Source organism: Pocillopora verrucosa, chromosome 4 (genome assembly GCF_036669915.1).
Source record: "Pocillopora verrucosa isolate sample1 chromosome 4, ASM3666991v2, whole genome shotgun sequence".
Classification (NCBI taxonomy): Eukaryota; Metazoa; Cnidaria; class Anthozoa; order Scleractinia; family Pocilloporidae; genus Pocillopora; species Pocillopora verrucosa.
In genome coordinates this window covers 3,412,388-3,550,611 of record NC_089315.1, presented here as the reverse complement: position 1 = coordinate 3,550,611, position 138,224 = coordinate 3,412,388, and the positions used below count along the sequence as shown (strand labels likewise).

General features: G+C 37.7%; 20 protein-coding genes across 24 annotated transcripts; 11 read left to right on the top strand and 9 right to left on the bottom strand.

The window, feature by feature from the left end:
* Positions 1–7,919: 7,919 nt before the first annotated feature.
* Positions 7,920–9,213, top strand: LOC131783647 (melanocortin receptor 4-like). The gene has a single exon (XM_059100409.2). The coding sequence runs from the start codon at positions 7,975–7,977 to the stop codon at positions 8,902–8,904; it is 930 nt and encodes a 309-aa protein (XP_058956392.1). The 5' UTR covers positions 7,920–7,974; the 3' UTR covers positions 8,905–9,213.
* A 7,663-nt stretch (positions 9,214–16,876) lies between these two features.
* On the top strand, positions 16,877–17,425 carry LOC131783627 (melanocyte-stimulating hormone receptor-like). The gene has a single exon (XM_059100384.2). The coding sequence runs from the start codon at positions 16,877–16,879 to the stop codon at positions 17,423–17,425; it is 549 nt and encodes a 182-aa protein (XP_058956367.2).
* Positions 17,426–22,416: 4,991 nt separating this feature from the next.
* On the top strand, positions 22,417–24,970 carry LOC131783639 (hepatic lectin-like). The gene is made up of 2 exons (XM_059100400.2): positions 22,417–22,903; positions 23,858–24,970. The coding sequence occupies exons 1-2, from the start codon at positions 22,547–22,549 to the stop codon at positions 24,290–24,292; spliced, it is 792 nt and encodes a 263-aa protein (XP_058956383.2). The 5' UTR covers positions 22,417–22,546; the 3' UTR covers positions 24,293–24,970.
* Positions 24,971–31,269: 6,299 nt separating this feature from the next.
* LOC136280155 (melanocyte-stimulating hormone receptor-like) lies at positions 31,270–32,208 on the bottom strand. The gene has a single exon (XM_066164876.1). The coding sequence runs from the start codon at positions 32,206–32,208 to the stop codon at positions 31,270–31,272; it is 939 nt and encodes a 312-aa protein (XP_066020973.1).
* A 2,801-nt stretch (positions 32,209–35,009) lies between these two features.
* LOC136280625 (uncharacterized) lies at positions 35,010–36,927 on the bottom strand. The gene is made up of 6 exons (XM_066166207.1): positions 36,873–36,927; positions 36,646–36,687; positions 36,477–36,539; positions 35,868–35,975; positions 35,418–35,542; positions 35,010–35,212 (listed from the first exon to the last, which is right to left on the bottom strand). Exons 2-6 carry the CDS (start codon positions 36,670–36,672, stop codon positions 35,056–35,058), a joined length of 480 nt encoding a protein of 159 aa, XP_066022304.1. The 5' UTR covers positions 36,673–36,687; positions 36,873–36,927; the 3' UTR covers positions 35,010–35,055.
* A 6,487-nt stretch (positions 36,928–43,414) lies between these two features.
* LOC136276742 (hepatic lectin-like) lies at positions 43,415–45,908 on the top strand. 3 transcript variants are annotated; one of them, XM_066166205.1, is made up of 3 exons: positions 43,415–43,898; positions 44,847–45,296; positions 45,552–45,908. In XM_066166205.1, the coding sequence occupies exons 1-2, from the start codon at positions 43,542–43,544 to the stop codon at positions 45,282–45,284; spliced, it is 795 nt and encodes a 264-aa protein (XP_066022302.1). In that variant the 5' UTR covers positions 43,415–43,541; the 3' UTR covers positions 45,285–45,296; positions 45,552–45,908. The 3 variants fall into 3 exon arrangements, with proteins under 3 accessions (XP_066022302.1, XP_066022303.1, XP_066022301.1); XM_066166206.1 differs by having other exon boundaries at positions 44,850–45,908; XM_066166204.1 differs by having other exon boundaries at positions 44,847–45,908.
* A 5,638-nt stretch (positions 45,909–51,546) lies between these two features.
* LOC131783626 (adrenocorticotropic hormone receptor-like) lies at positions 51,547–52,485 on the bottom strand. The gene has a single exon (XM_059100383.2). It carries the CDS (start codon positions 52,483–52,485, stop codon positions 51,547–51,549), a length of 939 nt encoding a protein of 312 aa, XP_058956366.2.
* Positions 52,486–54,373: 1,888 nt separating this feature from the next.
* Positions 54,374–55,905, top strand: LOC131783625 (melanocortin receptor 4-like). The gene is made up of 2 exons (XM_066165751.1): positions 54,374–54,397; positions 54,536–55,905. The coding sequence occupies exon 2, from the start codon at positions 54,692–54,694 to the stop codon at positions 55,628–55,630; it is 939 nt and encodes a 312-aa protein (XP_066021848.1). The 5' UTR covers positions 54,374–54,397; positions 54,536–54,691; the 3' UTR covers positions 55,631–55,905.
* Positions 55,906–59,212: 3,307 nt separating this feature from the next.
* On the top strand, positions 59,213–60,188 carry LOC131783623 (melanocyte-stimulating hormone receptor-like). Its single transcript, XM_059100381.2, has one exon. It carries the CDS (start codon positions 59,213–59,215, stop codon positions 60,146–60,148), a length of 936 nt encoding a protein of 311 aa, XP_058956364.2. The 3' UTR covers positions 60,149–60,188.
* Positions 60,189–60,636: 448 nt separating this feature from the next.
* Positions 60,637–78,161, bottom strand: LOC131783645 (uncharacterized). Its single transcript, XM_059100407.2, has 38 exons — positions 77,954–78,161; positions 77,531–77,755; positions 77,300–77,380; positions 77,004–77,117; positions 76,134–76,256; positions 75,712–75,804; positions 75,180–75,291; positions 74,811–74,896; positions 74,243–74,335; positions 73,238–73,317; positions 72,807–72,870; positions 72,534–72,619; positions 71,980–72,028; positions 71,616–71,729; positions 71,160–71,282; positions 70,399–70,452; positions 69,768–69,821; positions 69,528–69,638; positions 69,296–69,350; positions 68,653–68,798; positions 68,026–68,083; positions 67,706–67,755; positions 67,067–67,234; positions 66,502–66,616; positions 65,948–65,981; positions 65,781–65,838; positions 65,133–65,249; positions 64,510–64,585; positions 64,233–64,282; positions 64,004–64,093; positions 63,443–63,513; positions 63,122–63,173; positions 62,689–62,757; positions 62,462–62,503; positions 62,293–62,355; positions 61,560–61,667; positions 61,091–61,215; positions 60,637–60,885 (listed from the first exon to the last, which is right to left on the bottom strand). The coding sequence occupies exons 1-38, from the start codon at positions 78,083–78,085 to the stop codon at positions 60,729–60,731; spliced, it is 3,498 nt and encodes a 1,165-aa protein (XP_058956390.2). The 5' UTR covers positions 78,086–78,161; the 3' UTR covers positions 60,637–60,728.
* Positions 78,162–78,267: 106 nt separating this feature from the next.
* On the top strand, positions 78,268–87,106 carry LOC131783643 (stomatin-like protein stl-1). The gene is made up of 14 exons (XM_059100403.2): positions 78,268–78,439; positions 79,748–79,825; positions 80,498–80,572; positions 80,692–80,791; positions 81,157–81,215; positions 81,906–81,978; positions 82,099–82,158; positions 82,731–82,787; positions 83,354–83,400; positions 84,201–84,246; positions 84,382–84,480; positions 84,782–84,861; positions 85,456–85,584; positions 86,315–87,106. Exons 1-14 carry the CDS (start codon positions 78,392–78,394, stop codon positions 86,600–86,602), a joined length of 1,239 nt encoding a protein of 412 aa, XP_058956386.1. The 5' UTR covers positions 78,268–78,391; the 3' UTR covers positions 86,603–87,106.
* A 147-nt stretch (positions 87,107–87,253) lies between these two features.
* Positions 87,254–92,074, top strand: LOC131783642 (G-protein coupled receptor 161). The gene is made up of 3 exons (XM_059100402.2): positions 87,254–87,846; positions 88,417–88,559; positions 90,256–92,074. Exon 3 carries the CDS (start codon positions 90,300–90,302, stop codon positions 91,557–91,559), a length of 1,260 nt encoding a protein of 419 aa, XP_058956385.2. The 5' UTR covers positions 87,254–87,846; positions 88,417–88,559; positions 90,256–90,299; the 3' UTR covers positions 91,560–92,074.
* Positions 92,075–92,527: 453 nt separating this feature from the next.
* On the bottom strand, positions 92,528–95,451 carry LOC131783644 (uncharacterized protein CXorf65 homolog). Of its 2 annotated transcripts, XM_059100405.2 has the most exons (5): positions 95,245–95,451; positions 94,484–94,570; positions 93,319–93,435; positions 93,140–93,208; positions 92,528–92,849 (listed from the first exon to the last, which is right to left on the bottom strand). In XM_059100405.2, the coding sequence occupies exons 1-5, from the start codon at positions 95,267–95,269 to the stop codon at positions 92,587–92,589; spliced, it is 561 nt and encodes a 186-aa protein (XP_058956388.1). In that variant the 5' UTR covers positions 95,270–95,451; the 3' UTR covers positions 92,528–92,586. The 2 variants fall into 2 exon arrangements, with proteins under 2 accessions (XP_058956388.1, XP_058956389.1); XM_059100406.2 differs by lacking the exon at positions 94,484–94,570.
* Positions 95,452–95,550: 99 nt separating this feature from the next.
* LOC131783633 (angiogenic factor with G patch and FHA domains 1) lies at positions 95,551–107,998 on the top strand. 2 transcript variants are annotated; one of them, XM_059100392.2, is made up of 14 exons: positions 95,551–95,688; positions 95,786–96,105; positions 96,551–96,609; positions 96,846–96,962; positions 97,451–97,655; positions 98,169–98,274; positions 98,555–98,606; positions 98,706–98,807; positions 98,978–99,149; positions 103,998–104,104; positions 104,624–104,694; positions 104,861–104,926; positions 105,302–105,401; positions 105,647–107,998. In XM_059100392.2, the coding sequence occupies exons 2-14, from the start codon at positions 95,808–95,810 to the stop codon at positions 105,938–105,940; spliced, it is 1,749 nt and encodes a 582-aa protein (XP_058956375.2). In that variant the 5' UTR covers positions 95,551–95,688; positions 95,786–95,807; the 3' UTR covers positions 105,941–107,998. The 2 variants fall into 2 exon arrangements, with proteins under 2 accessions (XP_058956375.2, XP_058956374.2); XM_059100391.2 differs by having other exon boundaries at positions 95,552–95,634.
* LOC131783635 (leucine-rich repeat-containing protein 74B-like) lies at positions 99,454–102,525 on the bottom strand. The gene is made up of 3 exons (XM_059100396.2): positions 102,415–102,525; positions 100,749–101,935; positions 99,454–100,288 (listed from the first exon to the last, which is right to left on the bottom strand). The coding sequence occupies exons 2-3, from the start codon at positions 101,922–101,924 to the stop codon at positions 99,959–99,961; spliced, it is 1,506 nt and encodes a 501-aa protein (XP_058956379.2). The 5' UTR covers positions 101,925–101,935; positions 102,415–102,525; the 3' UTR covers positions 99,454–99,958.
* LOC131783634 (uncharacterized) lies at positions 106,625–113,780 on the bottom strand. Its single transcript, XM_059100394.2, has 11 exons — positions 113,699–113,780; positions 112,792–112,887; positions 111,891–112,043; positions 111,381–111,501; positions 110,693–110,871; positions 110,054–110,278; positions 109,111–109,281; positions 108,705–108,884; positions 108,305–108,457; positions 107,254–107,510; positions 106,625–106,708 (listed from the first exon to the last, which is right to left on the bottom strand). The coding sequence occupies exons 1-11, from the start codon at positions 113,778–113,780 to the stop codon at positions 106,625–106,627; spliced, it is 1,701 nt and encodes a 566-aa protein (XP_058956377.2).
* Positions 113,781–115,642: 1,862 nt separating this feature from the next.
* Positions 115,643–117,275, bottom strand: LOC131783637 (immediate early response 3-interacting protein 1). Its single transcript, XM_059100398.2, has 3 exons — positions 117,157–117,275; positions 116,582–116,680; positions 115,643–116,140 (listed from the first exon to the last, which is right to left on the bottom strand). Exons 1-3 carry the CDS (start codon positions 117,245–117,247, stop codon positions 116,085–116,087), a joined length of 246 nt encoding a protein of 81 aa, XP_058956381.1. The 5' UTR covers positions 117,248–117,275; the 3' UTR covers positions 115,643–116,084.
* A 91-nt stretch (positions 117,276–117,366) lies between these two features.
* On the top strand, positions 117,367–119,628 carry LOC131783638 (uncharacterized). The gene is made up of 2 exons (XM_059100399.2): positions 117,367–117,885; positions 118,473–119,628. The coding sequence occupies exons 1-2, from the start codon at positions 117,752–117,754 to the stop codon at positions 119,080–119,082; spliced, it is 744 nt and encodes a 247-aa protein (XP_058956382.2). The 5' UTR covers positions 117,367–117,751; the 3' UTR covers positions 119,083–119,628.
* Positions 119,629–119,773: 145 nt separating this feature from the next.
* LOC131783636 (m7GpppN-mRNA hydrolase-like) lies at positions 119,774–124,496 on the bottom strand. The gene is made up of 9 exons (XM_059100397.2): positions 124,403–124,496; positions 124,173–124,324; positions 123,696–123,823; positions 123,192–123,287; positions 123,006–123,086; positions 122,548–122,619; positions 122,218–122,330; positions 121,157–121,413; positions 119,774–120,636 (listed from the first exon to the last, which is right to left on the bottom strand). Exons 1-9 carry the CDS (start codon positions 124,489–124,491, stop codon positions 120,197–120,199), a joined length of 1,428 nt encoding a protein of 475 aa, XP_058956380.2. The 5' UTR covers positions 124,492–124,496; the 3' UTR covers positions 119,774–120,196.
* A 91-nt stretch (positions 124,497–124,587) lies between these two features.
* LOC131783632 (GPI ethanolamine phosphate transferase 3) lies at positions 124,588–133,466 on the top strand. The gene is made up of 7 exons (XM_059100390.2): positions 124,588–125,061; positions 126,302–126,659; positions 127,401–127,560; positions 128,570–130,415; positions 131,167–131,313; positions 131,714–131,937; positions 132,614–133,466. The coding sequence occupies exons 1-7, from the start codon at positions 124,635–124,637 to the stop codon at positions 132,827–132,829; spliced, it is 3,378 nt and encodes a 1,125-aa protein (XP_058956373.2). The 5' UTR covers positions 124,588–124,634; the 3' UTR covers positions 132,830–133,466.
* Positions 133,467–138,224: the final 4,758 nt, after the last annotated feature.

The following is a 138,224-nucleotide window of genomic DNA, read 5'->3' as shown; positions in this document are numbered from 1 at the left end:
ACCAATTGTAGTTTCCATCATATTTTAATTACAGAAACACATCAATTTTAATAAATTTTCAGCCCTTTCTTGAGCTGAGCGATATCCTGTTACCTGAACAGTGCGAAATCTCTGGCGGATACTAACATAAACACAAGGTCGAAGGGGCCGTGTATTCTCTAAACCTAGGTTTCCGAAAATCCACCCCACGAGCTAAAAGTAGCTACAGTAACAATTTCATTGTGATAACAGACTGAAACACTGAATAGAGAAACACAAATTTTACTGAATAAGATGGTAGCGAATCTAAGTGCCGTGTGAAAGTCGATGCATAGGAAATAATCATTTACAATACTAATGTCAATGGTTTCTTTCAAGTGGAATGGGTCTTATGGCAGTTGTGCACTCAAGCTAAAGAAGGTTTTCTCTATTAAAATCCCTATTTGAGATTAAATTAAGCCAGATGACTATAAATTCGCTCGTTTTCCGTTTAGTTTGGCCGGCTAGACGATCGCGACGATAGCCTCTGCCTTTGCAATCTCTAAGGGAAGGAGCAACTTACAGTGACACTGCCCGATTACTTCTCGGTGAAAAATCATCGTGCCTCGGGATACAGCTAATTCTTACGTCAAAGGTTAGCTCTTGGTTTGCTAAGGGAATTTCTTTACAGCAATGAAACTCTCGAGCACTCACCGAGATGAACCTTCGCCGCACTTACTGTGAAGGAATAAATGTTATGACAACAGAAACGAACACAGCTACCCATTCTTAACACAGATTTCGCCATAGAAAACAAAACTCAAACGCAACAAAATAGATATTCAATAACGGGAATTTTTTGCTCTAATCTTGACCTGAACACCTCAGGCGAGAAACTGTCTTTGAAGTCTTCGTTTGATGCACGCGGTTCTCCTTCTCCTACTACTTGAGTATGATGTATCACAACTCTCGATAGAGCTTGCTGAAGGTAGGTATACATCGCTATCGGACATTATTTCAAGAGCATTTCAACACTGACTGATACAAAATTACCAGAGGTGTGAGAGTTTTCACAGTTTTCTACGTCATCGCGCTAAATCGTTACCAGTCCACGGGATACATTTAAGACAAAATGACAGCACTTTAGGGCCCGAAAAAACCGAGTTTTAAGTTTTTTGAAATTTTTCTTCTATAGGAATTAGTATGTACATATGATAAGATAAATGTTTGCGTAAAAAGTATTTCGTGTCATCGGCACTTTTAAATGGAGAATGTTTTTAATTGTTGTACGATGATCGAGCAACCAAGGAAGATATGTAGGACTAGCGGTTGGGAAAATCAGCCTTTAAAAACTTGCTGTTAAAGGAGCCACTTCACTATCTGCACCGCTGGAGAGTTATCGTTCAACTTTAAGTGTTAGTTGAAGTCAAGTTCTTTTCGATTCCTTCAATTAAAATAGGTGTCAATGTTCCCTATATCTGTAGCGTAAAAAGTGCTAATGAGAACGTGCATGTGAAAAAGAGATTGCATGATGCATTGTTGCTAATGAGAACGTGTGAAAGTGAGAGAATAATGTTTTGTGCAACACGCAAGAAACATGTAATTTCTATGTATACAACTACATCGTGCGGTATGTTATTCGCAGCCAGTTCGCGTTGTTATTTTGAATTGTAATAAAGCTACTTTTAATCTACATAAGAGTACTTTACTTTCATCGGCCATGCTTGTCCCTGCTTTATTATAGCCTTGTTCCTTGTCAGTCTTCACCAAACGGAGCCATTTTTTTCTCCTTTGTTTAATCTTGTTTCCTTTGTTTCATAATATCTTACTAAACCAATATTTTGTAGTCATTTACAATCTATGTTAGTTTTGTTGTCCCCTAGCTATCTGTATTCCTTCTCGTTGCCTCTCTTGTATTATTTTCTCACTCAACTTATATTTTTTAGCCAGTTTTTTTGTTGTTTTATGTTTCCCTAATGATTTAGTAATGTTTCCTTTGTGTCATATATTTAGCTAACGAACTGATCCTATACTGATTTTGTAGTCATTACAAATTCGAGTCAATTTTTACCGCACATAGCCAAACTTCTCCCTGCCTGGTTTAATACTGCCTCTCTTATGCTTCTCTATCGTGACAAACTAATATTTTGTAGCCATTTATAATTCGTGTCAATATTCTTCATCCCAGCCATCTTTGTTCCATTTTGATTATTTCTTCCACATAAAAACAATTATTTCAAGGTTTTATTCGTTTCGTGATATGGCTGCAAAATATATTTACATCCTCTAAAAAATATAGAACAAATTCGTGAAACGAAATAACGTAGAGAGGATATGAAGAAGAATCTCAAAACATATTGGTAAAGAGAACTTTTCAGATGGATCCGTTTCATTTGAGGCAACCTTCCGAACAGCAATATGATTTCTTCGATAAATTTCTATCGTATCAGGGTTGGTAAGTATTACCGTGGTTTTCCTCCGGCCCGTGTGGCACGCGAATTGGGTACAAATTATTTTTACGGATTTAAGCAAGTAAACATCCTCTCTCGAGTTCTTAAAACGCCACGGACAACAAGATCCACTTCATGGCACTAGAAATTGTATGTATAAACCTGTGGTTCTTCCCCCATCTTTCCTCATGTTGTTCTACTTTTTCTCCCTTTTTTCATTTAGTTTGGATCTGTCGTTGCTGTTTTCTTTCTTTTTTTACAAATTTGTGGAAAATACTCCTCGAATCATTTTGAAAGCTGCTTTTGAAAAAGTTCGCAAAAGCGAACTTTGGCAAAAAGAGGCAGAATAAAGAAATATGTAATCACTCGCCTTCCAATTAATTTCACCTTCTATTCATCTAAATCTTGTTAATTAGTTTCGCATTTAGACGCAAATATATAGCTGACGTCTTAGAAATTTGCGGATTTTAAGCCGTGTTAACTTAAGTAAGAGACATGTTTAAAAAGATCTAGTTTCATCACAGTCTAAACACCAACGCTGTAGTCATATTTTTTCTTCGCGCCATCGTCTACAAATCATTTAGAATATCTACAGCTACGCACTGAGAACGAGGTCTAAATAATTTTTTATTTCTCAAATTTCGACAAAGGTTCGTAGAAATTTCAAGACTCTTCTTACAGTGTAGAGAGTCTCAGTGAGGTTAATCGACAACCGTTTAAGGACCAAAAAATTTAGCCGTTAGGCGTTAAAATTGACAAGTTCAGCCAATAGTCGTAAAAAAAGTTAACCATTAAAAATAACTTTGGTGACAAAAATAAAATGAAATCAATCGTTAGCAGTAAAATAGCCGAAATTTTAACCGTTAGCCGTAAAAACCATCACCCCACTGAGACCCTCAATCTGCAAGTTAAAGTTCAATAAATTGTTCGCGGTACCAATGTCGGAGAGTTCAAAGGCGAAATGTAATTACTTGTATGTGAAACATGCTTTCGGGGAATACTAAAATATCCTCAATCTCAACAAAATTTTAAAGTTAAAGAAAAGTTTGCTTAATAGTGAAACGTCTTTTTAACAACTCATTTTTCATCGTAGAGCTAAGAGTTGGAATTTTTGAAATTTTGTTCCATGCTATTTTCCTATTATCGTAAAGCAGCACTAAACCCATGAAATATGGCGCGACAAATTCTTTATTATCACAATCATTGTACACTACTCAGCTGAATTGCGTTTTGAAAATATATGTTAATTACAGTCTTATTGCAATCCACTTTGTTAGAGGGCTGTTAAATTTTCCAGAGCGCTCAGTTGCCCATGGCCAAAGCTTCAATAACTTGATTGATAACCAAAGTTAGCTGCCTCGAAGTGTTTAGAATTTAAGACTGGAACACTCTCGAACTTCTTTTGCCTGTCACTAGCTGTCGCCAGCAATTAGAACATCTATCAGTTATGTGCTTGACTTGACAGCAATTATACGTTAATTTTCACCTGCTACGTGAAGATTCTTTTGCGCTTTTTGATTGGAAGCTTAAGAGTGATGATTCGACACACGAAGAATACTTGATGGGATATCCACAAAACTGATCAATATTCGTCTGACCATTCATTTTACTCTTTCACTTTTACTGGAATAATCTTGGATCGATCATTAAGGTAAGGCCATTGAAAATCTATCAGCATGAAAATTTGGGATCTTTATTTAACTCTAACTAACTTTAGGCTTACTGTCAAAACGATGGTGTGACCACCCAGAGGAGTGTGTAAAAATTGTCATTCATTAATGTACCTTCAAGCTGGTTTTACGCGTTCTAACCTAAAGTTTTCTCTTGTGGCTGTCTATTATTTGTCGTCCTTACCCTTACTCTGCGATGTCAGCGACCGTAGAGAAGTTTTGCATTCTCTGATTTTGCAGCGTGTTGAGTTGCACGCACAGCCGATATGAGATGGGCCGATGAAGATTATCATCTAAATGTTATCTCCCTTCATTGTGACTTTATCTCAGGTCTCGTAACCACGCCTTGTTCAATGGCGGCAGTTGCGCTGTTTGTTTATCAAAATCTTCTGTACCAGGAGATTGTGACACCAGAACAAGCTTTTGTCGCTTTGCCGTTTATATAGGTTCCTTAGTGGTCTTGCCTCGACTTTTGTCGTGCTTCCGGTCTTAAGTGAAATCTTAAGTGTGTTAACTTGAGGTGATGTCGCTTTTTTGTCTTATTATTACTACAGTTCTTCCACAATTTCTTTACTTGCACTGTTCTGATTAGTTTTTTGATTAAGTATGTTAATTTTAATCTCCATTTTGCATTTCTTTTTTCATGACTGTTTTTTGTAAACTTGATTTTTCAGAGTTTAGACACTATTTTCGGCAAATATCGAAGAACTGAGCAGATTAAAGGAAGTTAGGCGCACCTAAGTGTAACGAATTTAATTTGAAACTCAAATACTACTGTCTGGGCTTGCTCTTAATAGCGTTTTGAATAAATATGTATATCTTAATCTTATTGCTATCCACTTTGCTGGATGGTTGTAACATATTCCAGAGCGTTCAGTTTTCTATGACCAAAGCTGGAATAACTGGGTTGATAACAAACATTGGATGCCTCGAAATGTTCAGAATTTGAAACTGAAGTCCTCTCGAACTTCTTTTAGCTTCCACTTACTGTAAGCAGCAATGAAAACATTCATTCAGTCAAGTGCTTAACTTGACAGCAATTAAAGGCTTGTGGTCACCTGCAAGATTCCTTGGAGCTTTTTGATTGGTAGCTTAGGAGTGATGATTCGACACATAAAGAGTTGATGGAATATCCACAAAACTAATCAATATTCGTCTAACCATGCACATTACTCTTTCACTGATACTATAATAATCTTGGATCAATCATTAAGGTAGGACAATTGAAAATGATGAAAGGATGTCAGCCGTCCCAAAACGGTAAGAATTTGAAACCTAAATACTGAAATGTCCGCAAATTCTTTCCCCTGTCACTGCTGAGTCGTCACCAGCAATAGAAACATCTATTCAACCGGGTATTCAATTTGAAAGTAATTAAGGTCTACTCATGAATACACCTGTGAGATTCCCATGCGCCTTTTAATTGGTAGCGTAAAAATGATAAGTTGAGAGGCATTTGAAATTTGGATGATTATCCAATGAAACCGTCCAACTTTGTCCTAGCAGGTGTTCCCCTCCCTCTCTCAATAGCTGAAACATAATTAAAGACTGATCGATTTTTAAGGCCCTGAAAATGTCTCTTAGCAAGAAAGTGTTGATCTTTGTAGTTAGAAATTAAAGGAGTATTCAAGACTTGGTAAGGAAATTTCAAAGTGGCTTCTTTGCATTTGAAACCAAACATTTTCTCCCGAGATCGTCTCTGGGAAAGTCTTCGTTATTCTTGCTTTTGGAAGGGAAATTTGATCCCAGCCTCTTAACGAAGAGGTTAAACAGTCTTGCATGCTCTTATTTTGCTGCGGGTTTTAGTTATCCAGCTGATGTGGAAGTTTTAATCATATATGGATACTGAATAAGGATGCCAAGAAAGCAATCACTCACTTGATACTCATGCACGCTGACTTTTTTTTTTTGTTTAAACATATTTTTCATTGTTATTACCCAGTTTTCACTCAAAAAAACGAGTACTGTGATTGGTTGATTCTTGGTCACGTGCCCCTGATCATATTCGCGCGCCGTTTTTCCCATATGATTGTTTAAGGGGAAGTCTAAATAGATAACAAAGCACTCAATTTATGGTCCCTCGGGAAATTAGTTTGTTTTTTCTTCTCTCGAGTCTTGATCACCAGGACTCTCGGGAGAACAAAACTAACTGTTTCCCGCGGGACCATACATTAAGTGTATATTGTTTTCCCCAAAAGCACCTAGGCTTAACAAGGAGGATAACAACATTAAAAATTTTAATTCAATCTATTCAGGCTCACACCTTAATAGACACAAAAAACACACACAAATTGTTACAGTAACGTGTTAAACTTACAAAGCAAGGAATATATCATCTAAACAATCAAACAAAGACCCCGGAAAGCGATTCGTACTAATTATGAAACTTTGTACTTCGCGAAAAAAAGGACAGTTGACGTCGCAGACTCAACACCATATAAATAATGTGATTTCCTTGAATTGCATCGCTTCTCGATGACCATGTCTCATCTAGAATATTAGCAGCAGAGGTATTTATTTCAGGTCTCGTTGTATTTCTCAGTAGCCGCATCTTGATTTTCAATGGCGGCAATTGTATCGGATAGGCTTCTTGCAGCGCACTCACACCTTCAGCACCAGGAAATTGAGAAAAGACTTTGAACAAGTAGTTATCGCTCTGTCGTTTATTTGAGGTTGGTGTATTTATGACGGAGCTGTCGCTTTTTGTAGTAGGTGTTGCCTACTGTCGGATTTAAAATAGAGTTGTCAGAAGTAATAACATGGCAGCTTAGCCTTAAAGCAGAGTAATAAAGCACAATTGCTGTACGCGTTTATACGCGTCTACCATTATCTAACAGTTGGTCCTGCGTGGGGTTCGCGCGTGATATTAATCCTAATAGGCCAAAGGACATTTGAACTCAAAGGAAGTATATAAACTGATTTCAGGTGATAAACACGGAATATAATTTATTTGAGAAATTATTCGTAATGTCATATGAGTGCTTCCGCCAAAGTGACCGTTCAATACTGGTGAAGATGATACAAACAGGCCATGTGGACTCAGTAAAGTCACATCGCAGTGGTGGTCAAAATGTCGTGGACTCACGAGGCACAACCTCGTGAGATGATAATTTTATGGAACCCTTTAAAAATATGTTTACTTTCTATTTCGTTTCAAATTGACAACAAAGAACTATTATTGAAATACACTCATCGTTAATAACATATGGACTGTCTCATACTTATGCTAATAAGATTGGTATTCGAAATAAGTGACAAGTTGGCGCCCAAAGAAGCAGGTGCATCAACAATTTCTTAGATGTATGATATAAAAATAGGTCTTGAAATATCTCAGTATGATTGCTTAGATAACTACAGAAGTGACGAAGAGAGCGCTGTGATTGGTCGACGATTACGTCATGAAATGTTATGATCACCCTTCGTAAGGTGATTATCATAATGACACACTTTTAAACTTTCCGAATAGACAGTGAGCTATAAATGAAATGAGAGAAGATGAACTTTTCCTGGCTATCCCCTTCTTTGTATGATTTTGCTGTGACAAATTTCGATCTCTGCGAGTATTTTTGAATGATCCCATAGACATCGAATTTGATATGGAGATTTCTGACAATGCTGATTACCACCTGCGAATAATTAGTAAATATGATTTAACTATTTAATCTTTTTTAAAGCCATGAACCGCTCAAGAACGTTTACATGCGTTAACAATGTTTGCCGCTTCAGTCACAGCTAAGCAGATAGGTCTGCGATCACTATTTGTTTAAATACAAATACGAGTGACTCTCACAGCGGTATCATATTTCCACTTTCCATATCTTTCTGAAAATCGGCAAATTAAACTGTTCCTGTTTGTATTGATTCTCGCGGCGACCAATTTGAAGAGTAAGTTCGCAATGGGGTCCCTTTTCTGCGAACAGAGGTTGGAAGAAAATATGAAGCTCCTGACTCACCATTGGATTTTTATGATTACATTTTGTGTCCTGAACTTGATGTTTTCCGTTTTGACATGTCTTGCAAATCTCATCGTTATCAGCGCTCTGAGAAAGGCATCATCAGTACCTTCGAATCTGAAGATATTGTTCCTGAGTCTTGCTGTGGCTGATTTCGCTGTTGGAATGTGCCCTCAGCTGATGTTTGGAGTTATTGTTGCAGTGATGTTGCACAAAAACGCAAATGGAGACCAGCCCTTTGACTTGTGTTCAACCAGCTTTATTTTGCTCTATTTCTTCTTATTTCTGTTGGCGTCCGCCTCGTTCTTGACCATTCTAGCCATTGCTGTGGATAGATATCTAGCAGTTTCTCTTCATCTCCGATATCAGGAACTCGTCACTACTAACCGAATTGTGTTAGCGTTGATATCTTTATGGGTAACAAGCGTTGTCACCGCTGCACTATTCGTGTCTCTTCCAAACAACAATCATTTGGTGGTTGTGATTGTCGAAGCCGTTGGATTTCCTGTGACAACCATAGCATACATCCGAATCTACATGGCCGTAAGATATCATCAGAACAGAATAAATAGCCAAATGAGAGAGGGTGGTCATCGCTTGAAAGTATTTATCCGTGAGCAGAGGGCAGCTATCAATTCTTTGTTTTTCTATGTTATTTTCCTGGCTTGTTACACCCCACATTTATGCGGCACGATTTTGTTATTAACTGACAGTACTTCAATATCCTATTTAGTAGCCAATCATGCAACTTTGCTCTTGGTTATTCTAAATTCTGCGTTAAACCCGCTGGTTTACTGCTGGCGATATAGACAAATTCGCGTTTACGCGATAAACACGATAAGGAAACTCTTAATCTCGCGTGACTCTGAATAATTTCTATCCATGCAAGAATTGAAACGTATAGCATATTTTAATAATCACAAAGGAGGGTCAAAATTCTCTTTCGGTGCCCTCGGCTTGTTTTGTAAAATATCGCTCATTCAAGAAGTAGCACATTTGAAGAAAAGATTAAGCATTAGTATCGTTTAATTCTCCTTCACATATTTCGCACTAAGGAGTATGTTAATAGTCAGTTTTGATTAGTGGACTAAACGACTCTTAAGAAAAATATTACAAATAAGTCCTTATGACGTTGAGCGTTACTATGGTGATATTGTATTTCCAGAGCAGCTGATATGAATCCTATGAGGACACAAAATCCATCATAAAATGTTGTTGAATTAGCTTTGACAAGCACGTTTGAACCTTTTTTAAAACGATTCTATGTATTATTCCTTTTATCGTCACTTCACAACTTTGGTATTACAAATACAACATACTCAGATATAAAGCTAATGTCGCACCACTTTTCATAATTTTTCTGTAAAAATACAACGATAAAACAACATGTCATCAAAACATTAAATGATATATATATATATAAAAGAAGAAGACGTTTTCGTAGATTAATTAGACTCTTTTGAATGTCAAACTAAACTTTTTTTTTAACAAATTTAAAGAAATTTATGTCCCCACTGCAACGTCCTAACGTGTTTGTCAGTCACCGAATTCTTTTTTCCGGGGTGAAGTTGTCGATTCCCAATCACATGAAAATTAATGTATCGATGGTTTTTTTTATACAGCAGGAGCCACTTGATCTTCTTTAGATATGAACTTTTTCTGCTTTCTTGTTGAAGAAAAAAATTTCAAATGTTCAACAGTAGTAACAATAACTGATTGAAGTAATTAGTTCGCCGTCTGACAGTATTAGATGATGTTTGGCCTTGAGGATGATCTTTCACTTGATGCTCGTCATGCTCGTCATCACCTTGCATAATTTCACGAACAAATTTATGATGGCACAAATCTCTTACAGAGACGAAATTTCCAAATCGCGAAACGAATTCCCCTTCCCCTAATATACACAAGCACTCAGTTTTTGTATAGAATTAGAATTCGGCAACCACAAAACACCACATAGGCGTGCCTTCGAAAGTTCCTCGGGAAACGTCTTGTTTGCAAGACGCTCTTCATGAGGAATATTGTCCACGCTAGATAGTAAATATCAAGACTTTTTTTGTCAAAAAGAATACACTAATATTGGTTCCTTTTCGACGTCGAAATGTCGTCGTTTTGGATCTTCCTAAAAGTGTTAGTCTTAACTTTTTGTAGCTGAAAATCGTCTCTTATCTATATAAAATTGTCAATTTTGACATTTTTCATTCATCACAGATGATATGCAGGAGTGATCTTACATGAATGTGCTTGGATGTGGTTTTTATCTTTGAGAGTAACCCTGACTGAAATATTTCTCACTCGTTTCCTGCGCCCACCCACGAGAGTGTTATATATCAAGATGAAAGTAGAAATTCGTATCCGTTAGCGTAATAGTAAAGCTTTGTTGGTATCGTAAAACATTGACATCAAAAACAGTTTGAAAAGACCATACAAGAACGGTGAATGCAAAGCTTGAGAAAATACTTTTTCAGTTTCTAACTTGAAGGTAAAGTACGTTTTACCGATATCTACCTTTTCTCTGACATAAAATAATTGAACCCAGCGACAGTATCGTGGACAAAGCCAAGGACAAACGGTGGCATTTCAAAAATATTTACATGATAAATGAACGTGTTTAACTTTTCGCATTTATATCGATGGATTGATATCATTTCCCGATTGTAATTCAGTAATGTCATACGTACAGGATACCACTCTGACGTCATTTATTATCTTGGAAAACGATGAAGACGGCTATCTTAAATAGGACTCGTATAAGATTTTTTAGTGATTTCCTAATGAGACACAATGCCTGTAACCGAGATCTTTCTTTCATTTACCTCCCATCCCATATTTGGAAGGCAGTGAGTGAAAACACACGGCCGCACAGGACTATTGAAAGCCAGAAAGTTTCCCTAATTTGTTCAACACTTGATACCTTCTCAATTGTTTACTGCCGGTGCATGATAGGATCCTATTTAAAAAAGTGATTAAAACCTACGCTTCATCTTCGACACGAGAAGCCAAATTTGAATTTTGTCTCTGAGAAGTCGCAATTCACAAGTTGAATAGAAACTTCGGTAGACTACTAATCATAATGGTTGGGTTTTACATTCATCAGTTCAAAGGAATTTGCTCCCTCTTGATATAAATAGTGTTACGAGCTTTTGAAAAAGATAAATTGATTTACTTCTGCCTTGAATTTGCTTCTAAATCCTTCACCGGTGTACATTTGCGAAATTCTCATCCGGATATCTCCTACCAGCTTGTCATTTACAGCTTTGCAGCAAAAGACTCGTATCCTGGCAACCATATTGAAATGTTGATATTTTGATCGGAACTTTTTGAAAGGAGATATCAGATTAAAATTTCTTAACGATGACAACTTCATCAAAAAAGCGTCACGCATAATTAAATTGAAATTTCCTTTCAATTACCGAAAATATAAAATAAAGCCCCCTAAAGCGATTAAAACAAAAGTGGGATTCCCCATAGGGTCCTCAATAGTGAATCATGCTGGGCCGTTCGAGTTCTACTAATCCATTAGATGTTTTTTGTTTTTTTTAAGTTTTAATATTTGGAGCATCGATTGCTTTCAATAGTTCATTTCTCCTGTATTTGTTTGAAGGAGAAACTCACTTGAACAGATACCTATTGGTTGAGAGTTAATTATTTGCTTCTGTTCGAGAGGAACTAATGATTTCATCGCCCTGACCCGCTATTGATCGATTATAAGACCTGGTAGAATGACTGTGTGATCGGTGCACAATTTCGCGTGAAATAAAGTTTAGCGTGTTTCAACGAAGTATCATGCGGCTTTTATTTCATAAAAAGTTGCAATATGGCAATATTTATTTTGCTATTTACTTTTGCCTTATGTAAAAATTCAAATTTGCATAGATGGCTTAAAAAAGCTTGCCTCGAGGTGTAATTCTGTTATCTCACAAAACGATTTCCATTTTAGTGATTGTACAAAAGAACGACATTTTCGCCTTTCTTTAGAGAGATATCGAAGAACCTTAATTTGACCATTCTATTTCCTCGCGGTTATCGTCCAAAGAATGTATTTATGCAGTACTCGTGTGGTTAGGCAATTATTCAATGGGCACAGAACATTCATAGGCCGTGTTTAAAGCAGCATGAACTCCACCTATTTACAGAGCACAATAAATATTTAATCGCGCAAATATTAGAATTTGGAAGTAAGTCTTAGGAGATCTGCTCAACACTCTCTGTTTATTATCCTGTAGGAGATACAGTTGGCCAAAGGACAGAGCAACCAAAACGATTATCTCATGGTCGAAAAGTTTTGCGATCTGCAGTTACAGGAGTTACACATAATGCTACATTCTAACAGGGGGTTTTTATTATTTCTCTTTATTTCAATTTTGTTTTCTTCTCTCGTGGCGACCATTGGAGGCTTTCTCGTGATTGGTGCCATGTGGAAAAGTTCGTCGATGTCGCCTGTAGTGAGGAAGGTATTCATGAGTTTGTCTTTTTCGGATCTTGCCGTGGGAATATTCGCACAGCCCTTGTTCGGTGGCATCATAGCGGAGATGTTACGAATGGCAGCCAATGGAGAATATAACTTCTCCGTCTTCTGCCCAGTCACACTCACCATAAGTCATTTTTGTACCTTTTCACTGGCCTGCGCTTCGTTCTTGAACGTTACGGTAATTGCTATCGATCGACTCCTCGCAATTTATCTCCACCTTCGCTATCATGAACTTGTGACTTCCAAACGTCTCTCTCTGGCTTTGGTGTCTGTGTGGATAGCAAGTGGAATTGCTGCGGGTATTTACATCTCTCTTCCAGCATACAGTGACATGGTAGCTAACGTACTTTTGATTCTTGGCCTCTTCCTTACATCTGTGGCTTATTTTAAAATCTATAATGCTGTGATATATCATCGGAATCAAATACAAACTCAGTTACAGAGGCATGATGATCAAGAAATATCCAAAGCTCGAGAGAAAAAGTCTGCAATCAACGCACTCGTTGTTTATGTTGTTTTCCTGGGATGTTATCTGCCCTATTTATGCTGTACTTTGATATTAATAGCGGATAATTCTCGAGCGTCGTCTATAATAGCGTATTATGTCTCATTCATCTTGATTCTGTTGAATTCTTCTATAAATCCGATCATTTACTGCTGGCGAATTCGCGAAATTCGTCAAATTGTAAAGAGAATTGTGAAGAATTTATTATGTTAAAGCAATTGACTTTATTGGTATAGGCGTTGGAGTAAGATTTAATCTTTAATTTGCCTTGAAAGAAGGCGTTATACCCTTTTACTGTCTTTAAGTCTATTCTTTTATTTTTGAGGCAAAGTTTAGTTCAGATAATCTATATGCAAGGAATTGAAAATTGTACAGTAAAGACAACGAGTAACTTAAGTTTCTAGAAGTAAATGCATTTCTTGAATTCAAAGTCACATTCATGCTCACTGCTTCGTTGTTTTGATTCCTGCTGCGTATTTACAAGGTGCGTTTTTTTTTAAGTTTGCAATTTTAACTATTGATTCAATACCCGGCAATCTGAAGTTCAGCTCTCTTTTTTTCGGTAAAGCGGAAAGAAATAGGAAAAAAAACCGGATGGATAACGAATCCACGATATTTCTCTTGATATGTCAAAAAAAAAAACAAACAAAGCTTTGCTGTCAAACAGAGAACAAATAACAGATGTCACATTGTAGGTGTCATTCGTGTGCCTATTGCGATGTCTAAACTTGACATGTTATTTTCCGTCAATAACCATTACGAGTGCTGATTAAATTTACATCTTATCAGAGTCTGAGGGGCAAACTCTTTTTCGACAATTCTTGATTGTCTCCGAGTTTTTCAATGTTAACGTAAACTGAATAAAATTCCATGCAATACCGTGTTTCTGCCTAATTAATTAAACCAATGATGTTGTGACGTTGATGGGCTTATCTGCTTGCAAACAGATCACGAGCAGAAAATTGACAATATGTTGGGATACCCGACCGTTACGTTACTAATTTAAGGTACGAAGAGGTAATTACTCGGTAGAGCAGGGGACTAAAATTGTCTTGAGCATAATTAACTTTTTTGGGAACCCGGAGAGCACTTGAAGAAATGACAGTTCAATGACAGCTCTACATTTTTTTTTCCTTTCACAAGTGGGACATTCTCTTGCGAGAAAAGCTCGCCTTACCAAAGTTGCTCAAGAACGTTCCGGATGTCTATTTTAGCCTTCTGAAGATTCTTTGCACAAAGGATTTGTTTTTTTTTAATTTCATGGCAAAGGAGCCATGCTTTAATCATTGTGTTATAACATCAAAACGGGATTCCATATAGAGATCAAATCAATGATTACATGTGGCTCTTGTACTCTCCTCACAGCGAAAGTTATGCATTTCTTCTGGAAAAAATGATGATTCCTGTCGGTTTTTAAAATAGTGTCCATATGAAGGAAGCCAACGCTAAGTCAGTATTTCAAAACATCTGCAATGTGAGACCACGTTTCTTTTCGCCCACCTGTCGTATCTGAGCGGCAAAAGAAAAATTTTTGATCGCTTGGCTTCGCCTTTTCAAGTTGAAACTTTTCTCACTTCCTTTCGACACGCTACCAGTAAAACGGTAGAAATTTATGTCTATGAATGTCTAACATACATAAAACTGAAAAATAAGACTATCACTATGGCTCGAGTGAACTTATACGCCAACACGAGAGGCCTATGTACCACGTGGACCTGTCAGCAGCTAGTTAAAGCCGCTCTCATGTACCCATCCCTTAATTTGTTCGTGGGTCGTCTTCGCTGAGTTTTCGCAAGTTAATTAATATTATATTGCAGCGAAATTTCTGTGTCCGTTTGTCCGTTTCGAAAGCTGTACGGGAAAAAAAAAACAGATGATTCACGAGTGAAAGCCCTTGCATGCTAACCAAACTCGATTCCCGATTCTAGCCTCCAATTTTCATCCCGTGCAGAAATCAGCAATGCAAATTAGACAAGAACTTTGGACTGAAATGCACTATCCGAGAGATATCCTCGTTACATCAGACCAGGATATCACTTTTCTTTTTTTTAATTTTTTATTCAGCTTCATGAATGAATGTTTTTCAGACTCTCCTCAATTTCGAACCAATCGCCGAGTTGCAGATTTAGATAACTTGTCAACGCGTCAACTTTTGCTTGCTAGAAGCTGGCTGATTAGAAATTTATTTTCAGCTGTTTTGACGAAAAGTTATATTCTTCTAAAGAGGACTATTTGTTTACACCTAAGAGGTCTTTTCCTGTGTCCCTTTGCTTATCACCCCCACTTGCAGGCAATTGAACATTCAGAAAGCTATTCTCTAAGAGAGAATTTTTGAATGGCAAAAGAAACTTTGTAAAATTAATGATGAGGTAATCAATAATTACAAACACTCACGCTGGCACAGCATTTGTTGACACGCGAACACGCGTTCGAATTAAGCACTTTAATGGAGAAAGTCGAAACTGACAGACGCCGGAACTCAACACTCCACAATGAATCGCTAAAATACTGTAAAATATAGGTTCAGGGCCCAGTTGTATAAAGGGTGGATAACGCTATCCAACGGATAAATCGCTATCCAGCGGATAAGTGATAGCATAACGTGTAGCGTTATCCACCGGATAGAGATTTATCCACTGGATAGCGTTATCCGATCTTCGAACAACCGGGGCCAGATGGATAAACATAAAGAAATTGAAGTTTTCCGTGTCCTCACGCCTCGTTAGCCATAAATGACAATTGAAGACGACTTATGTTCATTTAGCACGATTCGCCGTTGAAATCGTAATTGGAGTTTTATGGTCATTGAGTGTCACGAGTCAATTGTTCTGTAGAACTTGCATGATGTTAAAGAGGTGTCTACATTGACATTATGAAAGGACCACAGTTTGACACATGACTAATAAAACCCTGCCAAAGGCAAATACCATCTCTAATAATTTCGAACGTGATATTTTGGTGTTAATAACATTCAGTTTTTTTTTTTCTGAACAATTTTCTGTTCCCAAATATTTAAAAATTAAACGTTAATTATTTTCTTAAATGGATACGTAACAAGATTTCTACGAGGATCAGTCGACTTAACTATTTGCCTCGTTTCTTCCTCGTTATAATGTTCAAGAGATACTTTTTACCTTTTTTAATTTCCCTCAATGCATGAATGTCATTAAAAAATAAACAAATTTATGGTAGAAATGAGAAATAAGAAATAAAACTGACCCACTATTTTATGAGCTAGGACTTTCAGCTACACTCAAAATATTTCTCTTGTGAATTTCCTCGAAATACTCTACCATAGCAAATTTGGCGGATAAGGAAGAGTTCTGTAGCAATATAGAATGAAATATGTAAAGCAACATCTGCAGACATGGCAGAAGTCAATTTAAAATATCAGTCATTTTCTTTAAATAAATTCATATTTACATGAGGTATTTTCTCTTTAATATTTCATGTTCATAAAGTCATGTTAAGTTTACCTTGAGTTCAACATGGTTTCCTCCTTTTGTTTTCAGAAGCTTGAAAGATTCCAAGAACTTGCTCTTTTTCACGCCACGTTCGTGCTTAACTTTTCCATTTTAAACTTGACATTTTCAATCGTGGCACTCGTCGGAAACCTCCTTGTCATTAGTGCATTGTGGAGAACCTCTTCGATACCATCCACATTGAGGAAGTTGTTTATCAATCTTGCTTTCTCCGATCTTGCCGTAGGGTTGATTCCACAGTTAACATTCGGTATTATCAACGCAACGATACTTAAAATGGTGGCAAGTGAAAACCACAGTTTCGATGTCTTTTGCCCCATTATTTTTACATTTCATCATTTCTCTGCGTTTCTGCTGGCTTCAGCCTCATTTTTTACCGTAACCACCATGGCTTTGGATCGATTTCTTGCTATTTACCTCCATTTGCGATATCATGAGCTGGTCACATCTAACCGCGTAACTGCAGTTTTGGCCGTGTTGTGGCTTACAAGTGGTCTTTGCGCTACCGTTTTCATTACAATTCTTCGCTATGCCTTTGTGACTGTGGCTGTTGAGGTGTTCGGACTGCTTGTCTCAACGGCTATTTTCATTTATCTTTCAAGAGTTGTAAAATATCATCAAAATATGATACCAAAGCAATGTGAGCTGGAAAAAGGCGGAGCAATGGAGAAGCTTCGAGAAAAGAAGTCGTTTGTCAATGCTTCAGTTGTTTATGTTGTTTTTCTTGTTTGCTACGTTCCAAACTTGTGTTGTGCAATTGCGCTGATGAACGATGAATTCCGTTTGTCCTACAGAGTAGCTAATCATGTCTCCGTATTCTTAATTTTTCTTAATTCATCCCTTAATCCCTTGGTTTATTGCTGGCGATATAAAGAGATCCGCAAACACTTGAAAAGAACTCTGAAAAAGATCCTACGCATCAATTCGACAATTTAGACTCAGCGGCAGCGGCAGAAAATAAACAAAACACTTCCGTCTTTATTAGAAGACCACCGGGTTAGATACAAAGAGTTAATGACGTCTGAACATCAGAGAGTTACAATGAAAATCAACCAACACTAAAGGAGTTCCTGATTTAACTTGACTGTAGCACAGTGCTGTCCGTTTTTAAAATTTAAATTAAGAGCTTCTACAACACTCTTTCCGAATCATTCGATTCTATGTTAATTTGGACTAATATATGGTTTATTTTGACACTTTTGTCACCTCAAGATGTCAAGATGATTTGTCTTATAACACATCCGGCAAACAAATACAGTTTAGCACCGAAATGGCGCCAAAATGGCGCCAAAAAGACATATATAGCGCCACATATGACAAAAAGATACATATGGCGCCAAAAAGACATTATATGGCATACCGACCGATGGCAGTTTAGTACAAAGCACCATTATTTAGTCATTAACTCTGTCAGATCATGTGCTCTCTTTTCTTACTCTGGAATAACACTTTCAGTTCGACTTCAACCTTAGTCATTTAAAGGGGAAAATGACCTCGATCTTACCTTCCCCTTGATGCAGCTTTGCTTGTTCCGGCAAGCATTTATCAAAGATGAATTTGTATGATTGTCGTTTCTTAATTACAGTTAGGATTATAAAGGGCCTATCTGCACTAACGACATGATTGTTTATTTAGACAAATTTTCTGTCATCACCAACACTTTACAAGTGCGGATGGTTTGCCGCGACTTCACAATTTTTTTGCCGAAGCGCACAAATTTTCAAACGCACCGCCGACAAAATTTGACCTGGGTAAGAGCTAGCTAGGCTAGTGATAATACCCAAATAGTGATCGAATGGTGCGAATACTCGCGAATAGTGACAAATAGCGACGAATAGTGGCGAATAGCGATGAACGGTGGCGAATAGTGACCGAATAGTCGCGAATAGTGACGAATAGCGACGAATAGTGGCGAATAGCGATGAATAGTGGCGAATAGTGACCGAGTAGTGCGAATAGTGACGAATAGTGGCGAATAGCGATGAATAGTGACCGAATAGTGCGAATAGTCGCGAATAGTAACGAATAGCGACGAATAGTGGCGAATAGTGGCGAATAGTGACCGAGTAGTGCAAATAGTGACGAATAGTTGCGAATAGCGATGAATAGTGGCGAATAATGACGAATAGCGACGAATAGTGGCGAATAGCGATGAATAGTGGCGAATAGTAACGAATAGCGACGAATAGTGGCGAATAGTGACCGAGTAGTGCGAATAGTGACGAATAGTGGCGAATAGCGATGAATAGTCGCGAATGGTGACGAATAGCGACGAATAGTGGCGAATAGTGACAAATAGTAAAAAAAAAATGAATTGATAATGAAATAAAAATATTTATTGCCCTATTTCATCGATTTACTGGATTCAAATTTGTGTATATACCGATCACCTGACAAAAAAGGAATAGGAGAAGGTATGGACTGGACCATTAGACCCTTGGACTATTGTTTGGACCATTTTATTCATACTCGAAAAGAAAATAGAACAAATAAATCAAAAACGTATTTGCATCATGAAACAATTCATGAATGGTTCCTATGAAGACCAGGAAGTAAAACAGTTTTCATTCAGCCGGGGCGACCTACAACAGGGGAGTAATTTTCCGGTCGCCGCTTCATCAGACTAACAACAAAGCAGTAGATGTGGCTGCACAAGATCCTCCACAACATCTGGTACTGCTTCTAGAACAGTCGATCTTCCAACATTGAAATTCAGCCCAATGCCCTCATAAGAGTTCCCGTGCGCCAGACGTTACAAACCAAGTGCGAGTACTTTTTCTGGAGCAAAGCAGTCACGCAATTTGGTGTTTTCGCGTGTTACAGCGGGTCGCAAAACATTCAACAGAATATCGAAGGTACAACGATCCATTCGCAGTTTCCTTCTAAAAAACTCCCCGGGAATCGTTTGGTCACTGTGGTAGATCTCGACCCAAGACCGGTTTGGTCTTTGAAGTTTCCAAAAGTAAGGGTTGTGTCGACGTGCCCGGCGTCTCCGTCTTCTACGGTGTTCAATCATTAAAAGAGTTGCTTGGCGTCTAGGAAATTGATGCCTTAATACTATGCTCATCATAAGCATCATTTTGTCAGCCATTTGAGCGAAATACACGCCACTAGTTGAAGCATTTGAAAATGTTCAATTAACCCGCCAAAACGTTTGATGTTTTGGCGCGCACAGAAATTGAATAAATTAAAATAAAATATGATATCGATGTTATTTTTGACAGCTTACTGACAGCTTCGACATTTCTAGCGCAGATGCACAGGCAGCCCAATCTCCAGCTGTGAGATGATCACCTTGATCACCTTGATCACCTAGAAAACCTCGAAATGGAAAACTCGCTAAAATGGGTTCTTTTCATCAAAGTAAGCGGTCAAATAACAAGTGATACGCTGAGGACGTAAGGTGAGGTATTTTTATTGAGAATTTGATGATTTTTACTTTGTTAAAGCGGTCGTAAATATTCCCATACAAACTCTTATAATTCCGCCATGACTGTTATTGTGCAAGATGATCATCTCACAGCTGGAGCTTCGGTCGCCTGTGGCGGATGCAGCATAGGAGACAAAAATTATTGTCATGACAGAATTCGTCCTTTGATTTTGTCGGTACAATTCTAGTTTTGTCGGCTAGTGCAGATAGGCCCAAACTCACAAACTGTCGGAGAAATTGAAAAAGCGGCAACCTTTCCATCCCTAAAGTGGTAAATATTTCCCTTACACGTTTTTTAACAGATACTAATCGCCCGCTTTATCTTTCATCGGAACAGGATCATGGCTCACGTGGATCACAACGATTATTCCGTGAGAGAAGGGTGGCAAATCAAGAGTTACCTAAAAATAAAATTTCTGTTTTACAGCAGAAAACGATTAGTTACCTTATCCGCACGCAATTAAAACGTAAAGCAAGTTGAACGATATCACCTAACCGTCATTTAGTGCTGAGAGACAGTTTCATAATTTAATGTGCCCATGCAAAGTGAATTTAAAGGCACGCAATTAAAACTTAAAGCAAGTTTTAAAATGTCTCCCGACCGTCATTTAAAGCTGAGAAGCACAGTTTCACGATTAAATGGGCCTTACAAAGTGAAATTAGAGGTATATGTTACTCGAAGTAAAATATTTTGAAATTGTAATTTGCTTGAGCGTAAATAGTGTTCTTTTCATTTTTTATCAAGTGACCGTAAAAAAACCCGCGGAGCTTTTGACATGAAGGCTACCTACAGAAATGGACAGATAAATCATTTTTTTCAATTTGAATCACATAAATTTTCATCTTTACTATCGTTTACTAAACTATCGTTTCAACAAATTCAATGTAACTTAGGACGTCTTTATTCCAAAGAACTATAAATTCAAGAGTAATTTAGCTTTGTATGTAGACAACAACTGATCGCGAACGGCGCTTTTGATGATATTTCTGTCGCTAGTGCTTACGCACATTATTTGTATGCGACAATCAAATGAAACAAGCTGTTCCAAAAATTAGGTGATTGGTAAAGGCTGCATTTGAGAGGTTAGGCAGATTTTAGCCAAAATTTTTGTTGTAATTTAACATTTCCCCGTAAGCTTCTAAGTGAAAGATTTTGTTAGAATGCCCTCCAGGCATCTTTGATCAGTTGCACCATAGCGATATTTGAGTTGCACACGTTTGCAATGGTTTACAAGTTCTGTGCCCAGAAGTTGGTAGAATATGAAAAGCTTGTTCAAGTGCATGGAACTTTCATGGCACGGTTCTGTGTTATAAACTTAACTTTTTCAATCACCGCAGCTCTTGGAACAACTGTGGCATACATTCGCATTTACAAAGCCATTAGATATCATCAGAATCGGATACGTGTCCAACCTCAGGCGACCAAACAGATGCAAGCATACACAGCACACCAAGAAAAGATATCAGCCATAAATGTCATGGCAGTCAATGGTGTCTTTGTTATTTGTTACTTCCCATATTGTGCTGCACTATTTCGTCAATGGTAGACGGCCTTCGAACATGGTTTTTAGCGGCCTATCAAGTTTCTCTCTTCTTGGTTCTCTTAAATTCTTCATTAAACCTGGCCGTTATCTGCTACCGATTTGCAAAATCGTGAAAATAACTTTAAAAGAAATATTTCGTTTAGGCCCTGCTCAGTGACCTTCATTTATGTACAACAGACATTTGAACATGAAAATATAATGTGCGCATCCCAATATTTCATGAAATGATTCGAATATTTGTTTGTTCAGTCTTTTGTGGAAGCCCAAAGCTTTAATATCAGTGGTCACTCACAAACATGTAATAATTTTTTCTTAACTATGGTTACTGTCATGTCATTCATTTCTAGGAACTCAGCCAATAGCCAGCTATCGTAACCTCACGCTTGGTCAATTATGCATATCCACGGCACAAATTATTTAAACAGAACCAAACTTTACATTCAAAGATGGAAATAATTAATTTAACAAACTTAAATTTAAGGACACTAATGCAAGCTGTGTCGCTATTTTGTCCCAATTTTGCACCTACTTGGAAGGAAAAGTTGGATGATTGCGTGTTTTGAGTGCCTTTTGAGCAAACGGAATAATTTTCTATACCTGTCAAATGCATTTCCAATATCCACGAAAACGTCAACTTCGACCACAAAAAATGAGCACATTTTTTTAAAGTCTTGCTTATTAAGATATTTCAAAAGAAAGTGACAGTGTTGGTCCATTAAATTTTTGGTTGTTTCTCTCCCTTTCCTTTTTCCCCTTATTAAGAGTTTCATCTTGTTTGCTTAGTTATAACTGAAATGAAAGCAAGCCGGAATCAAACTTTAGATAACACAGTGTACCCTTCAAAAGCTAAGACAAATTTAATCCATCCTGCTTAGACATATCTTAGCCTGGACTTCCGTAGACTGTTGAAAAAAGGGGAAACACGTCTATACGGTCACATAGGCAGGGTCTCAGTCGTAAGTTCTTTGAAAACAATAAATTCCGGCGTGAGCAAAGTCAGAGTTCATTTAAATTTGATTAAGAGTGTATTCTGAAAAAAGGCTGAATATTCTCCCTGGCAGTTGCTACTGAATTTTGTTTATCATGGGACGAAGGACTATGTCGCTATCTCTCGTCTTTCAAATTACAATTGCTTTGCAGTCGATCAAAGGAGCTGCCCCTATGTTGGATTCACGTTCATCGTATTTTGCGATGCAAGAAAATGAGAAGCTGAAAGGTCATGTTCTCAAGCGGCTTATTTCTTCGAGTTTGTTATCTTGTGGCCACGAATGTATGAAAAATGCTCTTTGCTCTTCAGTAAATTTTAAGTCTTTGTCCACGATCGAAAAAGAAGGGACAGCAGGTGTCTGCGAACTTAATGGCAAGCATGGCGTCTTCACTGGAAACAAAGATCTCGACTTTGACGATCATAAAGGATTTACTTTCTCGATGTTGTTCAAGGTAAACTACGGAATTGATTTTTAAAATGAAAGAAGACTAGCTAAAACGAAAGTCATTTCTTCTTAGCAAGAAATTTTCATTTTGGAAAATATTCAGTTGATAGAAATAATGACAAACCTCTTTTCAAAGATTTTTTCGTGTACTCGTATAGTTTGCTTTAGTTTCAGAAGTTAGCGTACAACTAAGATTACTTTCTTAGTCCCTTTCAATTTAAGCGTTATTTATCACAATATTATTAATTAATTCAGCTTGTGAGATCTGGTGTGTTTAAGGCTGACTGAACTGATAGTAACTAATGCTTGCTTTTCGTGAAAAGAGCACTTGACGTTCTGTGTTTATAATTTCAAACTGCTTCCCCAGCTCCTGAAATAAAGTAAATAATTAAATTGCTTCTTTATAAAAGCTGAAGCTTCCATGATTTTATTAAAATGACAATGGACTACGTAACTCTGTTTACAATTTTGACATATGTGAACCTGCGCTTTCTTCACACGCGCCATGATTCTTTCCTGATGTGTATAGTTTGGTTTCCCTCAGATGAAATTGTTTTGCATTGTTTTCTCAGCTCTGGACTGATCAGACCGCCGAATTTATCTACTCTGTTATGTATAACTCCATCGATCAAATACAAAATCAAACTCATAGACTTATTTTAATCATAATCACGTGATATTTGGGGTCCAATTTTACCATGCAGCTGTTTAAAAAAATCTGGTTCGTCAGGATGAAAAATTGAAAAAGTTAGTAATAGCCCATGAAAGAAAAATTTTGGCAACTGATGAAATAGATGAGATCGATTAAAAGATTTGAAAATTGAAGACAACTCTTGGCTTCCAAACTACAATGTAACTCCTTTAGGACTGTTATCTTAATTGAAAAGTAACTTTTACGTGGCCTTCATCTTTCATCATTCTTCTTTTCGCTTTGATCATTTTCTTCTTTGGTTTTAAGCAGGAATGCTCAGACGACCAACAAGACTGGGTGAAACATGGACACTCATGTTACCTTCTTCTCGAAATTTCATTCTCGAACTGGAGCGATGCTCGCATAAGCTGTCAAACTCACGCAGCTGACCTTCCAGTTGTGCGGTCAGCCGAAGAGAACACGTTCATACTTGATATGATCTTGAATAAGCCCAACGTGTCAAAGGCGGGTGTTTGGCTTGGACTTTACAGAGAAAATGATGATTTCCACTGGGTTGATGGTGCTCCACTGGCTGGTCAATACTCCGCATGGGCAAAAGGAGAACCAAACAATTCCGGGAATAAGGAGAAATGCGTTCACATGTTTAAAAAGAAGAACGGAATAAGAGGAAAATGGAATGATCGAATGTGCCAAGGTGAACGCAATTTGAAGCTTGCAGTTCTTTGCCAAAAATATCTCTTGTGATTATTCATATCGGTAAATACTTCTGTGGCACTAATTAATAATTAGATTATGAGTTTCGGTCGTTTCTATTCCTTGATAGTTGTCGATAGGGGGCTGCACTTAGTGCGACACTTTTTTATTCTTACAATATTTTGACGTTATCTGTTATCGTTCAGACGTACGAGAACACAGAAGCTATTTGCTAATTAGAAAGCGAAAATCTCAGCCAATCAAATTGCAGCATTTGAGATAGAAAGCTAGTAGACTTATTATCATATTTTTCGGTAGGAATGTCCGATAATGTGGGCGAGGAGAGCTGGGGAAGAGGAGAGGGAGAATCCTGCAGCAGCATCCTTCTAAGAAATTTCCCAGTTGCTCTTTAATGCTCAATTACAGCTTTGAACCAATACATGCGATGCGGGAGTACAATGAGTAAATAGCTTTATTACTTTACCACTACAAGAATACCTTTAGGAATTGTTTGTATATCTCACATATCTGCTTTTACGGGGCGTGTTTTCCTGTATTCCTAACTCACAAAGAGGGGTGAAATTTGCCCATGCGAAATAAAGTGTGTAACTATTGACGGAGGGAGAAGAAAAGGCAATCTAGTGAAAGCGATTCCCCAGAAAGATCAATCGGCCATTTCTTTTTATGAAGCACTCAAGAAAACAATATTTCTTGCATGAAAATGTTTTGTTTTCGAGTACACGCATTGGCAATAAAATCCGTTCTTAGAATTTCGTATCTTGCTGCTCTCAGTTCTGCGGTACTTTCTAGCGTGAATGGCTCGTGAGGCTCTTTTCTTTCATGGTAAACGTAATTAAATAAATTTTTATCCTGGTTGGTGTTCCCAAATGAAAAGCTAAGAATCCTCTTCTCTTTAGGTTGAAAGAAAATTCTGGAAATAAATTGTCGCTAGTCATTTTTCTCCATCAGTGACAGTTGGACAGCTGTGTACGTTCCCAAACTCAAGTTGCCTGTAGGTTTTGAGTGTCTTTGATTAAACAATACATCAGATCACCGGCTAAGAGCAAGCTTAAATTGAATGAGAGTCAAAAGTGAGTGAGATGTTTCAAAATAACATTGTTAGATAAAATTTATTGACTTCTGAGTTAGAGAAAATTTAATTTTTTTAGGTTTAATATAGTTGGGTGACTCGATCTTGCAATAGAGGACAATTAAGAGCTAACTCCATTACACAGGAACTTCTCCTATATCCTTCATTTTTCTGTTGAAATCGCAATCAACCCCTGATCTTGCCGTGGGATTGGTTCCACAATCAACGAAAGGTGTTATCACTGCTGTCATGTCACCAGGTAGGTTACTCCGATTTTGAAATCTTCTGTCCGTCCATTTACACAATGTATCTTTTCAGCTTAGCTCTACCGGCTTCTGCATCATTTCTTACCATAACAGCTATTGCATAGGATAGATTTCTGGCCATTTACCTCCACTTCATATATCTCGAACTGGTCACTCCTCGCCGTGTTGCTGTAGTTTAGGCATCGTTATGGTTGACAAGTTGTGTTTCTGCTTTCATTTTCATTTTAGCGCCGCAACAAAATCCCGTCGTACTTGTTGCCATGGGGTTTTCTTGAACTGCTTGTAAACTCCATGGCATGCACTCACATTTTCAAGGTTACAAGAAATGATCAAAATCAGATACAAAGCCAACGTCAGTTGTATAGGCAAAACACCACAAGATTTTTTCGAGAGAAAAAGTCATTTTTGATTGCTTTCCTCGTGTTTGCAGTTTTTGTTAATGTTTGTTATGTTCCAAGTATATTCACTGTAAAATTTCAAATTTTCGTTGTCCTTCAAAGTAGCTAATCGTTTCGCTGCATTCTTAGTTTTTCTCAACTCATCATTGAATCATTTGATTTATTGCTAGCGATACAAAGAGATTCGCCAAAAAATTAAGAGAACACTGAAGAAGGCATTTCGAATTAAACTGCAACTAAAAATTAGATTCTTGGGGGAAAGGAGTTTTACGAATGGCAGAACATAGGGGGCATACTTCTTTGCAAACAAAGTGAGAGAGCAAGTCAACTGCAGCATCTAGTACAGAAAATAAGATTAAGACGGAACCCCCTCTATCTCACAACAACAAAGTAGTTTTAGGAATAATGAACAGCTGGCATCGCCTCATGCCTTCCTTTGATTGTTTTGGAGGTTTTGCTTTATCGTTCTCTCCAGAAATAATAATATTTTTCCAAATCCGCTCCCGTCGCTGATATCAAAATATGTGGAGTGTGATCTTTTTTTTCCTCAGAGGGCATAGTAACGAATCCTGAAAACTGATTGGTTCTTTTCGCGGTCCGGATTTTCTTATCTCTTCCCACGGGCACGGTAACGCTTTCGTGAGTCGCCGAGTACATCCTTGGCTTCGTTGTCATTTTTCATAAATACATTTCGTTTTTCCGGCAGTACTTTCAAAACAAAGACATCAGTCACGACCTCGAGATCATAAATGTCTTATCAATCCTCCCTTTGTCTCGACTACAGAATACCCTGCCACTCATTTACATGTCATTGAGAAAGAATAACGTTTATTGTTTTATGCCTCGAACTTCAAAGCCTCCAGACACATGTAAATGAGGTGGACCAAAGTGGAAGAGTATTCTAGAGTTGCTCCCTCTCTTTTCTCTTTCTCGAATCACTTTGGTTGCAATAAAAAAAATTGGTTTCGAAATGAATTTGTGGTCGCAAAATGTCATTAAATGGGTTGAAAAGTCGCCTAAAAAACCATTCGTAGCTAATTTTAATCCTTTACAAAGGGTAACTCGGAAAGTTAAAGAGCGGTGTATTTGTTTGCAATTGGATTAATCAATGGAGTTTTCATTTATTTAAACTCTCCCAAACAATTTGTTCGTTGTAAAGCGGTGAGCTAAGTTTTGAGTTCTACTATAATCACAATTTCGTTAAAACTCTTGGCAAGTCCGTTGAATTTGGACATTTGTATGGCAAATTGCGCAATAGAAACCAAAGGATTTCAATGATAAGAAGCTGCATTCAATCCCCTTGTGTCTAGTTGAAGAGATTCATTTGACTTTAGTTTTTTTGTGGAGGAAAGACCAGATTTACACAAGCCATTTCAGCAAACAGCTGGGCAAACCCTCATAACTTCAAATCATATGTTTTTATTTACAATCACTTTCCGTGACATTTTCTGACAGACCGGAGGAAAAAATTATCGCCACAGTCATTTACCTTGCCGTTGTTTGTTTTTTCTTTTCTTTTTAAAAGTGTACACACGTTTTCCTTTCTAACGTGCTCTCCTATTGCCAGGTGTCAGGTCGTGACAAGTTACTTGTGAAATAAAAGCTTCAAAGTTTGTTTGGAAGCCGTTTAAATCAACTTTATCATTTGGCAAATAAAAGTATTTCGGTGAATCCCCTCTCTCTTTAATTTGCTTTACCTCTGCTTTCTGTACCATGTACCTGCTCAAAAATTGTTTTGGCCGTAATAACAGTCCCAAATCATTCGGGTTCTTTTGGGAAGCATTTTGCTAAGCTTTAGAAAAATGGTGGATGGATCCCTTCGGGCGAAGAGGTTTTCTTTAACCTTTCCATATGTATTCCAGAAATTTCAGATTATAACTGACTAAAGAAAGAAGTGGATCAAACCACAGAGACGCGTAATATTTGAAAACGAAGATGGCAGTGAGTTCATAAAATATTAGATGACATGCAGGAGCTCATCGGATTCCAGCTGGAAGTGATGGAGGGTTCTCTTCCTAGTCTGTAGTTACTCACTGCTCCAAGGCTTTTGTTATTTTTTTTTGTTAATTTTTTTTTTAATCATTCCGGTAGTTTTCAGAGATCTAAAAGGATCTATATTTGACCAATCAAGGATCGAGATTTTTGCACTTGTGAACATCCCATGTGTGTCCAGTTCCTTTCATGCACCTTTAGCCTTAGAAGCAATCGCCTCACTCTGACCCTCCTAATATTCCCTGGAGATCAGACAGCTTAAGAAAAAAAAATGACATTAACCGAACAGTTAAAATTTCTCGATATTTACGCCAAACGGCTAAATGTTTTTGCCGTTTTTCTGCAAGCGGTTAACATAATGGACCCTCTAACAAGAAATTACCTCTAAAGCAAAGCTGTATGGATAATTCAAAATCATTGTCTGTTTTAACAGTTGACGAATCATGGCGCATTTTCCAACCAAACGTTTTCTTCTCTTAGCAGGCACACCAGCCATGTGATGTGTTCATGTTTTCATCCTTTTCTTTTAACGAGACTTTAAGTCAACTATTGTCGGTTTCACGGTCACACCATCATCAAAACCATTCAAAAAATTAAGTCAAACATCAAAGAGGTAAGAGAAGATGAATATTCAAAACGTCTGGCAAAGATTCAGGTCAGTACGATATTTCATGCCGTAAGCTTTGTACGGAGACAACATCCCTGGAGGGGCACAAATGTGGCGGTAGGGAGCGTCATCGAGTTTTTCTTTAAACAGCCTGTGTTCGTCTTCTGAGGGCTCATGAGCATCTATGTGAGTGCTTATTCTCTTACAAGGACTATTCAGATTGGGAAGTCTCAGCGGATAAGTCACTTTTTTTTAACTTACGTGAGAGCATTTTTGAGTTATTTAAAAAAAATTAAATAACATCTATGTTAGCGTACAGAGACCGGTATGTTGCTCGCACCAATCAGATCGCCGCATAAGGGTATGTATCTCGCACTAATAAGAGCGTCGTTTTTGTTCTTTGGTTTGAGAGGTGTTCAAATTTCAACGAGGTAATACGGGATTCGGAGAGAGCGGTTCGTAAAATGAAATCTTCTTTTAGAATGAGAAATGTTGGCTTTTCGGCCTTGTTTTAACGTGTATTTTACCGGATTTCATGAGAAATGCGATACTACTGGACAGATGAAAGATATCAGATTATCTATAGCAAACGTGTTACTCTTGCTGTGAAAATAGTGGATAGTTGTTCGAGAGAAAATGGAGTTCTGTGCTCTGTAGCACGATCATGGTTATTATTCCTTCACGACGAGAGTGTGGAAAAATTTTGACTCAAATATTGTTTGAGGTGTTGTTGAATTGCACCAAACATTTTGATTTGAGCAGTTCTTTAACGGCAAGCTGTGTTGCAAGATTCATGATTTGTTGAGTGTGCCGATTATATTATTCTGGATTGGTTTGCTCGGTGCTATCTCTAGATGAATGTCTGATTAAATAAAACTATGGACGATTTTGTGTGGCTCCTAGGAAGCTTTGTCACCACGAGTGACATCGTGTTTGATTGATACGCAATGTTAAGAGGTGTTTTTATTAAATTCAACGATTTTTCTACGAAAGATGGCTGAGTTTTCTCTTTGGTGGTTTGGTTGCCGTCCATTTTGTGGTAAACATCGTGGTGTGTTACTCTTGGATCGGGTCTTTCGATGTTAGAAGTTTGAATAGTTGCAAGTGTGTTGCAAGGTGGATTTTGTGTCCTTGGCTGTTGAGGGAAATTGTTTGGCTGTTTCGAGCGTAATTTTGAGAACACTGGACGAATGAAAATGTTTTCGATGCCTGGAGAAAGTGATCTTGTGGAGTCGTCTATGTTTGGCCATGTTTATTTGATTCTGTTATCTGGAATGAATGATTTACGGCGGTGAATTAATATAATGTGATCTACTGAAGTTGAAAATATTTCAAGTCGAGGGAACAGTTTTGGTCTCGGTGCGCATTTTTGTCAACAAAATAAACACATACTGCTTAAAAAGATGATAATACGGATCACGTGCAACGGTGTCAATTGTTTCTCGAATATTGCGCGTGTTAAATATTCAATAGTGACATCTCATTTACATCTATATCTACTTTCATTAAGTTGGTAAAATCTGTACAGACATCACACCAACCAACTCGCGCGAAAAGTGAGGAGACTATATGAAGGCTTGAAATTGTATTAAGAACGATTTTCATCAAGAAATGGGTCAGGAATATTCCACAATAGACCAAATCATCATGAAAGCTGATCGTGGAAAAGCGATTGCATGACGCTCACGCTTTATCACTCACCAGACTTGAAAAATTCTCAGTCTGCACAGTTTATTTTTAGTTACAGTTATTTGCACAACACACACAATCGATCACAAAATACCTGTATGTGAGTTAATTCGACATTTTCGTTCTTTTCCGCGTTAATACCCTTTCCGTTCGTAAAAATGTAGACATCACTTACAATGTTTCAATTAATCCACCCACCCCCAAAAAATTGACTCTTGCATGCATAGCATGCCTATGTTTCAATAATGTATCATGCAAAAGCTTAGAAATTCAACCTTGCTTTATCACAAGAAGAAAAACCCTATCAAACAGAAAATTAGTAGAAAGATAAGTCTTTAGCTGTTGTAATAACTAACTAAACTCAAATCTTAAAAGGATTGATAATTCCTTATATTTATTTTGATAACGTCACGTGACAGCATTAAAATCAAACAAAAACTTTTGTTACACGACACTTTTGCATTTACTCTGTAACCTTAAAATCTTTCATCGTTGCAACGCACACAACGCAGTCTGATTTTTTTGTGACAGGGATATAGTGCCTCAGCTGTCTCTCTACCTAAATTTTATTTGCTTAAAGTTCCAAGGCTTAATAATGAAGCTCCTGGTAAACTGAGCTTAAATATTTAGAGAAAGCGTGTCTTCTGTTAAAAAATGGTATTAACAGCTGTACAAAATACATACACTCTTAGGACTGCAGCCAACAGCTTGTGAACTTTTGCTTGGCGTATACGTGACCAATTAGTCTTTTGCTAGATTCAGTTGTGTCTTCGTTTGGATGTAAAACAACAAAAAAGTTTTTTTAAAAATTTTTCTTCTCTTGTTTTATCGCAAATATCCCAGATACCTCCTAAATTACTTACTAGAAAAACTAATGCGAGCAGACAATATTTAACAGTATATCACTCAGAGACAGTCAGCTGTATTAAGCACCAATATGAGTTGTCTCCAGGCGTTTTTCCTTTCATAAATAGTCGCCTTCCATCTTACAGCGGATTTAACCAAGCGATTCCCTTTTTCAGTGAAGATTTTACGATTTCACGAATCTCCCGATATCTCCAGCAATAAACCACAGGATTCAATGAAGAATTTAGAAGTACGAGAAATCCTGAGACATGATTGACGGCCAGAAACGATAAACGAAAACCACTTGCTCTCAGCAGAATTATACAACAAAGATTTGGAAAAAAACACATTAGAAAAAAGATGTGAACAAACATGGCGCTAATGGTCGACTTTCTTTGTCGAAGAACCAAGTTTTCTTGATTATTTTGCTGTTGCGCCAGCGTCTGGATTTGTATTTGATTCCTATGATATTTTACAACTTTATAAATACGGACATAGCCCGTGGTTGTGACCAGGAGTCCAATAAATTCAACGGTCACAACTACAATGTTATTTTGGTTAGGAAAATAAATGTATACAAAGGCCGCCAAAAAACTTGACAACCATAAAGGTGCTAACAGAACAGCAATGCATTTGGAAGTAACAAGTTCTTGATACCGAAGATGGAGAAAGATGGCTAAAACCCTGTCGACGGCAATGATGGTGACTGTGAGGAAGGATGCAGAAGTGAGGAGGAAAATAAAGAAATAAGACACAGAGAGAATCGTTGGACATAAAAATTCAAAGCTGTTGCTCCCACTGGTTGACAGATCCAACATTATCGCCATGATAATTCCGAACATTAATTGCGCTATCAGCCCAACGGCAAGATCAGAGACCGCAAGATTAAGGAAGAGCTTCTTTACATTAACAGGTATCGTGGAAGCTTTCCACAGAGCGCGAATAACAAGTAGGTTTCCAACTGTTGCAATAATCGAAAATGTCAAGTTCAAAACACAGGCTATCAAAGTTAGATTCCCTTGAAACTGGACTAGGATTGCATTTTCCTTCAATTTCCGAAGACACAGCGTGGCCGCCATATCAGCTTACGGTTTTGTGTATTTGCGCGGTTTAGAGTCGTGGCCCAAATGACCGAAACTAAAAACATTAAATATTTATATTCATAGGTTGGATAACTTGTCAGGGAAAAAATTGCTCTTTCATGATTAAGTAATGAACTTGAAATTTCAAAGGCATAATTTGAACAAGTCACAATTGTACATTGGGCAGGGGAATAGGCTGAAAAAAAATTTTAGAAATGGCACTCGCTATAATTGGCTATTAAAACTACAATTCTTTACAACCTTCCTATTGAAGGTTATTTCGATTGAGGAAAAATAAATACTATGAAAACAGCGAGGTTTATAATCTTTTATTTTTACCAGGCTTCCCTGGAAACCGAAGCAACGATTAAAGGTAGTCTTACAAAGGAATTTACATTTTCATTAAAATCTCTTATTTGCTAAAAAAGCAATAGTAACAAAGTGATTACTCTGTCTTCTGTCCTAAAAATAACAAAGCAGCAAGTCAGTTAGCGTAGAGCTAGTTAGCCTTTGGTCTAGACTGAATGGAGAATAAAACTGTCCTCAGCTTACAGAAACAGTTGCTTCAGAGGAAGCCAATAAGTGGGAAAAGTACCTCAGGAAATTCTTATGACGTTTATTCATAAATATATGCTCTCAGTTCTTTGCGTAAACATTAGCCCTCGCCATTAGAAAATAAAACTTTCTCCTAGGCAAACCACTTATTATTGCCTGAATCAAATATGATTAACGTGCAAGTTCTTTCACAACCAACCTTTTTAAGGTACCGCTTATTGTTCATCACCGTGCGGGGGCCAGGGGGATGGGGGGAGGGGTAGCCTCTTAGATAAAGATCTTAAGCTTCTTGATGGTCTGTAGTGTTACAACATTTCTTTTATGTAAAAAAAAATGCGAATCCATATCAGGGTAATGAGTTCCAGCCAGAGAAAATAACGTTCCTTAATTTTCTCTTGGCTCCTTTCCATGTACCAGGGTCTCGATGGGATGTTTGCATCGACGGCTTACGGTTGATATTTTGGCCGTTTTACCACTGAAAAAAATTCTACAGTTAATTTTTTTCCACCGATGGTAAAAATGTACTAAATTTTACGGCTAATTTTTTTGCCGTTTTGCAGCAACTGGTTAACCCCATCGAGACCCTCATCTTTAGAAAGGCTTTCAAGATAACCCAAAATGTTAAACTGATGGCTGCCAAGTTTTGCATATGCCAGTTATGTGCAGTGCTTTTATCAACCACAAGGATGTTTCTACGGCCAAAATTTTGCGCTGCAAACGCTCAGCTGAAAGTGAAGAGAGATCAAAGAAAAACAAATAAATCTGAAATACCCCGTTTATCATAATTTTGAGGTTTTCTATGATTTAAAGGTGAAATGTTTCTTGCCCCGAACACCATGATTTGCAAAATATGCAAAGCTTAAGTAACCATCGATTGAATCAACCATTTGCGTCAAAGGCATTGATAATGAATTGACAGTACTTGATTAGATCCGAACACAAGCTGTGCGTTTGGCTATTATTTCAAAGTAAGTTGAAAGCTTTTTGCGGGTATCTAATTCTTTTGGGCAGCGAACAGAATGCACCCATCCACGAGAATGGATTAATTAACGATGTGCACACTTACGATTATTTACCGGGTATTTTCAGATCAACTAAGATCAACTTCTACTTTGCCTCAAGCCTTGTTAAAACATTAATGAAAGGATTTCTGATTCGGAAAATGTGCCTTAACGACGTATAATTGTGGCCAGCGTCACATCGGCAATCGTGATAACAAACTTTGCCTGATTGCTTCTGAATTGATAAAAACTACTCCATCTTGTTCGAATTTGGCAGCTACTCGAAGCCAGTTATTTTCCATCCTTCTCCGCGAATTTCTGGAAGTGTGAAATACGAAAAGTCCCGGAGTTTAGTGCGGGGCGTTAGCATCAATTTTTTTTTCGCTGATGTTTTCTTTCTCGCGCGTCAGACTTTGCCAAAAAGGAAGGCTGTTCGTAATCTACATATTGAAGGGAAGTATAACTTTAATTAATACATGCGATATTTATGTCATCGCCAAAATTTGCATACTAGAGCGTGTTAAAATTGCTGTATTAGGTAATGTGTTCAAGTTTTCAAGACAGCTTTGAGTTTTATTTACCAGCGTCCTTACAACACACTCACGACCATGAACCCAATGACAGTCAGAAATGATACATCTAGGACATTTGTTGAACTAAGATCTCCAGTAGCTTAAATTTGTTTGATTCTCTGCGAAACTAAAACATATAGTTTTGGATTTGATAACCTGCCAAGTAACAAGCTTATCAGGATAAGACTTTCAGAGCGCCATATTTCCTCCATTCCCTCTCATCATCCTTTTATTAATATATTCTCTACTGATTGTCTTACTCATTTGGCAATTTATTTAACTTTACCAATTTTTTGTGTGTTCCAAAATTGTTAAAGAAGTCATGTCTTGACTGCCACTTCCAACTGCATCTTTTTCATTTTGCGAATATTTGTGTCCTATTTAAACCTGTTAGCTATTCTGTATAAGTTGTAAAACTACTGAAATAAACGAGAATAGATTAGAATAATAATCGTTGTTTGACAAAGTTTGTCGCGTTTAGTAGCTTCTGTGCGTTTGAAGACCATGTTCGGAAACTCACGAAAAATTCGCGACGATCATCTAATCATCTAATGGTAGTGAAGGAGGGGAGGGGGGTGGTGTGGGGTGGGTAGGTGACACCTTCAACAATGCTAACCATTCTGGTTCAAATATTCTTTACTGTTTTCTTTTTTCAATGGTAAAAATGAAGTGTAGTTTATTGACAATTTATTGCAGCTTGAGTTTTCTATCTACCCTTAAATTTTTTTCTTCTTTCGTTTCTTCTTCCCTTCTTTTCCTATCGGACTAGATTCAGCCCCAACACCGGTGGTTTTTGTTTCGTCTTTTATGTGCCCATTTGCTTCTCGTTTTCTTCTCGAGTTATTCATTTTTGTTTCTTTTTCAGAAGACGACCTGAAAGTCAACATAATTTAAATTTTCTAATTTTACCTCTCAATAAATTAAGCGATGAGATGTTAAGAGAATCTATCAAGACTAAGTTTAATACTAGAAAGGTCGATTGCGCATGTTTATAATGGCAATTTTTATCTGATAGCTATCTGTGTAACCTTTAATTATTGTCATCATTCATCATTCAAACATTACACCGGTAACTTACCGTGACAAGTTAGAGAGGATTGGGTTACAAACACCCTTAACGTCTGGGGACTTTTTAGCTAACGCACTCCCCTGGATTCGCGTCACTCCTTCTTTGAGCTGATCTATCCGTAATACTGCTGCAGCCTAAAAGAAACGAGATACAATTTACCTCTAATCACAATATGAGAACTACACAACGAGCTACATGTGAAAGTCAACCTTCTCCATCCTAAGCCATCTTTCTTCCATTTTGATTCTTTACTATCGTTTATCTAGTTTACTGAACGAATATTCTGTATTCTCCTTCAAGTTACAAAGAGTTTCGCATGACACGCCGTTAGCTCGAAAAATCAAGAGGTAAACAAAGAGGAAAGAGGGAACTATTTTCACAATCGCTTATCAAATCAAGAAAACTCCAACATTGAATTTATCCAGCTTTCACTTTGCCAAAACACCATGAACATCCTACCTCTTCCGTATTTTTTACTTCATTGATGAACTTTGTGGTGAATTTAAGAATTTCCTGAAGATGTCTTATCTTCACATCTGAATCGGATTCAGCGACCTTGGTCATTACCTTGGAAAGAGAATAAAGTAGTTTTCGACAGTTGACATAAAATAACGTCAACTAATGGTGCACGAAAAGAAAAAAGTTTTCTTGGTAGTTACTAACAGTAAATGGTTTGAACCGGGGAAAAACATGTGATTGTGTAGTCTGATTGTCCGATTGATTATAGCCCTGAGCAGGATTGTTATCAGGTAGTAGTAACAAAAGTTTCGAAAGCCGTAAAGAAATTCATCATCAAATTCAAGCTACAATGAGTCCCTTGACTAAGACGATAACCTCCGCTCGAGTTGTCGAAAAGTCAGTCAAAGTTAACGACAACAGTCCTTCCCACAGCAACTCTCCACTGGACGATCGGACTATACGATGCAAGTTTGTTTGAAATTTTGCTTTGGGAAAGTTGTTTTCCTTTTGAAATGTATACTATTCTTGTTTTTATCGTATTTGCTTTTCCTTGAACTTTTCCCATGCTTTTGTTAGCTTCACAGACGATGAAAAATGACAGGTACTTACTGAGTGCAAAGTCGTTTGTATAGATGAAGCGAGATTTTTTATAAGAGTGGAATGGTCTGGAGTCTAAGAAGGAAAAAATAAACGAAGAATAATAAGGCAAGGAAAAGAAAAGTAGCAACAAACGACAAATGAGTCAACAAATATCACCCGTGATTTTCTCTCTATTAACCTTTTGCGACATCAACTGTAAGAGCATCAAACATGCTTGACTCTGAAACGTAAAACAATAAAAGGCAATATCGATAAAGCATACTCGTTCTGAGATAAATATTAGTTCAAATGAGGGATTTTACAAAACTAGCTATTTACCGCTCAGTTGTACGATCTGGATAATAAACTACAAAGGCTAAACACAAGGAATACAACAGTTTATATTTGATATTATTAAGTACCTACCTTTCTGAAATTGTTAACTGCAGTTTCAAGGTATTCAACTAAATCTGCAGCTAAATGCCATTAATTTTCCTCAATGCATGAATGTCATTAAAAAATGAACAAATTTATGGTAGAAATGAGAAATAAGAAATAAAACTGACCCACTATTTTATGAGCTAGGACTTTCAGCTACACTCAAAATATTTCTCTTGTGAATTTCCTCGAAATACTTTACCATAGCAAATTTGGCGGATAAGGAAGAGTTCTGTAGCAATATAGAATGAAATATGTAAAGCAACATCTGCAGAAGTCAATTTAAAATATCAGTCATTTTTTTAAAATAAATTCATATTTACATGAGGTATTTTCCCTTTAATATTTCATGTTCATAAAGTCATGTTAAGTTTACCTTGAGTTCAACATGGTTTCCTCCTTTTGTTCTCAGAAGCTTGAAAGATTCTAAGAACTTGTTATTTTTCACGGTACGTTCGTGCTTAACTTTACCATTTTAAACTTGACATTTTCGATCGTGGCACTCGTTGGAAACCTCCTTGTCATTAGTGCATTGTGGAGAACCTCTTCGATACCATCCACATTGAGGAAGTTGTTTATCAATCTTGCTTTCTCCGATCTTGCCGTAGGGTTGATTCCACAGTTAACATTCGGTGTTATCAACGCAACGATGCTTAAAATGGTGGCAAGTGAAAACCACAATTTCAATGTCTTTTGTCCCATTATTTTCACATTTTATCATTTCTCTGCGTTTCTGCTGGCTTCAGCCTCATTTTTTACCATAACCACCATGGCTTTGGATCGATTTCTTGCTATTTACCTCCATTTGCGATATCATGAGCTGGTCACATCCAACCGCGTAACTGCGGTTTTGGCCGTGTTGTGGCTTCTAAGTAGTATTTGCACTACCGTTGACATTACAATTCTTCACCATTCCTATATGATTGTGGCTATTGAGGTGTTCGGACTGCTTGTCTCAACGGCTCATTTATCTTTCAAGAGTTGTAAAATATCATCAAAATATGATACCAAAGCAATGTGAGCTGGAAAAAGGCGGAGCAATGGAGAAGCTTCGAGAAAAGAAGTCGTTTGTCAATGCTTCAGTTGTTTATGTTGTTTTTCTTGTTTGCTACGTTCCAAACTTGTGTTGTACAATTGCGCTGTTGAACGATGAATTCCGTTTGTCCTACAGAGTAGCTCATCATGTCTCCTTATTTTTAGTTTTTCTTAATTCATCCCTTAATCCCTTGGTTTATTGCTGGCGATATAAAGAGATCCGCAAACATTTGAAAAGAACTCTGAAAAAGATCCTACGCATCAATTCGACAATTTAGACTCAGCGGCAGCGGCAGAAAATAAACAAAACACTTCCGTCTCTATTAGAAGACCACCGGGTTAGATACAAAGAGTTAATGACGTCTGAACATCAGAGAGTTACAATGAAAATCAACCAACACTAAAGGAGTTCCTGATTTAACTTGACTGTAGCACAGTGCTGTCCGTTTTTAAAATTTAAATTAAGAGCTTCTACAACACTCTTTCCGAATCATTCGATTCTATGTTAATTTGGACTAATATATGGTTTATTTTGACACTTTTGTCACCTCAAGATGTCAAGATGATTTGTCTTATAACACATCCGGCAAACAAATACAGTTTAGCACCGAAATGGCGCCAAAATGGCGCCAAAATGGCGCCAAAAAGACATATATAACGCCACATATGACAAAAAGATACATATGGCGCCAAAAAGACATTATATGGCATACCGACCGATGGCAGTTTAGTACAAAGCACCATTATTTAGTCATTAACTGTCAGATCATGTGCTCTCTTTTCTTATGCTGGAATAACACTTTCAGTTCGACTTCAACCTTAGTCATTTAAAGGGGAAAATGACCTCGATCTTACCTTCCCCTTGATGCGGCTTTGCTTGTTCCGGCAAGCATTTATCAAAGATGAATTTGTACATGCATGTATGATTGTCGTTTCTTAATTACAGTTAGGATTATAAAGGGCCTATCTGCACTAACGACATGATTGTTTATTTAGACAAATTTTCTGTCATCACCAACACTTTACAAGTGCGGATGGTTTGCCGCGACCTCACAATTTTTTTGCCGAAGCGCGCAAATTTTCAAACGCACCGCCGACAAAATTTGATCTGGGTAAGAGCTAGCTAGGCTAGTGATAATACCCAAATAGTGATCGAATGGTGCAAATACTCGCGAATAGTGATAAATAGCGACGAATAGTGGCGAATAGCGATGAACGGTGGCGAATAGTCGCGAATAGTGACGAATAGCGACGAATAGTGGCGAATAGCGATGAATAGTGGCGAATAGTGACCGAGTAGTGCGAATAGTGACGAATAGTGGCGAATAGCAATGAATAGTGACCTAATAGTGCGAATAGTCGCGAATAGTAACGAATAGCGACGAATAGTGGCGAATAGTGGCGAATAGTGACCGAGTAGTGCAAATAGTGACGAATAGTTGCGAATAGCGATGAATAGTGGCGAATAATGACGAATAGCGACGAATAGTGGCGAATAGCGATGAATAGTGGCGAATAGTAACGAATGGCGACGAATAGTGGCGAATAGTGGCGAATAGCGATGAATAGTGGCGAATAATGACGAATAGCGACGAATAGTGGCGAATAGCGATGAATAGTGGCGAATAGTAACGAATAGCGACGAATAGTGGCGAATAGTGACCGAGTAGTGCGAATAGTGACGAATAGTGGCGAATAGCGATGAATAGTCGCGAATGGTGACGAATAGCGACGAATAGTGGCGAATAGTGACCGAGTAGTGCGATTGTGACGAATAGTGACGAATAGTGGCGAATAGCGATGAATAGTCGCGAATGGTGACGAATAGCGACGAATAGCGACGAATAGTGGCGAATAGTGACAAATAGTAAAAATAAATGAATTGATAATGAAATAAAAATATTTATTGCCCTATTTCATCGATTTACTGGATTCAAATTTGTGTATATACCGATCACCTGACAAAAAAGGAATAGGAGAAGGTATGGACTGAACCATTAGACCCTTGGACTATTGTTTGGACCATTTTATTCATACTCGAAAAGAAAATAGAACAAATAAATCAAAAACGTATTTGCATCATGAAACAATTCATGAATGGTTCCTATAAAGACCAGGAAGTAAAACAATTTTCATTCAGCCGGGGTAACCTACAACAGGGGAGTAATTTTCCGGTCGCCGCTTCATCAGACTAACAACAAAGCAGTAGATGTGGCTGCACAAGATCCTCCACAACATCTAGTACTGCTTCTAGAACAGTCGATCTTTCAACATTGAAATTCAGCCCAATGCCCTCATAAGAGTTCCCGTGCGCCAGACGATACAAACCAAGTGCGAGTACTTTTTCTGGAGCAAAGCAGTCACGCAATTTGGTGTTTTCGCGTGTTACAGCGGGTCGCAAAACATTCAACAGAATATCGAAGGTACAACGATCCATTCGCAGTTTCCTTCTGAAAAACTCCCCGGGAATCGTTTGGTCACTGTGGTGGATCTCGACCCAAGACCGGTTTGGTCTTTGAAGTTTCCGAAAGTAAGGGTTGTGTCGACGTGCCCGGCGTCTCCGTCTTCTACGGTGTTCAATCATTAAAAGAGTTGCTTGGCGTCTAGGAAATTGATGCCTTAATACTATGCTCATCATAAGCATCATTTTGTCTGCCATTTGAGCGAAATACACGCCACTAGTTGAAGCATTTGAAAATGTTCCATTATCCCGCCAAAACGTGTGATGTTTTGGCGCGCACAGCTAAATTGAATAAATTAAAATAAAATATGATATCGATATTATTTTTGGTTGTTGACCGAATTTGACAGCTTATTGACAGCTTCGACATTTTTAGCGCGGATGCACAGGCAGCCCAAGCTCCAGCTGAGAGATGATCATCTTGCGCAACAAAAAGAAAAGCCCTTTTCTTATGTACGTAGAAAACCTCGAAATGGACAAATCGCTAAAATGGGTTCTTTTCATCAAAGTAAGCGGTCAAATAACAAGTGATACGCTGTGGAAGTAAGGTGAGGTATTTTTATTGAGAATTTGATGATTTTTTACTTTGTTAAAGCGGTCGTAAATATTCCCATACAAACTCTTATAATTCCGCAATGACTGTTATTGTGCAAGATGATCATCTCACAGCTGGAGCTTCGGTCGCCTTTGGCGGATGCAGCATAGGAGACAAAAATTATTGTCATGACAGAATTCGTCCTTTGATTTTGTCGGTACAATTCTAGTTTTGTCAGCTCGTGCAGATAGGCCCAAACTCACAAACTGTCGGAGAAATTGAAAAAGCGGCAACCTTTCCATCCCTAAAGTGGTAAATATTTCCCTTACACGTTTTTTCACAGATACTAATCGCCCGCTTTATCTTTCATCGGAACAGGATCATGGCTCACGTAGATCACAACGATTATTCCGTGAGAGAAGGGTGGCAAATCAAGAGTTACCTAAAAATAAAATTTCTGTTTTACAGCAGAAAACGATTAGTTACCTTATCTGCACGCAATTAAAACGTAAAGCAAGTTGAACGATATCACCTAACCGTCATTTAGTGCTTAGAAACACAGTTTCATAATTTAATGTGCCCATTCAAAGTGAATTTAAAGGCACACAATTAAAACTTAAAGCAAGTTTTAAAATGTCTCCCGACCGTCATTTAAAGCTGAGAAGCACAGTTTCACGATTAAATGTGCCTTACAAAGTGAAATTAGAGGTATATGTTACTTGAAGTAAAATATTTTGAAATTGTAATTTGCTTGAGCGTAAATAGTGTTCTTTTCATTTTTTATCAAGTGACCGTAAAAAAACCCGCGGAGCTTTTGACATGAAGGCTACCTACAGAAATGGACAGATAAATCATTTTTTTCAATTTGAATCACATAAATTTTCATCTTTACTATCGTTTACTAAACTATCGTTTCAACAAATTCAATGTAACTTAGGACGTCTTTATTCCAAAGAACTATAAATTCAAGAGTAATTTAGCTTTGTATGTAGACAACAACTGATCGCGAACGGCGCTTTTGATGATATTTCTGTCGCTAGTGCTTACGCACATTATTTGTATGCGACAATCAAATGAAACAAGCTGTTCCAAAAATTAGGTGATTGGTAAAGGCTGCATTTGAGAGGTTAGGCAGATTTTAGCCAAAATTTTTGTTGTAATTTAACATTTCCCCGTAAGCTTCTAAGTGAAAGATTTTGTTAGAATGCCCTCCAGGCATCTTTGATCAGTTGCACCATAGCGATATTTGAGTTGCACACGTTTGCAATGGTTTACAAGTTCTGTGCCCAGAAGTTGGTAGAATATGAAAAGCTTGTTCAAGTGCATGGAACTTTCATGGCACGGTTCTGTGTTATAAACTTAACTTTTTCAATCACCGCAGCTCTTGGAACAACTGTGGCATACATTCGCATTTACAAAGCCATTAGATATCATCAGAATCGGATACGTGTCCAACCTCAGGCGACCAATCAGATGCAAGCATACACAGCACACCAAGAAAAGATATCAGCCATAAATGTCATGGCAGTCAATGGTGTCTTTGTTATTTGTTACTTCCCATATTGTGCTGCACTATTTCGTCAATGGTAGACGGCCTTCGAACATGGTTTTTAGCGGCCTATCAAGTTTCTCTCTTCTTGGTTCTCTTAAATTCTTCATTAAACCCGGCCGTTATCTGCTACCGATTCGCAAAATCGTGAAAATAACTTTAAAAGAAATATTTCGTTTAAGCCCTGCTCAGAGACCTTCATTTATGTACATGAAAATATAATGTGCGCATCACAATATTTCATGAAATGATTCGAATATTTGTTTGTTCAGTCTTTTGTGGAAGCCCAAAGCTTTAATATCAGTGGTCACTCACAAACATATAATAATTTTTTCTTAACTATGGTTACGATCATGTCGTCCAGCTATCATAACCTCACGCTTGGTCAATTATGCATATTCACGGCACAAATTTTTTAAACAGAACCAATAATTAATTTAACAAACTTAAATTTAGGACACTAATGCAAGCTGTGTCGCTATTTTGTCCCAATTTTGCACCTACTTGGAAGGAAAAGTCGAATGATTGCGTGTTTTTAGTGCCTTTTGAGCAAACGGAATAATTTTCTATACCTGTCAAATGCATTTCCAATATCCACGAAAACGTCAACTTCGACCACAAAAGTGAGCACCTTTTATAATGTTATGAACAAAGTCTTGCTTATTAAGATATTTCAAAAGACAAAAGACAGTGACAGTGTTGGTCTATTAAATTTTTGGTTGTTTCTCTCCCTTTCCTTTTTCCACTTATTAAGAGTTTCATCTTGTTTGCATAGTTATAACTGAAATGAAAGCAAGCCGGAATCAAACTTTAGATAACACAGTGTACCCTTCAAAAGTTAAGACAAATTTAATCCATCCTGCTTAGACATATCTTAGCCTGGACTTCCGTAGACTGTTGAAAAAAGGGGAAACACATCTAGACGGTCACAGTAGGCAGGGTCTCAGTCGTAAGCTCTTTGAAAACAATGATTTCCGGCGTGAGCAAAGTCAGAGTTCATTTAAATTGTATTAAGAGTGTATTCCGAAAAAAAGGCTGAATATTCTCCCTGGCAGTTGCTACTGAATTTTGTTTATCATGGGGCGTAGGACTGTGTCGCTATCTCTCGTCTTTCAAATTGCAGTTGCTTTGCAGTTGATCGAAGGAGCTGCCCCTACGTTGGATTCACGTTCATCGTATTTTGCGATGCAAGAAAAGAAGAAGCTGAAAGGTCATGTTTTCAAGCGGCTTATTTCGTCGAGTTTGTTATCTTGTGGCCACGAATGTATGAAAAATGCTCTTTGCTCTTCAGTAAATTTTAAGTCTTTGTCCACGATCGAAAAAGACGGGACAGCAGGTGTCTGCGAACTTAACGGCAAGCATGGCATCTTCAATGGAAACAAAGATCTCGACTTTGACGATCAAAAAGGATTTACTTTCTCGATGTTGTTCAAGGTAAACTACGGAATTGATTTTTAAAATGAAAGAAGACTAGGTAAAAACGAAAGTCATTTCTTCTTAGCAAGAAATTTTCATTTTGGAAAATATTCAATTGATAGAAATAATGACAAACCTCTTTTCAAAGATTTTTTCGTGTACTCGTATAGTTTGCTTTAGTTTCAGAAGTTAGCGTACAACTAATATTACTTTCTTAGTCCCTTTCAATTTAAGCGTTATTTATCACAACATTATTAATTCAGCTTGTGAGATCTGGTGTGTTTAAGGCTGACTGAACTGATAGTAACTAATGCTTGCTTTTCGTGAAAAGAGCACTTGACGTTCTGTGTTTGCAATTTCAAACTGCTTCCCCAGCTCCTGAAATAAAGTAAATAATTAAATTGCTTCTTTATAAAAGCTGAAGCTTCCATGATTTTATTAAAATGACAATGGACTACGTAACTCTGTTTACAATTTTGACATATGTGAACCTGCGCTTTCTTCACACGCGCCATGATTCCTTCCTGATGCGTATAGTTTGGTTTCCCTCGGATTAAATTGTTTTGCATTGTTTTCTCAGCTCTGGACTGATCAGACGGCCGAATTTATCTACTCTGTTATGTATAACTCCATCGATCAAATACAAAATCAAACTCATAGACTTATTTTAATCATAATCACGTGATATTTGGGGTCCAATTTTACCAGGCAGCTGTTTAAAAAAATCTGGTTCGTCAGGATGAAAAATTGAAAAAGTTAGTAATAGCCCATGAAAGAAAAATTTTGGCAACTGATGAAATAGATGAGATCGATTAAAAGATTTGAAAATTGAAGACAATTCTTGGCTTCCAAACTACAATGTAACTCCTTTAGGACTGTTATCTTAATTGAAAAGTAACTTTTACGTGGCCTTCATCTTTCATCGTTCTTCTTTTCGCTTTGATCATTTTCTTCTTTGGTTTTAAGCAGGAATGCCCAGACGACCAACAAGACTGGGTGAAACATGGACACTCATGTTACCTTCTTCTCGAAATTTCATTCTCGAACTGGAGCGATGCTCGCATAAGCTGTCAAACTCACGCAGCTGACCTTCCAGTTGTGCGGTCAGCCGAAGAGAACACGTTCATACTTGATATGATCTTGAATAAGCCCAACGTGTCAAAGGCGGGTGTTTGGCTTGGACTTTACAGAGAAGATGATGATTTCCACTGGGTTGATGGTGCTCCACTGGCTGGTCAATACTCCGCATGGGCAAAAGGAGAACCAAACAATTCCGGGAAAAAGGAGAAATGCGTTCACATGTTTAAAAATAACAACGAAAGAAGAGGAAAATGGAATGATCGAATGTGCCAAAGTGAACACAATTGGAAGCTTGCAGTTCTTTGCCAAAAATATCTCTTGTGATTGTTCATATTGGTAAATACTTCTGTAGCACTAATTAATAATTAGATTATGAGTTTCGGCCGTTTCTATTCCTTGGTAGTTGTTGATAGGGGGCTGCACTAAGTGCGACACTTTTTTATTCTTACAATATTTTGACGTTATCTGTTATCGTTCAGACGTACGAGAACATAGAATCTATTTGCTAATTAGAAAGCGAAAATCTCAGCCAATCAAATTGCAGCATTTGAGATAGAACGCTAGTAGACTTATTATCATATTTTTTGGTAGGAATGTCCGATAATGTGGGCGAGGAGAGCTGGGGAAGAGGAGAGGGAGAATCCTCCAGCAGCATCCTTCTAAGGAATTGCCCAGTTACTCTTTAATGCTCAATTACAGCTTTGAACCAATACATGCAATGCAGGAATACAATGAGGAATGACTAAATAGCTTTATTACTTTACCACTACAAGAATACCTTTAGGAATTGTTTGTATATCTCACATATCTGCTTTTACGGGGCGTGTTTTCCTGTATTCCTAACTCACAAAGAGGGGTGAAATTTGCCCATGCGAAATAAAGTGTGTAACTATTGACGGAGGGAGGAGAAAAGGCAATCTAGTGAAAGCGATTCCCCAGAAAGATCAATCGGCCATTTCTTTTTATGAGGCACTCAAGAAAACAATATTTCTTGCATGAAAATGTTTTGTTTTCGAGTACACGCATTGGCAATAAAATCCGTTCTTAGAATTTCGTATCTTGCCGCTCTCAGTTCTGCGGTACTTTCTAGCGTGAATGGCTCGTGAGGCTCTTTTCTTTCATGGTAAACGTAATTAAATAAATTTTTATCCTGGTTGGTGTTCCCAAATGAAAAGCTAAGAATTCTCTTCTCTTTAGGGTGAAAGAAAATTCTGGAAATAAATTGTCGCTAGTCATTTTTCTCCATCAGTGACAGTTGGACAGCTGTGTACGTTCCCAAACTCAAGTTGCCTGTAGGTTTGGAGTGTCTTTGATTAAACAATAAATCAGATCACCGGCTAAGAGCAAGCTTAAATTGAATGAGAGTCAAAAGTGAGTGAGATGTTTCAAAATCACATTGTTAGATAAAATTTATTGACTTCTGAGTTAGAGAAAATTTAATTTTTTTAGGTTTAATATAGTTGGGTGACTCAATCTTGCAATAGAGGACAATTAAGAGCTAACTCCATTACACAGGAACTTCTCCTATATCCTTCATTTTTTCTGTTGAAATCGCAATCAACCCCTGATCTTGCCGTGGGATTGGTTCCACAATCAACGAAAGGCGTTATCACTGCTGTCATGTCACCAGGTAGGTTACTCCGATTTTGAAATCTTCTGTCCGTCCATTTACACAATGTATCTTTTCAGCTTAGCTCTACCGGCTTCCGCATCATTTCTTACCATAACAGCTATTGCATAGGATAGATTTCTGGCCATTTACCTCCACTTTAGATATCACGAACTGGTCACTCCTGGCCGTGTTGCTGTAGTTTAGGCATCGTTATGGTTGACAAGTAGTGTTTCTGCTTTCATTTTCATTTTAGCGCCGCAACAAAATCCCGTCGTACTTGTTGCCATGGGGTTTTCTTGAACTGCTTGTAAACTCCATGGCATGCACTCACATTTTCAAGGTTACAAGAAATGATCAAAATCAGATACAAAGCCAACGTCAGTTGTATAGACAAAACACCACAAGATTTTTTCGAGAGAAAAAGTCATTTTTTATTGCTTTCCTCGTGTTTGCAGTTTTTGTTAGTGTTTGTTATGTTCCAAGTATATTCACTGTAAAATTTCAAATTTTCGTTGTCCTTCAAAGTAGCTAATCGTTTCGCTGCATTCTTAGTTTTTCTCAACTCATCATTGAATCATTTGATTTATTGCTGGCGATGCAAAGAGATTCTCCAAAAAATTAAGAGAACATTGAAGAAGGCATTTCGAATTAAACTGCAACTAAAAATTAGATTCTTGGGGGAAAGGAGTTTTACGAATGGCAGAACATAGGGGGCATACTTCTTTGCAAACAAAGTGAGAGAGCAAGTCAACTGCAGATTAAGACGGAACCCCCTCTATCTCTCAACAACAAAGTAGTTTTAGGAATAATGAACAGCTGGCATCGCCTGATGTCTTCCTTTGATTGTTCTGGAGGTTTTGCTTTATCGTTCTCTCCAGAAATTATAATATTTTTCCAAATCCGCTCCCGTCGCTGATATCAAAATATGTGGAGAGTGTGATCTTTTTTCTCCTCAGAGGGCATGGTAACGAATCCTGAAAACTGATTGGTTCTTTTCGCGGTCCGGATTTTCTTATCTCTTCCCACGGGCACGGTAACGCTTTCGTGAGTCGCCGAGTACATCCTTGGCTTCGTTGTCATTTTTCATAAATACATTTCGTTTTTCCTGCAGTACTTTCAAAACAAAGACATCAGTCACGACCTCGAGATCATAAGTGTCTTATCAATCCTCCCTTTGTCTCGACTACAGAATACCCTGCCACTCATTTACATGTCATTGAAAAAGAATAACGTTTATTGTTTTATGCCTCGAACTTCAAAGCCTCCAGACACATGTAAATGAGGTGGACCAAAGTGGAAGAGTATTCTGCAGCTGCTCCCTCTCTTTTCTCTTTCTCGAATCACTTTGGTTGCAATAAAAAAAATTGGTTTCGAAATGAATTTGTGGTCGCAAAATGTCATTAAATGGGTTGAAAAGCCGCCTAAAAAACCATTCGTAATTAATTTTAATCCTTTACAAAGGGTAGCTCGGAAAGTTAAAGAGCGGTGTATTTGTTTGCAATTGGATTAATCAATGGAGCTTTCATTTATTTAAACTCTCCCAAACAATTTGTTCGTTGTAAAGCGGTGAGCTAAATTTTGAGTTCTACTATAATCACAATTTCGTTAAAACTCTTGGCAAGTCCGTTGAATTTGGACATTTGTATGGCAAATTGCGCAATAGAAACCAAAGGATTTCAATGATAAGAAGCTGCATTCAATCCCCTTGTGTCTAGTTGAAGAGATTCATTTGACTTTAGTTTTTTTGTGGAGGAAATACCAGATTTACACAAGCCATTTCAGCAAACAACTGGGCAAACCCTCATAACTTCAAATCATATGTTTTTATTTACAATCACTTTCCGTGACATTTTCTGACAGACCGGAGGAAAAAATTATCGCCACAGTCATTTACCTTGCCGTTGTTTGTTTTTTCTTTTCTTTTTAAAAGTGTACACACGTTCCTTTCTAACGTGCTCTCCTATTGCCAGATGTCAGGTCGTGACAAGTTACTTGTGAAATAAACGCTTCAAAGTTTGTTTGGAAGCCGTTTAAATCAACTTTATCATTTGGCAAATAAAAGTATTTCGGTGAATCCTCTCTCTCTTTAATTTGCTTTACCTCTGTTTTCTGTACCGTCTACCTGCTCAAAAATTGTTTTGGCCGTAATAACAGTCCCAAATCATTCGGGTTCTTTTGGGAAGCATTTTGCTAAGCTTTAGAAAAATGGTGGATGGATCCCTTCGGGCGAAGAGGTTTTCTTTAACCTTTCCATATGTATTCCAGAAATTTCAGATTATAACTGACTAAAGAAAGAAGTGGATCAAACCACAGAGACGCGTAATATTTGAAAACGAAGATGGCAGTGAGTTCATAAAATATTAGATGACATGCAGGAGCTCATCGGATTCCAGCTGGAAGTGATGGAGGGTTCTCTTCCTAGTCTGTAGTTACTCACTGCTCCAAGGATTTTGTTATAAAGAATTTTTTTTTTAATCATTCCGGTAGTTTTCAGAGATCTAAAAGGATCTATATTTGACCAATCAAGGATCGAGATTTTTGCACTTGTGAACATCCCATGTGTGTCCAGTTCCTTTCATGCACCTTTAGCCTTAGAAGCAATCGCCTCACTGTGATCCTCCTAATATTCCCTGGAGATCAGACAGCTTAAGAAAAAAAAATGACATTAACCGAACAGTTAAAATTTCTCGATATTTACGCCAAACGGCTAAATGTTTTTGCCGTTTTTCTGCAAGCGGTTAACATAATGGACCCTCTAACAAGAAATTACCTCTAAAGCAAAGCTGTATGGATAATTCAAAATCATTGTCTGTTTTAACAGTTGACGAATCATGGCGCATTTTCCAACCAAACGTTTTCTTCTCTTAGCAGGCACACCAGCCATGTGATGTGTTCATGTTTTCATCCTTTTCTTTTAACGAGACTTTAAGTCAACTATTGTCGGTTTCACGGTCACACCATCATCAAAACCATTCAAAAAATTAAGTCAAACATCAAAGAGGTAAGAGAAGATGAATATTCAAAACGTCTGGCAAAGATTCAGGTCAGTACGATATTTCATGCCGGAAGCTTTGTACGGAGACAACATTTCTGGAGGGGCACAAATGTGGCGGCTGGGAGCGTCATCGAGTTTTGCTTTAAAAAGCCTGTGTTCGTCTTCTGAGGGCTCATGAACATCTATATGAGTGCTTATTCTCTTACAAGGACTGTTCAGATTGGGAAGTCTCAGCGGATAAGTCACTTTTTTTAACCTACGTGAGAGCATTTTTGAGTTATTTAAAAAAAAATTAAATAACATCTATGTTAGCGTACAGAGACCGGTATGTTGCTCGCACCAATCAGATCGCCGCATAAGGGTATGTATCTCGCACCAATAAGAGCGTCGTTTTTGTTCTTTGGTTTGAGAGGTGTTCAAATTTCAACGAAGTAATACGGGATTCGGAGAGAGCGGTTCGTAAAATGAAATCTTCTTTTAGAATGAGAAATGTTGGCTTTTCGGCCTTGTTTTAACGTGTATTTTACCGTGTTTCATGAGAAATGCGATACTACTGGACAGATGAAAGATATCAGATTATCGATAGTAAACGTGTTACTCTTGCTGTGAAAATAGTGGATAGTTGAGGGAACAGTTTTGGTCTCGGTGCGCATTTTTGTCAACAAAATAAACACATACTGCTGAAAAAGATGATAATACGGATCACGTGCAACGGTGTCAATTGTTTCTCGAATATTGCGCGTGTTAAATATTCAATACTGACATCTCATTTACATCTACATCCACTTTCATTAAGTTGGTAAAATCTGTACAGACATCACACCAACCAACTCGCGCGCAAAGTGAGGAGACTATATGAAGGCTTGAAATTGTATTAAGAACGATTTTCATCAAGAAATGGGTCAGGAATATTCCACAATAGACCAAATCATCATGAAAGCTGATCGTGGAAAAGCGATTGCATGACGCTCAGTAAGTAAGATGACATGTCATCACTCACCAGACTTGAAAAATTCTCAGTCTGCACAGTTTATTTTTAGTTACAGTTATTTGCACAACACACACAATCGATCACAAAATACCTGTATGTGAGTTAATTCGACATTTTCGTTCTTTTCCGCGTTAATACTCTTTCCGTTCGTAAAAATGTAGACATCACTTACAATGTTTCAATTAATCCACCCACCCCCAAAAAATTGACTCTTGTATGCATAGCATGCCTATGTTTCAATAATGTATCATGCAAAAGCTTAGAAATTCAACCTTGCTTTATCACAAGAAGAAAAACCCTATCAAACAGAAAATTAGTAGAAAGATAATTCTTTAGCTGTTGTAATAACTAACTAAACTCAAACCTCAAAAGGATTGATAATTCCTTATATTTATTTTGATAACGTCACGTGACAGCATTAAAATCAAACAAAAACTTTTGTTACACGACACTTTTGCATTTACTCTGTAACCTTAAAATCTTTCATCGTTGCATTTACAACGCACACAACGCAGTCTGGTTTTTTGTGAAAGGGATATAGTGCCTCAGCTGTCTCTCTACCTAAATTTTATTTGCTTAAAGTTCCAAGGCTTAATAATGAAGCTCCTGGTAAACTGAGCTTAAATATTTAGAGAAAGCGTGTCTTCTGTTAAAAAATGGTATTAACAGCTGTACAAAATATATACACTCTTAGGACTGCAGCCAACAACTTGTGGACTTTTGCTTGGCGTATACGTGACCAATTAGTCTTTTGCTAGATTCAGTTGTGTCTTCGTTTGGATGTAAAACAACAAAAAAGTTTTTTTAAAGATTTTTCTAGTCTTGTTTTATCGCAAATATCCCAGATACCTCCTAAATTACTTACTAGAAAAACTAATGCGAGCAGACAATATTTAACAGTATATCACTCAGAGACAGTCAGCTGTATTAAGCACCAATATGAGTTGTCTCCAGGCGTTTTTCCTTTCATAAATAGTCGCCTTCCATCTTACAGCGGATTTAACCAAGCGATTCCCTTTTTCAGTGAAGATTTTACGATTTCACGAATCTCCCGATATCTCCAGCAATAAACCACAGGATTCAATGAAGAATTTAGAAGTACGAGAAATCCTGAGACATGATTGACGGCCAGAAACGATAAACGAAAATCACTTGCTCTCAGCAGAATTATACAACAAATATTTGGAAAAAAACACATTAGAAAAAAGATGTGAACAAACATGGCGCTAATGGTCGACTTTCTTTGTCGAAGAACCAAGTTTTCTTGATTATTTTGCTGTTGCGCCAGCGTCTGGATTTGTATTTGATTCCTATGATATTTTACAACTTTATAAATACGGACATAGCCCGTGGTTGTGACGAGGAGTCCAATAAATTCAACGGTCACAACTACAATGTTATTTTGGTTAGGAAAATAAATGTATACAAAGGCCGCCAAAAAACTTGACATCCATAAAAGTGCTAACAGAACAGCAATGCATTTGGAAGTAACAAGTTCTTGATACCGAAGATGGAGAAAGATGGCTAAAACCCTGTCGACGGCAATAATGGTGACTGTGAGGAAGGATGCACAAGTGAGGAGGAAAATAAAGAAATAAGACACAGAGAAAATCGTTGGACATAAAAATTCAAAGCTGTTGCTCCCACTAGTTGACAGATCCAACATTATCGCCATGATAATTCCGAACATTAATTGCGCTATCAGCCCAACGGCAAGATCGGAGACCGCAAGATTAAGGAAGAGCTTCTTTACATTAACAGGTATCGTGGAAGCTTTCCACAGAGCGCGAATAACAAGTAGGTTTCCAATTGTTGCAATAATCGAAAACGTCAAGTTCAAAACACAGGCTATCAAAGTTAGATTCTCTTGAAACTGGACTAGGATTGCATTTTCCTTCAATTTCCGAAGACACAGCGTGGCCGCCATATCAGCTTACGGTTTTGTGTACTTGCGCGGTTTAGAGTCGTGGCCCAAATGACCAAAACTAAAAACATTAAATATGTTTATTCATAGGTTGGATAACTTGTCAGGAAAGAAATTACTCTTTCATGATTAAGTAATGAATTTGAAATTTCAAAGGCATAATTTCAACAAGTCACAATTGTACATTGGGCAGGGGAATAGGCTAAAAAAAAAATTTTAGAAATGACACTCGCTATAATTGGCTATTAAAACTACAATTCTTTACAACCTTCCTATTGAAGGTTATTCGATTGAGGAAAAATAAATACTATGAAAACAGCGAGGTTTATAATCTTTTATTTTTACTAGGCTTCACTGGAAACCGAAGCAACGATAATAAAGGTAGTCTTACAAAGGAATTTACATTTTCATTAAAATCTCTTGTTTTCTAAAAAAGCAATAATAACAAAGTGATTACCCTGTCTTCTGTCCTAAAAATAACAAAGCAGCAAGTCAGTTAGCATAGAGCTAGTTAGCCTTTGGTCTAGACTGAATGGAGAATAAAACTGTCCTCAGCTACAGAAACAGTTGCTTTAGAGGAAGCCAATAAGTGGGAAAAGTACCTCAGGAAATTCTTAAGACGTTTATTCATAAATATATGCTCTCAGTTCTTTGCGTAAACATTAGCCCTCGCCATTAGAAAATAAAACTTTCTCCCGGGCAAACCACTTATTATTGCCTGAATCAAATATGATTAACGTGCAAGTTCTTTCACAACCAACCTTTTTAAGGTACCGCTTATTGTTCATCACCGTGCGGGGGCCAGGGGGATGGGGGGAGGGGAGGGGAGGGGAAGTTTTTTAGTTGTGTTACGTAAAAATTTACCTGATCTCCCATAAGACTCTGTGATTCCACCTCATGGGTGGTCAATTTTCTACACGTCTAATCCCCCCTCCGGTTCCCCCTTGAACACCATTTGACCTCCCTTAAATCCTCCAACGTCCCCTCCCCGTTCCTCGCCAAGTGAAAAATAATGACTGGTCGTTGGGTAAACCTTCATGAACTCAGATATAATAAAATTCTAACATGTAAAACTGTAACAATTCATAGAAAGAGGTATCTTTTCGTCTTGTCACGAGCGCAGGACAAAGAGAAATGTTCTAGGGAATCAAATCACAGACTTTCTGTAAGTCACACTCCGTAATAATCTTCGCACATTGAAATACTTGTCGTCCTTTCTAATAAAATTGTCTCACTTTACAAAAAAAATCTCGCACTTTGCGTTTGAAAAATTTCGTACTTTGCGATAAAATTGCCGCACTTTGTAATCATTGTTTATGACTGGAATGACAGCTATCATTGGGTTTGCTTGCCCTCCGCTCATCTGCTGTCGAAACTGTTTAAAGTGAGATGAGCACTTAATACAGGTTGACCGGCAAATGACTCGCGTGATTACGTGCGTAATATTTTTCCTCATAGTCTAAAGAAGAAAGATAATTTACAATGCGTTGACGACACTTGAACGGAAACTTGATTGCGGAAGATGAACATGGATTAAATTTGACTGGTGGGATTATTCTTAAGTTTTTTGAGAAGTTCCGCTTCTACACGTGGGAGACGACAGAAACAGGCCGTTTGGACTCAAAAAGGGTGACCACGACTGCTTGATAGAGGTACCCGCATAACAGAGGTGGAAATTACAGGAAGAGGCGGAAAAAAATTTCGGGACTTTGACCACCCACCGCATAATACACGGTGACCGCTTAATACGATACTACTTAAAACAGGTTGGACTGTGTTCTAAGTTTATGAATATCACAATGCGATAAGTGATGTTTTGATGTGATGTTAGAGTGCGACAGTTTATTTAATTGCTAAGTGCCAGCGATTGTCTGTTATTTTTGTGCGGCAGCTTTTATATTACAAAGTCCGACAGGTATAATATTACTATTTTTGTTAATAGAAAAAACTTACTTGGGATTATAGTCAAGAGGAAATAATAATTTTACTTTCTCTTTCTACAACGTGTTTGTATTTTCAATAACAAAACAATATCCAATTACGCGTCTTTCAGCAGGCCACACGCTCACAGTCCCCACAGAAGTTGGATTTGAAGTTTTGGCTTATTTCGGGAGACCATTGACACCATTTTATTGTATCGAATCTTGAATGAGATATAATCTTGAATCGTGAAAAAACGAGTGAGAGATTTGAGGCCTATACGATTATCATGGCTGCTAAGTTCTGTTCGCAGAAGTTGGAAGAATATAAAAACCTTGTCGTTTATCATGGCGCATTCATGACAACAATTTGTATTTTAAATGTAACATTTTCCATTGTGACAGTTATCGCTAACATCTTTGTTATCCGTGCCTTGTGGAAAGCTTCGTCGATTCCTGGCAATTTAAGGAGATTATTCATGAGTCTCGCTGTCTCTGATTTCTGTGTTGCTTTGATTCCTCAACTCACATTTGGTATTGTCGTCGCAGTGATGTTAAAGAGGGCAGGAAGTGGAAACTACGACTTCGGCTTCTTCTGCCCGACAATTTTATCAATTCGACACTTCTTTATCGTTCTTCTCATTGCTGCATCTTTCTTCACCGTAACAGCCATTGCTACAGACAGACTTCTAGCCATTTGTCTCCATCTCCGATATCAAGAACTGGTCACGTCAACACGAGTTTCCATTGCCTTAATTTGCTTATGGTTTTCAAGTAGCATCGCTGCCTCTATATTTGTTGCATTTCCGGGAAAAGGAATCATCCTCATTGTGATTGCATTTGTTGGATTTACCATGACAACTATAGCTTACTGTCGTATTTACAAAGTTGTACGGTATCACCGTATCCAAATATATGCTTGCCAAAACAGACCAGCAGATGCCACTCGTGGTAGTCATGTTACAATGGTGACCTTTCTTCGAGAGGCAAAATCTGCCATTAATTCTTTCTTTGTTTATGTTATTTTCGTCGTGTGTTACGTTCCCTATTTATGCACTATATTTATGTTGATCACAGACAGATTTCGACTTTCGTTTTTAGTAGCTAATTATACATCCTTTTTCTTGATGCTTTTAAACTCTTTTTTAAACCCACTTGTTTATTGCTGGAGATATCGCGAAGTCCGTCAAATTGTAATAAGGATGGTAAAGAAGATGTTTTGCCGCTAACCAACATAGTGGCAGCTAACCTCCAAAAATAACAAAAATATATGAAGGATACGCAAAGTTGAAAAGAATGGCAGTTATATGTTTTTTCTTTGTCACAATGAGTAATTAAATGCAAGAGGTTACAAACCACAGTTTATGGTCACTTGGTAAAATATTTGTTCATTCACATTATCCTATGAAACCTCAGTATTATATAAAATTTAAAATTGGTGACGTGTTTTTAAATAAATAGGAAGTCTAATTGTAGTTTAATTATCTTTATCGAGGTAACGCGCTAAAACTCAGGGATTCTTTTAGTTTTTCCAGCTGACTATAAATCATTCTCTTTGAAAATCTATATGTCTTGATTTCTTTAGCGTTGTTTCCAGGCTGTTCCAGTTTTTCATGAATCTGACTAGAAAAGTGTGCCCCCCTTTTGTCGAGTGTTGAAAGATAGCTAGGCAATAGGGACTTAGTTTACTGAAACATGTGATTCTAACGTGAACATCAAAGTTAAGTTGAAGTAAAGATTTCAGGTATCAGTAGCCTCTTAGATAAAGATCTTAAGCTTCTTGATGGTCTGTGGTGTTACAACATTTCTGTTATGTAAAAAAAAAATGCGAATCCATAAAAGGGTAATAAGTTCCAGCCAAAGAAAATCATTTTCCTTAATTTTCTCTTGGCTCCTTTCCATGTACCAGGGTCTCGATGGGGTGTTTGCATCGACGGCTTACGGTTGATATTTTGGCCGTTTTACCACTGAAAAAAATTCTACAGTTAATTTTTTTCCACCAACGGTAAAAATGTGCTAAATTTTACGGCTAATTTTTTTGCCGTTTTACAGCAACTGGTTAACCCCATCGAGACCCTCATCTTTAGAAAGGCCTTCAAGATAAACCAAAAAGACTTTTGTTAGACTGATGGCTGCCAAGTTTTGCATATGCCAGTTATGTGCATTAATTTTATCTACTTGTTTTCCTCTTCAACCAAAAGGATCTTTCTACCGCCAAAATTTTGCGCTGCAAACGCTCAGCTGAAAGTGAAGAGAGACCAAAGAAAAACAAATAAATCCGAAATACCCCGTTTATCATAATTTTGAGGTTTTCTATGATTTAAAGTCGAAGGTGAAATGTTTCTTGCCCCGAACACCACGATTTGCAAAATATGCAAAGCTTAAGTAACCATCGATTGAATCAACCATTTGCGTCAAAGGCATTGATAATGAATTGACAGTACTTGATTACTGATCCGAACACAAGCTGTGCGTTTGGCTATTATTTCAAAGTAAGTTGAAAGCTTTTTGCGGGTATCTAATTCTTTTGGGCTGCGAACAGAGTGCACTCATCCACGAGAACCATGGATTAATTAACGATGTGCACACTTACGATTATTTACCGGGTATTTTCAGATCAACTAAGATCAACTTCTACTTTGCCTCAAGCCTTGTTAAAACATTAATGAAAGGATTTCTGATCCGGAAAATGTGCCTTAACTATGGCGTAACATACCGTTCAAAATTCAGTCTGTATGCCGTAACATACCGTTCAAAATTCAGTCTGGGTATTTTCCCTATCGAAAAATTAATTTTCGTGTCGGAAATCAATTAACAGGGTCCGTTATTGTTTGCCTTTTTCAGACCTCCTCATTGTCTGCTATTTCCCGTGTCTGATATTATTTTCAGAGCCTGATATTATTTCCCATGTCTGTATTTACTATCTAAATGGATTTCGACTTATCACCGTGCTTTATATTAATGCTCGAGTCCTTAAATTATTCGTTACAATCGTCGAGTCCGTAATTTGTCTCATTGCCGGAGCCTGATAATTTTCTCAATCGCCGACTCTGATAACCGCAGAGTACTCTCCTACCCAGACTTCTCACGGTACAAGGTTAGGATAGTTTTAGATAGGTAATAAAAACTGTATATCAATAAAAAAGACTGCAGTTAGTCTTCTCCTTTAACTTCGTGTATATTGTACAATTAAAAAATGTACCATTAGCATAAGGGTATTGATTAAGACCAAATTAAGGAAGCATTTCTCTACTTCCTCGCAATAAATGAACAAAGCCCTGTTTTGGTATTCATGGCGATTTTGGCAAAATTTTGACACTATCATCACAGTTTGTTAAGTTATCGTACAATATCTGACGGATTCTCCAAATGAAAGTATCTCTGGAAAAGTTATAACAAACTTTTCATGAATGTTTTAACGCTACAACATACGACAATAATCAGCTCGTGCTTTAATAACATGCTAGTAGAACCGGAAAGCCACCTTATAGAGAAAATCAGCAACATTTGAGGGAAAAAGAAAGTTTACAGTGGTAGATATTTTTTCGTAAAGGGAAGTTTAAGAGCAAGGAAACTTGTAAAGTAAGATGAAACCAAACCAAAAGATTCCACAGCCATTCTGCCACAACAATTTATTATTCACTAAATGTTGTGCACATGACTAATCACATCCGATTAAAAACAAAAAACTTGATCTTCTTGCATTAAATGTATGAGAAAAAGGTAAATAAAAGCTTTTTAAAACGATGCTAATATAAAACCGAAAGGAACTAAATTGAAAAATGCGAACGGATCGGGGAAACGCCCAAAAAAGAATGAAATTATCTGTTACGCCACAGCTATGGTCTTGTCTATCTTATTTATAAGTTTAATACGTTGTAATAAGTTGTATACGACGTATAATTGTGGCCAGCGTCACATCGGCTATCGTGATAACAAACTTTGCATGATCGCTTCTGAATTGATAAAAACTACTCCATCTTGTTCGAATTTGGCAGCTACTCGAAGCCAGTTATTTTCCATCCTTCTCCGCGGATTTCTGGAAGTGTGAAATACGAAAAGTCCCGGAGTTTTTTTCGCTGATGTTTTCTTTCTCGCGCGTCAGACTTTGCCAAAAAGGAAGGCTGTTCGTGATCTACATATTGAAGGGAAGTATAACTTTAATTGATACATGCGATATTTATGTCATCGCCAAAATTTGCATACTATAGCGTGTTAAAATTGCTGTATTAGGTAATGAATTCAGAACTGTTCAAGTTTTCAAGACAGCTTTGAGTTTTATTTACCAGTGTCCTTACAACACACTCACGACCATGAACCCAATGACAGTCAGAAATCATACATCTAGGACATTTGTTGAACTAAGATCTCCAGTGGCTTAAATTTGTTTGATTCTCTGCGAAACTAAAACATATAGTTTTGGATTTGATAACCTGCCAAGTTAGTAAAACGCTGGTTTGATGCAGTCGAAAGTGAAATTATCATAAGAATAAAAATAGAGTTCAGGGCAAGAAAACGGTCATTGATGTCCCGATCCATATCTCAAATATTTGTGTTTTCCATGACCGATCATTTACAGTTGTGAACTTCCTCTAAGCATAACAGACGTTCTTCCTCCCACCTGCAAGCTGGACACATGTGTACGATTGTCATTGTCACCCAGTGGATGGAAACAAATACTGCATGATATTAAATTTTTTAATCACTTGCTGTAGGACAAGAGTAGCTTATGTACGGAGCCCAGAAGTATATATTAAATTTGTTTGTTTGTTTTCTTTTTACGAAATTTTCGTTTCGTATTCACTATCATCATGGCTGCCGAGTTCTGCATTCAGAAAGTGGAAGAATACAGAAAGCTCATTCGTCATAATGAGACATTCATGTTGGTTTTTTGTGTTTTAAACTTAATATTTCCACTTGTGGGAGTTCTTGGGAATCTCCTTGTTATCCGTGCCTTGTGGAAATCATCGTCGATTCCAGCCAATTTAAGAAAGTTATTCTTGAGTCTCGCTGTCTCTGATCTCGCTGTTGGTTTGCTGGCTCAATTAATGTTCGGTGTAATTAACGCAGTTATGTTAAAGATGGCGGAATATGGAAATTATGACATCAGTTTCCTCTGTCCAACGATTTCAAACACACGTTTTTTCTTGTTACTTTTCCTAACTTCTGCGTCGTTTTTGACAATATCCGGCATTGCAGTGGATAGACTTCTCGCCATTTCTCTCCATCTCCGATATCAGGAGCTAGTAACTTCAAGAAAGATTGTTTTGGCTTTGGCCGCGTCATGGTTGGCTAGTACTGTCACAGCTTCTATATTTGTCGTCCTTCCTGAAAAAAATACTCTTGTTGTCATCGTTGTAGGTTTTGTTGGATTTGTCGTAACAACAGCGGCGTACATACGCATTTATAAAGTTGTGAGGTATCATCAGGCTCAATTGCAGGCTCAGAGAGGAAGGTCAGAAGTTAATTCAATAGCCTTTCTCCGAGAAGGAAAGTCGGCCCTGAATACTTTATACGTCTATATAGTTTACTTCGTTTGTTATTTCCCCTATTTGTGTACTTTAGCCATTTTGACAACAGATAGTCTCAATATGTCATTTATACTCGCGAACCATGTTTCGTTTTTCTTGATTCTTCTGAACTCTTCATTAAACCCTTTGGTTTACTGCTGGCGATATCGGGAGATTCGGGAAAGTGTTATAAGAATGGTAAAGAAACTATTTTGCTTTCCAGCAACTGAACATTAAAGGATGGAATTGAAGACGATAAGCTAACAGGATAAGACTTTCAGAGCGCCATATTTCCTCCATTCCCTCTCATCATCCTTTTATTAATATATTCTCTACTGATTGTCTTACTCATTTGGAAATTTATTTAACTTTACCAATTTTTTTTGTTCCAAATTTGTTAAAGAAGTCATGTCTTGACTGCCACTTCCAACCGCATCTTTTTCATTTTGCGAATATTTGTGTCCTATTTAAACCTGAAATTATGTATTGTTAGTTATTCTGTATTAGTTGTAAAACTACTGAAATAAACGAGAATAGATTAGAATAATAATCGTTGTTTGGCAAAGTTTATCGCGTTTTGTAGCTTCCGTGCGTTTGAAGACCATGTTCGGAAACTCACGAAAAATTCGCGACGATCAACTAATGGTAGTGAAGGAGGAGAGGGGGGGGTGTGGTGCGGGGGGGGTGTGGGTAGGTGACACCTTCAACAATGCTAACCATTCTGGTTCAAACATTCTTTACTGTTTTCTTTTTTCAATGGTAAAAATGAAGTGTAGTTTATTGACAATTTATTGCAGCTTGAATTTTCTATCTACCCTTAAGTTTTTTTCTTCTTTCGTTTCTTCTTCCCTTCTTTTCCTATCGGACTAGATTCAGCCCCAACACCGGTGGTTTTTGTTTCGTCTTTTAGATGCCCATTTGCTTCTCGTTTTCTTCTCGAGTTATTCATTTTTGTTTCTTTTTCAGAAGACGACCTGAAAGTCAACATAATTTAAATTTTCTAATTTTACCTCTCAATAAATAAAGCGATGAGATGTTAAGAGAATCTATCAAGACTAAGTTTAATACTAGAAAGGTCGATTGCGCATGTTTATAATGGCAATTTTTATCTGATAGCTATCTGTGTAACCTTTAATTATTGTCATCATTCATCATTCAAACATTACACCGGTAACTTACCGTGACAAGTTGGAGAGGATTGCGTTACAAACACCCTTAACGTCTGGGGACTTTTTAGCTAACGCACTCCCCTGGATTCGCGTTACTCCTTCCTTGAGCTGATCTATCCGTAATACTGCTGCAGCCTAAAAGAAACGAGATACAATTTACCTCTAATCACAATATGAGAACTACACAACGAGCTACATGTGAAAGTCAACCTTCTCCATCCCCCAAGCCATCTTTCTTCCATTTTGATTCTTTATTATCGTTTATCTAGTTTACTGAACGAATATTCTGTATTCTCCTTCAAGTTACAAAGAGTTTCGCATGACACGCAATTGCTCGAAAAATCAAGATCCCCGATCCAGGTAAACAAAGAGGAAAGAGGAAAGAGGAAACTATTTTCACAATCGCTTCACAAATCAAGAAAACTCCAACAATGAATTTATCCAACTTTCACTTTGCCAAAACACCATGAACATCCTACCTCTTCCGTATTTTTTACTTCATTGATGAACTTTGTGGTGAGTTTAAGAATTTCTCGAAGATGTCTTATCTTCACATCTGAATCGGATTCAGCGACCTTGGTCATTACCTTGGAAAGAGAATAAAGTAGTTTTCGACAGTTGACATAAAATAACGCCAACTAATAGTGTTATGCATGCTGCCACCTCCACTATTAAATAAACTGCGCTTCTTCATACAATGTGACAATTCACTCTGAGTAAGATCACCGGCGATCAAACTTGGAACCACTCAGAGTTAATACTTTAAAACAGCACAAAAAGCAAAAAGTTTTCTTGGTAGTTTCTACCAGTAAATGGTTCGAACCGGGGAAAAACATGTGATTATGTAGTCTGATTGTCCGATTGATTATAGTCCTGAGCAGGATTGTTATCAGGTAGTAGTAACAAAAGTTTCGAAAGCAGTAAAGAAATTCATCATCAAATTCAAGCTACAATGAGTCCCTTGACTAAGATGATAACCTCCGCTCGGGTTGTCGAAAAGTCAGTCAAAGTTAACGACAACAGTTCTTCCCACAACAACTCTCCACTGGAAGATCAGACTATACGATGCAAGTTTGTTTGAAATTATGCTTTGGGAAAGTTGTTTTCCTTTTGAAATGTATACTATTCTTGTTTTTATCGTATTTTCTTTTCCTTGAACTTTTTCCATATTCTTGTTAGCTTCACAGATGATGAAAAATGACAGGTACTTACTGAGTTCAAAGTCGTTTGTATAGATGGAGCGAGATTTCTTATAAGAGTGGAATGGTCTGGAGTCTAAAAAGGAAAAAATAAACGAAGAAAAATAAGGCAAGGAAAAGAAAAGTAGCAACAAACGACAAATGAGTCAACAAATATCACCCGTGATTTTCTCTCTACTAACCTTTTGCGACATCAACTGTAAGAGCATCAAACATGCTTGACTCTGAAACGTAAAGCATTAAAAGGCAATACCGATAAAGCAAGCTCGTTCTGAGATAAATATTAGTTCAAATGAGGCATTTTACAAAACAACTTATTTACCGCTTAGTTGTACGATCTGCATAATAAGCAACAAAGGCTAAACACGAGGAATACAACAGCTTATATTTGATATTATTAGGTATCTACCTTTCTGAAATTGTTAACTGCAGTTTCAAGGTACTCCACTAAATCTGCTGCTAAATGCCATCCAAGATGCTGAAATCGAGTAGGAAACAGAAGATTCTTAGTATTTCTGATGAAAGAGTTACAAAAAATAATAGTACAAAATGCAGTATTCCAACCCATTCTACAACCATGGACAAAGTAAGGTCTGCATTTAGAGTGATTCAATCATTCAATAAAAAAAGTACTAGTTAGCTACCAGTTAGTTCAATTCTTCAAACTTTGCTTTCCAGACATTACGGCACAGGTCATTTGGCGGCGTCAAGAAAAAAAGCAAAAAAGCAAAGAAAATCTTGGAGCGAAAGATGTCTGCCTTTTCTCAAGTTTTGTAGATTGGTGTCTGCCGTAAAGCATAGGAAGTTTATAAATCCTAGTTTTGCTAATTCTTGCATCTCACCGGGAATCGCTTTATCAGTTCTGTGAACAGCACTGGATGAAGGTGTGTACTCCTACAGAATGAAAACGCAGAATGTAAATTGGAAACTATAGTTAAATAAGCTCAGAAGCAAATCTGACCCGTTTAGCGTCAAACATAAAGATTATCGTTGTTTTCGTAGTACAACTTAAGAGATCTAGACAAAAGAGTACTTAAAAATAAGAGTGAAGCTTCACTGGCGAAGTTTGGAACTACATGCGCTGGAAAACAGAAGTTACCCCCTATGAGTCCTCGTTAACGAAGTCAGACCCCTAAAATTACCAATGCGTATACACTACGCACCTCTTTAACATGAAGTCTTCCAGAGCTTTCTTAAATGCCGCTGTCACCCTTTTAGTGTTCAACAAGCACAGCTGTAGGGAGGAAATGGTAAAGAGTACCTCAAAACAACACTTGTCCTACTCGACCACGATACAAACCCCTTGTTTAATTAAGAGCGCTTTCTGATTGGGTATCGGGGTAATCACTACGGCTGCTTAGAAGAAAGAAAAATATCCCTGAGAGCCAATGAAGAGCCAACTATCAAAAGCGCGCGAAAACGCCGGTGATCAAGTCGTGAATGGTTAAGTTTTGCATTTGATCGTTTGGGAGAGTGGCGCAAGTTGTTTTGGACCAATTATAAAACGAAGTAAAGCAAAACCAATGCAACCCTGGAGTTATTCGGAAACTATTGAAAACTTTTGTGTCACAGTATGGTAGGCTTTAAAATGATTATGGAAGGAAACGATTTTACGGTCTTCAAGACATACAAACATACGTTTTTAATCTTCAAGAAGCATAGGCTGAATGGAGCACTAAAACAACAACAGCAACACTACATGACTTCTCATTTCTTTTACTTACTTTCGCCGTTTCTTCGTGACAACTTTCCTCTTTTTTCTTCATTCCAACTGCGACAGACTGCTTCGTCTGCGAGCCTCTCAATACACGAACCTAAACAAAAACAATTGAACATAGGATCGTAAAAGGCAAGACTTCGAAATGTGTGCTTATGTCGTATATTGTTCTTTTAACTTTCAATTCATAAATAGATAAATAAAAGTTGTAAAAAACATCGATAGACACTTCTTACCAAATATAAACAACCACGCGTTATCAGTGAGACAATCGCCATCGAGGGAGCTATAAAGATAAAATCATTAAAATTTGCACAATAAGCTCATACAAGTCCCCATTTAGCTCAACTATTTCATTTTGGTTTCAATACATTCCCTTCTAGACAAGTGACGAGAATAGAAAACGTAACAACTTAGGGCTGTATTCTTGATAAAATGTCTGGAAAAAATGTCAGGAAGCACAAAAGCGGCAAAAATGTTAAATAGAAATCGAGTAAATTGTAAATGCCTCACCCATCATTGCTTTCTGAATCAGATGTTCAAGCTTTTTGTGAACGTCTTTGGCGTTGATAGCCGAGATCGGTGGAAGCTATAAAACAAAAATGCATCAAATGATTTCGGCATCTGCAGTGTTACATATGGGAAGTAGCTTTGAACCACAGAAAAATCACAAGTACATTAGAAAACTGAAATGAACTACCATGTCGTTCATGATTATTTATCTTATTCCAATATCAAACTAGTAACGCTACTTCGCGAAGATGACCCAGTGTAGTTTCAGGCAAACTGGAATTTCTCGTTTCTCTGATTTTTTTTTAATCTTTCTTTTTTCATCACTTCCTCTGATCGCATCTTTAGTCGACTGGTAAAATAACCCAATTCAAATAAAAAGAGCATAAGTTTTCGAGAGCTTTTTTAATTTTCATAGCTATTCCGTAAGAATGTAGGAAAAAGTTTAGAACGTCGTCATCAAAAATTCCCGCTCGTCCGAGAATTATATTTATTAAATGGGTAAAAAAAAATTTTCCTTCTTTACAAACTTACAAACATGTTACATTAGGATCCTACATGTTTGAAAAATGTAACTGTAATTATTTTAACCTTCTGTGAGTTTCCGCTATCACCTAAATATTTACCTCTTTTGCGGTGCATAACTTGTTTTGAAAGAGTGCTTGAGCCTTTTCGCCTAATGTATGGAAATCCTTAGAGTTCAGTGCAGACCAAGTCACATTCAACAGAGGAATAATCAACTCCTACAAGGAAATACATCGTAAAACATCAACGTGATTTCATGCGTTCCACACAGATAACTCAGTAAAACGTCCCGTCTCCGAAAGGAAGATTATGAGCTAAAATATCCTAAGAAAACCATCATGCACACGTTACAAGAATTAATCGTGAATTAAATAGAAAAAGAGGGATGTGAATAGTTGATGAATTTTCCTGAATGTTTAGCCACAGAAAAATACACTCAAGAGATCTAGTTACAAAATCTGCGGAAATTGAGGCCACTCGCTTCCTTCATATTATGGATGAGCACCACGATAGCTATCCGTGCAATAAGGAAACCTTCAAGAACCTTCACGTTCAGTATTGCACAAAGAGCTTCAAATTGACAAGATGTTTGGGGTGTACGTAACACATAAGAAGTTCGGAATTTTTTCAAACTCTTAAAACTGCTTGAAAAATACTCGTAATGTCACTTTAAAATTGTCTTAATATAGTACACTTATTCGGGGAAAAAACGGCATTCCAGTAGAGGGAAAGTTTTAAGTTCTACTTACGAGTATCAGTGGATTGGAGGCTTGTTTCTTGATGAGTATCTCTATAATATCTAGCACCCTTGAAAAGAGTATAAAACGAAATAAACAAGTTTATCCAAACCTGATAAACCTAAAGAAAGATTAAGTACAATGTAAAAGAAAACGGATCTCTAAAGACCGAACTTTACCTCAGTTTAAAATGGAGAATGATCTTCCTGGCATCTGCTCAAAATCCAAAAATAAAAATAGAAGCGAGATTAGGTGCCAAACAACTATAAGAGAGGAGTAAGCCACGAAACTCACCTCTTCCACGCTAAAATATTTGGTGTAAATTAAGGGTTAACTTAATTTGTTCCTATAACACTCTAAAGGAACAAAACTCTGAGCTTTCGACTCCGCTAGAATCTTGTTCTCCGCGAAATGATTAGTTCAATCGACAGAAGTGACTTAGTCTTGTGACCTGACCGGACTAATTCTTTCTTTCCCCCGTCTCTCATTAAGGCCGGTTAAGTATTAAGATGAGGAGGTAAGTGACCTATGTATGGCAAAAGCTAGTAGTATTTACTAAAATTTAAAAAGGTACGGCCCTTAAAAAGAATAGGTAACTTCTCATAATGATTTAATAGACATTAAGAAGACTCTTTAATCAAACAATGGGTTAAAGGATAAACGCGCGAGCATTTAAAACATTTTAAATGGCATGGCCCACCAAGCAGTAAGCGACTTGGACACAAAACGTCACCTTTCTTTTTGTTTATGTCCCTTTTGGCCTGCAACTGAGATTTGAAAACAGCGGCGAGAGCGCCATCGAGTCTCATCATCGCTTCATCGTCTAAGTCTTCATCACTGCTACTTCCCTACAAAGAAAAATTACCATTTCCATCTTAGGCAACTACGTGTATACAGGGATACTCTCCGTGTGGATCACATCGGGGAAAATTCTCTAAATTTTCTGCGGTACTGAAATACAGCGACAACATTCCGAAAATATCAGTTTGTATCAATAGTAGCCTCGGAGTCAAAACCTCAGAATCCTGTTTCCAGCTAAACACTACTGCGGGGAAAACTATTGCACGTAATACAGTTAAAGGTGAAAAAGTATCTAATTTCTTTTACTCTTTCTCGCGATTAAATCCAAAGGATCTAAGTGTCGAAATTCAAGCCGCCAACTTCTGAGCTGGTGACTAAAGCACGAGTACACCCTATGCGAGTATTGGGAGCCAGTTGGCGAGACAATATTACATAAACAAGGACTGTTTACACACTATCAATACAGCATTCTTTCTCGCGATTCTGTCATAACAAACCTCCTTGTCCACGTCCACCATGGCTGGGCCGAGGGCAGCTTGTACTTCAGCTCTAAAAGCTTCGTCCACTGCACCAACATTTTCCTCTTCCTCATCTGAGCTGCTAACACCCTCGTCATCATCGTCATCGCCACTTTCACCTTTACCATTTACGCCATTTGATTCTTCCTAAAACAGCGCAGTGAATTTCAACACAAGATAAAACACCACACTTTCTCGTCGTTCATGTGATCATCGTCTTATTTGCTTTTAAAGCAATTTTCAATTGAAAGTTGAAGTAATCTGAGGTTGCATTGGTTTTCCTTTACTTCGCTCTGTGATTGGTCCAGGAAACTCGCGCCACTTTCTCAACCAATTGAATGATAATTTAAAACCAATCACGACCTGGTCGCCCGCGTTTTCCCAAATTGTTTGTTTTTACTTTGAGTTCTCATTGGCTCTTAAAGGTATTTTCGTTTCTTCTGATTGGCTGACGTGGTTACCTTGGTGTTAGCTTTACGACACTAAATGGAAAAGTGCTTTATAATTGCCGTACTTTTTTCTTTTGCTTGAATATTGTCTTTCTTGATTTATCTTCAAGCCGCCATCAAATTCTTATAAAGTGTGAAAATTAAGTAATTTCATATTTGGTCATGTCACCTTTTCTTTTTCTTCATCGTCCTCCATTTCTTCATCATCCTCTTCGATATCTGGAAAATAAAATACAAGTATATATAGTAGTTCTAAAATAAATAATTTACTACACTGACCAAAATTGAAACAGCTTCTGCTCGTTAGTTACTTTTGGAACTTTTGCCATACAGATAAATAATAAATAAGTTGGATCAGCACGCCAAAATTATTTCAGTTGTCAGCATTGCCACGCGTTTACCTTAAAGGAGAGGCCGAAAAGGGGAAGAAAATACAACGCAAGAATAAAATTATGAAATAATAAGTTTCATAATTTAATATGTACCCACCTGATTCATCGACAATCTCTAAACTTTCACCATTAATTCCTTTTCTAGTATCCAGGCTCTAAAGCAACAACAGTAACAAAATAGTTACATTAGAGCAACGATCATATTGAGATCAGTTCAACGTTTCACGCTTGTGATACAAGGGGATTATTTTCATAAGGTCTCCTCAAGAAAAATAAATACTGAAACAACTAAAGATGTTTATCGTCCTAACAAGAGCGTGAGACAAAGAAATATTCTGAGTCCTTCCCAGGAGAAATCGGAACCCAAACCTTCGGATTCCGCGCTCCAACGCTTTACCCCTGAGCTACAGAGAACTCCATGAGGAGCTAGGTCATAACTAGATTCATACGTGACACGTGTCCTACGAACTGATCAAGAAAGATGGTAAATTTTGAGCTGGGCCATCAAACAAAGAGAGAGGTAATTCGCCTCACGATGAATCACGATAGATATATTGTTTTCTCCCGGAAGCCTGGTGGTTTCTTGAGGTCTCCTCGTCTTACCATTGTAATGCTTCAAATTTATGGTTTTTTCTTTTTATTGTCAAAAGAGGCAAATAGATGATGATGACGACGAATCCTCAATACGAAGTACTCAATGAAGACTTAGAAAGTCCTACTGTACCTCTAAAATCATGTTTAGAGCATTCTGAGTCAAATGGGGAACAAGAAGGACAAAAACTTGATCAACAACATGGCGGAACAGACTTGAGGTTTTGGTCAACAGACTGAGTAACACTTCAGTCAGAACCTCTACCCAATGTGGCTCCTCTACAAAAACAAACATAAGGTCAGCAGAAATGTATACGTGGCATTGTGAGTACGGATGACATTTGTGAGAAATGGCAATTCTAGTTTTCTTTTCTCAACTTAATATAAAGTGAATAGCGAGATGTTTATTTCATGTGCTAACTATTATTTCATGCAAGTGAATTGTATCTTCATTGGCAGGGTGTATACTCAACTTTCTTCCAGCATCGAGCATTATCAAAAGTCAAATCAAATATTGCTAAATCCAGTCGTAGACTATTGTTCAACATGATGTTTTTTCAGGTATATGTGAAGGGAAAACCCCTCTATGAATAACCACTAAAGAAAGTCTCTCTATTTTAACGCATACAGTAAGATCGTTGGGCTTTCATACAGTTGTTGAGTTAGCGAAGTTCAAAAGAAGTCAAAACTATTCTCGCCAAAACATCTATAAGGCTGGCACAGTCCACAAAGTATTTAACATGCAATAGCAGTCACAAAACAAACACAATATTCACCATCACTCTTCTCCTCGTGTTTGGTCTTCTGTCTTTCGTAGCAAGCTTTTAGCTCCTATAATAACACCAAAAAATCTGAGACATTTAACCTTGCCAAAAGTGTCCGGATACTGTAAGAAATATGTGAGTTTCAAAACCATCAAAAAAATATACAGTTCTTAAATTAGTGCTACATGTATAAACAGAATTTCTTTAGATGCATGGGTGGTTTAGCGTAGATTCAGAAATGTACCTTTAAAATGTCCATGGCTTGTTCTGGTTCAGTAAATAAATTTAAAGCCATGTGCGTAAACAGCAGTTCAAAAACGTCATCCTCATGTCGAGGCTCTCCACTTTTCCTTCTCTGCGCGAGACAACATAAAAACTATCTAAGTGTACTATGTCGTTCCTAATGGACACCTTCTAACAAAACTAGAAAATCGAAACAAAGCAAAGCAAAACAAAATACTGAGTCAAAAAAGCAATTAGGTACCTTTTTGCGAATCTTTTCAATACTATGTACTGCTTTCTTGAAAGCTTTTTCTGCCTGTAAGAATATTTAAAAAATTAGCTTTGAAAGAAAACCCTTAACATTAGCCAATTATCGTCATCAACTCAGTTGATAATACCAGATTGTCTTGTTATACTTTCCCACCGACGTAGCCCCACAGTTTCCTTAAAAACTTAACCACTTTATTCATTTGTAAGAAAAAAACGAATTTAGCATCCTTCACAACTTGCTACAGAAACGGATTTGTCGAAAGAATGCGTTCATCGGAAAAAAGGCGACGCCATCGTAATTGGAGCATTAACTAAAGATTAAAAACATAGAAGCTATTTCTTGCATGAATAAAGAGAAGATATTTTTGTTTAACCATAGTTTTGTGGAACCTTATCTAGAAAAACAGAGTCACCACTATACCCGCTATAAAGCATAAACTTATCGGGAGTACTGTATGCCTAACTTGTATCAGGCGCTCTTTTTTTCAGGGGAGTGCCATCGTGTAGCAGCGCAACAGCCGGTGGGTGTGTTATCTCATGCATACAAACATAATAAATGATTTAGAGCAATACACTCGAGTGCGAGGACAATTTGGACGAGAATTCATAAACCAGACGTATACCTCTTCCGTCCACAAATCAGAGGCCACTTTGTATTCACCGTGCTCCAATAGTTCCTGTCCGAAACAGATGCACAGAGAAGGTAAACAATTAGCCTAAATTGAATCGAATGCTTTGAGAAAGAAACGACCAAATGTGAGTTTTTCAACGGTATCTTAAAGACCAAAGAACAATTTACGGTCGAGAGATCAGTAGTAGATACAACAACCTCAAGAATTTAAATGCGATAAAAGGTTACCACCACCTGCTTTGGGGAGGTATTTTTAGTGAAAGATGTCAGGAGAATTTGAAAGGGTTCATCAAATTGACAATAAATACATTGAATGATATGATAACGCCTGTCATGAGTGCTGTGGCAGTTACATTGATATCTAAACTTTAACAAAAAAACTCACACAAATGTACGACGCAGTTGACTGTAAGCCATGAAGAGTCTTAAAGGTATGACTAATCTGTACAGAATATTAGTCAGTACATGACTTTAATTACATGAAAATCATATATGTGAGCTGCGGTTTAAGAAATGAATTTGAAAGCGATCTTGGCAGTAATGAACACTACTTAAGCTAAGTGATAACCGACATAATGACCAGCTCCCAGTTGGCTTGTTAGCTCAGTTGGTAGAGTGCTGCACCGGTATAGCAGAGGTCATGGGTTCAAACCCCATACAGGCCTGAATTTATTTTTTTCAGGCCTTAATTTTCATTACTGCTTGTGTGGTGTCATTACTGTGAAGAACACTTTCAAATTCAATAGTCAGTACCTTGGCATGTTGCACAATATCATGGAGCTCAAACGATTTCATCTCTCTGCTAGATGATAAGTCTTTTAGTGCACTAACAAATCTCTGTTCACAAATCTGCCTCACTGAAGCTGGCAAAGTTTCCTGTTATATGTAGTACAAAGACAAACATGCATGTAAGCAATTTAGCTGTTTTCAATTTCAGCATCTAAAAATATAACAGTACCTGACCAATAACTTCAAAGTTTACAGTAAATTAAAAAACAATGAAATTTACAATGAGTTTTATCACATCAACAATCATGATAGTCTCCTTGAGAGAAAAATGCATCTGAAAGAGACTATCTTTTGCTGAAATGTGAGTTTCAAGCAAGTTTTACTTGTTTCAAAAAGCATTACGAGCATTTCTTAACGGATACAAATACTCTACATGAATAAGTTGTAATTCACTGTGAATATCAAAATAAATATACTAACTTTTTTATTCTTTCCAACTGTTTGAAAATATGCATGCTTAAGGAAGAAGAAAAGCACATCTTGTAACCAGTTCCCCTCATGTGCACCTGACTTCTTCTTGACCAACTGATAAAGCTGATTACAGTACAAAAGTAAGACAAAAGAGAAGTTATGTTTTACACTTTTTTCTTCAACTAATTAAGTTAAACGTGATATAGGGCATTGTAGTCTCGTATGTCTAGTTAAAGTCTTGTATAGCAATGACAATAATAATGATTAGATAATAATAATAAAACGTTATATTTTACACTGTAAATACATGGTGCAAACTTTAAATAACCAGATATAGAGACAGATCAAGAGGGGATTTATCGACAACACTAACTTGGTTTAAAACTGCAATCCTACTTGACTCTTCACTCTTTGTTAAGGACCTAGAAAGAAAGCAAATGTTACATAGTGGCCAAATAATTTAGAACACAAAGATGATACAGAGTGAATGAAAACTTCACAGCTATACAAGCTAGGGATTGCACATTGATTATCCAAGATAGACAGGCACACACAAAGATTCAAGGAAAGTTTGACTGACAAACAGACACACTGACAGACAGCTGATGCTCACATACATGTATGCATAAACAAACAAAGAAACACACACAGAGACAGGGAAACTTCTCCACAGTGGCCTCATTGAGGACATAGGAAAATGGCCCTTGTTGAGAGATGACTGTTATGGGAAGGTGTAAGTGCACATGTATGCATGAGCTCTTTTTTTTGGGAGGGGGCAAGAGGCTGTTGTGTAAAGGTGGCTGGTCAGTGTTCTGCAGCAACTCCGCTGGCCAGGATTTTCACTGGCTACTAACATGCTCATTACAGTATTATTGTACATAGTGTCAAGTATATATAAATTCATGAATAATTTTCACTGATCCTTACTCTGATTCTGTAGAATCTTCAAACTTTCCTTTCTCAAAAATATCAAGCAGCCATGCTACAAACATCTGTGGTCCTGATCCTTGAAGCTGTAAAAAAAATTAAAAAAAAAAACTTAGCAGAGATGAACAACCAATACATCATGATCAACATTCAAAACTGATCCCCATGGCAACAGCCACTTCCATCTCAAGCTGAAAATTAAAGAAAAGCAAAACAATCTGCTTAGTATAGCAGAATATCCTATTAATAAAGTCTATTAAAGTTAAAACTCACTGTTCCAAGTAAACTGTCCACAGTTCTTGTTTTAGTCAGCTTGTCAAAATGCATAATGCCATGTCTAAAAGAAAAACCCACGCGATTTGGATTAGTAGTTAACTGAAGGGTTTCTGTAAACAGATCTTACAAGCAGAGTGCCCCTTTATTGTCAGACTTAATCCCAGTTTCCACTCCTAAAAGTAACTTGGAGTATTGCATCTCCACATGAAGGGGGATGTTACTCTACATCAGATAGTGCCAGGTACCTATCCCAAGTTTTCCTCACTCTTCAACTTCTGGTATCCATTTTTTTATAATCATGACATTCAGAGGCACAGTGTAAACATACTGTGAGGGTAAATCTTTTTGTCCAAGACACAGCTCAAGGTTTCTTTCAAGGCTAACTTCCCTGTTTAATTATTTTACTTGCTAAAATTACAGCACTGTACCTTCCTAAAAGCTGTTTTAATACCACCACTGGAACTCCAGGATCTTTGTTTTGGTTCACTAAAGCAGGAAGACTTGAAGCCTACAGTAAGACAAACAGAATTCAGAATTGTGCAGTAAGCTACAAGACAGTATGCAAAAAAGGTAACATCTCATCTCATTTTCCCCATTGTGAAATAATAAATAATATGTATAGGGGCTGGATTTGTACTCAAACAGTTCTGATTCACAATAAATGCTCAGCCACCCTAAAAAAACCACAGATAAATAATTTACCTGTGGTTTTTTTAGGGTGGCTGAGGAGTAATTATTACTCCACAATATCATCCTGCAACTTTAATTTAAAATCTGACCAAAGTCCAGCATATTTTTGAGGATTATAAAATTTAATGCACATGTAATAATTATTGACTACATCTGTCCTCAAGATACACTGTAGAGTAATACAGACAACAGATGGGTGTCCTTTTCTATCCATCTCTTCCTTTACCTGTGAGGATGGGGTAGACTCAGGTCACCCACATTCATGAAATTGGATTTTATTGATAATTATTAAGACCTTAAAATAATCCTGAATGAATAACTCAAAAAGGCTTTCTTCAAGGGGGGGGGGGGGGGGGCTAATGTCACCCAAATAGGCTTTTTTACATTTATAATCTTGTACTTAAGATTTTTTTCATTGATGGGGGTCTAAAGTCGCCCAAGGAGCATTTGCTTACAAAATGAACAGCCTTCTTTTCATATTTATACTGTAACTTACAATGCCTGTACAATATACTGTAACTTAAAATGCCTGTACAATATACTGTAACTTACAATGCCTGTACAATATACTGTAACTTAAAATGCCTGTACAATATACTGTAACTTACAATGCCTTCAGTAACTTTGTATCATAGCAAACAGATCTTGCAGATCATCCAACACTGACAACCTTTAAGTTTCTTAATTGTGTAGTACACTGTAGATTTACATAGTTTTTATATACATGCAAGTTTTTTATTCACCAACTGTTTTGCTGCCTCATGGAGATAACTTTGTGATGATGACAGACTGTTTATAAAGCTCCTCATCATGTGAGCACCAAACACAACTGACACCTGAATAAAAGTACACTCAGACAAGGTTTACAAAATTGCAAAGTTAGGAGATTCTTGAAAAGGGTTAAATTTTCAAGTTCCATTTGCATGGCTAAGAATTTATCCCAGCCGTGGAAGCACAGAGCAGGAAACATCATTCCCTTGACAAGATACCAGTCCAACTTTCCAATACTTTGTCAGCTTAGCTTCCTCAGACATTTTGCAGCCTAATTCCTATTACCCTCCCCATCAAAGAGAATTAGCAATATGAGATTACTGTGTAATCCCTGCAAGGAATCAAAACAAAACAATTGCTCTAGCCAGGTTTTAAAATAGACTCAACCCTGAATCCAACACATTCACCCCCAGTCTGCCTTCACATGTTATATAGAGTCAACTACACAGTTTTAAATATTACACATGAAGCAACTGGTGTGGTTTTCAGTCTTGTGAGTTTCTTTTTCATCAGGAGTCAATAAATATGGTAACTTCTCACCTCCTTTTCACTGAGTTGAGGCAGTATTTTCTTGACTAGCTGAAAACCCAGAAACTTTCTATCATGTGTGGACTGAAACAAGCCATCTGTACAGAAACAGTGAAATCTTATGATTAAAAATGAACAGAAATGACTGTGAATAATACACATGTAACAAAAGAATTTGGCAACTCTGAATGACTTTGTTTGATCTTAAAATCATTTTCTTATACTATATGTTTACTAGCAATACACAGTGACTGTAAATGCTGTGGCTGAAAATCATCTCATATTAATTTCAAACAGATTATTGTAAAAATACAAGAAACAGTAACCTGAAATTCATATTAACTATTGTATAAATGAATGTAGTGATAAATTGTGTTCTACCTTCAACAACCGTATTCCAAAACATCTCAAAGTCACCAGGTGAATTCTTACATACTGCAAGGAAAATTTCATCCCAAACACAATGGACTCTTGGATGGGATGAGATGGAATCCTAAAACAAGTCACGGACAAAATGGTAAGCAACTGATTAATATAAATTAGTTTAATATATGTACATGTCTATGCATGTTACAATGCTTATGAATATGTAGCAATCATCTTTGCATGGTAATCATGAGTGGCAGCAAATTGTATTATAAAATAAAAATTTGGATCCTAAAAGTCTGGAGCACCATAATGTTCTCCAGCCTCAACCCTCAATTCTCGATCTTTGATGGTTTTGTGGATTGAGGGTTGAGTTTTGACTTGACACCATCAACTTACTTGTGAGCAGTATTGTGTACATCATTTTTCTGAGAAAAGATATCTTTGATAATTGTAGTAGTTGTCAAATTCAATTAACTAAGAGGAGATTATTCTGACATAGAACAGGAATAGGTCATAACATGATGATTTTGACAAGAGCACGTACCTGTAAGACAGTGTACATCTGCTTGTAATTTTGTGTATCAGCTACGAGTGGACTTTTCCATGCAACCTTTATCACTTTCTTATCCAAATGCTCCTGAGGCAAGGAAAGGATATTAACAGTTAAACAAATAATTAAAATGATTCCCTGTTTTTTTGTTTCTTACATTCAGTTTTATCATTTATAATGTAACAATGCATTGACAAAATAATTATTTGCACATGCAATTGACTCAAGAAACATAGGAACATACACAACATGACCTCTAGGAGATAAAGTAAAATGTCTTCGGGATATTCACACAAATAAAAACCAGCCTTGAGATTTTAAAAGTTGACAAGCGTTTGTCAATGATTAAGAGTCAGCTATATCATTTGCTACCAAATAAAGGTGCATTTTACAGTTAATGCCATTTCAATACATACCTCCCAGAATCTCTGAAGTGCTAGGGAAATAAGAAGTGTCTCAGGTGTAGCCTGTGTCCAGCCACTTTCAAAGATCTCCTTCACAGATGGATACACGCAATTTTTAAAAACATCCTCAGACACCTGGAACCAAATCATTAATCACTGTTTCATGTATGCAGAGTATGTCATGGTTCAGATTTTGTTTAGGTTTCATATTTTTATTCCCCTTTATCTTGAAATCATTGTTATACTCTCACACAGAAGAAAATGATTTCAAATTGAAAATTCTAAACCAAGAATCTTTCTTGAACCCCACTTCTTGACATATTTTGCAGTTGATCATAATTTCAGGTGAAATTGTTTCAAACTAGTTTTGATTTATTTTTTCTTTGCTTTACACCTATGATAATGTGCTTGGAAAAAAAGGAAAATACATTTCAAAATAATTTTAAATCAGATTGAGTCCCTTACACTCAGTTTCAACTAAAACATAAAATGTAATTACATGATCAAGTCTACCACATCTACACATAATGGACCACTCAAACATGTATATAGTATGATATCTACTGTGAGCAAATAATCATCAATCACATACACCTGTAGATCAACATCAAATGATTAATTACATATACTGCAACTGATATTAAAATAAACATGAAGTGACTGTAAAGTCTATCAATATTCTGGTTATATGGTCACAAATAACAACACACGTTAGTCAATATTCACCTCACCTAACAAAATTTCACAACATTAATATTCATAATTAACATATAGTCATGCAATTGTGCCGTTCTTTTCCCATGATGAACGCATTCTTAAAGATATGACACTACAGTGACTGATTTCTGTTTTATCACAAAAGGTTACACAGGTGTTACTCACCAAAGGAAATATGTCTACAATGACCTTGGCACAGAGCTCTTGTAAATAACTCTTCTTCTTGCTTAATTCAATAACTCTGGAAATGAGTGGGCTCAGCCAGTTTGAGTCAAGGGTCTAAAAGCAAAGAAAAATTGCAATCAAAACAATTCCTTTGGGTGACAATTCAAAGACTGCTGAGTTTGAAATTTTCCTCCCTCTTGTGAATGAAATCACCAGCATTTTAAAACAACCATTAGTAAATCTAAAATAGGCCAACTATTAGAACTAAAAACTATTCTGGTACAGATAACACTTACAGAGATTTTATCATGATCACATTGAGACCTCAACACAGACACCATGCCAAATAACTGCCCTATGTAACGGTCTTTTTCTTCCTGAAGCGAAAAACAACAAGTTATGTAAGTTCATACATGTAAATGGGAACAGCATCTTGATATGAAATGAAACAAGGTAAAAAAGAAATATCAAGAAAATTAGTTAAAAGTATGAAACAACCCATCTCAATCTCTTTAAATAATCTGTACCGTGGATATGGCGCTACCAGTGACCTCTAAATTTTCACCAATTAATTTGAGCACTCTTTCGGGGGACAGAGAAACAAACTTGGAGAGGACTTCTGTCAACACTGTTGCAAATCCTTGCCTAGCTCCCTTCCTCGAAGAAGCTAAACCTTTTACAAGCCGTTTTACACTGTATTCCAGCTCGTCACAACAAAAATTCTTGTCATCGTCGTTAGCATTATCCTCTACCTAACATTGTAAACAAAGACAGTTCTCGTGAGTTACGTGCATAAAATACAACAGCTGGGTAGCGTAACTTAAGGTGGATTTTTAGACCTTCTTCCTTCTGGAAAATTCATATCTCCGACGCGAAATATTACGCAAACATGAGTCTTACATCTACCACGATAAAGTGTCCTCACAAGTGAGAACATACAGTTTTTTTACCTCGACTTTTTCTTCGTGGTGCATTTGAGCTTCGTGTAAAGAATCTAACAGCTGTGAAGCTGCTTTCAGACGGGTAGTTTCGTCATTTGACGCAAGTTCCCAGAAACGCGAAATAATATTTTCTGAAGGCATCTTTCGGATTCCCAGTTTTAAGCTTTAAAAAGAGAGTTTCGGCATCACTCACACACGTGCAAGAACCGCCATTTTTTATTTGACCGACAAGAAACTGGGAAAGAAGGATACATTTGAGCTGGTAGTTCTGTCAGCGGCCTGTATGCGTTACGCCTCTTCCGATGGAGAGCATTCTCTGACCCTACTGTAACACGTGCTCTTCACTCACCATTCTATTTCCGTACAATGAAATTTCTAGGAATTGTTGCAAATCTAGTAGCTGCTAAGAAGGAGGAAAAACTGCAATAATTTGTAACAGATTTAACCATGCTGTCTTCAAGGGTTCTACAGAGAATCACAGGTGCTTCTTCTCAGGTAAACGTTTCTCGCCCTATCAGCTTCTACCTCTTCCTCTCATGATCTGACCATTTGTTAATTTGTGTGACATAACAAAGTTTACATTTGAATTCAGTGCACTTTTTCACTCCTTCCCTTTCTTCTACTCTAGATTTCAAATTTTTGAAGTCCGTGGTCCCTTGATCTCGTTTAACAGATTTGTGATCGTTCTTAGTTGATCGGAGAATGATTAAAAATGCCATACATGTGTATATTGTAGCAACATATACCCATGTGCATGCAACTTCGAATTTATAAGTTGTGAAAATAAAGCTCATCTGCAGTCTATGTTTGTATGTAGAATACTTCCATATAACTCCAATTTCAAACAAAGTTAAAAGAACAGGAAACAAAAATTAGAAAATAAACGCATCTAGCTGGTTTGAAGTTTTGAGATCATTTTATCCTCCACTCTTGCACTCAAAATTTCTTGTAAAATTCTTCCCAGCCCTTCTAGAGAATGAAAATGTTCCATGTCCATTTGAATCTAATGCACAACACAATTTCCTCATTTGCATTTTATGCATTACTACTGTATAAAGATTTAATTATTTTATATTATGAGGGGGGATTTTCAGTATTGCAGTTTTGGCTATTTTTTTAGATCGTTTTTCGGTTTTTGTGCCAAAAACTTTGGTTTTTCAGTTTTGGTGATCTTTGCAGTTTGTGGATTTTCCTACGGCTACATGTAGGGTACAGCTAGGCACAGAACATTGCCAGAGTTTCTTTATCAACACCACCTCAAAATTGGTGACTAAGTTACAGGCCACACGTGACTGATTGATTCAACATTCCAATAGAATCTCCAAACTTTCAGGTCTTAGTTTGCAAATGGAAATGTTAGATTAGGGATTTTTGATGAAACTTTCCAGAGCTAAAGCTTTTTGCGACTGCAAAATTTCAATCCTATTGAGGACTTTAGTGTGAATTTCCTTAATTTAGCTTGGCTCTATTAACAGCTGCTGAGTCCGCAGAGACCACAGTCTAGGTCCTTGAAATTTGCTGACCAGATACTAGAAGATACAAATGCCAAGTCCATGGCATTCATAAATCCTGTAATGAAATTAGTGTAGTTTACTTTGTATGCTCCACTTATCACTATTGTATCGGATCGATCAGGGTTTTAATAACTGGGGTGTGAAAATGTATTGGTTTTGACAATTTTGCATGTGGTTTCCAGTTTTGATAAGATTTTTTTAAGTTTTTTCGTTTTGGATGATTTTTCTATGGTTTTGCAGTTTCTAATAGGCCCCAATGCCCCCCTCTGTAATCTATTATAAATTGCAGAATTTCCAGTCAAAGTTTGCCATCAGAACCATGGCATATGGCTACAGCAGGACAAAGAAAAAACTTCCTGTCAACACTGTAAGTGAAATTGCTATTGCTGTTATTATTATGTTCTGCTGAATAAATGCATACAGTAGAGGAATATGCTTAAGACAAAGATCATGAACCACCAACAACCTCAATTGATTTTATAAAACAGATGTAGTCATCTGAGGCAGATTAACTGATAATAAAGAATAATTGATTGTCTCATGATGTAGTCACCCTCAATATGGACCACAAAATTTCCATTATTAACTGCCAGTCTTTTAGGCTATGAGCTCACTGGATAAGCTAATCCAATCAGTGTCATAGCCTGGAGAAGACTTGCAGTGTGCCATTGAGATTTCACCACTTAGAACAAAAGAAAATGACTTCTTTGTCACATATGTGACTAAACTTTATTATAACCTCAATCTAATCTCACTCTCAAACCATCACAAGTTCTTGGGATGCATCATGCCACATTTTTCTCTTTTAATATCCCATCTGCAAGTTATTTCCCTAATGTTTGGCAAAATCTGGTTCACTCTGCCAACAAAATTGCTGCACCATGTTTGTTTATCAAAACAGGGTAATTTGTAACTCTGCACTGTAACTCTTTTAAAGAGAGAGATATCAAGGAGACGTTTTAACCAAAATATTTCAATCATCTTATTGATTGTGGCTTTTTATGCATATGCCTTTATTGAATGATGTTTCTTATTTTAGGTGGTTAAATTTGTTCCTCAGCAAGAGGCTTGGATAATTGAAAGATTTGGTAAATTTAACAGAATCTTGGAACCAGTAAGTACAAACTTATTATGTGTGAAAAAGGTATTGAGCTTATAAGAAAATTTCCATTTTAATGCCATTCCCACAGAATTATAATACAATCTTGTATTGTCAACTAACTTTCTCTCCAGGGTCTTGCTATTCTCCTTCCAGTTATTGATGATATTAAATATGTGCAAAGCCTAAAGGAAATCGCCATTGAAATTCCTTCACAGTCTGCCATCACGCTTGGTAAGAACTTAAGTTGCTCTTAAGTATGTAGATGCACCTTAGGAAACAAGAACTAATTGTAATATTACAGTTGTAGTCCGGTGATAAAACCTTTTTTAGATACTTTCTTCTTTGCTGTGTTTATTTGTTTGTATTTTGGAGTTAAATAGTTGTCTGATAACTAAATGTAATAGCATCTGATAACTTGATTGTATTGCAAGTGGGCCAAAATCTTACAGTTATTACAAGTTTAAATTTATTTGATTTAATTTAGTGTTTTCCTTTCCTCATTCTATTTTAATTTTTGTGGGTACTTTCTTGTTAACTTTATAAATTACTAACTGAAGGTAACTCATCACTTTGAACATTGTGGTTGTTCATCATAGATAATGTCACTCTTCATCTTGATGGTGTGTTGTATCTGCGAGTGGTTGATCCATTCAAGGTTGGTTTTACATGATTTTTCTTCCAGACTGTGAACATTTCCTCTGTTTTTCCACAAAAACCATAAGATTGTACTGTCAGTTGGTATGACTGATCTGCCATTATTACTGACAAAACTACTTAATATGTAGAGAATAGAACACAAAAACTTTGCACCGAAAACTCTTTTAACAAGTTAGAGTAGTTTTGTTGCTACAAACTTCCTCTTACTCAAAATTTAACGGAAGATGTTGGCTCAACTATGGAACATGATAGCTTGGAAATTTAGTCCAAGATAAAAACTGACCAGCTGTTAGCAGTTAGGTAATGTCCTCTGTATTTTGAGTATTAAAAAACAAATGTTGAGTTTTGCTAACTGGTAAGGAACTTTTCCAATGGAAAGTGAATGTAAGAGAATAAACAGAACTAGTGTCCAGCAAATTAAATATATTTATTAAAAAGAAAAATTGGCTTTCTTGGTAATAACTTTCAATGCAGCTACTGCAGCAAACAGCTTAATTTGCTTGTACTGTTTGTGGATTATTTTGGCTGCAAAATTAAACATTTTTGTCGCTATCTTGGTGCATTCTATGATAATACACTGAGACGAAGCAAACTGATATTTTTAGTACTTAATTTGAGCTTTAAATTATTGATAAAATTTTCTAGAACCTTATGATACATGAATTTTGTATTTTTTGTCAAATACTAGGCTTCATATGGAGTGGAAGACCCAGAGTATGCTGTGACACAGTTAGCTCAGACGACCATGAGGTCTGAATTGGGTAAATATCATGTCACCTAAGTATTAAGCTAAGATTTGTACATGTACATCAAGTCTGAAATTCACATCATGTCTGAAATTCTTTGAAATGTTCCTGAGTCTTGTTACTCTTTCATTGCAGGTAAAATAAGTTTAGATCATGTCTTTCAAGAACGAGAAAGACTGAATCACAACATAGTAGGTGAGATCTAGTGTCTTCTTGGGTGATGCTGTAATCTTGAAAAGAGGGAGATTTGCTAAAAGAAAACCGCAGTCAGCAATTGAACATGTTAAAACGTTGATTCAGCCTTCCACTAAATAAGTTGCTGTACTGTGGCTCAGGTACCAGTATGTGATAATTGTTAGTCACTACTGTGTATGTACAAAGTCTATCTGGTAAAAATGAAGTACCTCTCCCCTCGGAAAATTTCTGACAATTATATTTATGTGTGTGAACTGCCTCTTTTTTACCTACAATTGGCTAAAACTTTTGATAGCTGTTGGTGCAAAAATATCCTGTAATTGGCTATCTAGATTTAAAGGCTATGCCCAAACACATAACAAGAAAGGAACAGTGAAGAGACACTTACCTGTCTCTCATGAATCTGTTAGTAAACAGTCAATTGAGTAAGGACATGGTGCATTTATTGCCAATTAATTGGACTGAAAGAAAGGGAAAAAATACTGTTTAACAATGATGATGTATATATTGTAAGGTGTGTGCACTTTGGTTTTTTCAAATTCTGAACTTGAATGGTATCTTTTTCCCTTTAGAGGCCATCAACCATGCTGCTGAAGTTTGGGGAATAAGATGCCTGAGATACGAAATCCGTAAGTGTAACAGTACTGTTTACTGTATATATTGAAAAAAGGTTGGGGTATGGTTAGCTTGTTTCAGCGGCTGGATTTCTGGTCTCAAGATCAAGATTGAGATCTGCATGATGTGCCCTTTGTGTTGTGCTCTCACATAAGGTTCTGAACTCCCACAGAACATCTCTTGACTTGGGAATACAAATGGTTGCCAGTGTTCTGTCAGTTAAACCTGAAAAGTGCTGAATGATCCTTGCAAAGGACCAACATCTTAGCGAGGTGGAGTAGACATACTCCCATGTCATGAAGTGTTATCAGTTGTTTTGTTGGACTTAACCCTTAACACCCAGTAATCAATATTTAAGTTTTCCATACTCTTCTTAATACATTACCTTTGGTATTTATATGGAGAAATTTTCTAATAATCAAGGGCTTCTTGAGTTTGCCATCATTTTCTTTATTGTTACAACCTTATTGGGAGAAATTAGATGCTTATTGAGTGAAGGGATAAAAAGGTTAATGTCAATGTTCAAAAAATATGATAGATGTGAGGCTTTTGAGGACATGCAATAATTACTTTTTTTCAGGGGATATTCAGCTTCCAAACACAGTAGTTGAGGCTATGCAAATGCAGGTATGGCAAATTTCTTCAGTTGACACCAAGACTTAAATGGTACAAGTTATGAAAATATTAGATAGTATAAGAAGCACTCAGATTACCCAAACCCTCAAGGTCAATCATTCCAATCTTCCTCCCCTTCCTCAAAAAGTGTAGCCAGTCAATGACGATGAAAAATATCAAAACACTATGGAAAACTGCAAGTATCAATCAATTTTGAATGCCACGCTTAGCCCAATGTAATAATATCTTGCTAAAACAGCAGCTACTGCAACAAACAGTTCACGTTGCTCTGTGCTGTTTGTGGATTACTTTGCTGCAAAAGTTAAAACAAAACGTTTGTCGCTATCTTGATGTTTTCTGCAATAATGCATTGAGACGAAGCAAACTGAAATTACGCCAAATAAACAGCACACATGGACATAAAAAATCGTTTTTTGCGATGCTATTATAATGAACATTGCAGGTAGCCTTCGTTGGTTACATCACTCCTCCCCCCTGGTTGTTCGTTTGAATCGGAAGTCTTCCTTACTGTTAACAGTTTCCTTTTAGAACGCTTTTTGATTAAGTGTCGTGAAACCAAACCCAAAGAAATTAGAACAAAGGAAAATCACAAGGCGCCAATGCGGAAAGCAACTATTGCCTGATGTGCGGGAAAATTTAAGTGATTGGTTTCAGTTTCGCTTCGCGAAAATCTGAGAAAAATGGCCCCTTGCCACTCCTCTTTATATTTACCAGCGTTGTGTGTAAACGGTTGAACACTGTTGCTAGCTTATAAAGACATTTGAAGTAATTTCTGTATTCTATCGGCTCAGGTGGAAGCTGAGAGGATGAAACGTGCTGCAGTGTTGAAATCAGAAGGTAAGAAAAAAAAAGATAACACGTATTTCTAACGCTTTCTCTCTTGCCTTTATTAGCAGCATAAAGTCCTTGATAATCATTAACTGTGTCAATTGGTTTTTCAGAATTTATTTGTACCGTTTTGTTGGCTTTTAGGTGAAAGAGAAGCCGCCATCAATGTCGCAGAAGGAAAAAAACAAAGTCAGATTTTAGCATCTGAAGCAAGGAAGATGGAACAGATAAACATTGCTACTGGTAACTTGCTGCTTTCTACATTTCTCTGAATCACTAAAGGTGGCGTATGTCTAAATCAACACAGTAGCTTTGCGCGTAATGTGCAAACAGCTGCACACGCGTAGAAAATCTTTTAGCGAGAGTAGAAAACAGAGGCGGGTGTAAAGATGACGTTAGGGCGAGAATAGAAACCGTTCGCAACTGTTTACCCCCACGGAAAACGTGTGCGCGCTGTAATGAAACGATTGTGCTTGTACAGAAAACGTTGACACGAGAAAAGGAAAATAAGTTTAATTTGACCTATGTAACCTTTACCATACAGGTGAAGCGAATGCAATTGTTGCAAAGGCGACAGCTCGCGCGGAAGGAATTGAAAAAGTCTCTTTGGCCCTTCAACGGCAGGTGTGTTCGAGTGCGTTTGCTTAAAAGAGCCGTGTTTATTTTTTGTGATGAGGTATGATACTTCCATTAGGATGTATGTAAACAAGAAAACTGCAGGGAGAACAAGGAATAAAATGCTTCTCCTCCTCCGAGGTTCAAAGGAGAGACCTCCATGTTTGTCCACTCAATCCTTTGACCCCTTATAGTGACCAGCATCTAATTTCTCCTCACAATATCACCCCTGAAGCACACATTCAGGTCACGAGAATAAAGGAAATGATCACCTACTAAAGAAGTTGTGAATTGTTAAACAAATTCTCCCTGTCAGCACCTTAGGAAATGTATAGAGAACAGTATGGAGAATATGCATACTGATGCTGGGATGTAAAGGTTAATATATTCGTAGACGTAGCGTAATCTACTGATGGGTCATTTGCTTTTTACATCACGCATCTAAGAACATGTACGTTTGCAGTTCTTGTGTTTTTTTCGGTAGTCTCTAGGCAGCATTACTTAGGAGTGAACGTTAGCAATGGAACCTTTTCCGCGTTATCTCGTCTATTAACAGATTGCAATGGGAAACATTTTTGAACCAATTCACTGATCTTATTCCAGTTAGGTGAGAGAGCAGCTACGCTCAATGTCGCAGAACAGTACGTGAACGCATTCTCTAATCTGGCTAAAACAAACAACACGGTGGTGTTACCAGCTAATGTGGGAGACGCGGGTTCAATGGTGGCACAGGTGAGAGCCATTTTACTAGTGTTGTTCATAGACAACTGTTACAAAGACAGCACATCTTTGGGTCAAAACTTATGGGTTTTTTGAGTAGCTTGCGAGCAGGTACCCATTATAAGTGTCGCGTGGCGCGGGTTTTCCGTCCGCGGGGAGATTTGAAACGAAGAAACGCTCGAGCCTAGGCTCCAATGATAAAGGCCTATTTGCCCAAGTGACGTGTGCTCTCTGTGTAAATCTATTAGGATCCTCAACTGTCTGTTCAGTTTAAGCGTCTGTATAACTGTCTGTTTGTTTGTTCGTATGTTGATTATTTTTCTTTAACTTGTCTTACACAGCTTTATTAAGCTCCTTTACCTACGCAGCTCAAGAATCAAACAGTGCTCACTTAATACCATGTTTGAGTTCTGGCGGCTGTTAGAGAAACGTAGTGTCGCTATCTTGCTGTGTTTAGCCGTAGGGCATTGAGACGAAACACGCTTACTTCCGTCTATAAATTGTTGAATCATCGTCGTTACTGACTTAGAGATGTTACAATGTTGCCCTATCATGATAAAGGTTTTGTTAAAGAATGGATTGATTCCGGGCTCAGCATCCTGTTACTGGCAGTTGTCAATTTGTCAAAACGATTTCTGTTGGAAAGTGAAATTTGGTAAATGCTGTTCTGGGAATGAATTAGAGCATTCGTCTAGGGGAAAAAAAGTAGTCGTTACATCTCATCTCTTCTGTTGCTTTACAGGCTTTGGCGGTTTATGGCCAGGTCACAGGGAAGCCTAAGAATGACCCCCCACCCCCTTCCGGTGGGTTAACCGATTCTTCAACAGATAGTGCGAGCGCAGGCGGCGACCAAACACAGAAGGGAGGTGACGGGGACACGCAAAAAGACAAATCGTCTGCTTCTGCTGCAAGAGATTTTCGGCAAGTCGAGGGTTCTCCAGCGGATTCACACATGAGATGGAACCCAGTCTCTTCAAGATCACATTTCACTGCGGCTTCTTCACCAACTCGCGCACGAGACTTTTCATGAATTAACAATTAGTCTATCCCGCGTTGTTCACGCAATTTCGTCAAGAAACGAGCATAAAGCAGAACTGCCATGAACCCGTTCACGCTGACTTTATGCGCTACATTTGAATCAAATTTTTCAGGCGCAAGCTAAATAAAGGTCATTATTGAAGGACGTTCATCAGAACTAAACAAAGAAGTAATCCGGGATAAAAGACACCTTTTGGCAAGAGTACTGAAATTTCCTCCGGAGATGATATTTTTAATTTTCATGATAGTTCGTACCTACTTTATTAACAAGATGAAATTAACAGAGGATTCTTTACTAATTTAACACTTGGTGCGACTAATTTGCGCGAATGGGTCGCTTGGCTACTGTTGCTCTTTGTGTTATTAGGGTAGAATCGCTGAAGAAATTTGCCTCATGAAACTCTTGATTAATGTGAAAAGATGGCGCGAACGTCGCTCTAAGGTGAAGGGAGTGCCTAAACCTTTGCGACATAATAAAAGCATGCCATTATGTTGAGGATTGAATTTCAAACAAAATCAGTTCACAAGGCTAAAGAGTTTCGTGATGAAGCGTGAGTGGTTTTTAACTGAGCTATTAGAGTAATCCGGGATTGTATAGGTAAAACCGATAAAACTTGGACGCTCGCGTTTTTACGCAACTCACATCGATTTCCTTCGTTTTATAAGCTTCTTTTGTTGTTTTCCTTGTCGTTTTGAACAGTTTCGAGTGCACGAAACCAAATTGAAATGGCCCAAGACCTACAAAGTACCCAATTCTTTCATTCTTGAAGGTCTCACTAGCAGTTGTTGTTTGGTTTTGGCACCCAGCGCGCTCCCTAAAGATGTATCAACGTGTTACGACAGGTTGCCTTCATTACGTGACTGGATTAAACAGCATGACTAGTTTAAAAGGAAACGATGAGTTGGCCTGCTTTCTAACAATAATCTGCCCATCCCCAACAAGCTCTTTGCAGCTGGTGATCACATGACACTGTCAGTCAAAAAATTAATGAAAAGCTGGTCAAAAGTCTGTAGATTAAGTAAAAGGAAAGAAAAAGAAATATGACTGCGAAAACCCATGATTACCTCATGATAGAAATGGAAGTAAAATTAATTCAGAGGAAATAAGTATGCATTGTCTTTTCTCGTTGAGTCTTCATCGACCAGTAAGAGTTGTCGATACGGATGATACGATTGACAATTTAAATTTCAGCCAGGGTCCAATGGTACCGGTTGTCAGTTCAGAAACTCAAAAAGGTATCTTTGTAATTCCGAGTTACTTATTGAAAGTCACCCTGAACAAGAAAGGCGAGTCCACAATTGGAAATACCGCAATGCCATGCGGCAAATTGCTTTCGATGACATCTCTCAAAAACCCCAAACCGGTTATCCAAACAATATTTTTGACAACGCAAAAAAACCGAAATCTTAGCAATTTAAATTTCATTGAGTCAGCTGGTTTGTTTCACGATATTTGAGCGCTTTTGGGGCGGTTAAATTTAGGACTGATCAACTCTTGAGACTGCCGACAACCTAAAATAGTCAGTTCAACTTAACTTGTAAACAACACCAGGTAAATTATTTACGGCTATTATTAACTAATGGTCAGAGCTGTCTGAACCATACTTCAATCCTTTGTTCTCAGTACTTAATTGCCTTTCAAATGCAAACAAACGATCTGTAAACTCGTCGGCTAATATTTTGTGGTCACGGTTTATTGCGGTTAGAGGACTGCGAGACACTTCAGGCGCAATTCTGTAAATTTTGTACGAACCCTCGATCACGGAATAGTTTTTAGGGTGACAAAGATGTCTTGACCTTTTGCAGAATCGAAGAAAGAAAGGTGAGATCTCCAGATAGAATCGAGGACGACCCATGTTCGAGTTATTGTGTCAGTTAACACAAAATTAAACGCGGTTTTCCGTAGCAGAAGTTCCACCGCGCCGACAGTCAAGGCTGACACTCGAGAGGTAAGCAGAATAGTCAAATTCTCATAGTTTGAAGTTCCTTTAATCATTGCAATTTTTGCCGGAGATAGTTGGCGCTTGATAATTGTAGTTGCAATTGAGTTGAATATGAACTATGAATAGTTTACAAACTCTTAGGTTAGACAAGCTTATGTAAACACTAAGATCGGCCGACATTGCTGAAATCTCAACGCCGCCAAAACTCATGTACATCGTATAGTATTCGGACTTGCTCTTTAACGATGTTTGAAAAGAATTTTTGAGTTAATTTTTCTAAGAAATCGTCCTGTCGTATTTTAATTAATTCACAAACTGCCAAAAACTATTTGAAGCAATGAGTCAGCGTTTAATTAGGTAACTAAACTCAACAAAAATTCGACCAAGAACTCGGTCGATGTGTTTAAAATATTTGTAACATATTGCCTGGTTTTAATTTAATCGGCTTTAAAGAAAATCTCTTTCAAAGACTTTAATTTAGGGTAACGCAAGACTCATTCTTTTGTCTTCACTCGATCGACAAAGACAAATGAATAATTCATATCTGATGTCTTAAAATATAATATTTTTAATTACTCTTTCTAATTCTTTTTAACTTTGAGAGTGACACCATTAAAGAGCCGATAGCACAGCCACACAAGTTCCAAGGATGTTAACAACTCATGTAGTATATTGTTTGAGAAAATCGCTTCGCCTTGAACTCTTGGGAAACAAAAGCTGAGGTCGATCGGGAAGGAAAAAAATAACTAAAAAAAAAAAACTTTCGGGACTGTGATAAATTAGGGACTGCCTAAGATTTTGATAGCAACGGAATTTTTTCATTAGCTCCATTTCATCTTAAGCCTTTTATCTTGAAAACGATAATATGCCAGCGCATTGTTTGCTCAGCACTTGAACTCTCAGGCTGGTTTTAAGAGCGAGCATAAATTATCCGCAGTGTTTAGTCAACTTCGTCCTTCGCGAGTTTGGCTTGTTTACATTGGCTGAATTTGCCGTCAAAAACAATTCAACTCCTGTAGTTTACATTCTATAAGCAGTGGCCTGTCTTCGGAGCTCCGCATTTGGCTAAGCTGTTTGTTTCTATGCAACTTAGCGATATTTCATTACATGTACTCAGTATTCACGACAAGCGTTAGCTCGCAATGAGCGCATCCAGCCTTAGTTGAGTCGAAACGAAAAGTGAGTTGACAACGGCAAATCTGGTGGATAAACGGATAGATAAGTTGAGAATAATTGTATTTTATGATTATGAGAAAACCTTTGTCAAAAAGAAATTATATGAAAGGAATTCCACTCCTTTCTGTCCTTTCTTTCGGTATTTCAATCCTTTTAGTCTAAAAGTAACATGTTTAGAAAGCATCACGAAACTCGTCAAGAATGTGCGTAGCTAAAAATATGGGCGAATAAATTAATCAGAATGACACAAAACTCCCGGATGAAAAAGGAAAAAAAGAAAAACGAAACATGCTCATCTACAGGGGTCAAGTTTCTAAAGAAAATGTGGTGCTGCGTTGGTGGTAGATATCACCTGAGTTGATACTGTAAATTGGCCACCGTTGGTTGGAGTTTCTCAAGCTGACTTTCGGACGTTAGATCTTCGTCATTCGCTCTGACCGAAAAACTTTCGGACGTTAGCTTTAAAAACTCCTTACTTTGGCCAATTTACATTATCAGGCTCATCTAAAGGTTTTGTCTTTTTCAGCTTATGGATGAAAGTAGTTCGTCTGCAAACCCAGGGTTAAAAGAATGACTGGCCTTCTGGCTTCACCAACCAGCCGCTCCCAACCAGAGAAGGTCGCCGAGGTCTTCTTCCTTGGCATCTTGTTTGTGATAGCTTTGGTGGCAAACAGCACCATATGTTACGCCATGCTACAGCCCTACCGTTTAAAGACCTCTTCAAATCTGTTCCCTTTCTCGTTAGCAGTTGCCAACCTTAGTTTAGCCCTCCTGCACACTCCTTACACCATGGCATCGTTAATAGTGGATCATTGGCCATTCGATATCGCATGGTGTCAAATATCAGGCATGCTGATAAATCTGGTATCAATTGCGTCCAATTTTTCCATAGTACTTATTGCAATTCATCGTTATTATCTCATCGTCAAGCCTCTATCTGACACAATAAGTGTTCGTCGAGCAAAAAAAATGGTAGCATTTGTGTGGTTCACGTCGTTAGTGACCGCCGTTCCACCCTTGTTTGGTTGGAATTCATACAGATATATTCCTGGCAAAGCATTTTGCTCAGTCGATTGGCAAGATGGCGGACCAGACCTGGTGTATTCTGTATATCTCGTGGTGATTAGTTTTTTTGTGCCGCTCGGGATTCTTTTCTATATCTATCGTGCTATTTATTTGAAGACAAAACGTCAAAGAAAAAAGACGGACTACAATACACTTCGTGGACTGAGTGATCAGGGTAGTTTTACGTATCAACGTTCGCAAACTCTGTGTCAGAAACTGGCATGTTGCTTATCGAGGAACAATTCACAAGGAAGTAATTCCTCTCCTTCAACTTCGGAAAGAGGAAATGTCTCTTCACCGGCCACATCGAGGTCGTATTTCTTCGAGCTATCTCCCTCGAGGAGAGACAATGCCCTCCAAAGGGAAGAAATGAGAAGGCGAAGAGAAGTTATAACGCGAAGTCTAACGCGCCAGAGTTCCATTTATGAGCAGAAAACGGTGCAGAATGCTCTTGTTCTGCTTTTAACTTTTGTCATTAACTTGGCACCGTATTACATCGTCGGTATTTGGTCGGGTGCTTCTCAGAAGACCGCTTCCAACGGGTTAGATTTCTTTGTGACATTTTTGTTTGTTTGCATGACAGCTGTCAATCCTATGCTGTATGGGTTTTTTAATCGCCAAATAAGAAGAGTTGTTCTCAAGTCTACGATAGGCCAGTTCGCTTGTCAGCTATGTAAATGTTGCGATAGTGATTTAGACACCAGGCCTGACGCTGCAACAACTAGACGAGGAAGAAATACCCTGGGACCAGATTCCGAATGTTAATGGGGTTCAGGAACAGGAAAGTATTTATAATAGTAACTGAACTAAGTGCAGTACAATTTGGCCTGAAATCATATGCGCAATTTCAAAATCAAACGAGTGCGCAGCACAAGTTTGATGTTAAATTACTTGTATGATTTCAGAACAAAATTCCCCGACACAAAGTTCAATTTGTTTGGTTTCTTTGAACAAACCTCGAGATCTGATTAGTTGTTGTATCTTGGTAAAGTTTCCTCGTTCGCTGAGGGAAAGAAAAACGTGGTGCGTGCGATTCGTGAATAAATCGCACCAATAAGAGCTTATCAGAATGCAAGGATCACCACATATATTAAAATGGATGTAATCTAAATCTTCTTGATTTAGCTCGGGTCTATAACAAGAAAGAAGAAGAATTTCGATAAAAGATCAGAAGTGCGATTGAAGAGACACACTAGAAGACATAGTTTACAAATCGTAAATACAAGTACAATAGATTTTAAATGCAATGGAAGGAAAATAGCTATAAAGTGGTTATTTATTTTCAAGCCTCTATTTATTAAAGAACGACGAAATATTTTGAAAACCTTGAGTTTCTTTCGGTAATGAGTATTTTCCTTTAAACTCTGTAAAATTTGGTTGAAATGTTTTTCTTGGCGTGGTGTAGATGGAAAACCAATATGAGTTTTTGTTCGACGAGCCTCCTTGTTGAAAAAAAACTGACATGTCCGTGTTGGACAAGGATGAACAATTTACACAGTTCTTTATACGATATCAGGACAGACCTTTCTGTGTGGAGTAAGGAGAAGTTTCGGCGAGAAAATTCTTGGAGCAATCCTGGCGAATATCTAGCAAAGGAAAGCTCTATCTCCACTTCCTATGGTAGTATGTGGAACCTTACTTTGTGCTCACACCATAATTATCTGCCGGAGTTAACGTTGAGACTCGACTATCACTCACAAACTAACATGGATCACTTTAATGCCAAAAAATACCTCTTTTTGTAATCCTTGCATCGAAAGAAAGCTATAATGATAAAAATACCATATATAGGTTACCGAGCACGTCTTGCTGAATTAAGCGAAGAACTTAATGGGGCTTGCGCTAGCTGTACACTTTGGCTCCTCATTCTGCTGCCTCTCCTTCCCGGGGAAAGGGCCCTTGAGGAGCTCACCGGAGGTGCCAATTGGTTTTGTTTCGGCCTGGGTGCGAGTGACGCTCTCTTTCCACGTGCCCCTTCAACCTGAAGTCTGCTCGGGGAATCCCTTGCTGTTGAGCGGATTTTCTCTGGTTTTGGTGGTGGTGGATTAAGCCGCTCTAAAAAAAAACATGGGGAATATTTGCAATCAAGTTGCAAATTGAAAACAAATGAAGGCAGAATTTTGCAATTTTATCAATATCTACGATAGCTGCAGGTTTCTTATAAACTCGATACAAACTCAAATCAAGTGCACCTCGGTCCGCACGTTTTCCGGCGTTTTCAATACAAGAGGACGTTTAATTTGCATGTATTCACTTTGTTCTGATTGGCTGTGTTGGCTTGTTTCCTTTTGGTTTTGCGATGATCAATTGAGAAGCCTCCTAACATCAGATTTTAAACCACTTACCGAGAAATGCCTTATTTGTCTCCATTCCTTCCAGTAACGGTACAAACGTCATATTTTCTCCGTCTGTTTCTATTGCAAAACAGGAGGGAATAATAATTAGGTTAGAAACTATGACTAGAGGCTAAGAGGAAAGAATAAGCGAGGTTGTAAGGTAAAAAACACATAATTGCAAAACTTACTCTCCCCTTTCACAAGAATAAGAATCTCTCTTTCATTCAAGTATTTTGTCCCATAATCCATTGGGTGACTTTGAAGATTCTTTAGCGATCCACTTTCATCAGAGAGGTCGATAAAATCTGAAGGAAAATTTTGTCGTGCAGTCAAGTGGTAAGTTCTCCCGTACAATGTCTAACCCTGGTATTAAATTAATCTTAAACTTACGAATGGACGAAGAACATACTTGAATAACTTCAAATAAATGAACTTTTCGAATGAGTGTCGTAAAACCCAGACCCAATTATAATTAAAAAAGCCAATCAGAAGAAAGGAAAATATCCCAAAGAGCTAATGAGAATTCAAAATAAAAACAAGCAAACCGCCTAAAGCGCGGGAAAACGCGGGCGACCAAGTTGTGATTTGTTATAGTTTTGCATGTGATTGGTTGAGAGAGTAGCGCGTGTTTTCTGGACCAATCACGGTAGAGCAAAACCCACTCAAGTTTTAAAGATTTATTGGTGGGTAAAGAATACCGGCAGGCAATATGGCGAACGATCGTGAAAGTAACAGGTAGCCAAGTGCCATATGCAAATTAACCTTTCTTCAAGAGTAACTCTGTAGGTATTCGTCTTGATTCTTTAGATTTTTTTCATTTCCTTTTCCAGTATCATATATCATCTTCGAACGTTTCATTCGAAAATTTTTTTAGAAATGTTTTAATTTTCAAGCGCGATCCTATTCTAGTATCGAAATCTTCTCTTGATCTAGCCCCTGTGATCCTCCCACGAATTGGATCATCGTTTAAATAAAAAAAAAACAATTGACGCCTTTTTATGAGTCAGTTTCCTTTAAGGTGTGTTCACCCACTCCTTCCTGAATGGATTCAGCGACGAAGAAACACAATTGTCATTAACGCACGCAAAAACCGCAGAAGCGGCAAACGGTGTTTTCCATTCAATATCATGTTGAGTGTTATCTTTTACAAGGAATCCCGCCGAAGGCACTATATCTAGGTTCCACGTATTTTGGCAATTTTCTGCCAATAATTCTTGTGAACTGCCGACGAAGTTGCTAAGTTCTGAATTTTATTATGTCTAAATATTGACATGAATTTCGGATGGGGTCAAAAAAAATTTCAAAGTTTTACATCCATGCTAAAGTGTGAGAAAAAAAAAACTCTCTTTTCACCGTCATCTTCACAGTCACATCTTTCTTTGATATTACTCAGCAGTAGGCAATTTCTACAATTCGGGTTGAAAAGTTCGGTTTTGTCATCTGAAAAAAAATTGAATCAGTCAAACAATTTGAGAATAAATAGAATCTACATATGTATGGATAAAACGTGGGAATTGACTTACTGATCTTCCAATAAGCCCTCGGATAATCAAGAAATTTTCTGGTGCGTGAACAAAGATTTTTAACATGAAATTGTGAACAGGAAATAATTTGTGTAATTTCGCTGACAATTTCAACACATTATGATTAAGCCGAAAGGTAAACACATCGGGCATCTTCCTAGTAAATAGAAAATCTATTTACGGTCGAGGAAATGACTTAATTTCCATATCGGACGGTTGTATTTCCAATATAATTTTATTCAGTCCTGATTAAAAAGACAGAGTTGGGAAACCTTTTGGTCACATTATAACGGTAAAGATTCCCCATAAAATCCTTGAAAAAAGTCCTTAAGTACTTCAAGAAAAAAAATTCATTGTTCAATTAAAGACCTTTAAGGTTATTCACCCGCCTGTGGAGCACAATAAAGCATTTTTCCTTTAGCCATTTTTGAAAAAATTCTCAATTGCGTCTAATGCATCACCTCGAAATGATGATCCCCTCGGTGCTCAAGAATTTTTCATGTGGTTCTTTTCAGTAGCGCAATATGTTAACCGTATTTTCGCAAGCAAGTCGATATTTATTAGTCAATGTGCCTGAAAATTTCACCAAACCTGCAAATTTCACTGTTATGAACATGTTGTGGAGACTTTGGTTGAATCACTCTTTCGAAGGAACCGCTGCGAGTAGAAGGTCAGTTTGGGGAAATGACAGGCCCAAGCGAATCCTTGTTTCTTTTCTCTGAGGAATACTGCTAGAAAATAAAAGACGCCTCACCGCCAATGTTTGCCTTAGAAACGTGAATTATACCCTTAGTGTATTTCTGCACCTGCTATTTCAGCCTCGTTCTCAGCGCTTAAGCCTCGTTCTCAGCCAACCGTCACTCTCAGAAGTCTGGCTCGAGATATCATTTTAAAATGGCCGCGATGGCCGCCGCGAAGTGTGTCATCAGCTGTAGATCCTGAAGCATTCTGCTGTTGGATATAGCATTGGTTTTTACTAGAGTAAAAGTTTCAAACGTTTACAACAGATTGAGAAATCTTTTAGCGCCAATAGAGGTTTTGCACGCAATGTGGCAAGATATAAACAGAGAATTCGAAGCTCTTTGTGGAGTTGGAGGAAAACACCAACATATGTATTCTGTGTTCTTTGTAGATCTTGCGGCTCATGACGGCGAATGGAGAATGAGAACGGGAAATTGGAAGGTTCGGCTAAAGATCTTGACGCGGCATCTCTGAAAGATGATAAGATCGTCGAATTGAACGGTCAAATAACCGAGTTGAAACGCGAGCTAGAGGCAGCTAGGAAGAAAATTAGGAAGGCTGAATTTGAACGTGATAGCGCACAAAGGAGTGTGGAAAATCTCAAAACTGAAGTAAGAGATTTAGGAAAAAAGCTGCAAGAAGAGAAAAAGAAGACTTTAGTGGAAAGAAATAAAAGCAATGATCCTCTACAGGCTGAGAGCACGACACAAGGTTTTCTGCGACTTGTTTGCTTGTTTCTTAGTAATTGATATACATATCTGTGTGTACCTTTTCTTTGCAGATGAAGTTTCGGTTAGTCACTGTGGTGATACTCTGGCACTAAAGTACAGTTACTTTTCTAACAACGGAGTTACTCCCAATGTAGATTGCATTGTTTCAACTACATACTGCAAGTCTTCTTCAGCCAATAATAATACTGACAACTAGATCAACACGTCATCTATAGTCAAAATACTGCATTCCACATTGAAGTGTCAATAATGTGAGACACAAAAATGTTTCTTTTCTTGGTGATTAATGGGTGGAGATGTAAGTTAATGGTTTTCTGAGACAAAGTTAACCTCCCTGAGGTACATGTATAGGGCTGGAATATACCATACTCTGAGGAATCAGAACTGTACCTCTTATTGCAACTTTTGAAATATTTTATATGTAGAGGCTTCAATTGGCAGTAACAAGAAGAAAAGCTGGCTATCAGGTGGTCATGGAAGCAAGGTAAAAAAATTGCTCTCGATTGGGCTTTTAATATTCAATAAAGAATTGCTGAAAAGTACAGCACTGCTGCTAACATGCATTTACATGTACCATCCATATTTACCATTTACATGTACCACCCATATTTTTTTTGTGGGAAAATGTAATGGATGCATTAAAGAGTGAATGAGGCTACAGTTACTATATGTGAAAGCAATGCTTCTTTTATTTATCCAGTTATGTTAAAATTTCTGCAGGACCTCAAAGAGTCATTAGAACAAGCAGCTGCTGATGCCATGTCTCTTGGTGGATTTGTTTATGATGAAAGGACAGGATTATACTATGACTGGAACACAGGTTACTATTATGACCCAGTAAGTTTTGAAGCTTGTAATGTCTTGATTATCTAAAAGCAGACCTTATACTCAAATTTGATTGAAGGGAACTGCAAAGGCTGTCTATTGCATAGCTATAAGTTTTAACAGCAGACTCTCTATCAAAGATGATAGATGTGTCAATGAAATATTCACACAAAAGGCTTTTATTTATTGTGTAAGGTAGTGACAGCAAGCTGCAGTTCAATTTTTTGTATATGTACATTGTATAGGTATATTTTCTTACATAAATTTACAATATCATCATAAAAGGAAATAAAAATGAAGGAAGAAAATGTCACAGATCCATATTCTTAAGTTTTATAGATTTCAGTTTAACTACAGCTGTAATGTTGTACATCTTTGTTATCTTCCACTGATAGATCTTCACTAAATGTCCTGAATGTGTCATAATTCATTATATTTGTGACATCCATGAAACTGTTACTCTAAAATTAAAATGATGAGTTTCCTTTAATTGCTTTCAGAATAGCCGTTTTTACTATGAAAACACTACAGGAACATACTACTATTATGATGAACAAAGTGCTACTTACAAGTTTCACTCCAAAGTTGATTTGTCCTGTAATCTTGAAGAAGCAGCATCAACAGAAATAAAAAATGACGAGGATGAAAGGGAGAGTGGTGAAGAAACCAGCGATGACGAGGAAAAAAATGACAAGGATTCAGAGAGTTAGTGGCTCTTTAATTATAAATTCTGTAGTATACATGAAGGGCTGTTTTTAGGAAAGTTTCTATAAGGTGCAATGATGTTTTATGGGAGGTGGTTGCATATAGGTTACATTCATCTGGGACTGGACAAATTTTCGTGGGTTAAAAAGTTTTGCCTGAAATTTTGTTCTTATAGAACTACAAGTAGTAAACATCTCAACTTGGTTTGCTCATAACTGAGTGACCAGTTGAACCTGTTTAATGGGTTTATGACCCAACTGTGCATACAATGTTGCTTTCTGCATTCTAAAATATTGCGGGTTTTTATTGTGCACCCATATGTATATGTAGCCATGCCCTTGCTATGCAAAAATTTTAAATGGTCATGATGTTCACACCATACAGTGTAATTTTGGAGACCATCTAGATAATATGTTAAAACCATCAAAAGTTATTTTTTATTTGTGTGTGCTGTGTTCATTTATTGTGAACTTGGTAAATTAATTGTTTTTTTTTGTTGTTTTTTTTTTGCAGTTACAGAGGTGCAGTTTCCTTGCATCAGAGCCATTGTAATCAAGTCTTTGAAAATGAAAGTCGGAAGTCTCTTTATTGTAACTTGCACTGGAGGAACAATTGGCAGGTATGTGTCAATGGCTATTAATGGGTGACCATAGTACCATAGTAATTAAAACAATTGTTTTGTTAAATACATAATAATATCTCCTAATTTTTTTTCCTTCTATTATGATACAGAACAAAAATAACCAACACCTAAGTGAATGCTGGACCACAATAAAAATTTCATACAACATTTGGATTTAGGAGATTTATCATTAATTCTCTTTGCAGTATTAAAAAAAAACCTTTGCCTTCTTACTGAGTGTACTTTAAAAGAAATTTAATGCGGTTTTCTCTTGCAGAGAAAAAGATATGTCACATGTTATACAACTCCCTGATTTTGAAGTCAGTAAGGTATGCAGCACTCATTTGTGGTTAGTTCTAAGCAAACATCTAATTGCTGAGAGCATCATTGTTTTGTTGATACATTCACATTTTTCATGATTTGTTCAGCTGCAGTGTAACATTGAGTTTGACAAAGAAAGGAGACAGTACTTCATCTGTGATGTTGGAAGCAGAAATGGAACATTCCTTAATGGATCAAGACTTTCAGAGGTACACTGTAATCATTAAAATTATAAACACCAACCCACTCTGGTTCAAACTGATCATTGTGAATCAAACTCTTTACTGATTCTCGAAGACCTTAAATTGATAAACAGACAATAATGGCAATGATTAATGTATAATGTGGACATTTTGTGATTTTATTATGAAATCATCAGAGCAAACAAAAGAGCCAGCTGCAGGTCATTACTCACGGTGACGAGCTGACCCTGGGAACCACCACATTTCATTTGCATATCCACCCAGGAACACAAACATGTGACTCCTGTGAGCCTGGCCAGGTACAGGCCCTGGCACATCAAGGCACCTCAACTGCTGTGGATGACGATGGTACTGTTGTTGTTTGTTACTGTTTGTAGGTTTTGTGAAGCATATGAACCAAACGTAGACAGTTATGAAGTTTTTTGTTTTAATAATGTTGACAATTTTATTGTTTCTAAGGTTTTTGTGAAAATATGAGTTTTTCATGGATACTTACTGTACTTGTATGAAAAAGGTGAAACAGAATATTAGCAATTGGCATCTAGTTCAAACTGTTTCTTAGGTTATTACAAACTGAGTGCACATGATTGGTTGAGTATTGTAAGTTGATTATGTTGGATGATACAAGTAGATTGGTTGGTTTATCCCCTGAGCCAGTCTGATGGAGCTTACAAAGCGTCCCTCTTCTTGTACATGTATGTGTGTTATATCATCAGTTTGCTCAACCAAGCAAGGAGAAACTGTGTGATAGAGTGCTACAACAACAACAACAACTTTATTTTTTTCACCCCAAAATATACAAGAAAGAAAAATTTATAATAATAGTACAGACAATGATAGGGGCGCTGGCTGCCCAAAATAACCTAAGAGTTAAAAATGCCAGGCAGCCAGTGCTGGTGAAAAATTGAAAATTTGGTTACTCTGTACATTCCGTTGCCGTTTGAGAGTTGACTTTTAGCACCAGGTGTAGGTAGGTAGGTACGTTTGCCAAGTAACTTTTCGAAATTGGGCAATTTTCAACTGAGTGTCGCAAGAAATCAGTGATTGCACCGGGTTTGCTTTACTTTGCTCTGTAATTGGTCCAGACATCTCGCCCCACCATCTCAACCAATCAGGCATAAAAGTTGCTGCTTTGTACTATAACAGCCTCCGTTTGTTTAGGGCTTCTTTAGTTGGGCGGCTTTAAAGGACTGTAATAGTGGATCGTCTTTCTTGTAAGTCTTCTTTTTGTGGTAGAAGTCAAACACTTCGTCCTTTTTAATGGCGATCATTTCTCCGTAGTCTATATTCCCATCATTGTCTGTATCTAGAATTCGAACGAGCTTCTTCAGCTGCTTTCTAGTCATTGGTATTCCAGCTTTCTTTACTCCGTTCATGAATTCTGCTCTAGAGATCTTTTTACTGTTGTCCTTGTCTAACTGGCGGAAAAAGTCTACCACCCGAAGACCTCTGAGCTCGATGTACTCCAAGAGCAAATTAAGAACGTCCTGCAAAAAGAGGAGAGAAATTTGATTACTATAATTTCTGGGAAAATTGTTCACCTATCTCAACTTGGATAGCAACTTAGTGGTAAACGGCAGGTTTTTCTCTCAAACATTTTCCCGCCTTTCCGACTGTAATGTGAAAATTCCGCAACCAGCTTTTCCTTTTTTTCTGCTGTGAGTTGACAAAAAACCGCCGTCTTTAAATTAATTTTCCTCTTCCGTACCTATGAAAAATTTCTCGATTCATCTGCAATTTTAAGAATGAATAATTTGTTATCTTCGACTGCTCATCGTAAGTCAGAAGTAGCTATTTTTGCCGTATTGTCCGTAAATGATAGGGGTCAGTTGTGTGAACTGACAAAACTGGTTCTAGCCAAATTGAGTTCTCCCCTTCAAGTGAAATCAGTCTGATTATCCCAGCTCATTTCCTCTTCGCCTCGCAAAGCGCTTTTTGCTTACTCACCACTTTTTTCTTCATTCTCTTAACTCTGTCCTTCCCTTTCATGGCCGTTCCACACTGAACACTCAGATTCGGTCTCTCATCCAACACTTCCTCCAGTAAGTCCTCAAACTCGGCATTCACAGGAATGTCGTCGAAGTACAATTCTTCAATGGCGCTCTCTTTATTTTTCGCAACGGCGCTCAAGATCTCATAAGCACCCTCACTCTGGAACGGGTTTTGTCCGATGCGTAAGATCTGCAGGGTTGAATTTTTAGCCAGCCCGTTTGCCAGACTCTTTGCTCCAGCGACAGATATCCGGTTACTAGAAATATCAAGCTCAGTCAGAGTGTTGTTCTCGCTCAGTGCTTCGCCGATTGCTTTCGCGCCGTCGTCTGCGAAGCCATTCCATGACAAGTCCAGAAATTTTAAAGCGCAGTTGTTTCTCAATCCATAAGCAACGGCAATCGCTCCTTGCCTTCTGAAGTGATTCCAACTCAAATCGAGATACTCTAGACCAACATTGGCGTCAATTGCTGGGCCTAGCAGTCGTCCACCCATTTCACAGAAGCGATTATGACTCAGATTCAATGATTTCAGAGTGTAATTCTGCTTCATAGCTTCCACTATAGGTTCAGCGTCTTTTTCCTGGAAACCGTTATTCGAGAGGTTAAGCTCAAGGAGTTCGGAGTTCTCTCTTAGCATTTCTGACATAGCATACGCCCCTTGCGTGCGCAGATCATTCTGCGAGACGTCCAGTTCTGTAATATACGGGTTCTCGGTTAGCATCTTGGCCATGTAGATAGCCCCGTCTGCACCGATGCAATTATCAGCAATATTCACCGACAGCACTTTTGTATTTTGCATCAGCGCTACCGCCACTGCTTCGGCTCCGAGCGACCCAAGATTGTAATGCTTCAGATTCATCTCTGCCTTACCGATTTGCTTGAGAAACGGAGTGCAAGGGATCAGGCCAAGATTTTTACAGGCTGTCAGATAATTTTCCCTTCCTTGGTTATTTTCATGAGGATCTTCCTCTATGAAATCGTTTTCTAAGTCTGTGTCGTATTCATCATCACTACTATCTGCTGTTTTTTCTGGATGTACAGGCTCAACCGCCGGGATTTCTTCAACCGTTTCGAGCGCCGTGGGTGGCACTTGTCTTATACAGTCTACCTGAACTGGATACTTTGTTGACATAGCTGCTGAGACTGCAGAGCAAACAAAAATAGTGAGATAAGAATCGAACCTACATATGGTTTGAAATGCCCTTTCTTCCGGCTTTAATACGTCGAAAGTTTGACAGGTCAAATTTTCAAGAATCCTGTCATCAGAAATCTCGAGTTAAAATAAATCAAGTTAATATCGTTTTAAATCATTTCCCGTACATTTATTTAATAACAGCGCTTGATATTTTACTCAGAAGCCAAATAACTGTCAAATATGAAGGTAAAGTATTCTTTTAACCAAAATTGAAGCGAGATGTTATTATGGAGTACAATTTCGCCTGAGTTGCCTTGTTCTTTGTTATTCTGTCTGCGTTCTTAATATAACTGATGCTTCATAGATCCTTAGTAAAGGCACCTTATATTGATAAGTTGTTAATGCTGTTACCCATTCCAAATAAGCTAGTCCTTATGCTAAGAATCATTCGGAAGAGAAATAAATTTTCGTTTCTCGAGTGACTCACCGCATGTGAAATCCTGAATCACTTATTCAAAACAGCTAGGGTATGCTAAATGACTGAGGCATTTAAACAATTTGTTGCTAAGGAAAACGAAAAGTTACTGCTGTGAAGACAAAACACAGGTTGAGCGTTGGATAGATCTCGACCAATGATATTTTTCCCTGCAGCATAAGGCCTTTGTCTAGAAATGTGCAAATATGAATTATTCATTGCACACGTAAACACACGACAGGTGGAATATGTTATGTTTACTGTTAACATTTACATTTATCGGGTTTTAAGGAACTTTCAGTCCACGAGAAAGATTTGTTTTTGTTGAAAAGGCAGAGACAATGTAACTTTCCGATAATAAAAGACAATGTGTGGCCAACCGATTGACTCTGAAATTTTTTACTTTATTTTTTTTTCTTTTTTAACATATGCAAAGAGTAGATAGGCTTAGCCAGGAATTAAAATAAGGTTTGCAGCTTGTAGTTTATGGACCCTTTTTAGTGATTAAGGGAACAGATTCGTCAATTTGAGTGGGGAAGACGGGAAGAATTAATATTAGACCATGAAATTGATTCAGGTGATGAACATTTGCGATAAAGTTCGCTTAGTACTTAAAATATTCGTTCTCTTATGTATTTATTTTCAATGCAGATGTATGCCGTGTAGAATTAATATAATTTATTCAAGTCAATATGAATATTTTGGGCAAAGAATTTTCTTGTCCAGGCTTGGCGCCTCATTAAAATTGATTAGCTTGGTCAATGACGCGGTTTTCATGTGGCAGTCATCTGAAATACAGCTGAAGCCTGATGGGCGATAAGGATTCACATCTTTAAGGTGTTATTTTTATCGTCCATTAGGATTTGCGTGTAAAGATACCTTAAAGTTGTTATTCCCTACAAATTTAAACGTTAACGTTCAGAAAGACAGTGTGAAGTACGAGTACTTGTATGGTCCTCATCGTCTATAGGTTTTGTAAATTAGAATGGTTAATGTTGATGATGGTGTTCTTTTTAATCAAGCAATTCTGTCGATTTCCAAATAAAGAATGTTGTTTGGACTTCGAAAATTCATCAACAATTTAGAAAGCTTCCTTCCAATTCCGCAAAAGACTTTAAAAATGCATAATACATTAGTTGTCTTAATAATCATGGAGATCGTTGTTTGTAGCCATCTTCGTGACCAATTCACATCCATGATTTCAAACGCTTAGAGGTGTGGTAAACTCTTGCGCACCATCAAAATTTGGTTTTATTGGCTTTAAAGTTGTTATTAAGGGATAGGAAAGTAAAAAAAAAACCTTCGTACTTTTGTCATGTGTAGGAGGCTTAGTAAGGTAGAAACAGATTACGCTAATTTTTCAATTACTTATGTCAGTGAATTTGGTATTATCAACTGAGTTGATAACGTAAATTGGCCACCGTTTAGAGTTTCATAGCCAATTTACGGTATCAACTCAGTTTATAATAACAAATTACCTTGTTATACTCTCCCACCGACGCAGCGCCACAGTTTCTTTAGAAACTTACCTATTTTGTCCACTTATTAAAGTGGTCTGTCAGTTTCTCTGACTTTGCTTCCTTTTCTTGTTACAGTTACCATTACAAAAGTTGTTCCCGGAGATAGATCGTTAAATTCACTTTCAGTTCAAGAACAGAGGAAATCAGAACTGAAGAGAATCAAGAGAGCTTACGCGTTAGAGGTGGGCTTTATTTCTTTTGTAAGCTCTAGAGAGAATTTTTCACCTAGTTCACATTTCGGGGCAAACTTTCAAGCAAGTGTCGACAGCAATCTACAAATGTTTTGGATTTGATTCATTACGCTCAGTAATTGGTTTACAAATCTCATGCCACCTTCTCATCATTACAAAACAAATGCAAATAAATGGTCGTCGGAAGTGGACTGCGGTTTAAGCAGTTGCAGAAAAGAAGCCTGAAAAAATTCAGGCGTCGATAGGATTCGAGCCCGTGCCTCCCTAATACTAGTTGGTGCCATTATCAACTCAGCTACGAAGCCATACATTGGGAGCGAGGCAAATTTTAATGGCTTCATCTTTCCCCTCAAAGAAAGCTGATCTCCTTCAGTTCGGCGTTGAAAACCAGTCCTAAAGAATGGTAATTCCCGTGTATCTCTCGTTACGGCCGACCATGTTAGCGTACTCTCATCAAGACCTCTTGTTTCATTATGAAATCTAGCTTTTAAAATGTATTTTCTCTTTCAGGATTCAACTTACTGTGAACAACCTACCGATGGAACTCTTGCAGGAAAATACAAAAATCGTGCAGAAGTCAGGTTGGCTTTAATAACTTTTAGCTGAGTTCTGGTTTCATTTTATCGTTGCCAAATGGTCTTCATCCTTCAGCCCAGATCTGATACGTGTACTTAACAGTTAAAAGTACACTCAGCAGTTTTTATGATGTTCCACTTGATGGTGATTTTGTTTTTACTTGGATGTTAGACGCACCAAAGTGGGAAGTGACGTTCCTGTTGCGACTGCTGACGATCTCCCAGCATCCGTTCACCGGTAAAATGTGTTTTGATGTAGTGTGAGTGTATTCTGCTGATTGAACATCAAGGGGAACTGCTAATGTAAAACAGTGTCAGCTTTTGCACTTTATTTCACGTGTTGGTTATGAGGAGTAAACTGGGTGGTCTGTTTGTTCTCTGTTCGCCCTCTTATTGCATTGCTTTTTATTTTCCACCGTGAGGAAAGCCGACATAAAGCAATCGTTTGCCGCTGACATCACCAGTTTGATTTGCCTTGGCTTGGTTTGGTTTTGTTTCTTGTTTTCCTTTTCTTCTTTCTAGGCTTTTGGTGAAAGTTGCTTCGTAAAATCTGTTTATATCCGGATATCTTCATTTTCAAATACCTTGTACGCTAATTTTTTCATGTTTTCAGACCAATCAAAGAAGAAAATGTTGGACGCAAAATGTTGGAAAAGATGGGCTGGAAAGAAGGAGAGGGCCTAGGACGAGAGGGAGCAGGTCGCCTTGAACCTGTAAGGATTTACGAATTTTTTTTTTTGGATAAGGACACAGGAGTCAGTTTTAACAGCTCTGGGCTAAGGAGCTTGTGTTACAATATTACTTTAGCCGATTTTGAGTAATGAAAATATACAAAATAGAACTGATGTTAATTTGGCCCCATCTCCTTATCGGTTATTCTCCAAATCGACAATTTATCGAGCTCTGACACTCACACTTTTCTCACGCAAAACTTTCCTTTTTTTCTATTTTTCTTCAGGTAACAGTCGAAGTCCGTGATAATCTCCGAGGTCTTGGTTCGGGTGTTAAAAGGAGCATTGATGATGTCGATAGCAAAAGTTACATCCGGGCTAAAACAAGAGAGAGGTTCGAACAGCCAAAATCGGCAACTTCCGGTACAGTGAAATTCGTGGCTGCCGACACCACTCGACCAGAAAAGGAATCATCGTCAAACTTCAACGAAATTAATGACATTTCTGTAGAGAAACCTGGAAGTAGTCAAGAGTTACCGCTGACGCTGAAGACGGAAGAATTGGATATTTTTGCAGAGTGAAAGGTGGATGTTAAGACGTTATAGCCATGTTTTTACAGTAGTGAAAGTGTTCGCGGGCGCCCACAAACGCATGACAAGAGAGTTGCGATTGGGAATGTCAGAGGAAGGAATGTAGACTCATCTATTTCACTTAATCACGTCTTGCCAATAAGAGAAGCAGATGGTATGAACGATGAATTGAATCCCGTCCATCTTTATTCGAATGATCACGAATGATCATCTGAACATTATAGTACCCGATATCGGAAGACCATAAGGTGCTCAATAGAATTGCCAGGTTCAAAGCCAATTTCTCTTAAACAGCGCTACGGCAATTTACTAAGTAGCCTTTTGTATATTCGCAGGTGTCTTTGAAGGCTATGTAGCAAACCGAAGTGACCTTATCCTTTAAACTTAAAAGATATAATTGATTCTCCGTATAAGTTTCCACACGTTGCTTTAAACTATTTTTAAAAAATTGGGTTTTACATTAAGATGGCTCTTGCTAGCACTAGTTTAAAATACTTGTTCTTCGAACCGCAGAGACCAGCTCTGATGAAAATATTATAAGCCTCAGAAGACAATTCAACCACAGTTGTCATTGAAAGATTAAGAGGGGATGTTGGAGATAATAATGTTTTCTCCGTGATCCACTTGCCAGGCGATTCGGCACATAGTGCGGGATTGACGTTTAGCTTTGATTGGCTAACCACTGCAGTCTTTAATCCTCACGTCGTCTACACCAATGTCTCCTTTAAAACCTGAACCACGAATCCCCTCGAAATAAATCTAAAAGTAAAAAAAATGCGTTCTTAAAGAAATTGCCTTTTTTTTTCTTCCTTACCAACACAGTGTACAATTACGTTACCTCATGCATTTTTTCGGCCAGGAATTGCTCTCAATCAGTAGGGTTTAAGATGGTGTTTAAATTTGCGCGCAACTCCAGACTTATTGAGACTTTATTTCCTAACTAAACGGGAGGCATACTCGTTTATTAACGATAAAGGTTGGTGCTAGAATGGCATTCAAATCGTATATCAATCGGTCACGCATTTCACAATAATAGGTAGCAAATTAACGATTATTTGCCGGGCGTAAGCAACGAATCTCGTGAATTTCAAGTAACTATAGTATGCCTTCTCCTTAAAAGCAACTAAGAAATCGCCTAGCAGCGAATCAAAGAATAACGTATTTAAGTGTCACTCTATCTCCAATGTCTCATTTTTTCTCATGTCTCAAAAGTTCTCGAGGTGCCTACTAACAAGGAAAATTTGGGGAGCTTTTGAATGGATTTATATTAGATTAAAATAGTGTCTTCCGCTTTGGTTTTATACCTGAAATTTTTCTTTGCAAGAAATTACTACGTTAGCGAACATCCAGTGTGTTCCCTGCATGAAGGATCTCTTCCACAGAGTTGTTGCTGTTCCATCCGCTGTTTTCTTTAGGACCCTCAGTGTTCCCATCTGAGCTCCGTACATATGATACCAAAACGTCAATCGTCGACAAGATGTTGGAGGAATCTTAGGGCTGTGAAAGCAGGCGACGTCTCCATTCTCGGCCGGGGCTGATGCTTCAAAAAATAAGTATCTTCCTGTACACGAGAAAGGTCAGCAAGAGTGAATATCATTTGAAAAGTTTGATGGCGGAGCTCCAGCGCACGACAGAGGTGCGCCTGCTAGTGTGGCCCTATACTTTCACAGATGAAAGAAAAACGGGGGAGGAGACTGAAGAAAGAGAAAATGATAGAATTATTGAAACCTTGCGTCGATCAATTCGAACTTCCGGGCAACCCCTCAAGCAAGTGAACTGTTGAAGATCGGTTTGATCAAATTCCCGTCTCCCTGAGCATTCTGGCGTTCAAATTCCTACTCAAGCACAATTTCTTTATTAAACGGATTTTTCTGTGTGAGCAAAGTAACGTTTAAGTTTTAGGCGCTTCTGTTGAGTTTCTCGCTCGTAAGCATTATTCTATTAAGTGAGAACTTTCCTCTTAGCCATTTGCTTACAAAAGCGTACTCTTTGCCATTAAACTCCTTTTGTATTCTGCTGGTTGAATTCCCCACCCCACCTAGGCACCGGGGCACGGACGATATTCAAATTCCCATGGGTTAACCGGGGGAGGATGTTGATGCTCCGAATAAATCGGCGTAGAGGTAAAAAGAGAAAGAAACTGCAGTTCAAAAATGGTCAATCTTAGGTACTTTTTTGTAAGAGGCAAACGTGCTGAGAGCGTTATCATTTTCTAGCTGGTGCATGAAGAAGATATATTTTAAATAGGTGAACTCCAAGAGAAGAAAAAATTCAGAAAAAATTGAATAAAAATTAGATAAAACTATAATCTCGCCATACTTAGAACGCTTTCATATTTAAAATCTTGAGAGGTACCTGAGCCCGTAGTGTGATCTCTAACAGGTCCTGTGAAAGGTGATCCGGTTATTCCCATACTGAAATACCAATTTGGTCGATTCTTCTCTTTGTGCGATTCGCACAATTTCCAGCCATGCATACCTTCTGATTCAAATGAAACATCAAATGGACCTGACAGTGAACAAGAAGAAAATTACTTGTAAGTCGTCTGAAACTCATGAAGACCAAAGTTATTATAACCAAAACAAACAAACAAAGAATCATAGAAAGTCATGATTGAGAAAATGTATTTGGTTGTCTGACTTAGTTCACTTGTGAGAAGAACTCAACCAACCTATTATCCAGCGCGTCACATGAACAGTTTAACCTATTGTACGCATTTTCAATGGTTTCAGTGGGATGAATGACATTAACTTACCAAGATCACAAACTGTCATGAGACACTTGCCAACATCTTTCCTGTCTCCACCACATTCTTCTCCACCATTCTTTGGAGGTGGATCATTACATTTTCTTGTTCTAGTGTGGGTGCCATACCCGCATGTTACACTGCAAGGTGACCATGACGACCAACGACCCCAATGGCCGTCAACTGGCACTAAGAGAGTTGAAGTTCACCTGTCATTCTCTCGATCAATAAGTATTATGGTTAACGGAAGTTTTTGAGCAAAAAGTAGACTCAAAGTATGTGGTCTTTCTCGCATGGTGTTACAAGCATCTCGCGCAATGCTTGAATATTTTGGACTGGTACTGATAGATGCCATAAGGGATGTCAAGGGGAGCAAAATTTGAGGTTGGTTATCTATAATAATGATCGTACTTACAGGAACAGCTATGAGGACATTGCTTTGTCTGTGTCTGTACACCATACATGTTTGCACCAGGACACTTATCTCTATCCTTGTTTGAACAGTATCTCTGGCGATCATGAAGGCATTTGGAATTAAGCTTATAACAGGGACCAAAACTTGTCCACGAACTCCAGCCGCCTGTTGCTGTGTGAACATAAGACAGTTGAATGAGAAATTTTCAGTTAAAAAAATTTGTAGCTGTTGACTTCTCATAGATGATCAAGGAGTCCTTTGAAATGGGGTGATTTCTTTCAGTTATCGGCAACACATTATAAAGCAAACATATGAGAGTAGAAGACCGCTTTGACTCAAGGGTGAATCTATAGAACTTGAAGATAGAATGGCTTTTCAGAACAAATCAAGTAACTGATAAAGAGAGTAAGTTTCTTAAGAAACTGATGCTGCGTCAGTGGGCGAGTATAACATGACAATTCGGCCTTTATCAACTAAGTTGACAATGTAAATTAGCTCTGTAAAGAGTTTCTAGCGCAACGCTTAACGAAAACTGGAAATAGTCGCTATGTTCCATTTGATAAGAATTAATTAAATGGGTTACCGTTAGTTTGAAAGTAAATAATGCATGTACAGGGGTAGATCAAGGGGAGGGTGCAGGGGATGCACACCCCCCCTCTTCCTACCTGAAATGAATCCCCTATGTAACTAGTACTATTGCAAAATAAAAAGGAAAAAAACATGTGGTTTATTGGCGTTGAAGTAAACATAAGACGAGTTTGAAGAATTTATGTCAAACGCCGTCAAAATGATAGATTGGCGCTGACGTTTCGTGCATTAACCCCTCTATTCGTCTGAGATGTCAGTAATGTCATTCCTGGTAGAGCACCCCTTCCGGAGAAAAATCCTGGATCTGCCCTTGATGTAAGATGTATGTGCGCAAGTAAGAGTCTTAAAAACTTACCATCATTGGAGCAGTCATATAGAGCGTTTAACTGTTCAATATCTGTTTTACTGAATCCAAACCGCTGTCCAATTACTTTATAGGGATTACCGATAACCTCGATTGTTGGTCTGCCATTTTTGTTGAATGTGTACCTGCCATAATGCATGATACTGCCCGTATCGTACGGTGCATTCAAAGGATCAAGGTCTTCCTCACTTTGCTTTTTAAAGTTGTGTTCCTTTCCTAAGAATGACAAGTACATGAACACGCTAAAGAAGTTGAAACAGCTTAATCGGGTCTTTTTTCTCATGCACTTCCTGCTCCAAAGAGATAAAAAAAAATATTGGTTCGAGAAGAAAGAAAAACACAAAAGAGGCAATAATGATACAAGGAACAAAGATGGCTAATCACGGTGAAAATTGAATCAGATTGTAAATGACAACAAAATATTAGTTTGGTTGGATAGAAACCACAGAAGAGGAGGGAGAAGAAGGAGCAAGGATGGAGAGGACTGACACAAATTGCTCATAAAGATCCGTGGAAAAATTTTAAGACGTCGTTACCACAGCTCACTCGTCGAAAAGATGTCAGTGTGAAGTACAACCAAACTTTTAAGGAGAAAAGGTATTGCGATATGAAACAAAACAGTTCACTGACCAGGTTGAATATTCTCCCAGTAAATTGCCACGTATTTGTCTCGGTCCGGTCGACCTTGTTCGTGGTAGAACCCAAGAGTATGCATCATTTCGTGGCAGATTATGCCTTTTTGGTTGCAACCAACTCCAAGGGAAATCAACTGAGGTGATTTTCGCCTGTACCCAACCGGTGACCAACACCTGAGCAGACACAAGAAAAGATCTGATAATTAAAAATTTTGACAATGTATCCAATAGTCAACAATGACACACACGCACCAACAAAGTATGGGGTTGGTGATGGCGAGCTGGACTGGAAATGGTGATGTCGCGTAACGGGCGCTGGCCGAATCGTTGCGCTATTTTTTTGGGCAAGACACTTTACGTTCACAAAGTGCCTCTTCTCGAATCACGAGTATAAATGAGTACTGACCAAAGATCAGGGTCACTCAGGCTAAATCAGTGATGAATGGATAACAAAAATTCTAGTTGCTTCATGCTACGGAAAACGGAATTCGCTCCGTCAGGACGGGCCTTATGACTCGAGAGCTATCTCTAAATCTCTTTTACCAACAAGAATATGATAAAGCGATTTCTTAAAAGGGGCTTACGAAGCCCGTGTTCCTAACATTTACAATTACTTAAATCCTCGTAAAGTAATATAGAAGTTCATCCAATCTTTATTTTTTCAAGAAGTTGTAATTATTTACCCTTTACCCTTGATGAATCTGACCCAATATTTCTCTTTTCCTCTTGGTTTCCATTTGATGCAAGTGTACTTATTAAACTCAGCAACTGCAGCTCGAATATTTGCCATGTAACCAGATGCCACTTGAGGTTAGCAAAAATAAGGAGATCATGCATGTTTATTTAATTATTTAATTAATAATTATAAATTATTTAAGCTTTACTTTTATCTGCAGGTTACACATTAGCAAGACTTTTAAATGTCCAAAACATGTTAGAGCTATATCAGTTGCAAACAGGGGCTTTTGCTGTTGCGATACTTGCCCTCAGGAAAATTATAAAATTCCGTTCTTCTTAGAATCTCAGTCCAGTTACAGATGACAAATGACATAAAAAATGTAATAATTTCCAAAAATATATGCTCTTACCATGAAGTCAGTTGTGCATCAGTACGAAATAGACGACTAATCACAGAGCTCGTAGTATTCAGTTTCAAAATTGTATAATTTTCCTTCACAAATGTCGAATCTTACCAAGCTCTTGAGAGATTTCGTATGGAATAATCTTCGTCCTCCATGTATACTGTCGGCTTCGTACTGCATCGTTAATCTTTTCCTCGTCGGTGGCATTTTTTGAATCAAGATCAGTTTTGATATCACCTTCTAGTAAGTCAGTAACGTCCTCAGCTTAAATATAAAGCAATATTCCTCTTGTTGATTGCGATACTGATTAAGTCAGCTTCAAGTTAGAAGAGTTACCTCATCACATTTACCTCATCAGATTTGAATTAAAATCTCAGAATATGTGGCACAAAAACATCAAAGAATAAAGGAGATTACAGCGTGACTTTCACCAAGGTCGTCAACTCAAAAATAGCTAATCTGAATACAGGAAATGAACGACGAATTCCATTCACTTGTTTGTTACATTTCTTTTCTCTGGTTCTCAATTGAATTCAATAGAAATCAATGTGCGTTTCCCATAAATGCAATCGGTCAATTTTGTTCGATGGACCCCGGTACACGACCTTCAATACCGACCTCAAATAAAAAAACTTGAAAAGTGTAGGGTAAATCCTTCAAGTTGTGCGCTGTTAAGTAAGTTTTCAAGTCAACACTAAACGAATAAGTTCTTAAAGGAGAACAAGAACACCATTTTAACAGTTTTCAGTCGGAGGTAAAGTTCCTCGAAAAAGTGTTAGCAAAAGGAAATGCTCATCATCTATACTGAAACAAAAAATTCACCATTATTGCGATTAACTTAATATTTAAATTATTTGGAGTACGGTTTTTATATTTTCTTTGATCCTGAGAGATACTCTTAATATCGATCATGGATAAACACGTTTTAATTTAATTAAGTTCAGTAACTTAATTCGTAGGGAGTATCGTATCATAACGCTCGAGATCTAAAATAACATATGTGGCCACCGACCTTCATTTACTTTCCAAATCTCATCAAAGGCAGACAGAGTTTCATAATCCTCTGGCAGCCAGTTTGGATCTTCGCTATCAAAATAATTCTCCCAACCTGTGATATAAGAAGAAATATAACATAGTAACTTCTGCAACAGAAGAGAACGCCGACGAAGGCAAGATATATTTTGAGACAAAACGAGGCAATCTAGCGAGAGTGTTCACTTCCTATTTTTTCGTCACTTTAACACATGGAAATAACGATGAAATACGGAAGTCTAACGATCGTAGAGAAGGTGCCTCGTGCTGTACATCAAAATAAATCATTGCAGTCGCTTAAGATCGAAATTTTGTTGTTAGGAGACATGGAGTATCATAAGTAACACCTTCCAGTCGAAAAAAAACAGACAATCATTTTTAGAAAGCTCTACAAGAAGAACACGATTCCTCAGATCTGGATTACGTTAAAATATTTTAACGATTTTCAGAAGGGAAAGAGAGAAAAACCGTTTCCATGTTCACAGGGTATTTTTCATTCTTCCTTTATAGCTTTTTTGAAAAGTGTGGTCTTGTTCTCGAAACAAGTGACACGGCATTTTCCTCGGTGTCTTAAATTTGTCTTTAACCTACATTGTTTATGGTAAAACAGGATAAAAATAACCTGCTTTATGGACTGGTTATCGATATTTTCCCACAAGTATAAACATCCTCAATCGTTACCCATGGGAAGCTTTCACCTAATAATTGGGGAAATAGTAAATAAGGTGTTTTTGAGTGAAGTTTTTCACATGAGTAATATAACTCTTTAAGTTTAAGTTCCACCTACATGGTTAACACCAGTAGCAAAGAAAAGTTTGTCGCCTGACAAAAAAAAAATGACTGAGTTCACCTGAGAGAACAAATATGAATCTTTTTTGTGAACTTACCCTCTTCGCGCTTAATAACAGTTCCTCCGCAGATTTCGCCTATGACAAAGAAATAAAGCACCGCTCTACACTGAACTAACATGTTGATCTGGGATTATGAGTTTGAGCACTTGAATCCAACCTTGAACGTTGACTTTGTTTGGATGTTATTCAGTTCCTCTAGGCGGGAGATCTTGGTAACTTTACCCTAATTCCTATGAAGATTTCAAAAGCAACGAGTCACGAAAACGCTCGTCTCACTGAGAAAATTTAAAAAGCCCGCCCCCTCTTACTTCAAATCCCCAAAAACACTTCACGCTTATTTAGTTTACAAAAGTATCATAGCACTCTTATAAGTTTATATTTTTATTATCTTTTATACCAGTTCCTTTTGACAACACAACCAATCTATTAAGACTAAATAAACCTTTATCAGTCAATAAGAAGATATCACTCTATGTCATATTTTCATTACGTATTTTGAACTTTAACACCAAACACCACGCAGAAAAAGTTGAATACCTTTTTAACTCTTGAAAATGCACCATGTTATACGTCCTCCCTTTCTATGCTGTCAGCTAATGTTCATCTGTTGACTTCATGTTTCGTTAATTTTCCGAAAGAGTTTACGGAATATAAGATTTTGCGAGGGACTAAGTCGAGTGCAGTAACAAAGTCACCCGTGGAGAGCCGGCCAGGGAAAATGGGTTGACTACATCGCGTCGAGGCTTTCCGATTTCATTCCGCATAACAAGTTTGTGTTAAGAATCATCAAATTATCAAATTTGATTTCATTTCAAATCAAATGAACCTTACAGTTTTAGTGCGACTCGCTCTTGCTGAGTGACCGTTGGTAGATGTGATCAGTTTACTGAAATCCCATCCGATAGACAAATAACGGTTTCGTTACTTATTGTGGGCTTGACGCTAGTGATAAGTAGTACTCTCGGCAGTTCGCGCCTTTTAAGGAGACCTTCGATTTCTGACCCTCCCTTATTCAAAAAGGTTTGTTTGTCGATCATTTTCAGGGATAGGATTTCACGAAACGCGAAATGCGATAGCTTGTGTCACAGGTCAGTCAGCAAGACTTAAAATCGCGATAAACTTGTGGGTCATCTACAGTAAAGTTGGAATTTTGACTAATGACTTAAATAATGATACGATTGATGGTCCTGAAGATCTTTGCAGCTTATAGCAATGTTGGGGGAAAAATCAGTGTTCCCTGTATTGCTACGCTTCATTCTTACGTCCAAACATGACATACCCTTTCAATCGTTTAACTCGAACCATCACCTGTCGAGGCACCGCGCCAGGATAGAACTCGATTAATTGTGATCGAGAACGCTTTCTATCCATTCAAGACACTTCTTTCAAAAATTGGAGAATATTAAAAAGTCATTGCCAATTGGTTTAGCAAGCAGCATATCTATCCTGTATGGTCAAACAGCACAGATCAAGTTCACATGAAAAAAGAAAAAAAAAACTCATGGTACATCCCTAGCCTGCAGAGCAAGTATGATTTTGTCAAGGGAATGCTCTGTCTTTAATTGGTGAAAATCATAGGTTCCATCTTTTATTTTTACAGCAGTGGAAAGTGGGATGAAGTAAGAAATTTGCTGTGAGGAGGAGAGGGATGGGAGGAGGGGGGGGGGGAGAGGGTGAGTGATATAAAAACAAGAGAGTTAGTAGAAGGAGGGGAAAGGGCTGCTAATGTTCCTCCCCCTACCCCTTTCCCACACTCATACTATTCATTCTAACTCCTAATCAAATGTAAACAATCTGGATCTTTTAATGCTAACTCACCCTATTAGGATGCCTGCATGCCCCCCTCCCCTCCTTGATAAATAAGTCCCTCTCAAAGTAGGTCAGAAGTACAATGTAAGCCCTTACCCCCCTCTGCTAGAGTGGAAACTTTGAAATAGGCATCAGACAACTACTGTTCAAGCAATAAGTCAAATGTAACAGTTGGTAGTGTAAAGAACACTTTTTACTTCTAGTAATCTGCCAAAATGTACAATATACATGCCATAATACATTTTTTTAATTATTTTAAAAAAAGCTATTAGATATCAGACTGCATTGAATTAATGCTGCCATAAATATGTGAACATTCTGACTAGCAATTTAATATCATAAGAGCACAAGATAGTATAGTAATGTTCTTATCAAGGTACTTGGAAAAAATAATTTTTGAAAACTCCATCGCTTTGCAGTTACCTACTCTATACTGGTTGATATTAGGTTCCATAAAACAAGGTAGACAATTCAATTAGTCCTTATCCTCAGAAAAGTGAATTCACTTGGAGAAGTTTTCTTTTCTTTCGAAAATACTCTGATTCAATGCCCCACTGATTTCTTCAACAACTCCGAAGTCCAAGTATTTCAAGACATGTTGTGCCATGTAAGATCATCCCATCAGTAGTAATAAAAGTATTGTAAGTGAGTTAAGCAAAATAAGAGGTACTGAAAAATGAGAAGAAAAGAAATAACTTTTACAAGGGTGAGAATTTGAATCATCACTTACTAACATTCATTCCTTTTCATTAATTTATACATATTTATTTTCTAAGATGTAAGTATACTTACTGAAAAATATTGTGTTGTCACTGCTAGTTTGATTTGTACGTCAGATTTAATTGACAGAGAGGCACCAATTCAAGGCCAGTTTGTTCATTAAGAATCAAAGATCTAAGAGCATTTTGAAATTTAAAATTCTAGTTTTAAATTTTGATGGCCTAAGCTATTTCCTACTCATATGGAGAATAATTAAAAGTCACTTTGCACAATTTTCCTAGTACTACATTTCTCTTTAAAAACCCAGTTAATCAGCTGTCAAGCTACTGGAAGGTGGAGAATACTTTACAATGTTAGCCATGTTATACCAACTTAAACCCTTCAACTTACTTCTCATAACAGTCCTGACTGAATGTATGAGATTAATGACTTGGTGTTTTGTTCCTCTTTCGTCTCCAAATCCTGAGAGCTGGTCTGTACCCCATCCAACTGGAACAGAGAAAATATAAAATTCACCAAATATCCCCAACACCTGTCACCTCTCTACACCACTATGCAGTGTACACTCAAGAGGTGGCCAGCTGTACGCAGCAAATAAAACTTGATCCTGTACATAACCCTGTTGGTATACCAAGATTCTACAACGTTAAATGTTCCAATTTGATCCTTAAAAGTACTAATTCAAAGCGTAACTTTAATAGCGAACGCTGACTTAGTGAATTGCATAAACTGCGTGTTTTCTTGGCAGGTAACCGCGCATTTCGAGGTAAGAACCAATGAATTACCATATCTCTAGATTGAAAGTACATTGAAACTGAAGACAGAGATACCCTGAGATATTCAATAGGATCTATTCTGAGTATTCCGAAGTCATTTATAAGCTGATAATCAGTAAACTAATTGTTCACCGTAAATCAAACAAACCTTTCTCTGAAAAATGACAAAAATATACCCATGTAACTTACTTTTCGCCAGAAATCGCTCCTCGTGAAGCACCGCAACAGCATTTACCACTAAAAGACAGGCTTCGAGTAAACTGTAGAATGTGAACGCCATCTTGGATTTTCTGACGTGTAGACATGCGCATTGATATCTTCGAAGATTTCGTACCCAGGGCTTTGCGATATGTATTGTCCCACTTCCGCCGGATATGCGTTCACGCGCAATATGGCGGCAAACTGATGCAACTTTTAACCACTTCGTATTTTCCCCCACCAGGAAGCTTATCCTCAACAATTAGTCGAGAACCAGTTTTATTAGAAGAAAGTGAAAGCACTCTTTCTACCTCTATCGCTAGAGAACCGGTCTGAAAACTTACAAACGGCGCATAATGTTCAGCACAATCCTTTCTAGATCGATGACGATATTGAATTTTAGAGATGATGCAATTTGCGTGATTCAGTTCCTAAAATGATCATCAAAGTTTCGAGGAACAAGGGGGTGTAGCATGTACGTGGCATAATGTGAAAGAACCACATTTCTTCCGACGTGGTCTTAAGACGTAATATAAGTCCACCAACAAAACCTCTTCTTCAAAGTTCGATTTGTCTCTTCAGTCAGATGTCAGTTAAGAGCCCTTCAATTTCAAGAACAGTGTTCAGGATGAAGAGTCTTCTCCTATTCTTTGTACTCGTGGTAATAAGTGGTAGAAGTGAAGGTTCATGGTTAATGAGCCAACCCTTCGATGATTTTGGGTGAGTGTAGTATTTAAGTTTTTTTTTTTTTCTTCTCCACGACACCGTCCAATGGTAAATCTCATGGCAGGTTTATGAGAATACCTATCATTTATTGTTTAGCTGTCCGACCAGATCTGTAGATTCGTTGCCAAATTGCTTTAATCGGGATTGCCTGACCGTATCTAAGAAACCCTCAGTCATAATTATCTATGCAACTGAATTGGTAAAGCAATTGGGGACACTCAGATTTTAATTGACTGGTTTTAATTGTTGACCTTGACGAGATGTTTGGCAGTTACATCCCACAACCAGATCCCATCGAGTTATTTTTAAGAGTTTGACAGCTTACGGTGGAAAAATTGAAAAACCAAGTTTCCACAAGGTCTTCAAAATTTACTAACTAGGGAATGTCGCAATAAATAATATTCTCTTAGCGCATATTGTTGTGCAACCATAATCTCAAACTCTTATTATCTAGAAGGGACTTCTCAAACTCTTCCTCACACCTTGTTGTCCTGGGACTTCTGAACTCTCCTTCCCGTTCCCGGGACATCGAATTCCTTGTAAAATACCGTGATGCGTGTGAATATCTTTCGTTATCACAGATTGTGGCACAGAAATAACTTTCTTGACTTTGTCAACTGGGATCCATTCGAAGACGATCCGTTGGAAATGACCTTTTTCCACAACCAAGATCCTTATTTTCCAAGAATACACAGAACAATTGGTGCCAGTCATAGACCAGTTTCGTACCCACTCGTGAAACGAAATGACGAGGACGTTTTCAAACTAGTCTTGGACGTCAATGGATTCAATCCGAGTGAACTTTCGTTGAAACTAGCCGGTCGTGAGCTTCTTATCAAGGGCGCTCACTCTTGCAACAGGAAAACACAGATTTCTTGTTTCCAACGGACATTCTGCTGGCGTCGCACTCTCCCGGACGATGTGGATCTAAAATCTATAAGAGCAAAGTTGTCCCAGCCAACCATTCTAGAAATCGAGGCCAAAAAGCTCAAAGAAAACGAACGTGACGTACGGATTGACCGTCTGGATAGTTTGGGTGATCAGTCACAGAGAAACAGTAAGACAAACAGTCGATTTGACGAGACGAGGTCCATTCAAAGACGAGATAACGATGTCAAAACTTTTCAGGAAATGGATGAGGCCACAGTTGAGGTAGTTCCGGATGACGATGTAGAAAGTGACTCCCAGTGAAGCGCAATTCGTATACAGTTTTGCCTTAATAGAGCTGTTTTTCAACTGAGTGTTGAAAGAAATCCACGATTAATTTGGTTTTGCTTAACTACGCTCTATGATTGGTCCAGAATCCTCGCGCCACCTCAACCAATCAGATTCAATACTAACGTCGATACTGATTTGGACACTCGCGTTTTCTCGCGTTTATTATAGTTTGCTTGTTTTTACTGAGAGTTTTAATTGGCTAATGATAATGTCAAACTTCACTCCGATTGGCAGTTGTAGTCAGTTTGGTTTCAGTTTTTCGAACTCAAATGAGGACTGTTCTAGTTTGTTGTTGGGATAGTTTTTCTGAGCTGTATTCATGCATCAATCGTTAAAATCCCCTTTCTTCCCGTCCTTCCATGAATTTATTGAGAATATTTATCTCAAATGATTAAAAAAAGAAACTTATGCCCCATTCACACCAAAGCTTAAACATGTTTAAAAGTTGTTTTGTTAAACACAGTTTAATTTTTTTTTTCTTCATAGAAACTATTTAACCGAATATTTTTTACTTGAATGTAGCACATTGGAAATGCAAGTTAGCAAGTACTTGAATCCAATGGAAAATCAAGTTTTTCAGTTCTCTGTTTATAATTTTCATTCAATGAAAACCAGTTTAACAAAACATGTTTTGCTGGTGTGAATGGGGTATTAGTCACAAATATATAATTCTAACTGTTGTTTTGAGTGGATGTAGCAACATAAAACATAAAAGACGAAAGCGATAAAAAATTTTCTTTCTTCGACCCGTTTGTTCCATTTATTGTTTATTACCCGTTGTTCGTTCTCCTTTACAAATGGATTCCCGCCACTTGTTAAGAATTGTTCTAAAAATAGAGGCCCCCCCCCTTCCCCACGACTGATCTGTGACCTTAGATCGGTGTGCTACCGTTCACGTTGAATATGGGGCACTTCGAAATAACTCTAAGATTTCTTGAACGTTGATAAAATTAAAAACTAAAAAAAAAAGATGCATATCTGCATAACGTTAAGGCATTCGGCAAGACTAAAATACAAATCCTAGTAAAGCATCATCGGCACGATCAGAATTATTTTTACGTCAGATGTGAAACGAATCTCCTGTAAGCTACGTTGGTAAACAGGCTAAAATCGATTTGGTGTCAAACGTAAAATTCAAAAAGGCCGGGGATGTGAACTGAAACTCTTTATCTTCCCAGCTGTGTTCTGAAGGGGACGTTTCCGGCTGCTTTGAGCGCGATGACATGAGAGGGGTCCCAGGAGATAAATGTTCTCTGTGGACACCTATAACACCGTGCATGTGGTGGTATGGGGGGTAAGCGCCCCTCTCAGGAGTGGCAGCGCCCAAAGGAGGAAAGGGTTGATGTGCTGTGACGGGACCAAAACCCAAGCTTCCAGAGAGAAGTTTTTGTATGGGATTAAAAGGTTCCTCAGTGTATGACTCGTCAGTTGGCCGCTGTAATATCTTGAAGACCGGCGTACCCTCCTTTTCTCTCGCAACTGGAGAAGAACGGTGAGCTAAATTTTCTTCTAGCAAAGCTTGATAATCTGAAGAGAATGAAATATTGTCTTTTGCATTGGACTTGACAGTAGGACTTAACAGGAACTTAAACAGTATGAGATGTCATAACACATCAACGTTTTCAAGATTACGGAACTTTTACGCTTTACATGAAATATACATCTGTGGATGTTATGGTCTAGATGCAAAGTGAAAAACAGTCTGTGCATGTGTACATAAGAAATACTTTAACTGGATAGTAGTAATTTTGATCAAGACTAAGTATCGTCTCCTTCTAGGCTGTTCTTTGGAATGTCACGCAACACTCCACCAAGCGTTGCGTGACATTCCAAAGAACGGCCGCTAGGGAGACTAGTGCCTTTTCTTTTTTTCGTTGGCGCTCGGTAGACCAAGAATAGACAGGCTAGCAGACTAAGAAAAATTCGCATAACCTCTAAATTGCATGTCATGCAAATCGATTTCCGAAACACATTGCGTGATATGTGCATTGAGGTGACGCAACACTCGAGTGACAATCGAGATACAATGGTTCCAACGTTTCAATACCTTTCGGTGTACTTCCTCTCTGTTGCATGTGATGATATCGCAGGGGGTGATTTAGATCGTGTTGCAATTGGAATTTCTCCTGTTGTTGCTTTCTTCTTCTTTCCACAGCAGCGCGTTTCTGTTCTTGCTCTAAGCGTTGCTCTTCTTTAGCGAGTAGGTTCTGAAGTTGAGCATTCCTCGACGTTTCCGAAGCAACCGGCTCAGGATTGGGTTTATTTGCTTCTTTAAGGCGCGCCGATATCCATTTCCGCAGGTTCCTGTGGGAATAATTTGAAATCCTCACTTAACAATACTTAAGATTAGCACTTGTAGATTTCCTAGCAAATACACGTGCTAATAAGGTATCTTCCCCTTTAAAAATTCCCGAAACACCCCTTTATTCCACTGTGTATCCCACCACGGTTTATTATAATATTGCTAACCCCCATTAGAAAGCCTGTTTAAGGCCCTCAGTCGATGGAGGAGAGTGGAAAATAAAGCGAAAGGGTCTTATGGGTTGTCACCCATTTTATGCGTGCCTACTTTTCTGCTCGTTTCCATTGACTGAGAGCCTTGTCCTTACGAGCCATTAAGCGCTCATTATTTCTGTGGGAGCCTGAAAGGAAAAGGAAAGTCTCCTGGGGTGTGTTGACCTTCACGATTCACCTTTCGCGCTTTAATCAAACAAAGAACAACTGAAAGGAGGTAAGTATGATTAGGGACCCGTTTCCCTGAAGCCCCAATAACTTTACGGCCCAATGTAATATTCCTAGATCTAATACCACGGAATAACAATGCTGGTCTTCGCTCAAACACCAGTCCATCCTGTTTCTTTTCCTGACATGTTTATCTCAAAAATGAAAGAAACATGGCAAACAAAAATCTGCCTTCCGGGTCTGTTTTCAGGAAATGGGTTCCTGGCTTTCTTTTTCCTGGTATCAACTTTAAACGGATCCAAGTCAAGACATTTAAAACAAGAGAACTTGACAGAATACGAATACAATTTTTTTCCCAGGTTGATCGAGTTATAATTTCAACTAGTAACTGTAAGGAGGAAAAATCCATTGTTTATCATGCCTTACTTTACAAACGGAATAACCATGTAGAAAGCACTTGGATTTAGTCCCATGTTTTCTCGGCAAACGGTATCTTTCTTGTGAGCGGGAAGATTGTCTATGTAAAACCACTGTATGTTCTAAAGCAAAGGAAATAAAAGACTTACATGTATTCACTGAGCTCCTTGAACATTGTAAGCATAAATCACAACACAGTTAAGTCATAATTTAAAGAAGATTCACTAGGGAACACATTGCAGAGGTTTCCTCAGACTGCTGCATAGAACTGCAAACTTGCATGTCAGTCTTGAACACAGGGTATGTAAAAAACTTTAAATGAGGTTAATATATTTTCACCTTAATCTCTCCTCTTGTGAGTGGCTGGAACACTGTTTTCTCAGGGACTCCAGGGACAACATACAATCTAATCTGTAAAGTTTGAAAAGAGGCCACAGTGTGACTAAATGATAACATAATTGATTGTCTGATTAACTGTCTGATTTGATGCCTCATCGTCTAACTTTGTCTGAGTGACACACTGACTTACTATCTGTCTGCCTTCTGAATGACTAGCTGACTCACTGCCCAACTGAATAAATCACCGACAGATTGACTAATTAATGCACTTACAGTTGAATGGTAAGATAGAGACAGTAGGCAGACTGTAGTTCTACAGAACATGGTTTTCTACAATTCATTAGAGAGGAAAGATACTGATCCATTGTGTGTTTTACTGCATGCATTGACTTGCTTCATCTTGCATACAGTCACAATTACTAAAATAACATCTAAAAGCTTTTCATATGACTTTGCACCTGATGATCCTGGAAGTTGTGTTCAAAATAAGTGTCTGGGTCTGCATAAAATCTCATCTCAAATCCAGTCTCTTCTAATACCTGTGGAAACATTGTTCAGAGATTATCATAAAGAAATGGATTACTCAATGCTTTGGTATGAATTACTGATGGCCAATGAATATCATGCTTGACAGGTTTACTCACCTCTCTAACAGCACAATCAAATCCTGATTCATCCTTATTAACCTTTCCTTTAGGAAAACCCCAACTTTTTGACGAGAATGACTGCACTAACACACACTTGGAGAAAAAGAAAAAAGTGAACTTAGTGATGCTACAGGCACTTCACAGTAATCTTAAGTTTCAATTTTAAAATTAAGTTAACTCCATCTAACATTAAGAAAAAGTTTTTGTTCCATAAAATTTTCTTACAAGTAACTATTAAACTGAGTTTATTACTCAAATCAGGGTTGGTAGTAACATATTATTTAAAGTCATTATGATTAAATTGTTTCTTTGTCTTGTCTTATAATAAGTGTAAACTGTGATGTGTGGAATGCCACTTTTGTTCACTTGTTAAATAAAATCATGATACTTAAGTATGATGAATATGAAAAAGAAAATCATCAGGAAACGAGAAAGGACTTCAGGCAGAGTGAGTTACAGTGGCAATTTTTATAATTTACAATTCACAAAAATAAATGTTACCTTGTCCAGGCTTTGATTCAACAATATTGCTCCATAGACAGGAACACTGTACTTGTACTTCTTCCAGTTCTCAAAAATTTTGTCAATATTTTCCCCAGTTTTATTGAGAAATGGAAACTGTTCAAAAAGTAACCATGTTAAGGTACAAGTTGGAAAATTAGTTCACAATAAGCTTGTTATGATAAAACAGTACAAACTACCTGTATTAAATCTGGCTCTTTTCAGTAAAGAGGACAAAGTCTGCCACTGCGAACTGTTTATACGAATTTTCAAATGATCAGGCGAGACCTGTGGGACATATTTGTTGGATATTCAATAGTGGAGCACTGTCTAGATCTTGTTTCGAAATCGAAAAAGGCAGCGATGACTCATAACCCCCCCAAAAAAAACTGGATATCGAAAGCTCCTTGGAAGAAATACAAATATCAAGTTCAAAAATAACATTAATTGTGACAAAAACAGTTAACAAAAGGATATTTATTCTCGTAAAATCCTTAAGACCACAGGTTGGGAGATCTGGTCGCTCCTGTCGGTAGAAGTCGACGTAAAACCAATGCGCTGTCTCAATCTGAAAGCACAACCGAACGACATCTTTCCTTTCTTCTTCCGGTATGTTGATTAAGAAACGGCTTTTGAAAGAAAGAATAAAGTCGTTGATGGTAACAACAGGACATCAAAGCAGGATAATAACATCTTTTTTAGCCTACCTGCATAACTCCTCTAAAATGGTTTGTGGAATAATTGAATTGGAAGGTATGAGGGGAGAGTCAGGTTCGACGTCTCGTTCGGACGCCATATTTAAAATATCTGGCCTCGTTATCGCGAGACGAAGCGGAAGTGAGTAGGAGGGACTGGGAAAGAGCTTAGCAGCCACGCTCTAAGCAGTATGGCGGACAAGTTGTGAAGTGTTTCTCGATCTTGTATCAATACAGTCACGGCATGGCTTACGGTTTCAAACTTCTCGTTTTGTTTTGTTTCATTTCATTTCTGTATGGTGTTGGAATATTCCTTTTCACTCGCGGTTTTCTTTTAAATCGGCTGGTCATCAATGACCTGAGTGACTGTTCAGAAGCTCCCGAAGTCATTCTGTTGTCGTCTGATCAAGAACTGTCGAATGCACGGAAATCTGAAGGCTGTTGGATGAAGAAGACGCACGAAAAAGCTGTGATACTAATAATTGATGCTCTACGCTATGATTTTGCACTGTACAACTCAAGCCTGGACGATGACAATGCGTTGCCTTACCAGAATAAATTAAAAGTCATCCATGAAGTGTTAGCGAGCTCTCCTCAACATGGAGCTCTGTTCAAATTTGTGGCTGATCCACCAACCACCACTATGCAGCGATTAAAGGCGCTCACTACTGGTAAGTTATTCTTTGCACCTGATTCGTGTAGTGTTCCAAAAAGCAATAGATATGATGTATACAGCTTTTCCACACTAACAACTTCAAAGAATGTGACCAATTTGCAATTTCTCCTTACCTGCTGGGTCCAGCTGTTCAAAGGGGGGATAACGCTATCCATCAGATTAACCCTTTAACACCCATGAGTGACCAAGACAGAATTTCTCCTTATAATATTAATACATTATCAAGCAGACAAGTGATGAGAATAAAGAATAATATTAATTAGGGGATTATTAGTTGATCCAAAAACAAATTCTCCAAACTAACATCACAAGAACTGTATGGGAGAGAGTAAGCAAAATTACTAAAGAGATCTTGGGAATTAAAAGGTTAAAAGCTATCCAGCGGATGAGTGTTAACAAAATGTACTGTGCTATCCACCGGTTAGAGATTTATCCAGTGGATAGCATTACACGTCCTTTGAATAAAAGTTTAAGTTTGTATTCGAGCCAATTTCTGCAAACAGGGCTTATTCCAGTTTCTTAATGTAGCATGAAGGGACAAGGAGTATTACTACTCCCCACTGGATGGGCCCCTCAGCATTTCGTCATGCTTCCCCAACAGTTTGCCAGTATTCATTTATATTCCTGGATGGAGAGAGGCACTGTGAAAGGAAAGTGTTTTGTTCAATAACACAACACTTGAACCCAGACCTCTTGACCTGAAGTTCAATAAACTGACCATAAGGTCACTGTGTCTCTGCAGCTATACATGTAGTTAACCCTTTACATTCCTTAACATCAGTGTTCATATTCTCCATACTGTTCTCTGTACATATACTAAGGTGCTGACAAGGAGAATTTGTCTAATAATCAAGGGTTTCTTTAGTTTGTGATCATTTCCTTTATTCTCCTGGCATTAATTTGTGATTCAGTGGTGATATTGTAAGGAGAAATTAGATTTGAAATCAAATTCCAAGAACTAACATAGTAATAAAAGTATATCAGACAGTGAGATTGAGTTGTTATTGAGATCTTGGGAATAATTACATGTAGAGTCAAATTGTGAAGTAAGGATGTTTATGCCGTTCTTTACTTCTTGCACATCCAGCTTTATCTATATTATTTGCTGTTTTAAAATGATACTTTTGATATGTTGGTAAAAAAAGTAATTTAAAAAAAAAATAAGGAATTAATGATTCTTTTCTCAGATAAAAGGGTCATGAATTTTGAGCTTATCTTTACTTTCATGTCAACAGGGAGTTTACCTACTTTTGTGGATGCAGGAAGTAATTTTGCCAGTTCAAATATCACAGAAGATAATATCATCTCACAGCTGATATCTCTAGAGAAGAACATAACTTTCATGGGGGATGACACTTGGGGTAGTCTATTCCCCGACTCATTCCATAAGTCCTTTCCATTCCCATCATTTAATGTCATGGATCTTCATACTGTGGACAATGGTGTAATTGAACACTTGGTTCCAGAATTAAAGGAAAATGACTGGGATGTTCTCATTGGTCACTTTCTCGGAGTTGATCATTGTGGGCACAAGTTTGGTCCCAATCATCCTGAAATGGCAGCTAAACTCACACAGATGGATTCTGTCCTGAGGTAGGGAGCATTTATTGCTTATGAAAGCAACCACCTCAAATCCTTTAAAATTTAACAGACAGATTTGCCAGTTTGGAAAGTGGCCTTACTTGATGTGCTCAAAGTTGTGGAGAACATTGCTTTTCTATGTGTAGTGATTTTATCTCGGATATATGTAATCTGATATTTAGAGTTACATACACCATGCAATGTATATATATGCATAGTGTGGTGCAAAAGTAAAGAAAGGGAAATTTGCCAAATTTCACATTTTCAGGGCCTTGTTGTTGTAACTTTTGTGATGTGAATATAAGTTACACAATTCAAAATTTGTCAAATTTTTGGTTCATTTCTCCACATTGTGTCCAAGATTTGATTCATTAAGTTGTTGTCAGTTGTGGATTGAGCTTATCATCACACTTGCACAAAGGATTAAATTCTTCTAGACCAATTACAGTTCTCCACCCTCCACAAAACCAGCACTCCAAGTTATAATTAAAATTAGAGACAGTCTTTGAGAAGAGCCACTTCATGGATGTCCACTGCCAATCCAATTTAGCATTTTTTCTACTAGTTAACTTTGTTATTGATAGTGCCAGGTGATATTTTTTCCAAATTTGGTTGTTTATTCAACATAATAGATCTTTTAATTAGCAGTTGGCCTCCCTAAAAATACAAATTGTTTCAATGCAATGAAAGGCTGGATAGATTTCAAATTGATATAATGTATTCTTATACTACTTTTTGTGTTATGCCATACAGGTCTGTAATGGAGACTCTTGATGACAAAACAGTATTGCTTGTGATGGGTGACCATGGTATGACCCGTACTGGTGACCATGGTGGTGACAGTGATGATGAGGTGGATGCAGCCCTTTTTGTTTATTCAACCAAACCTATATTGACGTGTAACATGAAAAAGGTAAGGAAAGGGATGATACAGTTCATACTACATGTAAATAAATTATTCTCAAATTTGTTTTCGCTATAGTCTTATTGAAATCCTAGTACTTTTTGTACAATCTCATAACTCACTTTTTAGTCAACTATTATGTGTTTTTTTTCTTTAATCAAAAATATAACATAGCTAGTAAATTTGTCTAATCAAATTCAATTGTGTGAGTGAGCTTCATATTCCTATTTTGCACGCTTATGACGTCAGCAAACAAATCCCTCTAGAAAAAATTTTCCATTGGGTTGAAAATGTTATAAAACAATTGGTTCATACGTCAGCGTGTGTTCATCAAGATATGAAGCACTTGGGAAGTTTGGAGAGCATGAAAGATGCGTAAGAGTTGCTCAATGCTACGTCTTGAGCAACTCTTACGCATCTTTCATGCTCTCCAAACTTCCCGTGTGCTTCATATCTTGATGAACACACGCTGACGTATGAACCAATTATTGTTAAATAGTATAGGCAGTGGAAGATTTCGGTTGATTTCTTTAACCCATTTTACCCTAACATCAGTATGCATATTCTCTATACTGTTCTTTATACATTTCCAAAGGTGCTGACAAGAAGAGTTTGTTTAAAATCAAGAACTTCTTTAGTTTATAACCATTTCTTTTATTTATTCTTGTGGCCTTCATGTTTGATTCAGGGGTGATGTTGTGAGAAGGAATTAAAAGTTAGTCGTTCTTAGGGGTTAAAGGGTTAAAAAGAGCTAACTTAAACTGGCATTTCTTATTTATTGAATTCAGTGTTAAGAAGTTTTCAATGTCATTGGTATTGCATACTTTTTCTCTCTGTGGCCTTTTTGACAGTTTGTCTGGGCTAAAAACTTCTCTGAAATGTTCCCATGTTGTGAGATTTCCTACCTCAAACTAACATTTTATTCCTAATGCCATTTGTGTTGTGGATTCCAATTTTCTTCTGTACACATGAGTATACATGAAATAATTTTATAATTTGTAATTTTTGTTCAACACAGGAGAAAACTGCAACTGTTTCCCAGATAGACTTGGTCCCAACTCTCTCCCTGCTGTTAGGTATACCCATTCCATTTGGAAACCTGGGTACTATTATACCTGAGTTGTTCTGCCATGGAAGTACCTCGGACATTCACTCTCATCAAGCAGACAGTGAAAATGATATAATTGCACAGCAAGTGCTGGAGTTGCTTCAAAGAAACATAGCTTTTGAACTGAATGCCAAGCAAGTCCACAAGTATCTCACAAAGTATGCCTCGATCTCGGGAGATATTCCTAGAGGCAAGTTAGAGGAGCTTGGGAAGATTTTACAAAATGCAACTGCACTGGTCTCTGAAGCTAAAGATTTGGTTGACAGCCTTGGGGGACATGGGGAAATGCTCAGAAAAGCCTCTGGAGAAGAACTAAAGCATCTCAGTGTTATATTATCTTCTGCCGAAAAATTTCATAGTGACTATTTGTCTGGTGCGAAAGTTCTCTGTCGGTCGATGTGGGCGAAGTTTGATCTGAACTCTATATTTGCGGGTATCTCTGTGATTTTTGTGGCTGTCGCTTTAGTTGTTTTAGCCCTTCTTAATTTCAGTGAAAACCGATTGTCTCTGCTGGTTTTAGTCCCGCTGATAGGCTTCATTATTGCATCTGCAGCGACATCCTGTGACTTCAATGTCATTATCGTAATACCACTATATATAGCATGCGCACTGCTGTTGGCAATGTTTGTTTTTCTTCAAAAGATGGTTCTGAAATACACCCAAGTAACAGCGAGTGGTTTTTTAAAAAAATTGTCATTAGACAACATTTTTGCCGCGGTGTTATGTTTACTTCAATGCTGGGCTTCATTGTCAAACAGTTTTGTGGTGAACGAGGACAAGCTGATTGCCTTTTTCATTCAGTCTTTAATTGGAGTGAAATGTGTTCAAGCCATATGGAAAGTTTATCCCATCAATAACAGGAATCTCGTTCTAAGACATCATTTTAGGAGATTTTCCAAAAAGGACAAAAAGAGCGATATATCTGGATTCTTCCTCAGATTGTTTATAGCGTGGATAGCATTTGATATTGTCAACAGAACTGCTATAATGTTACGAGCTTGTCGCGAGGAGCAGTGGTCTTGTGTGCCAACAGATTTTCTTAAACCTCAGTCGACCTCCGCGGACAAGACCAACTTGGAAAACAATCGATTTATTTTGACCATTTTATGCACTGGTATAATTCCTTTTTCACTTCGCCAGTGGCTTCGTTATCATGGAAATTTAAATGGCACAACGTTTATAGTTCTAAGTGTGAGGTATACTGTTCCCTTGGCTTTCATCTTCATGTGCGCTCACTGGATGCTGCAGATCGTTCCACAGAAGATGGCCACTGTCTTTCCAGAGATGCAGGTGTGGCAACAAATAATCTTTCCGCAGATTGTCTACTCTATGTGTATGGCAACAATTGCATGCGTTTTGTACTCACCCCTATATATCTACACTGTCTTTAAAAACGGAAGGAACTCTCTCAACGAAGGAGTGAAATCTTTGCAAGAGACTGGTGATAATTCCAGAATTATCCATGCTCTGGTCCGTGAAGTGAGACAGAATTGGAAGAAATTGGATGGAAAGAAAGTCTTGGCGGGAGAAGAGTGTGAGGACGATACAAACACGCCCATGGTGTATGGTCTTGGAACCGTTTTTTCGTCGGCAATACTGGTTCTATTTGTTGCCGTTGGATTGCCTTTAATGATGTTGTTGGGCAACGGAATGGCTTTGTCTATTTCTCTGATTTTTTTCCACATCTTTTTGCTGTTGGAGATTCACGGATTGAGCCATGATGCAGAACCTGGCGATAGTGCTCGTGGAAACTCCGGTAAGTGCTATGGGGTGTATGTACAATTTTTGGGCACGTTATAAGCAAAGTTGTTCTGCTGTTAGCAAATGTTTGCTGTGAGTTTAGTGAATTTAGAGGGAACAGTAGACGAATGCTGACGATTTAACTCTGCTAAAACTCGCACTCTTATAAACCCATCAGAACAGTGAAGTAATTGATGTAATCAACAACGACTGACAACCGCTATCGGCCACTTTCCACTTTCTAGGTCTAGCCAAAATGAAAGAAAGAACTGAGCCTTGTTGATGCAAACGGAAAGCGAACGTCAACTCGCTTTAACTAAAACTAGGACTCGTGAGTCGTTCTATAGTACCGCTCAAAAGTAAGTTGACAGTCCCTCGATCCTCGAAGTTATCGAGTATCGAGGCTCGAGTCGAGTTTCAAGACATTCGAGTTGAGTATCGAGACCCTCGAAACTCGGTTCGTGACACGAGAAGAATCAAGGAACAGCGATTCGAGACTGTCAACTTACTTTTGAGCAGTATTCTACCTCGTGTGTCTTCAATCTTTGAAGAATAGCTGATTATTATTTCCCCAGCACCCCTGTGCAGTTCGCGATAAGTCTTTTAGTCCCTCTGAGGGACTAAACGTAGGGAACGTAGACTAGCCTTGCTCAAAAGACAGGGTAAACTCGGTGAGAACAACTTCTACGAGTTCTGAAAACTGACCGGTTTCATTTACGGAGACAACGGTCTGATCAACTAGTTCTCACAAATTTCTCTATTTGTAGACACCTCATTCAGCGTGGTAGTACTGTGGTATTTCATGTCGTCATATTACTTCTATTGCACTGGTCACCAGGCCACCATTCCGTCCATCCGCTTTGAAGCTGCTTTTGTTGGCTTCCCAGGAGACATGGGAAATATTGTGATACCAGGTGAAGCATAAACCTCAAAACTTAGCTCATTTTGATTTCATTCAGCGCCAGAAAAATTAGTGAACTAAAGGTGATTGAAATCGTCTCTTTCTCGCGTAAAGCAAAATGAAACCTGTATTAACCGCCGCTTCCCTACAACGGAGCCGTTTCTTGTCTTTTGTTTGTTTGTTTTTTTCACGGCCGACGGTTCGTACGTTTTAACTTCTGCACAACGACTGCCTCTTCTTGACGGCAAGGCCCACTTTAGCGTGTCCCAATCGCAAAGTTTTACGAAAATTTTAGTGCCGACGTGTAAAATGAGACGAATCAATGATGCTGTTATTTTGGGCGACAGTATTGTTTGCTGTGTTTGTGCGTTTTCCTCTCTTTTATGGATAACTTCTTTCTATTCTTATTGTAGGTCTCCTTATACTGCTGAATACTTTCTCTGGTCCAGTCCTTTTCGCCTTGGGTCTTCCACTCCTTCTCTTTTGGCCTCAAATACAAAACAGGCTCCTAGGAACTCGCAGCAAAAATAGCCCTCAACCAAGCAAAGGAGAGTTTGATTGGATTGAAAGTCCTGAACTGTTAAGAACTCGGATGTTTCGGCTCTTAGTCACTTACCAGACTCTCCACGGCCTCAAGGTTAGTTTTAACTTAGAACTCAAAACTTTTGTTGCACAGTTTTTCGCCAGTTTGATCGAACGGTTGGAGCAGTGTCAGTATCTCAGCAACTGCACACCTACCCCTCCCTTGACCCAACAACAGTCGACTGATAACAAGTTAGGGTTTAATGTTGGCTTAGGGGAGGGGTAAGTGCTTAGTTGCTCAGATACTGAGCATACCTGATACCAACGGTTAAATGAACTGCAACAATTACAGCTTATTGTATTTATGTTCTTGTAAATAAGACTTTTTATGGTGAGAAAATAAAAAGAAAATGAAACTACTTGATATTTGATTCTGAAGCAACAACACTGAGAAAAGTGTAGATATAAAAATGAACTCAGTCATACGTTTAACTGTAGGGTTTAGCAAAAGGGTGGTATTTTTAGGCGTAAAGAACAGCGTCACGAAATAAAAAAATCTGGGGTTCGTAGATTTGTAATTTTTACCAGTGTGACCCTAAACACCCTATCGTCAGTGCGCACAAGGAGAATTTGTTAAACAATCAAGAGCTTTATTAGGTGTAATCAGTGGAGAAATTAGATGCTAGTCACTCTTACGATTCAAAGGGTTAATTTTCATTTCCTTATCTATGAATTGATTTATTTATTGTCTATTTATTTTCTGATTTATTTATTTATTTATTTATTTACAGCTCCTGGCTACTTGTTGTTCTGCTGCGGTCCACCGCCGTCATCTTATGGTGTGGAAGATTTTTGCGCCTCGATTTGTGTTTGAAGGTGTCTCGTTCCTTTTAATCACGGTGGTGTTGTGCTTCAGTTATCTTGTGGTTCTCAGAATTGATCAGTCTTTGCGAAGCTGGTTCAAGAATCTTGAGGAGTCTCGTAAATGGAAGCCGAAGAAAATTTAACTTCGTAACCTGACCCCAGCAATCACTGGAACCAAGCATTTTTTTTACTTGCCTTTCCAAACAGAAACCTGTGGATCAGTGAATAATGAATAAAGTAAACAAATATTTAATTGATACATTTGAGAAAATTTTCGCCAGCAATAAAATTTTGGTCGCTAGAAAAGGGAGAAAAGGACTTTTTGTACAATACTGTAAAAGACCTACGACAAATGTCTTTTCTGATAATGACAGTCTGGAACACTGGCGTATTTTTTTTAGTTTAGTTATGGTAATTTCTTCAACATTTTGACGATGAATCAAGTTAGATTGTTACTGAAAACTCTCTCTCCATGAGTAGCGCTACAGTTGTCGTAGGTAATATATTATAAGATATTGCCTTCAAGTGCAGGTGACAAGTAAGACTACGAGCAGTCCTTTTTTTTTTTTGCGAAATCCGTTGCGCGAGTTACAAAAAGTCACCGAAAAAATAAAATTGATGTTAGTGCGTTGCTCGGAACTCTTAAAGTGAGGCGCACGAAAAGTAAGTGAGTCTTGCGACAGATTTCGCCGGAAAGGAGATACTGCTCGTAGTCTGGTGACATCTTCAACTGTAATTTCTTGTGGTTATCAACCACGCACGAAATAAATAAGAGTTCCTATTTTTGTCTTTTTAGTTTTCGTTTGTTGTACCGCTTGCAGGTATCAAACAGGTTTAATTGTTATTCATTTATTTTATATTATTTCCGTTTTTCAGCGAGGTTTAAACCCCATTCACACCAGCAAAATATGTTTAGTTGAATCGGGCTCAACTGAATGAAAATCAGGAACGGAGAAATGAAAAAATTAATTTTCTATTCAAATTACCACTAATTTGTATGATCAATGTGCAACAGAAGTCGAAAAACATCGATTTTAGGCAGCTGCTATGAGGAAGAAACTTTTAAACCGTCCTTAACAAAACAGCTTTTAAACATGCTTAAGCTTTGGTGCGAGTGGAGTGTAAATCAGCGCTCGGAGAGGTATAATTTGGGGGATGGGGTGGGGGGGGGGGGGAGTCGGGGGATTTGGTTGTGTCACGATTAAAATTTACCTGATCCCTCATAAGGTTCTGCAACACTCTTATGGTCCCCCTTCAATGGCAGTTAGTTAGCAGCAAGTTTTCTCTAGTCCTCCGATTCAACTCTGTTAGCAATGACTGATCTGCCCTTTCGTTTCCCCTGAAAACCATGTGAACCCCCTAAAATCCTAAACATCTCTTCTTCCCCCCCCCGTCCCCCCCCCCCCCCCCCGCTCCTCAGGCCATAAATAAAGACTGGTCCCTTATCATTTAGCATATACTGTTTCCATTGCACTCAATTACTACTGAATTTTTTTTGGCACTATTAAATGCAAACCAAATCTTCGCTCAAACCCAGCGTCTCATGGGGGTTCATGCATGGTTAATTTTTTCGTTAAGATTCATCAGAATTCCGAATCGGGAAACTTCGATATTGAAGCAAAATTGCTTTCTTTACTTTTTATATTTGGCAGAATCGAAACAGCTCAGTCTAGTTTGCTAGATCACAATTTCAATCCTTATCCTTTAAGCCATAAGAGTGACTGGATTCTAATTTCTCATTGCAGTGTCACCCTTTAATCAAAGGTAAAGGTCATGAAAATAAAAAAAAAGATCATTAATTTTCTGTAGATCATGATTGTCAGACAAATTCTCCTTGTCTGTACCAGCGGAGATGTAAAGAGAACAGTAGGGAGAATATAAATATCCATTTAGGAAAGTTTTTTTTGCGTCCTTTTCTTTGTTTTTGTTTTTTTAACTCACTTTTCATTATTTTCCCCAAAAGCAACTAGGATTAGCTAGGAGGATTACATTAAGAAAAACCCATCCCCCCCCCCAAAAAAAAAAGCGTTATACCGCTGTTTGCAGCAAGCGGGATACTTTCCTAGATCCTAGACTTCAAACGGTCGACAACATTCAAATGAAGATTTCGTTGCTAAAAAAAAAAACGTGCCACACAGAGTAAAGCGGAGAAAAATTTCCTCTCATATGCAAATGTAAAAGACGAGCAAAAAGGTGTTGCAGAGGTTAAATTCGAAATAATGAGCTTTCATTGATGTATGCGAATTTTTTGCGCCTTTGAATGTAAACTACTTGAATTCCAGCAACTTTTTTTACTGTCATGCGCAGCTCACCCAAATTGTTCATTTTTACTTTTCAACGGTGGCCGTTTACTGAATGAAATCATTCATGCTACTATTGCATTTGGTGGCCTTAGTCATTGCTCTTGGAAGAGAGGAAAAATCATTGTGCAGTTTTTGACAGCCTTGATGAGACATCGACGAGTTTTGTCAAACCTGTTATGGTTAAACTCGTGCGAACTGATCACACATCGGATCCTCTCTTTACCGAGATGTTAGCAGCTAACAACTTCAAACAAACTTGGGCTGGTGTGAATCGTTTGTTAGAGTGATCGAAACGAGAGGAGAACACGTACAACACTGGACCCCGAAGTTTCAAAATGGTAAAAGAAACTACATTCTTAGTTATTAGAAAGTAGCAACATGATTGAATTTCATAGCGATGGAATAGAAAACAACTGTTAGACATGATGAGTAGAAAGTTCCCACAATGACTTTAAATCTTTGTTACCTAATATGTATTCATATTCTCGAACAACGTTACCTATATTTCGATATCACTAGAAACATTACCACCTACATCTAATTTTTAAATAAAATCGTTCAGGTTTCGTCCACAACATAGTGGACGTATTTGAATGTGAAACATCGTTAATCTTGACTATCATCGTTCTCTTCAACATTTCATGAAAATCCATAGGTACAACTAAGACGGATAAAAATTTATTTCTAATTTTCACAGTTTTAGCTATCTTCCATTTTGTTGCAGGTGATCAGAAGTGGGATACAGCCGGTTCTAGTTGGAACAGAGCCACTGAATTTGTCTGCGATTACTGAAGCAGACACTCCTCATATGGAAAGAAGGCGACCGAGGTTAATGTTCCTTGTCGTTCGAACAAGATCTGCTAGAAGCGGGTTGATTCCTTCCTTAAAAGTCTGTGCTATTTACTTTCATCGCGGATTGTTGGAAGTTATGGAAAGCAAAAGAAAGATTGGGACTCAATGCACCACATATGTGCTCCTGGAGAAAGCCAAACAAACTCAAAAGTAAGCTTTTATTTATTTATTTATTTAAACAATGTTTAAACAGGGTCATCACATTCAGCATAGCTAGTTTAAAGAGAGCCCTGCAAAAACAAAATTTGACAATACAAAGTTACACATAAAATTGACAGACAAAAGTAAAACTCATTAGAGAAAATACATACAAATTCTATATAACTAATTAAATCTGTTCGAAAAACCGCTTACACTCAGTTTTAAAAGTTTTAAGGCTTTCCAGCGATCTTATTGCTTTGGACAGATTATTAAAAGTGCACCCACCATTATATCTAGAACTGCCTTGATATTTAGTGCTTTTGGCCAAAGGAAGACGAATCAAATCCCTGTGCCTGGTATTATATGTATGATATTTCTTAGCTCAATAGGTAAGAAGGTACTAAGCCGTTCATAGATTTGAAAACCAGCATGCACTTAAGATAGTCTCTACGAGACTGAAGGCTAGGCCAACCAAGAATACGGACGATATCTATTTCACTCACAGCCCTATTTAAGATAATACTCGCCGAACACCCATTAAGCTTATCAAGATACCATTTAGATATAGCCCCACAACTATTCCATACAACTGAGCAATAGTCAAAAAGGGGAAGTATCATTACGTTGTACAAAATGATACAGGATGACTGAGGCAAGATCTTTCGTGCTCTACGCAACATTCCTAATCTAGACGAGATCTTCTTTCCCAAGTAATTAATGTGGGACTTCCAAGAAAGTGTTGGGTCCATAAAAACCCCTAGATATTTCAACTTTTCTAATCTCTCTAAGTCTCGGCCGTTAGATGATATGGAGAACGACTTAGAGGCAAGCCTTTAATGGGTACCCACAAGCATTATTTTAGATTTGTTAGAGTTGAGTATTAGGTAATTAATTGAAGCGAGAAGCTAGCTTCATTATTCATTAAATTTTATCGCTGCCATAAAAAGTCATGCATAAAAAAAATTATCCATAATTGCGTTTTAAAGTTCCAATGAGTAACCTATTTATTCTAAGTATGTTTTCAATTAGCTAAACATTCTGCTCCTAAGATATGAAATATGGATACCTATCAGGTTGCAGTGAAGAAATAATTTGTAACTAAATTTTTCTATTTATAATGATGGACGACCGCAGTTTCATCAGCAGCGATCATGGATTATATATGTACAGACTACACTCAACTTTCCACTAATTGCACTCTCGTAGGCGGATAGTTCTACTTACGGAAGCATTTTTCAATCCCCTTTTTGCCTCAGTCAAACTCTCAATTTACAAATTAACGTAAGCGGACATTCTCTCGTAAACAGACTGGTGTTCGCTTATATGATTCTCGTAAGAAACAATTCAACTAACGCATTCTTTCTCAGTTCCCCAGTGTCCGCTCTCACGAGAGAGTTGATTGTCTACATTTCTTGAGAAATCTAAAAAGAAACTTTTTTCCAGTTCGTGCAGTATAGTGTGCAAAGCAAAAAAAAGAAGCAGTTTTATGTAATTAATCTAAGTTGCACTTCACTGATCAAATGAAGCATCGTTTGGACTGACAAATAAACATATGTTCCCTCTTTCGAATTCATAGTAATTTATTCAAAATTTAATCTCATGGAGCATCTGTCTTATTTAGAATGATTAGTTTTTTAATTATTTACAACAGAGGAAGAGAGACTCAACGAGGTTTCAATTTTATGTAAAAGTCTATCAGCACAAGTCATTTATTTCAAGCACTCTTTTTCAGGTCGAGGATCATGTTTCAATAAAAAGGCATTTCACTCTTAGCGGACAAGTTCAGTGGATAACACAGGGCTTAAGGTACCATATATAGGATAGCGATAGAAGAAACCACTATTATCTAAGTCCCTTGTGCGGTTCGAACCTCAAAAAAACACAAAAGGACGCTCCTGGCTGGGTGGAGAGTTTTGGTGCTCTACACTCGGTACTTGTTTATTTTCGCGTCCCGAGGAAAGGTGCAGTGCAGATTGCCCATACTTCGGTCTTACCCTCTGGTACCTCAGCGTAAGCTCGTATCGTTTTTGTTTCAATTGTTTTTCATTTCTGGTTTCCTATTTTATGATACGACCAATAAGCCGTTAAGTAGGTCTCAAACCCGGAGGCCATACCCTTTTCAGGTTTCGGCTGTTGAAGCGTGGACGTCTTGTATTCTGTAGCATACACCTTTATTGATATCTGACGGGCTATACCAGCAACCAAACTACTATCTACATCTAGTTACAAGCTCGGCTTTTAT

Bases quoted from the DNA above. Each gene is read 5' to 3' on its own strand.
- LOC131783638 (XM_059100399.2), top strand. From the start codon at position 117,752: ATGTCAGTTAAGAGCCCTTCAATTTCAAGAACAGTGTTCAGGATGAAG. The intron at 117,886-118,472 runs GTGAGTGTAGTA...TCGTTATCACAG, and splicing joins CAACCCTTCGATGATTTTGG to ATTGTGGCACAGAAATAACT.
- LOC131783643 (XM_059100403.2), top strand. From the start codon at position 78,392: ATGCTGTCTTCAAGGGTTCTACAGAGAATCACAGGTGCTTCTTCTCAG. The intron at 84,481-84,781 runs GTAACTTGCTGC...TTTACCATACAG, and splicing joins ACAGATAAACATTGCTACTG to GTGAAGCGAATGCAATTGTT. The intron at 85,585-86,314 runs GTGAGAGCCATT...GTTGCTTTACAG, and splicing joins CGGGTTCAATGGTGGCACAG to GCTTTGGCGGTTTATGGCCA.
- LOC131783637 (XM_059100398.2), bottom strand. From the start codon at position 117,247: ATGGCGTTCACATTCTACAGTTTACTCGAAGCCTGTCTTTTAGTGGTA. The intron at 116,681-117,156 runs GTAAGTTACATG...TCTCTGTTCCAG, and splicing joins GGAGCGATTTCTGGCGAAAA to TTGGATGGGGTACAGACCAG. The intron at 116,141-116,581 runs GTAAGTTGAAGG...CTCATTTTTCAG, and splicing joins AGTCAGGACTGTTATGAGAA to TACCTCTTATTTTGCTTAAC.
- LOC136280625 (XM_066166207.1), bottom strand. From the start codon at position 36,672: ATGCTCTTACAGTTGATGTCGCAAAAG. The intron at 36,540-36,645 runs GTTAATAGAGAG...TTTCCTTCTTAG, and splicing joins TACAGTTGATGTCGCAAAAG to ACTCCAGACCATTCCACTCT. The intron at 35,543-35,867 runs GTAGGATGTTCA...CGTTTCTTTTAG, and splicing joins AAGTAAAAAATACGGAAGAG to GCTGCAGCAGTATTACGGAT.
- LOC131783644 (XM_059100405.2), bottom strand. From the start codon at position 95,269: ATGTTCATAACAGTGAAATTTGCAG. The intron at 93,436-94,483 runs GTGAAAAGAGAG...ATTTTCCTTCAG, and splicing joins ATGTGACTGTGAAGATGACG to ATTTTATCGACCTCTCTGAT. The intron at 93,209-93,318 runs GTAAGTTTTGCA...GTTTTGCAATAG, and splicing joins TATTCTTGTGAAAGGGGAGA to AAACAGACGGAGAAAATATG.
- LOC131783639 (XM_059100400.2), top strand. From the start codon at position 22,547: ATGGGACGAAGGACTATGTCGCTATCTCTCGTCTTTCAAATTACAATT. The intron at 22,904-23,857 runs GTAAACTACGGA...GGTTTTAAGCAG, and splicing joins CTTTCTCGATGTTGTTCAAG to GAATGCTCAGACGACCAACA.
- LOC131783623 (XM_059100381.2), top strand. From the start codon at position 59,213: ATGGCTGCCGAGTTCTGCATTCAGAAAGTGGAAGAATACAGAAAGCTC.
- LOC131783625 (XM_066165751.1), top strand. From the start codon at position 54,692: ATGGCTGCTAAGTTCTGTTCGCAGAAGTTGGAAGAATATAAAAACCTT.
- LOC131783627 (XM_059100384.2), top strand. From the start codon at position 16,877: ATGGCTTTGGATCGATTTCTTGCTATTTACCTCCATTTGCGATATCAT.
- LOC131783635 (XM_059100396.2), bottom strand. From the start codon at position 101,924: ATGTCAACAAAGTATCCAGTTCAGGTAGACTGTATAAGACAAGTGCCA. The intron at 100,289-100,748 runs GTGAGTAAGCAA...CTCTTTTTGCAG, and splicing joins AGAGAATGAAGAAAAAAGTG to GACGTTCTTAATTTGCTCTT.
- LOC131783647 (XM_059100409.2), top strand. From the start codon at position 7,975: ATGGGGTCCCTTTTCTGCGAACAGAGGTTGGAAGAAAATATGAAGCTC.
- LOC131783636 (XM_059100397.2), bottom strand. From the start codon at position 124,491: ATGGCGTCCGAACGAGACGTCGAACCTGACTCTCCCCTCATACCTTCC. The intron at 123,087-123,191 runs GTGAGTAAACCT...ATGTTTCCACAG, and splicing joins TTGATTGTGCTGTTAGAGAG to GTATTAGAAGAGACTGGATT. The intron at 121,414-122,217 runs GTAAGGCATGAT...TTATTCCCACAG, and splicing joins ATGGTTATTCCGTTTGTAAA to GAACCTGCGGAAATGGATAT.
- LOC131783626 (XM_059100383.2), bottom strand. From the start codon at position 52,485: ATGGCGGCCACGCTGTGTCTTCGGAAATTGAAGGAAAATGCAATCCTA.
- LOC136276742 (XM_066166205.1), top strand. From the start codon at position 43,542: ATGGGGCGTAGGACTGTGTCGCTATCTCTCGTCTTTCAAATTGCAGTT. The intron at 43,899-44,846 runs GTAAACTACGGA...TTTGGTTTTAAG, and splicing joins CTTTCTCGATGTTGTTCAAG to CAGGAATGCCCAGACGACCA.
- LOC131783633 (XM_059100392.2), top strand. From the start codon at position 95,808: ATGGAGAATGAGAACGGGAAATTGGAAGGTTCGGCTAAAGATCTTGAC. The intron at 96,610-96,845 runs GTAAAAAAATTG...AAATTTCTGCAG, and splicing joins CAGGTGGTCATGGAAGCAAG to GACCTCAAAGAGTCATTAGA. The intron at 98,808-98,977 runs GTACACTGTAAT...TGAAATCATCAG, and splicing joins ATGGATCAAGACTTTCAGAG to AGCAAACAAAAGAGCCAGCT.
- LOC136280155 (XM_066164876.1), bottom strand. From the start codon at position 32,208: ATGGCGGCCACGCTGTGTCTTCGGAAATTGAAGGAAAATGCAATCCTA.
- LOC131783645 (XM_059100407.2), bottom strand. From the start codon at position 78,085: ATGCCTTCAGAAAATATTATTTCGCGTTTCTGGGAACTTGCGTCAAAT. The intron at 72,620-72,806 runs GTGAGTTTTAAC...TTTTTTTTACAG, and splicing joins TGGACAGTTTACTTGGAACA to CTTCAAGGATCAGGACCACA. The intron at 63,514-64,003 runs GTAAGTAAAAGA...TCCTCCCTACAG, and splicing joins GTCACGAAGAAACGGCGAAA to CTGTGCTTGTTGAACACTAA.
- LOC131783632 (XM_059100390.2), top strand. From the start codon at position 124,635: ATGGCTTACGGTTTCAAACTTCTCGTTTTGTTTTGTTTCATTTCATTT. The intron at 125,062-126,301 runs GTAAGTTATTCT...TCATGTCAACAG, and splicing joins ATTAAAGGCGCTCACTACTG to GGAGTTTACCTACTTTTGTG. The intron at 131,938-132,613 runs GTTAGTTTTAAC...ATTTATTTACAG, and splicing joins AGACTCTCCACGGCCTCAAG to CTCCTGGCTACTTGTTGTTC.
- LOC131783634 (XM_059100394.2), bottom strand. From the start codon at position 113,780: ATGTTAGTTCAGTGTAGAGCGGTGCTTTATTTCTTTGTCATAGGCGAA. The intron at 109,282-110,053 runs GTAAGTTTTTAA...ATGTTCACACAG, and splicing joins ATATGACTGCTCCAATGATG to CAACAGGCGGCTGGAGTTCG. The intron at 106,709-107,253 runs GTATAAAACCAA...TTTTACTTTTAG, and splicing joins CTTGCAAAGAAAAATTTCAG to ATTTATTTCGAGGGGATTCG.
- LOC131783642 (XM_059100402.2), top strand. From the start codon at position 90,300: ATGACTGGCCTTCTGGCTTCACCAACCAGCCGCTCCCAACCAGAGAAG.